The sequence below is a fragment of the Salvelinus namaycush genome, chromosome 20, assembly GCF_016432855.1.
Source record: "Salvelinus namaycush isolate Seneca chromosome 20, SaNama_1.0, whole genome shotgun sequence".
Lineage (NCBI taxonomy): Eukaryota > Metazoa > Chordata > Actinopteri > Salmoniformes > Salmonidae > Salvelinus > Salvelinus namaycush.
The window spans coordinates 39,991,865-40,133,794 of NC_052326.1; the positions used below are offsets into that span (position 1 = coordinate 39,991,865).

A 141,930-nucleotide genomic window follows, 5' to 3' on the forward strand; every position below is an offset into this window, starting at 1 on the left:
CTTGGTAGCTTGAGTTACCTAGGGTGGTAGAGTTCCATGTAGTCATGGCTCTATTTAATATTGTGTTTTTCCCAGCCTCTGTTCTGGACCTGGGGACTGTGAAGCGGCCTCTGTTTGCATGTCTTGTGTTGTGTCCGAACTGTGTGCCAACTGCTTGAACAGACAGTTTCCTTCAACACATCAATACGTCCCACAAAGACCAATAGTGATGCAGTAAATCTCTCCTAAACTTTGAGCCAGGAGAGACTTACATGCGTGTTGCTGACACTTCCCCTCCGTATACATTCTAAGTGCGATACGTGCTGCATTGTTCTGGACCAACTACAATTTACCACTGGGTTTCTGTTTCTTTGCCACGTGACCATGCAGTAGTCCAGGTGCGACAAAACTAGGGCCTGTACGACCTGTCTGGTCGACTGAGATGTCAAGAAGGCAGAGCAACGCTACATGGCCAGTCCTCTTCCCATTTTAGCAACCATTGAGATGATCTTTGACACTCATACATCACATCCGGAGCATGAAATAGCGTCCCTAGCAACCAGTGCCAGAGAGCGAGAGACAAATCAATAATTTGTCGAGTTTTTATCTCTGTCATCACGATTAAGCACACACATTTTACATTCAAGGAGATTTTACATTACTGCGGTGTGCAATGGAGCAGGATGAGCATCCACAACGATTACGTTTTCCAAACGGAGCTGTCCTGAGGAACGAATCACTTCCGTCACTACCTAGAAAGACTATGGCGGAGAAACGTCGGTCCGGGGGAACTTCGGGGATGTCCGAATCCAAACCGACCAAGACCGACACCGAGCGGGAGTTCCTATCGCAGGCGGGAGTCGGGGAGTTACTCCGAGGGGCTCTGCTAAAGATGGTAGAGGCCAGGTCGGAGGACCCAATGGGTTTTTTGGCAGACCATTTCTGTAATCAGGCCTCCGAGGCTGAGAATGGGACGGGTGGATGCTGCAGCGATGGAGATTTGCTAAACCTCGGCGCAGGCGCACACGAGCAGCAGCAGCTGAGCCGAGCCCTATGGCACCTGCGTCTAGCGCATCACTCTCAGAGGTAAACCAGAAAGAACATGCATTTTGCGACTGCCAAGCTAAAGTCTTTGTTCTCGTTTTATCTCACAATGAAATAACACAACCCACTCTGCAAAAACGGCTTCAATCAACCGTGTTTCCATGTGATATTAATAAAAAATATGTGTGGTGTTGAATCAACGTGGAAAACTGATTGGATTTGCTAAAAGTCATCAACATATTTTTTTACCTAAATCCAATGACCAGGTGACATTTTTGGTTGAATTTACGTTAGTTAACAACTGCTCAACCAAATGTTAATCATAACTAGACGTTGAACTGATGTCTGTTCCCAGTGGAAATGATCCATGTGTGCCTGTGCACGTGTACCAGTATAGACTGCTGAGGGGAGGACAGCTCATAATAATGGCTGGAACGGCGCCAACGGAATGGCATCAAACACATGGAAACCATGTATTTGACATCATTCGACAGCTCCGGCCATTACCACGAGCCTGTCCTCCTGTGATGTGTACGTCCACGTGTGTATGTATTCAGATCTGCCTTCAGCAACAACGTCCGTGTGGCCTACGACCTGCTAACGCAGACAGGGCCCCAGCGGCGAGGAGCAGTGGGTCCCAGTGGCCCTGCTGGTCAATGCAGCTCTAACAGCCCAGGTGGGGGGGTCAGGGGCCGCCTCTACACACACACCCTCCAGGTAGGGTATACAATTGACAAGTCATACTGTAAACACTGATGGTTTCAGAAACCATTCATTTCCATTGTGCCCTTGAGCAAGGCACTTAGGTCAGCGTTATAGCGTGATTGACATTTAAAGATCATTTTTGATTGAGCAGACATATGCAGCATTTACTGTGAATGTGGTCTCCGTGAATGAGGAAACATTGCCTTTTAAGTTTCACTGTAAAGTCTACACCTGTTGTATTCAGTGCGTGACAATAAATAAATATGATATATATTATATATATGGTGCATAGCCTAAAAGGGGAGATCGGATAGAATCTAGCCCTTAACCTCTGCAGCTAACCCTGTGTGGTCTTCTCAAGTGCTGTGTTTGTGTGTTGTCTGAGGTATTTGGGAGCAGAGTAAAATACAAATTTCTGTTGTAGATGGACATCTAAGTATTTTGTTCTGCTATATTCTACTCTAAAGTGTCTCTGCAGCGAGGGAGGTGTCCCCATCTCCACTTCAGCACCTCTGCTACGCCGGCTCCACTGCCAGGACCATGAGGCCGTGCCCTACGACATCTTCAGGCACGGTGTGCTGACGTGTGCTGTGTTTTCTGACTACATCCGGCGGGCGCAGAGGCTGTACGCGGAGGTCTGCGGCCCAGCTGAGGGGCCTGCTGGTCGGACACTATGTCTGGCTGTGCTGGGCACCCTCCATGAAGCCCTGGAGACCTCCCGGTCTGATGGTGGCTCCTCAGATGCTAACCACTACTCTAATGCTAATGCTAAGGCCAATCCCTACCTAGAGGCTAAGGTTAGCCGCTACCTGGAGGCGAGTGCTAAGATCTCGCCCGGTAAGCTGGCCCAGGCTATGGCTGGAGCGGAGCCAGCCGGGGGCAACATGGACGCCAAGGAGTTTGAGGACGCTGCGGCAGAGCTCTTTATCGATCGAGTAAGAGTTGTGTGTTAGCTGCTGGTGTATTCTCGTTCCTATAATGCCTGCACTGTTCCTTGTAATGTAGTGTCAGATCCTAGTATAATGAGATGTGTATATGACTTTCCTCGTTCTTATGAAGCACTTGAAGAACATACAGCATGGCTAAATATATACTGTATAATATAGTACGATCATGTAAATATGATTCAATATACCAATAAATGTCAGAACTGGATTTTGCTTATTCATGCTTTCATTTATAATGTAATGAAAACATCTGTTACAAGTAGGGCTATCACGGTCATTAAATTTTGTCACCCTGGTGATTGTCATCAAATAACTGCCGGTCTCACGATAATTGACCATTAATTAACAAACCCATTTAGCATCTCATGGCTTCCACCCAGAGCCTACAAGCCACTGAATCAGACCTCTGGGACATCTACATTTAAAAAATAAGAAATCCATGTAATTTAGCCTACACCATTACAATAAATCCATAATTAATTTTAGGCTGGTCTAAAGAAACATGACATGAAGAAAAATGTAGTCTATTTTGGAAGAACAGAATGGCATACTCTGAGTTGTCCTTATGTTAGGCTCTGATCTGGCTATTCCATATGGTTGTGGGTTACATTAGTTCATTTAGCAGACAGCAATTGCTTAGAATTCCGTGGAATTATTTTATAGTATGAAGAATACAATTCGAACACACCTGAATAAAATAAAGGATATTTTCTCCAAACAATTTGAGGGAGTGCGCACATGCGGCTATTCTGTGTTGAGCGGTTAACAAAGAAACAGGTACTCCTGCAGTGCATTCGTTAAGTATTCAGACCCCCTGACTTTCCACATTTTGTTACGTTACAGCCTTATTCTAAAATGGATTAAAACATTTTCCTCATCAATCTACACACAATACCCCATAATGACAAATCTAAAACAGGTTTTTAGAAATGTTTGATAATTTATTTTAAAAACTAAAACTGATAATACATTTACATAAGTATTCAGACCCTTTACTCAGTACTTTGTTGAAGCACTTTTGGCAGCGATTACAGCCTTGAGACTTATTGGGTATGACGCTACAAGCATGGCACACCTGTATTTGGGTGTTTCTCCCATTCTCTGAAGATCCTCTCAACCTCTGTCAGGTTGGATGGGGAGTGTTGCTGCACAGCTATTTTCAGGTCTCTCCAGAGATGTTTGATAGGATTTAAGTCCGGGCTCTGGCTTGGCCACTCAAGGACATTCAGAGACTTGTCCTGAAGCCATTCCTGCGTTGTCTTGGTTGTGTGCTTAGGGTTGTCCTGTTGGAAGGTGAACCTTTGCCCCAGTCTGAGGTCCTGAGTCCAGGTTTTCATCAAGGATCTCTCTGTACATTGCTCCGCTCATCTTTCCCTCGGCCCTGACTAGTCTCCCAGTCCCTGTCGCAGAAAAACATCCCCACAGCATGATTCTGCCACCACCATGCTTTACCGTAGGGATGGCACACACCAAGTGGGCTGTCATGTGCCTTTTACTGAGGAGTGGCTTCCGTCTGGCCACTCTACCATAAAGGCCTGATTGGTGGAGTGCTGCAGAGATGGTTGTCCTTCTGGAAGGTTCTCCCAACTCCACAGAGGAACTCTGGATCTCTGTCAGAGGGACCATCGGGTTCTTGGTCACCTTCCTGACCACGGCCCTTCTCCCCCGATTGCTCAGTTTGGTCGGGCGGCCAACTCTAGGAAGAGTCTTGTTGGTTCCAAACTTCTTCCATTTAAGAATGATGGAGGCCACTGTGTTCTTGGGAACCTTAAATGCATCAGACATTTTTTGGTACTCTTCCCCAGATCCTGTATCGGAGCTCTACGGCCAATTCCTTCAAACTCATGGCTTGGTTTTTGCTCTGACATGCACTGTCAACTGTGGAACCTTATCATATTATTGATCCAAGATGGCGTAGCAGTGTAGACGTGTTTTTGTTTCGTCCTCTCGTGTACGTTTGTATTTTTCGTATTTCTTGTATATATTTTAATTTTTTTTTCTATCTCTTTTCGATTTTTAATTCGATTATACCTTCCGGTAACCTACCTCACCCAATGTGATACGGAATCGCTATTATTTTTTAACTTTGGAACACATTCAAGAACCCCCAGTAGCTAACCAGCTAATCAGCTACAAGCTATTTAGTCATTTTTAGCCGCTGCTAGCAGCTTTTACCTTCTGCACAGACACCAGCCCTGTTATTAGCCTGGATATTACTCACCAATTTACCAACATCGGACTGTCTCTCCACAACAACGCCGGATTCCTGCCGTAATCCCTGAGCCACTACTTCTGATCCTCACAGCTAGCTTGCAGCTAGGGCCACTGCCACGAAGCTAGCACCAGTTAGCAAACACAATTCTACAATACCTCTTTCGCCATCGCCATCCGGCTTGGATTCTCTGTCGACACGACCACGTCTGGTCTGCAGACGAATACCCCATCCGCTGTGCCCTCAACCGGCCTCCGTCTGAGCAGACCCCCTCCGTCTGAGCAGACCACCCCCCGGGCTACTAACTTTAAACGCCGCGTGCTAGCGTAGTGACGGCTTCCCTGCTCCATCTACGGCTGCCCCCTGGACACTATGATCACTTGGCTACATAGCTGATGCCTGCCGGACTGTCCATTAATTCACGGTACTCCATTCTGTTTATTTGTGTTTTATCTGTCGGCTCTGTGTTTTAACTCAGGCTCTGTGTGTAGTTAATCCGACCCTCTCTGCCTAGTCGTCGCCATTTTTACCTGCTGTTGCTGTGTTAGCTGACTAGCTGCTGTTATCTCACCTGTTGTTTTAGCTAGCTCTCCCAATCAAGACCTGCAATCACTTTATGCCTTACTGTATGTCTCTCTCAAATATCAATATGCCTTGTATACTGTTGTTCAGGCTAGTTATCATTGTTTTGGTTTGCAATGGACCCCGTAGTTCCACTCTCCGTACCTCTGATACCTCCTTTGTCCCGCCTCCCACACATGCGGTGACCTCACCCATTGAGACCAGCATGTCCAGAGATACAACCTCTCTTATCATCACCCAGTGCCTGGGCTTGCCTCCGCTGTACCCGTGCCCCACCATACCCCTGTCTGCACATTATGCCCAGAATCTATTCTACCACGCCCATAAATCTGCTCCTTTTATTCCTTGTCCCCAACGCTCTAGGCGACCAGTTTTGATAGCCTTTAGCCGCACCCTCATCCTACTACTCCTCTGTTCCTCGGGTGATGTGGAGGTAAACCCAGGCCCTGCATGTCCCCAGGCACCCTCATTTGTTGACTTCTGTGATCGAAAAAGCCTTGGCCTCATGCATGTCAACATCAGAAGCCTCCTCCCTAAGTTTGTCTTACTCACCGCTTTAGCACACTCTGCCAACCCTGATGTCCTTGCCGTGCCTGAATCCTGGCTTAGGAAGGCCACCAAAAATTCTGAGATTTCCATACCCAACTATAACACTTTCCGTCAAGATAGAACTGCCAAAGGGGGAGGAGTTGCAATCTACTGCAGAGATAGCCTGCAAAGTTCTGTCATACTTTCCAGGTCTATGCCCAAACAGTTCGAACTTCTAATTTTAAAAATTAATCTCTCCAGAAATAAGTCTCTCACTGTTTCCGCCTGCTACCGACCCCCCTCAGCTCCCAGCTGTGCCCTGGACACCATCTGTGAATTGATCGCTCCCCATCTAGCTTCAGAGTTTGTTCTGTTAGGTGACCTAAACTGGGATATGCTTAACACCCCGGCAGTCCTACAATCTAAGCTAGATGCCCTCAATCTCACACAAATCATCAAGGAACCCACCAGGTACAACCCTAAATCCGTAAACATGGGCACCCTAATAGACATTATCTTGACCAACTTGCCCTCCAAATACACCTCTGCTGTCTTCAATCAAGATCTCAGCGATCACTGCCTCATTGCCTGTATCCGCTACGGGTCCGCGGTCAAACGACCACCCCTCATCACTGTCAAACGCTCCCTAAAACACTTATGCGAGCAGGCCTTTCTAATCGACCTGGCCCGGGTACCCTGGAAGGATATTGACCTCATCCCGTCAGTTGAGGATGCCTGGTCATTCTTTAAAAGTTACTTCCTCACCATATTAGACAAGCATGCTCCGTTCAAAAAATGTAGAACTAAGAACAGATATAGCCCTTGGTTCACTCCAGACCTGACTGCCCTCGACCAGCACAAAAACATCCTGTGGCGAACTGCAATAGCATCGAAGAGCCCCCGCGATATGCAACTGTTCAGGGAAGTCAGGAACCAATACACGCAGTCAGTCAGGAAAGCAAAGGCCAGCTTTTTCAAGCAGAAATTTGCATCCTGTAGCTCTAACTCCAAAAAGTTCTGGGATAGTGTAAAGTCCATGGAGAACAAGAGCACCTCCTCCCAGCTGCCCACTGCACTGAGGCTAGGCAACACGGTCACCACCGATAAATCCGTGATAATCGAAAACTTCAACAAGCATTTCTCAACGGCTGGCCATGCCTTCCTCCTGGCGACTCCAACCTTGGCCAACAGCCCCGCCCCCCCCGCTGCTACTCGCCCAAGCCTCCCCAGCTTCTCCTTTACCCAAATCCAGATAGCAGATGTTCTGAAAGAGCTGCAAAACCTGGACCCATACAAATCAGCTGGGCTTGACAATCTGGACCCCCTATTTCTGAAACTGTACGCCGCCATTGTCGCACCCCCTATTACCAGCCTGTTCAACCTCTCCTTCATATCATCTGAGATCCCCAAGGATTGGAAAGCTGCCGCGGTCATCCCCCTCTTCAAAGGGGGTGACACCCTGGACCCAAACTGTTACAGACCTATATCCATCCTGCCCTGCCTATCTAAGGTCTTCGAAAGCCAAGTCAACAAACAGATCACTGACCATCTCGAATCCCACCGTACCTTCTCCGCTGTGCAATCCGGTTTCCGAGCCGGTCACGGGTGCACCTCAGCCACGCTCAAGGTACTAAACGATATCATAACCGCCATCGATAAAAGACAGTACTGTGCAGCCGTCTTCATCGACCTGGCCAAGGCTTTCGACTCTGTCAATCACCATATTCTTATCGGCAGACTCAGTAGCCTCGGTTTTTCTAATGACTGCCTTGGCTGGTTCACCAACTACTTTGCAGACAGAGTTCAGTGTGTCAAATCGGAGGGCATGCTGTCCGGTCCTCTGGCAGTCTCTATGGGGGTACCTCAGGGTTCAATTCTCGGGCCGACTCTTTTCTCTGTATATATCAATGATGTTGCTCTTGCTGCGGGCGATTCCCTGATCCACCTCTACGCAGACGACACCATTCTGTATACTTCTGGCCCTTCCTTGGACACTGTGCTATCTAACCTCCAAACGAGCTTCAATGCCATACAACACTCCTTCCGTGGCCTCCAACTGCTCTTAAACGCTAGTAAAACCAAATGCATGCTTTTCAACCGTTCGCTGCCTGCACCCGCACGCCCGACTAGCATCACCACCCTGGACGGTTCCGACCTAGAATATGTGGACATCTATAAGTACCTAGGTGTCTGGCTAGACTGCAAACTCTCCTTCCAGACTCATATCAAACATCTCCAATCCAAAATCAAATCTAGAGTCGGCTTTCTATTTCGCAACAAAGCCTCCTTCACTCACGCCGCCAAACTTACCCTAGTAAAACTGACTATCCTACCGATCCTCGACTTCGGCGATGTCATCTACAAAATAGCTTCCAATACTCTACTCAGCAAACTGGATGCAGTTTATCACAGTGCCATCCGTTTTGTTACTAAAGCACCTTATACGACCCACCACTGCGACCTGTATGCCCTAGTCGGCTGGCCTTCGCTACATGTTCGTCGTCAGACCCACTGGCTCCAGGTCATCTACAAGGCTATGCTAGGTAAAGTGCCGCCTTATCTCAGTTCACTGGTCACGATGGCTACACCCACCCGTAGCACGCGCTCCAGCAGGTGTATCTCACTGATCATCCCTAAAGCCAAAACCTCATTTGGACGCCTTTCCTTACAGTTCTCTGCTGCCTGCGACTGGAACGAATTGCAAAAATCTCTGAAGTTGGAGACTTTTATCTCCCTCAACAACTTTAAACATCTGCTATCCGAGCAGCTAACCGATCGCTGCAGCTGTACATAGTCCATCGGTATATAGCCCACCCAATTTACCTACCTCACCCCCCATACTGCTTTTATTTATTTACTTTTCTGCTCTTTTGCACACCAGTATCTCTACTTGCACATGATCATCTGATGATTTATCACTCCAGTGTTAATCTGCTAAATTGTAATTATTCGATTTATTGCCTACCTCCTCATGCCTTTTGCACACATTGTATATAGATTCTCTTTTTTCTACCATGTTATTGACTTGTTTATTGTTTACTCCATGTGTAACTCTGTGTTGTTGTCTGTTCACACTGCTATGCTTTATCTTGGCCAGGTCGCAGTTGCAAATGAGAACTTGTTCTCAACTAGCCTACCTGGTTAAATAAAGGTGAAAAAAATAATTAAAAATAAAATAAAATATAGACAGGTGTGTTCCTTTCCAAATCATGTCCAATCAATTGAATTTACCACAGGTGGACTCCAATCAAGTTGTAGAAACATCTCAAGGATGATCAATGGAAACAGGATGCACCTGAGCTCAATTTCGAGTCTCACAGCAAAGGGTCTGAATACTTATGTAAATAAGATGTTTCTGTTTTTAAATTTTTAAATGTGCTAAAATTTCTAAAAACCTGGTTTCGCTTTGTCATATAGGGTATTGTGTGTAGATTACTGACGATTTTTTTGTTTTTAATTCATTTTAGAATAAGGCTGTAATGTAACAAAGTGGAAAAAATTAAGTCTGAATACTTTTCGAAGGCACTGTATGCTTAATTTAGAGTTATTTATGTTGTGATACAAATGTTGGGCTGTGTGGTTTGATTTGTAATACATTCTATAGCTGCACGATGCGACTAATGATGATTTGAAATAAGTCACATGAAATATTAGGAAAGTTCAGAAATCAATATAGTAGACCTAGCCTATCGAAAGATGATAGGATCCTCCTCTTTTTAAGAGGCCATCACTGTTTTCTCATGCAATTGCATAGCCTATAGAAATGTTGCGCAACATGAGCTCATGGGCTCTTATGAAGTGTTTTGTTAGATTTTTGATGACATTTGCATTGATGTCAGAGTGATTAGAGGGACAGAGAGGCAGTTACCAAGTTTGGTAGGTTATAAATGACCATCAGCAGCATCAGAGCTTGGAAAAGCCTAATTACAGTGGCATGGAATTTTACTGCTGTCATGACTCGTGACCGCGGGTAATATGGCCAGTGGCCACCGTAAGAGACCTAGATACAAGTAAAAGGTTTTTATTCTGTTATAAAGCCTTCACATACAACAGTGAATGTATGATACTTGCCATTCCTGAGAATGGAGACAAGACAATTAAAGCTCCTATGTGGTTACTGCAGATGTGATCGTTTATTAGGAAACATGGATCAGATTTGCCTAAAATATTTCCCTGTCAGTTAACATCAATGATGGCAATACCTCCTCCACACACCTCCAGTGCGGTCATAGAAACAGGTGGCTACAGGTAGCCAGCTGCCATTTTTATATAACAAAATAAACCTTTTAGTAGAAAACAAATGAATAACCAGAGCATCATAGATGAGTTAGCTGACAACGTCACACAAAAGATCCTCACAGTTCAATGGGGCAGCAGTCCGTGAGTTGTAATTCTGGATGGCCAGATTGCTACCAACAATGACAAGAAACTACCATGTGGTGAATTGTGACTCGTTTCATCTTGTTCTTGATACCATGTTTTGTTTTGATGTGTTTTGACTGAATTCATATCAATACTATTATGGCTCAAATTCACTAGTTAACCAACAACTGTAATGATGTATTAGAGACAAGTGTTTGTTGTGCAAATACAAGTAGCCAGCTGCCATTTTCTTTATACAACAAAATCCACTTTTAGTAGAAACAAAATTAATAACCAGAGAATCATAGAGATTCAGTAAAATGTTAAACCTGCTTACATCCCCTATATTTTATCCATTCAATGTTAAAGAGATGTGAATTCATTACTTTTTAATGGGTCTGTATGGAAGTAATTTAAATCATAATTGGGGAAGAAATAGAAAACCACAAAACCAAATAGAAAAGTACAAAAAATACAATCCATTCAGTTATGATCAAATCTACAGCAAAACACACTTATTTCCTTATTCTCCTACATTAACACTGAGGGCTTCACAGCCAGAGCACAATAACTTAGCATTCCAAAGCACAAGTGAAGTAGAGTAAATGCATCATTATACTTCTAGATAATTAGTTCAAGTGCCTTGCTTCAAACCACTTAATAATATAAATTCTCATGAAAGACAATCAACGTAAGCTCACGCAACAAATGCTCATATCTATTTTTGTGTTGAGGTGGGGGTTGCTAGACTTGTAAGAAAGCAGAACCAAACATGTTGCTGGCTCTTTGGCACCACCCAGTGGTTGATAAGAATAGCATAGTTGTGTTCTGAATACTAAAAAAATGTACAAGGTATGAAAACCTTTACACACCACAGATGACATTTGTCAGATGATGCCCTTAGGCTCAATAAAAATATGTACTGCTCATAACACAAGAACCAAATGTCAGTGAAAATAGTGCAGTTGACATCAAAAGGCATGTCAGTTAAGAATGACGTGTGGCATTTCTACTGTATCTAAGAATTAGGCTTATCAGCAGTATCTTAGTGCTTGTTGATCACACACTCAGCATTCTATATTTAAGCAATAAGGCCAGAGGAGGTGTGGTATATGGCGAATATACTACGGCTAAGGGCTGTTCTTATGCATGATGCAACGCGGAGTGCCTGGATACAGCCCTTAGCCGTGGTATATTGGCCATATACCACAAACCCCTGAGGTGACTTATTGCTATTATAAACTGGTTACCAACGTAATTAGAACACCAAAAATGTTTTTGGGTCATACCCGTGGTATACGGTCTAATATACCACGGCTTTCAGCATTCAGGGCTCGCACCATCCGCATTATAATCTAATTTATTCCATTCAGTATGTTGACATTTACAGCTCGACTCCACCACACTACTAGGAGTGGTCTTGTTCAGATGCCCCCCGCCAGTAGTGGAGAGGTCTCTGATTGGTTGAGAGGTGTGGTGATGCTGTAGTGCGGTGAATCATACATGTGATTACTCTTTAGGTCCGCCTCTGCCCGCAGCGTTATTTTCTACAGATGGGAAATGGAGCACAGTTGTTAGAAAAGTGGTCTTCAATTTCTGCCCCAGAGAGCTATGGGGTATGCAGGATTTTACTGCAGCCCAGCAATAACAAATGTGGCTCTAGTGATAAAGTAAGTGAATAGAGGAAATGAGGATGAGAGCTGTAGTACCTGGAAGTCTCGGATGTAGGTGAGGAAGAAACTGACAAAGGAGAGAGCCAGAGACCACTCAGAGATGGCGCTGATGATGTGAGGGATGTAGCCCTGCAAAAAACATAACTGTTACACACGCACACACACACACAGAGAATAAGGTTACTAACCGTCTCTCCAGGTATCCAGTGCAGTTTATGGGCCACGTCCACTCCAGGCAGACTGCTGTACATGATGAGAGATGACACAAACACAGAGAAGAAGTCAAGGAGTACAACAGGCAGGATCTAGAGCCGTGTTACAGAGGGCAACTCTTGCAGTTGTCAGAGGTCCTTGCAATTTGTGCAAGTTATCAGCTTCCATTCACTGTAATTGTCTAATAGCAACAACAATCTATAAGCAACAATGAATCATGATTTCATATTTGCATGTTTGGCAGAAATATAGTGGAGGATACTGCTGATAATGCTGGCAAAGGTCCACACTCCAATGCTGAGTCGGACCCAGAATATACTCTTCCCGTGGACGTGAGGCTGCATGTACAGAGACACCAGCGTCTGCACCAGGATGTACAGGGCCCCCACACCAAACGTCAATATCGCCCCCACCAGGTGCATGAAGAACAGAGTGGTTTTCTGTAGAGGGTGAGGGGAGGTATTGATTTACAGTATCACAGCTACATACATGATTGTCATTATAGGAAAAACTGGAACAAAGACTGTAGAAGAGAGACCGAAAGAAATCGAGAGACAGATATACACAACAGGACACAACTCAATGGGTACCTGGAAGTTAGCGACGATGCACATGCCAAAGGAGCTGGTCCATCCCAGCACCAGGCCCAAGACGTTGAGTTTATGGAGCTTTGACTCCTCTTCGTCTGTCAAGGCTTGGACCTGCTTGTAGCGTACATACATGGTGGCTACACCTGCCACAACAAACATGATCACACATTAAAACAGTCACAAATTCAGTCCGATATACACATGATTTCAAATTGATTGCTAGATTCAAAAGAGGACTCAGGGAGGTAAAGGTGATGTTACCTAGGAATGCTGACATGTCCAGCATGATTCCAAACACACATCTCTCTGGGGCAACTGTCCCTGTGTCACTGAACAGAAACATGACAAGCAGAATGTCAGTCACTTCCTATTACAATGCAATGCCTACTTATGAACCGAAGTGATTTCAGGTATAAATGTAAAAAGACAAGGATAAAAGGAGGATGGTGTTTGCATTTGGGAATCAGCCTATATCTGACCTGATGTATGGCACCAGTGGGTCCACATGTCTCAGCACCACAGCTGTGATGTAATCGAAGATGAACGTGGCTGTCGTCCATAATACCAGAGCTACTGGTAGAATACACAGACCTTCCTGGAACCACCACATGTCCTCTGTTCTGTGTGTGTGTGTCAATCCACCAGTAGCCTATCCAAGTTAAACCACTTGTGCTGGTGTGTTGTCTTCACCTGTAGAGCATGAGGTTATGTAAGGTGCCAGAGTGCGCTGTGGGCACACACACTTAAATAGCTAAATCTGCACACTCATTATTAAGAGACTATGCATTCCTCCCACGTGATCTCATTTCTCAGTTCCTCTACTACTGTTTCTGTGCCTCGATGTACTAGCAAGTAACTTTAGAGAGAAACAGAAACGTTACGGTTACATTTGCTAGGCCACAATGCGTACATGATACTGTTTAATCGGATAAATAGAGAGTGAACAAGCTACATAGAATACGTAGTCAAACATATATGTGTATAAAATAACTGGAACTCTGCCAATATGACCCTATTGTACCTTCGGCGGTTCCTTTGCTGTCACCTCATCACACGTCAATTGGTCTCACAAAAGAAAAAATTAACTGCGAGAATGCAGAAAAGCAAAGTTGTAGTTTACTCTTCTGATCGCTATAATTAAATGTACATGACACGGATTAGGATTTATGTCATGCTCTCTCAACTAAAAACGTAATCCCTTTACTTCCTGTTAGTGTTTCAGAAGAGGCGTGGCCTTGAAATACACGGATTTTTAGCGAACGTCAACAGAGAGGATCTTTCATGTCAATAATCTGACAGTAGAGACAAAAGTTGCTTGCATGCTGTCTGTTACTTAAATTATGATATGATGATGATAAATATATTTACAAACAGTGCTTGACTTGGACTGAAATAGGTCATTTTGTCTGCCGGTACTGTTTACATTTAGGTGCAGGAGCTCCAGAATACTTTTGAGTTAATATCAAAATCAAATCAAACTTTATTTGTCACATGCGCTAAATACAAGAAGCATAGACCTTACCGTGAAATGCTTACTTACTTATTCTATACGAGGAACGTGAGCTCAAAGGGTACAACATTTTAGGTGCCGGTGTTGTGTGCCACAGGAAGTATTAGACTCTAGTCACAAAAGGAAGTGGTTATTTCAGCAATAATAGTTTTTAGAGCCCTCTACTGTTCTCTCTACCCATCCCTCAATCCCCCATCCCATCGTGCTTTTCCCTCTTATGGCTTTTCCTACATTTCTTTTACACTTTTTCTGTTTTAGTTTTAAAAGAAACGTAGATATAGTAGTAATAAGAAAATAATAATAATACAATTTGTATTCTGGGCGAAAAAGAAAGTTCAAATATATAAGTCAACATGAGTGCATATCCATAATCACAGTAAACTGTTATAATAATAGAAAAATATAAGAAAACAATTAATAAATGTATAATAATATAATAAACAAAACTATGACTGAATGTGCCTCCATGAAGAATCCCCTCCCCAATAGGTCCCTTTGCCCTCAATAGGACACCCCCAGCACCTCCACCTTTCCCATCAACCTCCCCGCACCCCGCACCCCTCAACCACAAAACACAATAATGCTATTAATAATAGAAATTTAAATAAAAAATATATATACCAAGATATATATACACATACACACATGTACAGTACATATACATAAACATATTCACAGGACACTCAACTTTTCTCTTATCTCTTTTCCTACATCAGATATGCAGGTGACATTTCCACCTGGATGACAGCACACAATCAGCAAGATGGAGCTGCTCTTCATCCGAGGGAATGCCTGCCCATTCTCAGGTGTTAGATAATCTGAGATGATCACATGTCATTTACATTCCAGCCCTTGTCAGCTCCAGATTTGTCTACTTCAACTCACACCCTGCTGGAATCCCTGCATTCTCAGATTCCCCTCTGTTGTTAATCTCTATATTGTAATCAATAAAGTGTTTCAAAATGCTGTACTTTTATTAACATAATTTATATGTTCAGATCATTCCTGAGAGAGAAGGGGTGTAATATCTCCAGATGGGCGTGTGGTACCCTTCCTCACCCATGCCAACAAGATGTTACTCTTGTTGGGTCTTTGCCTTGAAAGTAAGTACGAGAGTATAAGTAATGTACAATTAACCTACTGAAAGTATACTGACTAAAAGGCAAAACAGAACTGTCAAATTATATTATAGCTGTGTCTTTGTATACTTGCGAATTAGAATCTTAAGTGTAACATAATTTTGTTGGGGAAAACTGAAATGCCCATCCAATTTTTTCCCCGGTTTGCTGAATGTGTTCTGAAGGAGGAGTCGATTGTCTTTTCAAATACGGACAAAGATGTTATCATCATGAGAGAAGAAAAAGGAGTCACTCTCCTCCAAAACACTGGAATGTTCAATTTCTAATTTAATATAATTGTAGATTTTTAAAAAAACATTTATATGGATCTTTCAAGGTTATCTTTGATCCAACTTCGGACTAGAAAGCCACTAAAACACATGTATTTAAATAATTATGTTACAAGAAACCTATACTATTCCCTTGTTCCCTGTTCCCTGTATGCTCAGAAAAATACATGTAAAGATGTATAGACTACTTGACATTATGTTTTGCTAGATGACCTGAGCCAACTGTGCCTCTTCTGTGTGGAGGTGGACAATAATGAGGAAGACACTAACTGGGTAATTGCTTGTTCAATTCTAAAGGCACATTTTTAGGAGTACGAATTTGTATAAGCAGTAATCTTTCTAGAGGTAGCATCATCCGCTTTGTCCGATAATGAAATAATTGTAATTCAAGAAAATGTATTTAATATTTTAAATATATTAACATTTTTCATCATACATTTCAGATTGGTTGTGACCGCTGCCCACGATGGTTCCACCAGTCCTGTATGAAAACCATCCCATCATTGGAGGATTATGTCTGCGATGCCTGTCAGGACTAGGTTAGCCTTGAGTTCTAGGCGACGGTATCACCTGGAAAACGTTCCATAAAAAGTGGACTAAATGTTCAGTCGATCTGTTGCAGCTTTCCAATATTTGTTTATGTTATTTATTGTCTTTTTATATTCGATTTATTGTAATTTTGTATCGTATTACGCAAATATCGAAATGTGTATTTCTTAATTTTAGTTTGTTAACAAACTTAACTTTCTGTGATGTTTTGTGTTATTGTGTGATAATATTTGTGTATTATAATTATTTTCTTAAATATTACAAAATGTTTCTAAAATAAATGTTTACGTTTCTTTATACTCTAATTTTGCTTTTTGTGGCACACATTACTGGTCAACATGAGCTACCAAAATGATTCAGAAATGTGCCAGGCCTTGCAGTCCCAAGACAGAAGGGGGGGGGGGGAGAATTTCGGCAGGCAAGAAATGGCCTTGCCGAAATCCCCTTATTTTTGTGGCTAGTCAAATACTTTCTGTGGATCACATCAGAGTCAAATAATTTCTATAGAACAAACTTTATGTCAGGATAGGCAACCAAAATTCATAATTAATATATGTGTGTTATATTAAACATAGAGGAGGGAGTAAAATGTAGTCAAGCAATAAACATTTCAGAACAACTACTAGTCGAATAAGACATGGGAGAGATGACGAATTTTGGCAAAGAGATTTATTTATAGACTAATACACTTGACACAAGTACATAGCTTACTAGTGCCTCCCCGCGATCAAACCGACATAAAAATAAAATGAAACGCAGCCTAACATGATCAGAAATCTCAACTAGCAAGCAAGTCACAGCAATGAAGAAATGAGTGCGTGCGCGTTCACGCGAAAAGGGGGGGGGGGATTCTGGCAGCGGGTAGCTTTTCGGCACAACACCTGTTCTCAGCTGGTGAGCTTCTGCCAAGTCAAGCACTTAATACAAATCCCTGTATTCATACCGGTAATAGCAATTTAGTGAACAATTTAGTATGGACCATTGAATCAACTAAACATCACAAACGGTGTAAATATCATTCATAGACATTAAAACCAGATATCAACACTTTACACATAGTAACACTAGAGAGCAGTCTCAAATTGTAACAATGTTTCTACCAAGAAAAATATTGTATCCTATATCCACCAACAGTGACGTAATTTGTCCCGCGCTCAGTTGGCGCGTCAACGTTTCTCACGCGCAGATTTTTTTGTTCACTTCAGCGCCAGCTCTCGAACCTAGTAAATTACTTTTAACCAAAAAAATGGTAGGGCAGTGAAGCTAGCTCGCTTTTATATTACCATATATTTCAACAAGTTTAAAACAAAAGTCTTTAGCAAAATAAGGATTTTTACTTTGATAGCCTGTTTTGTTTAGGCCAAAATAGGTCAGGTTTCTTTCACACAAGCTAGTTAACGTAGCTAGCTAGCTAGGTTCGAGGTTAGCATAACGTTAGCAATAGGCTAAAGCTGTTAGTTGAACCAGTTCTGTAGCACATTTATCTTCTTTCTTGTCAACCAGCAAAAGATGGCAACTCACAATGGATGTGCTCTGAAAGGCAAAGCAAAAGGCACTAAAACCACCTCAGGCAAAACCCATATGGAGGACTTCAATGGGAGTTTCAACAAAGAAAACCTTCAAGGTAACTTAGTTAACGTTATTCCTGAAAGCTGGTAGCTTATAAATCATGTGTTTTTTTCTTCATGACATACTATCTAATAGTCTACTTTTTTTCTTACAGTAGTTGAGGCTGAGACATTGAGAGGAAGGAAACGTCTCTCAGAGGCAGATGATGACATTGACATCACCAAAGGGTAGGCCAAGCATTTGTCACAAAGTGCAGTGATGTAAAGTACTTAAGTAAAAATACTTCAAAGTACTACTTAAGTAGTTTTTTGGGGTATCTCTACTTTACTTTACTATTTATATTTTGGACAACTTTTACTTCATTACATTCCAAAATAAAATAATGTACTTTTTACTTCATCCATTTTCCCTGACACCCAAAAGTACTCGTTACATTTTGGATGCTTAGCAGGACAGGAAAATGGTCCAATTTACACACTTATCAAGAGAGCATCCCTGGTCATCCCTACTTCCTCTGATCTGGTGGACTCACTAAAGACAAATGCTTTGTATGCAAATTATATCTGAGTGTTGGCGTGTGCACCTCGCTGTCAATAAATACATTTAAAAAAATGAAAATTGTGCCATTTGTTTACTTAGGGACAGATCGAAATTGACTCGGGGGGAGGGGCTGGTCCAACTCAAGGTGTCATAAAAAAATGCACCCCCTCCCTAAAGTTCAAAATATTTTCACATGACCCTCCCCTTGTACTGGTAATATAAATTGAACAACCTCCCCCCTCAGAATTAACTCAAAATAATGTTTACGAGCACAAACAAACAATGACTGTAGCGATGCTGTGGTTATAAATGTGAATATCTACTTTGCCACTTCAGCAGATTTTTGTGGCACAGTTGATGTCACGCAGGACTTCGGGCCAGAGGGTTGAGGGTTCACCAACCACCACAGACAAGCTCACTCTCCCTGCTTGTTTCGTTACACTACAATCAGAACTGGCTGCAAACAATGATCAGCTAGGGCTTACCCTGTGTGTACCTACATTAAAAATGGCGCCGACAGAGAGGGCTGCCTTGCTTCTAGCTCTTGAGAATTACAAGCATTTCGCTACACCCACAATAACATCTGCTAAACACGTGAATGTGACCAATAGAATGTGATTTGATTTAGGGGAAACTCAGATGTTCAACATTTTGATGCCATTCATAATTATATAAAATATATGCAACCAATTTGCCACCAACAGGTTTCTGTGCCAATGCACCACACAACCAATAAACAAGCATACCAACTTCTGGCACTTCAATTTCATGGTTTGCGTTTTCAACACCACAATAATAATGTGCTGCCGCACAGTTTGGATTGATTGATTGTATTTGTCAGTTAAAAAAATGCATATATACCCAAAGATTTTTTTAAGTGACTGATATTGCACAATAAAGTCAGGGACTTATTTAGATTGTGGTACCTGTTTTTTACATAAAAACATGTACAATTACATAGATACAGACATTACAGATCTCTCCAGAGATGTTTGATCGGGTTCAAGTCCGGGCTCTAACTGGGCCACTCAAAGACATTGAGACTTGTCCCGAAGCCACTCCTGCGTTGTGTTGGCTGTGTGCTTAGGGTCATTTGCCCCAGTCTGGGGTCCTGAGCGCTCTGGAGCAGGTTTTCATCAAGGCTCTCTCTGTACTTTGCTCCGTTCATCTTTCCCTCGATCCTGACTAGTCTCCCAGTCCCTGCCGCTGAAAAACGTCCTCACAGCATGATGCTGCCACCACCATGTTTCACCGTAGAGATGGTGCCAGGTTTCCTCCAGATGTGACGCTTGGCATTCAGGCCAAAGAGTTCAATCTTGGTTTCATCAGACCAGACATTCTTGTTTCTCATGGTCTGAGAGTCCTTTAGGTGCCTTTTGACAAACTCCAAGCAGGCTGTCTTTTACATGTGCCTTTTACTGAGGAGTGGCTTCCGTCTGGCCACTCTACCATAAAGGCCTGATTGGTGGAGTGCTGCAGAGATGGTTATCCTTCTGGAAGGTTCTCCCAACTCCACAGAGGAACTCTGGAGCGCTGTCAGAGTGACCATCGGGATCGTGGTCACCTCCCAGACCACGGCCCTTCTCCCCCGATTGCTCAGTTTGGCCGGGCGGCCAGCTCTAAGAAGAGCCTTGGTGGGTCCAAACTTCTTCCATTTAAGAATGATGGAGGCCACTGTGTTCTTGGGGACCTTCAATGGTTCAGAAATGTTTTGGTACACTTCCTCAGATCTGTGCCTCGACACAATCCTGTCTCGGAGCTGTACGGACAATTCCTTCGACCTCATGGCTAGGTATTTGCTTTGACATACACTGTCAACTGTGGAACCTTATATAGACAGGGGTGTTCCTTTCCAAATCATGTCCAATCAATTGAATTTACCACAGGTGAACTCCAATCAAGTTGTGGAAACATCTCAAGGATGTTCAATGGAGCTCAATTTCGAGTCTCATAGCAAAGGGTCTGAATAATTATGTAAATAAAGTATTTCTGTTTTTATTGGTAATACATTTGCCAAAATTTCTAAAAACCTCTTTTCACTTTGTCATTATGGGCTATTGTGTATAGATTGATGAGGGTAAAAAATATTTAATCAATTTTAGAATAAGGCTGCATCGTAACAAAATGTGGAAAAAGTCAAGGGGTCTGAATACTTTCCGAATTCACTATATATATATATATATATTTATATAAAGGAAGAGACGCTTAGACCTAGCCCCAGAGAGATAGAGATATGCCGGTGACAATGTACGAGACCGACATGCATTTCTTTATGTCAGATGGCTACTTTGTCTGCTATACAGATATAGACGTACAGAAGGAGGGTCATTTGTTAATGTTCGATCAGAATATTTTGTATGAAGATAATAATTATATTGTTAGATTATAGGAGTAACTGGTAGGCCTGAAACATTCTTCCTCACCTGAAGTTCAACTGTCTGAGTCAGTTGGAGCGCCGGGGCGCGCTGCCTTCATATCATAGGCCTGCAGTAGCTAAAGCTTAATAATAGACACACCATACCAAACCTCCACAAACGTTTCTAAACTTTATTAGGGTAATATTAAAATTACGTCAAGCCATTGTTTATAGGAAGAAAAAAAACACAACTCTCCCCAAATCACAAAAGAAAGTTTGACAACCCTCCCCTATTTTGGATTGCCCCTCCCTCCCAGTAAATGTTGATCTATCCCTTAATAAGGATTTTTTCTTTTGATACTTGAGTATATTTTTGCAATTACATTTACTTTTGATACTTAAGTATATTTTTGCAATTACATTTTCTTTTGATACTTAAGTATAGTTAAAACCAAATACTTTTACTCAAGTAATATTTTACTGGGTGACTTTCACTTTTACCTGAGTCATTTTCTATGAAGGTAATGTATATTTACTTTTACTCAAGTGTGACAATTGGGTACTTTTTCCACCACTGACAAAATGACATTAATTTGACTGAGGTGTAGAACATACAGTATTATCCTGTGTGAGTTAAGTTATGGTTCATATTGTTGTCATTCAATTAATATATTATGTCTTCATCCACAGAGGGGATATGATGACCATGTTGGACAGATTTGGAGGTATTGGGTTTTCCAAAGGATAATCTGATTTTCATGACTCTTCTCTACTAGATTCTTCTCTAATCTCTGGCCTTCTCTACTCTGGCCTTCCACACTGATTGGTACAGGGATTGTTTCTCATCACTGAATTTTGCTTTGCATGTATGAGCCTCTTTTTCTTCTTACTGCTAGCGGACATCAACAAAGCCTTCCTGGCAAAACGCAAACGCTTGGAAACGTTCACCAAGTCCTCTGTGAAGACCAGCCATCAGAAGATTGAGCAGTTATGGAGGGTCCAACAAAGAGACAGGTGATTAGATGTGTAGAGTGAAAGAAGGGTGCAAGTGTGTGTGTAACCTGATTTATATGATATCAATTCTGCAGGAGTAAAGTGACAGAAGACTACTGCACCCAGTTCAATGCAGTCTTCAACCAGTGGGACACAGATGTGCAGAAGTCCAAGGATAACGAGGAGAAACTACTGGTATTGCTCTGTCAGGCCTCTGAAAAATCTTCAACCTATTTCTATTCTCTACCTAATACAGAGTTACACTGGCGTAACCAAGGCATCTAAGCATAGGTGTGTGTGTTCCCGGCCATAGAGCATGTTCCAGCACCAGCAGAAAATGTTTCAGCACATGAGGGCCTCCCAAAGCCAGAGACTGAAGACTCTCAAGCAGCTGCTAGAGCAGTACATCCAGGTATATTCTCTCATAGTAGACTTTGTGATTTTAAATCTATGTCCCGGCTGGTTTTCTCACGCCACCTTGTTTCGCCGTGCTGGTAGAGCCTTGATACAATGGAGAAGACCCATGTCAGCCAGCAGGGTGATGTACAGGGCGAGCTGCGCCAGGAAATGGCACTGTTTCAGAAAAAGATCCTCATGGACACAGTAAGTAAAATGACAGATCAACTTACTAAACACATTGTTTACATGCCTTATGTCACCCTTAGCTTAGCTGAAACACTGCTAATGATACAAATTGATGTGCCATTTTGAAAATGTGAGTATACTACGAGCATGAGCATAGTATTTAGAAAATGACACTATTCATCATTTAGGTCAGATTTCAACAAACAATACATGTTTTTTATTAACAGCAACAGCAAGAGATGGCTACAGTGCGCAAGTCTCTGCAGACGATGCTGATGTAAATTATTTAGAATGGAGCCAAGAAGAATCAACTCCATCCAAAGGCTTTTTGTGTGTACATATCACTGAGCTGGGTTGTCTGTACTGCTTTATTTTATAACTGTGTTCCAGATAGCCCTTTACAATGGCCAGAGAAGTGATAAACATCTCAGGAACCATATCAACCTTGATTCTTTAATCTGCAAATACCAGTAATGGTTCCAGGGAGATGGGAGTTTTGAAATCTTAAAGTATGGTGTGTACATGTAGCATTGCATTTCTGTTATCAACTGCTTCATTCTATGTTAAATCTACTTAATTAAACCCTGATTAAGACAGGGATGGAGAAATTAAATGTGACTTTAGTTGTTAAAATGTTGCCAGGAATTAATACCATCTGTTATTGTAAGTATATAAACATTTATCACAAATGACACTAGGTAGCAACTTACATGTGTGAATATTACATTTTATTTGCATTAGTGAGGGAGAGATTGTAGAGTGATCTTGTTGTTCTTTTGTCACAACCTATGAACATACTTGTCTGAAAACTAATATACCTGAGTTTGACAGTCTGGCCAAAATAAAACAGTAACGAGCGAAAACACAGTACAAACACACAAAGGAAACAAATTAGGGGCATGTTAAGAGGCTTGACTATCATACAACAGAAAATTAAACAAACTGTTTAAGGCATTGTTTTACTTATCTGAGAATGACTAGTACAATGAGAGCACTGATCTGACATCAGCAACTACATTTTTTACATACACACACATTGTTGTATGAGCTCAGTAACTTGCATACCAACAACATTACACAGAAATAAAAGTCAGTTTCTATTATTCTGATGACTGAATTATAAGCAGACTGCAGGTATGTAGATGCAAAAACATGGTACAGACAAATATGATTAGGGCACAGTCAGAATATCCTTTTTGTTTCACATGAAAGCTCTCCCAAAACACTTAATTGCTGTATGTGGACCTGGCACAGTGCAGAACGTGCTACATAAAGAAAGTTGTGTCAAGTTGTTATTGTGTTAGAAGGTAATTTTAAAATATATATATTTTTTAAAGTAAACTTAGAAAACATGTCCTTAGATTGTAGATATAAACAAGCTCTGGATAGCCCTACATTATCAGTCAAAATCAACTTTCATTTCCTTGTGTTGGGGCGGCAGGTAGCCTAGTTAGAGCGTTGGGCCAGTAACCGAAAGGTTGCTAGATCCCCCAGCTGACAAGGTAAAAATCTGTCGTTCTGCCCCTGAACAAGGCAGTTGTTCCTAGGCTGACATTGTAAATAAAAATGTGTTCTTAACTGACTTGCCTAGTTAAAACGAGGCTCGAGACACCCATCTTTTCAAAAGGTGCAATACTATTTGAATCGTTTACAATAATTTGTTGTAAGCCATTGATCAGGGGCACCCTAAAATAACATGTTTACATATGTAATGTTTTACAGAAATCATAATTTAAATGCAATCAATTATTGCAGAGTTAATAATACCACTTATGCAAGATTGATAGATATGCCAGGTGAGACATTTTGAAATAATAGAAAACAGCACAACTATCAACACTAATAGTTATATATTTATGAAACTGAAGTGAGGTTATGCAAATATTACAAAACGATCCCATCCCTCTATATATAATAAAGACAACACTCCTCCGAAACAAAACTGAAAGCAGACAGACATCCTGTGTAAATCACTTCCTATGCTCTACATTTTCTTGTAGAGAACAAACATACCATCAACACGAAATGTTTGTTTTAAAGTACAATAAAAATTATTAAATGAATAAGGTAGCACCTATTCAAACCCATTGCAGTCTTGCACTAATTTACCCTCTCTGGCACAGAGGAGACCACTCAGTACATTTCCTATGTGACCATTCACTGCAGAAAAAAGGGACTAATCATTATTTTTGTCTAGGAATCTGACTACTGTAACAAGATGAAATCAACACAAATTGCACAAAGCAGTGATGGAAAATAACTTAACACATATTTCATCTATCCCCTCATTCACTCTGAACCTCTACCGGTAATAGATCCACCCCAACACATTTAAAAAGGGTAAAGAAAGATAGTGACGACTAGCAATCTAACATGAAGAAAGAGAGGGAGAGAGGTGGGGGGGGGGGGGGGAGAATGTAATGGTTCCATGTCCTCACTGAAGGGTGGAGGGGGTCAGTGGCTTGATTCTGAAGACAAAGATGTGAAGATGGGAGGCGATCTGGTTGCAAACACTGACACAGTAACGCACCAAGTCAACGAAAGACAGGATCTGCAGACGGAAAGCGGAAGAGAAAATTAAGTCAGAAAACATGATAGACATAACTGTAGATAATGGACCCTGTGAGTAGATGGATGGATGATGCCGAAGTATCAAAGGGCTTTGCTATTACAAATAAACGTGGCATTAGACTGAAAACATGTGCCTCTGAAAAATGCACAGCAAGTCAGTGTTGCATGTGAAATGACCGATGGTTCATTTCAAAGAAATGTTCTCATGTGAACACATGCTGTAGATTGCATGTTCTCTTACTTTGTTGTGGAATGACCACCCTGACCTTGCTCAGGTACTATGGACCTCTATACCATGGAAGTGTGTGTGTACTCACCAGTGCAATCCACAGCACCAGGTATTCATCAATAAAACTGTTGAAATACTGGTCCAGGAACAGCAGGCCTGGCCCCAGGAATGCTATATCATGTAGATGCATCTCACTCTTTGTCATATGTGCTACCTGAAACAAACAAGACACAGGCAAGAGTCGTGGTTTAATCAGTAAGCACATTAACATGGATGACATTCATTTACATCATACACGTTCTTGCATCAAGTACATTTACATCAACAGTACAATGTTCAGGGTGGGCGGGAATTGCATTCCACCAATAAGCAGCACACCACACTTACAACTAATTTGTTGGTGATCTTGGCCGACACGAAGCCAAAGGCCAGGATATAAACACAGGGGTGCTTCTCAAAGAGCTGGATAGCGGACTTCTTATAGATCATCATGGCCAGTATTATTACTGAGCCTATATGTAACACAGGAGATAGGACACTGGTTCCCTGGAGAAGAGAGAGAGAAAGAAGAGTCCAAATGAGTGGACATTATTAATAGGCCTAGATGATATGTGAGTGCAGCTTGGTGAAAGAAAACACACAGTAAGGAATGCTGGTGGACACAACTAGGTGTTAAGTCATAATATACAGTAAGTCCCCCGAAGGAAAACATGGGTGGCCCTGCCTAAAATAAATATTGTCAAGTGACAAACACTCATATTGCTCGGCCAACTGAACTGAGCTGGGACCAGGTCCAACAGTCTTAATACACATCCTTAATTTCCTCCGAAGCTAATAGACAGCTCAGGCAAATGGATGAAATAGACAAACAAGCACAGTCATCAAGCCAGCATCATCACCTAAAAAGTATATTGTCATATCCTTCATAGTAATTGTAAACTACAATGTGTCAAAGTTGATAAACATTTACAGTTGAAGTCGGATGTTTACATACACTTAGGTTGGGGTCATTAAAACTCGTTTTTCAACCACTCCATAAATTTCTTGTTAACAAACTGTAGTTATGGCAAGTCAGTTAGGACATCTACTTTGTGCATGACAACTAGTTTTCCAACAATTGTTAAAAAAAAATATTATTTCACTTATAACTCACTGTATCACAATTCTAGTGGGTCAGAAGTTTACATAAACTAAGTTGACTGTGCCTTTAAACAGCTTAGAAAATTCCAGAAAATGATGTCATGGCTTTAGAAGCGTCTAATAGGCTAATTGACATAATTTGAGTCAATTGGAGGTGTACCTGTAGATGTATTTAAAGGCCTACCTTCAAACTCAGTGGCTCTTTGCTTGACATCATGGGATAATCAAAAGAAATCAGCCAAGACCTCAGAAAAAAATAATTGTAGACTTCCACAAGTCTGGTTCATCCTTGGGAGCAATTTCCAAACGCCTGAAGGTACCACGTTCATCTGTACAAACAATAGTACGCAAGTATAAACACCATGGGACCACGCAGCCATCATACCGCTCAGGAAGGAGACGCGTTCTGTCTCCTAGAGATTAACGTACTTTGGCGCGAAAAGTGCAAATCAATCCCCGAACAACAGCAAAGGACATTGTGAAGATGCTGGAGGAAACAGGTACAAAAGTATCTATATCCACAATAAAACAAGTCCTATATCGACAAACCTGAAAGGCCGCTCAGCAAGGAAGTAGCCACTGCTCCAAAACTGCCATAAAAAAGCCAGACTACGGTTTGCAACTGCACATAGGGACAAAGATCGTACTTTTTGGAGTAATGTCCTCTGGACTGATGAAACAAAAATATAACTATTTGGCCATAATGACCATCGTTATGTTTGGAGGAAAAAGGGGGAGGCTTGAAAGCCTAAGAACACCATCCCAACTGTGAAGCACGGGGGTGGCAGCATCATGTTGTGGGGATGCTTTGCTGCAAGAGGGACTGGTGCACTTCACAAAATAGATGGCATCATGAGGAAGGGAAAAGATGTGGATATACTGAAGCAACATCTCAAGACATCATTCAGGAAGTTAAAGCTTGGTCGCAAATGGGTCTTCCAAATGGACAATGACCCCAAGCATACTTCCAAAGTTGTGGCAAAATGGCTTAAGGACAACAAAGTCAAAGTATTGGAGTGGCCATCACAAAGCCCTGACCTCAATCCTATGGAACATTTCTGGGCAGAACTGAAAAAGCATGTGCGAGCAAGGAGGCCGACAAACCTGACTCAGTTACACCAGTTCAGTTTGGAGGAATGGGCCAAAATTCACCCAACTTATTGTGGGAAGCTTGTGGAACGCTACCCAAAACGTTTTACCCAAGTTAAACAATTTAAAGGCAATGCTACCAAATACTAATTGACTGCATGCAAACTTCTGACCCACTGGGAATGTGATGAAAGAAATAAAAGCTGAAATAAATAATTCGCTCTATTATTCTCACATTTCACATTCTTAAAATAAAGTGGTGATCCTACCTGACCTAATTCAGGGAATTTTTACTAGGATTAAATGTCAGGAATATAGAAAAACTGAGTTTAAAAGGTATTTGGCTAAGGTGTATGTAAACTTCCGACTTCAACTGTATTTGGGAGAATTCACCCTAGGCATTTTTGTAGATGTTTTTTTAAATGTATTGTTTATTTATTTCACCTTTATTTAACCAGGTAGGCTAGTTGAGAACAAGTTCTCATTTACAACTGCGACCTGGCCAAGATAAAGCAAAGCAGTTCGACACATATAACAACAGAGTTACACATGGAGTAAACAAGCGTACAGTCAATAACACAATAGAAGAAAAAAAAGAAAGTGTGCAAATGGCGTGAGGAGGTAAGGCAATAAATAGGCCATAGTAGCGAAGTAATTACAATTTAGCAGATTAACACTGGAGTGATAGATGAGCAGATGGTGACGTGCAAGTAGAAATACTGGTGTGCAAAAGAGCAGAAAAGTAAATAAAAACAATATGGGGATGAGGTATGTAGATTGGGTGGGCTATTTACAGATGGGCTGTGTACAGCTGCAGCGATCGGTTAGGGGGCTCAGATAGCTGATGCTTAAAGTTAGTGAGGGAGATCTAAGTCTCCAACTTCAGCGATTTTTGCAATTCGTTCCAGTCATTGGCAGCAGAGAACTGGAAGGAAAGGCGGCCAAAGGAGGTGTTGGCTTTGGGGATGACCAGTGAGATATACCTGCTGGAGCGCATGCTACGGGTGGGTGTTATCGTGACCAGTGAGCTGAGATAAGGTAAGGTGGGGATTTACCTAGCATAGACTTATAGATGACCTGGAGCCAGTGGGTCTGGCGATGAATAAGTAGCGAGGGCCAGCCGACTACAACATACAGGTCGCAGTGGTGGGTGGTATAAGAGGCTTTGGTGACAAAACGGATGGCACTGTGATAGACTACATCTAGTTTGCTGAGTAGAGTATTGGAAGCTATTTTGTAAATGACATCGCCGATCGGTAGGATAGTCAGTTTGATGAGGGTATGTTTGGCGGCGTGAGTGAAGGATACCTTGTTGCGAAATAGGAAGCCGATTCTATATTTAATTTTGGATTTGAGATGTTTAATATGAGTCCGGAAGGAGAGTTTACAGTCTAGCCAGACACCTAGGTATTTGTAGTTGTCCACATATTCTAAGTCAGAACCGTCCAGAGTAGTGATGCTAGTCGGGCGGGAGGGTGCGAGCAGCAAACGGTTGAAAAGCATGCATTTGGTTTTACTAACGTTTAAGAGCAGTTGGAGGCCACTGCAGGAGTGTTGTATAGCATTGAAGGTCGTTTAGAGGTTTGTTAACAGTGTCCAAAGAAGGTCCAGATGTATACAGAATGGTGTCTGCGTAGAGGTGGATCAGGGAATCACCCGGAGCAAGAGCGACATCGTTGATATATACAGAGAAAAGAGTCGGCCCGAGAATTGAACCCTGTGGTACCCCCATAGAGACTGCCAGAAGTCCGGACAACAGGCCCTCCGATTTGACACACTGAACTCTGTCTGAGAAGTAGTTGGTGAACCAGGCGAGACAGTCATTTGAGAAACCAAGGCTGTTGAGTCTGCCGATAAGAATACGGCGATTGACAGAGTCGAAAGCCTTGGCCAGGTGGATGAAGACGGCTGCACAGTACTGTCTTTTACCGATGGCGGTTATGATATCGTTTAGTACCTTGAGCGTGGCTGAGGTGCACCTGTGACCAGCTCGAAAACCACATTGCACAGCGGAGAAGGTACGGTGGTATTCGAAATGGTCAGTGATCTGTTTGTTAACTTGGCTTTCGAAGACTTTAGAAAGGCAGTGCAGGATGGATATATGTCTATAACAGTTTGGGTCTAGAGTGTCACCCCCTTCGAAGAGGGGGGATGACCGCGGCAGCTTTCCAATCTTTAGGGATCTCAGACAATACGAAAGAGAGGTTGAACAGACTGGTAATAGGGGTTGCAACAATGGCGGCAGATCATTTTAGAAAGAGAGGGTCCAGATTGTCTAGCCCAGCTGATTTGTACAGGTCCAGGTTTTGCAGCTCTTTCAGAACATCTGCTATCTGGATTTGGGTGAAGGAGAAGCTGGGGAGGCTTGGGCAAGTAGCTGCGGGGGGTGCGGAGCTGTTGACCGGGGTTGGGGTAGCCAGGAGGAAAGCACGGCCAGCCGTAGAGAAATGCTTATTGAAATTCTCGATTATCATGGATTTATCGGCGGTGACAGTGTTACCTAGCCTCAGGGCAGTTGGGAGGAGGTGCTCTTATTCTCCATGGACTTTAGTGTCCCAAAACTTTTTGGAGTTAGAGCTACAGGATGCAAATTTCTGTTTGAAAAAGCTAGCCTTTGCTTTCCTGACTGACTGCGTGTATTGGTACCTGACTTACCTGAAAAGTTGCATATCGCGGGGACTATTCTATGCTAGTGCAGTCCGCCACAGGATGTTTTTGTGCTGGCCGAGGGCAGTCAGGTCTGGAGTGAAGCAAGGGCTATATCTGTTCTTAGTTCTACATTTTTTCAAAGGGGCATTCTTATTTAAGATGGGGTATGGTGGTGGGATGCGGATACAGTGGAGCTAAACCCAGGCATGAGTGATGATAAGAGAGGTTGCATCTCTGGATGGGCTAGTTATGCTGGGTGAGGTCACCGCATGTGTGGGAGGTGGGACAAAGGAGGTATCTGAGGCATGTTGAGTGGGACCAGGGGCTCCGCAGTAAACTAAAACAATGATAACTATCCTAAACAACAGTATACAAGAGAGAGAGACATAAAGTGAGGCATAAAGCAATCACAGGTGTTGATTGGGAGAGCTAGCTAAGACAACGGGTAAGACAACAACAGCTAATCAGCTAAGACAACAACAGGTAAAATGGCGATGAATGGGCAGAGAGGGTCGGTTAACTACACACAGGGCCTGAGTTCGAGGCTAGGGCCGACAGATAAACAAAAAATAAACAAAATGGAGTACCGTGATAAATGAACAGTCCAGCAGGCATCAGCTATGTAGCCAAGTGATCATAGGGTCCAGTGAACAGCAATAGATGGAACAGGGAAGCCGCGGGGTAGTCGTTACTAAGCTAGCACGCGGGAGACACAGCGTTTAAAGTTAGCAGGCCGGGGTAAGTAGAAGCGTCAGCGCCGACGCCCGGCAAAGGCCGGTTGAGGGCACAGCGGATGGAGATACGTCGGCGGAACAGTCGTGGTGGTACGGCGGGGCGCCGTGTCGACAAAGGGTCCGGACCAGATGGCGAAAGAGGTATTGTAGTTGCAGTAATTTTGTTTGCTAGCCGGGAGATGCGCCTGGCTCGCGGCTAACTGGTGCTAGCTTCAGGGCAGGGGCGTTAGCCACTATAGCCACTCGGTAGCAGCTAGCTAGCAGCGATGATCCGAGGCAAAGGTCCAGAGCTTACGGCAAGGATCCGGTGGAGTAGTGGATTCTAGCCATGTTGGGGTAGAGTCCGGGAGGCATCGGCTGAGTAGCCGAGTGATCACAGAGTAGGCCGGGAGGTGGGCCTGGCTCAGGGCTAGCTTCGGGGCCGGGTCACTCGGTGGCAGCTAGCTAGCTGTGATGATCAGGAGTAAAGGTCCAGGGTTTACGGCAGGAATCAGGCGCTGTCGTGGAGAAAACAGTCCGATACGGGCAGGCTGGCAAGTATTATCCAAGCTAAAAAAAAACATCTGGTGTCTGTGCAGAAGGTAAAGGCCGCTAGCAGTGGCTAAATAGCTAGTAGCTAATTAGCTGGCTAGCTTCTGATGGAGGTTCTGGCTAGGTCTAAAAAAAATTGCGGATCCGTGTCACATTGGGTGAGGCGGGTTACCGGAAGGTATATTTAATTTAAAAGTGGAAAAGAGATTACAAATAAATGGAAATATATACAAAAAAGACGAAAAATACAAAAAGTAAACGAGAGGACGACAAACCACGTCTGCACTGCTACGCCATCTTGGATTTTTTTTTTTTTATGTTCATGTTAAAAGGACAGGATTGGTGTGAGCAATACATCAAAAGAAAACACAGAGACCGTCAAAGGGAAAGGTGGGGACTACCATTTTGCTTAAGCCTATTCAGTTCTTTATGAAGGTCAGGGACTAGGCTACAGGTCAATTGTAGACTTACTGCTATTGTGGATCCATTTTTGCCCACACCTCCGGTAAATATAACCCGAAAGTAATTAGTACAGGAAAAGATAGCCCCTAAGAAAGTGCAGATGGCTGGAACTATTTTCATCTGGATGTTTATGACTGGGATCTGTGGAGGTGAGGGAGCAAGATATCATTTATTACAAACAGCCAGTCAACACCATCAGTGTTTAGTACATTTCACAACTCTAAACATTGTTAGTAAGATGGTTCATTTCATTCAAAAAACAGTTTCATTACTGAGTGAAATTGCATTTAATATAGTAAGGAATTACACAGAATTAGAACATACCGATGCTGGCAGCGCGACCATTATATTACCAGTGTTAAAGCTTCATCAGTTAGTTATGCCATTCATTTCAGTTACCAAAAGGCAATCAGTGGAAATTTGAGCCAATCAGAATTACCAGTGACTGCCAAAAAGCGGATCCTCCCACGGCGGCCAGCAAATACATCATTATAATGAAGAGTTGCACCTCAGTCACATCAATGCTGAGAGGAGCAGGCAGAGAGCAGAGGTTAGTCAGAACAGTCATCAACTCTGTCCATAAGCACAGCGGCACAAGCATGCAATAGTGTCTTCACCCAAACACTAACCACAGCTCTTCCAGTCAGAGATGTCAATCATGATGCACTTGTGGCAAACATATGCACTGAGTTTACAAAACATTAAGGACACCTGCTCTTTCCATGACATAGTATGATTCCCTGATAAAGGTAAAAAAAAAATATATATAATAATAGACTGACCAGGTGAATCCAGGTGGAAGCTATGATCTCTTATTGATGTCACTTGTTAAATCCACTCCAATCAGTGTAGATGAAGGGGAGGAGACATGTTAAAGAAGGATGTTAAAGCCTTGAGACAATTTAGACATGGATTGTGCCTTTGAACAGGTATGGTAGTAGGTGCCAGGCGCACCAGGTTGTGTCAAGAACTGCAACACTGCTGGCTTTTTCCACACTCAACAGTTTCCCTGTGTGTATCAAGAATGGTCCACAACTCAAAGGACATCCAGCAAACTTGATACAACTTTGGGAAGCATTGGAGTCAACATGGGTCAGCATCCCTGTGGAACGCATTCGATACCTTGTAGAGTCCATGCCCTGACGAATTGAGGCTGTTCTGAGGGCAAAGTGGGGTGCAACTCAATATTAGGAAGCTGTTCATAATGTTTTGTACACTTAGTGTATGTTTTGATATTCTTTCAGTAGCATGGATCTAGTCCGTTTCTAATCATGAAATTATTTGTTTTCAGACCAGGCAAGTGCAAAGATTTCCTCCCTCCCATTAGCTTGTGGCTAGAGGTCAGTGTGTGGGGAAGCAGGGATCTAATTGGCTGAGGCTCACTGCATATCTGTCAGGCCAAGATGCTGTCCGTCAGATTTACCGTCACGTTCCACAGGAAGGGGCCTACAGTGGCTGTCAGCATCTGTAACAGCGCTAGACAGATCTGTAACTCTGTAATATCAAATCTACACACAGAGAACATTTTTCAAAATGCACTCCACTTTGAGAATAAAGGATATAAATACTTGATCATAACGATGCTTACACACACATAGGGCTGTTACTGTGACCGTATTACCGCCGGTCACGAGTCATGAAGGCAGTCAAATTCCACGTGACCGCGTAGTCACGGTATTACGCTTCTCCAAGCTCTGATGCTGCTGATGGTCATTAGTAGCCTACCAAACTTGCTAACTGCCTGGTACTCAGCACTCTATTGTCCCTCTAATCACTGACATCAATGCAAATGTATTCGAAAATCACTTCATGAGAGCCCATGAGCTCATGTTGCGCAAAAATTGACGTAGTACACAATTTGAGGACACGTTTTGGGTCATGAGCACAACTTTCAAAACTACTGACTGAAGTTATACAAAAGCTTAGTAAGTAGCCAACTAGTAAGTAGCCTAATTATCCAGCTGAGGCCACGGGGGACCACTGACCCACAATCTGGGAATGCCTTTGAGAACCCCTGACGCTCTTCGCTACACTAGAACTGCAGTGTAGATCCTATCTTTCACTTTTCATTCTAACCCATCACTTACCTCTCCCTTAATTCCCCATATCCACTCCCTCACCTACTACCAGCATCACTCTACTTCTCTAAAGCCACTCTTCTCCCTCCTCCCCATACAGACACACTCACATGCCGAAGCGCAGGGTGCCGGAGACGTATGTCTGCCAGTGGGCACAGTAGAACATGAACATGCCAGCGAAACAGCAGAAGAACATCCAGTCAGGGTTGGTGCCCAGCTGCACTGCTATACTGGTGCCCAGGACCACAAACACTGAAAGAGAGAGAGGAAATGGAAACAGAGTCAATGAAATCCTAATAAGGCAAACAAAGTTATATGGAACACACAGCGGGGTGGCTGTACCTGTGGAGAGGGAGTCACAGCCGTGGTCAAACAGTTCACCCAGCGGAGAGCTGCTATTAGTTCGTCTGGCCTGCTTCCCATCAATGGCATCCAGTGATTGGTACACAAACAGGCCCACCGCACACAGCAGGTATGCCCACAGCGGTGCCTGACGAAAAAAGACGACACCAAAGAACACTTAATGAACACTATAAAAAATGACTTCCTCCCAATGGATTTTTTTGGGGGGGTTATGATAGTGTAATCTCACAAAACATGTATAAATTGTGTTCTAAGAGAATCGGTGGGTATTATCATCAATAGAGAATCATCTGACATAAAACGTGATCTTCTGGCAGCTGTAGACTACACAAAGGAGATATGTTGGAACTTGAGTAAAAGAGGTTGATGTGTGGTTTGTTTCCCTCTAAATAGATTTGGAACACAGCAGAGCTTTGTCCTTCATTAGTTAACCAGCATGGAGAGAGTTTCATAGCGTCATCAATGTGTCATGCCTTCATTTCCTGTCCCGTTTTCACTGGGTCTATGATGAGCTGACAGCAGTTTACAGAGACCAAAACCAACCGGAATATGACACATCCTGGCCTACAACTTAGAGGCTTCCCACTTGGCATTCACTTAAATAACCACCCTGTTATTGCAGAGCAGCTCATAGCCTCATACATTAAGCTTTTTATTCTTTCAGGTCCTCAGGCAGAAACAGGGATTTGGGGAGCAGGAGAGAAGTAAGGGGGTTATGAAAGAGGACAGTGCCAAGGGGTTGGCATGGAGATATTGAAAAGTAGAGCAGGGTGGAAATATCTGCTGACTGCCTCTGTGTTATCAGTGAACATATGATTATGAATTCAATGGCAAGATGACAGGGCTGTGAAACTAAGAGGCCCTAGAGCTAGTGTACTTTCTGTTCAAACATGACACGGTGACAAACTCAGCCCGGAAAACACCCTGTATCAGCTGCACTGTTTACTCATAACACACACACACACACACACACACACACACACACACACACACACACGGCAGGTTGTCTTAAATACTCCTGACCTGGGTCATCATAAACAGGACACTGACTAGTACAGCATGTTAAGTAAATACCAACTTCTCTGGGCTATGAAACAGTGCTGCCACTAATGTTTTAGCTCTTTAACTATCACACCTCTAACCTGTTAACAGAATTATCACCTATTATGTCAGGTGTTGAATCATTCTTACAACAATGAACATGGACATTATAAGAGGTGTTGTGACATAGGTACACAGTCACTGAGATTCTCCCTCCAGAACTAGTACCCTACCGAGCCTGTTCTGTGATAAACTGAATTCTCTCTAGTCTAGCGAGTCCAGTAAATTACATTCTCTGTTTTGCCTTCCTTTGTTGCTCCACATTGTGAGCAAATATGCATGCAGAGTGATTTTTCAACCGTTGTCCTACAAAAGGAAACAGTGGAGGGGGTGGATAACTTCAGAGACAGAGCTCTATTTACAGAAGGGGAAAACAAGTTACACTCGTTATCAAATCCTGTAACTTTTCCGAATTAAAACTACTCTAACCCACCTTTTAGTTGCCGACTGTTGAAGCAGTGACCTGTTAAGCAGCACAGTGGAAGTCAGGTGACACAGCAGTGATCTTCAAACCTGCCTCCTGGAGACCCACAGGGTGTGCAGGCTTTTGTTCCAGCCCAGCACTAACACACCGGATTCAACTAATCATCAAGCCCTTGATTCATTCAATCAAGTGTGATACTGCTGGGCCAGAAGAGTAGCCTGCACCCCCTGTGGGTGCCAGGGCCAGGATGAAAGAACATCTGCATTAAAGACTCCTAAAATGAGAACATGTTTTGCCTTGCGGATAATGCTTGGTCTACTTTTCAAGGTTATTTGTGGATTAAATTCAAATGGTCAAATATGCAGTCTGCTGCTAGCTGGGAAAGCTGGAATTGTAGGGATAATAAACATGTTTTCTTCCATGGTTAGACTGGCTTCTATAACAAATAAGTAGATTATACAGTTGAAGTCCGAAGTTTACATACACTTAGGTTGGAGTCATTAAAACTTGTTTTTCAACCACTCCACAAAGTTCTTGTTAACAAACTATAGCAAGTCGGTTAGGACATCTACTTTGTGCATGACACAAGTAATTTTTCCAACAATTGTTTACAGACAGATTATTTCACTGTATCACAATTCCAGTGGGTCAGAAGTTTACATACACTAAGTTGACTGTGCCTTTAAACAGCTTGGAAAATTCCAGAAAATTATGTCATGGCTTTAGAAGCTTCTGATAGGCTAATTGACATCATTTGAGTCAATTGGAGGTGTAAGTGTGAATGTATTTCAAGGCCTACCTTAAAACTCAGTTCTTCTTTGCTTGACATCATGGGAAAATCAAAAGAAATCAGCCAAGACCTCAGAAAAAGAATTGTAGACCTCCACAAGTCTGGTTCATCCTTGGGAGCAATTTCCAAACGCCTGAAGGTACCACATTCATCTGTACAAACAGTACGCAAGTATAAACACCATGGGACCACGCAGCCGTCATACCGCTCAGGAAAGGAGACGCGTTCTGTCTCCTAGAGATGAACGTACTTTGGTGCGAAAAGTGCAAATCAATCCCAGAACAGCAGCAAAGGACCTTGTGAAGATGCTGGAGGAAGTACAAAATTATCTATATCCACAGTAAAACGAGTCCTATATCGACAAACCTGAAAGGCCGCTCAGCAAGGAAGAAGCCACTGCTCCAAAATCGACATAAAAAAGCCAGACTACGGTTTGCAAATGCACATGGGGACAAATCGTACTTTTTGGAGAAATGTCCTCTGGTCTGATGAATCAAAAATAGAACTGTTTGGCCATAATGACCATTGTTATGTTTGCAAGCCGAAGAACACCATCCCAACTGAAGCACGGGGGTGGCAGCATCATGTTGTGGGGGTGCTTAGCTGCAGGAGGGACTGGTGCACTTCACAAAATAGATGGCATCATGAGGCAGGGAAATTATGTGGATATATTGAAGCAACATCAAGACATCAGTCAAGAAGTTAAAGCTTGGTCGCAAATGGGTCTTCCAACTGGACAATGACCCCAAGCATATTTCCAAAGTTGTGGAAAATGTCTTAAAGACAACAAAGTCAAGTTATTGGAGTGGCCATCAAAGCCCTGACTGACCTCAATCCTATAGAAAATATCTGGGCAGAACTGAAAAAGCGTGTGCGAGCAAGGAGGCCGACAAACCTGACTCAGTTACACCAGCTCTGTCAGGAGGAATGGGCCAAAATTCACCCAACTTATTGTGGGAAGCTTGTGGAAGGCTACCCGAAACGTTTGGCCCAAGTTAAACAATTAAAAGCAATGCTACCAAATACTAATTGAGTGTATGTAAACTTCTGACCCACTGGGAATGTGAAGAAAGAAATACAAGCTGAAATAAATCATTCGCTCTACTATTATTCTCACATTTCACATTCTTAAAATAAAGTGGTGATCCTAACTGACCTAAAACAGAGAATTTTTACTTGGATTAAATGTCAGGAATTGTGAAAAACTGAGTTTAAATGTATTTGGCTAAGGTGTATGTAAACTTCCGACTTCAACTGTATAAGTTAATGTTTACAGTGACTAAGTCTTTGTTTTTGTGAGCCCCATACACTTGGCTCATGTGCATTTACACGGTAATAGAATGAATGTGATATTTGTGCCGTCATTCTGTTACCAAACTTTGCATCTGCACTATTCTTCCAGTAAATGCGTTTTGTAAAGTGTTCAGTGGAAATTGTTTACTAGTAGTCCTTGTGCATAGAGTTGCATGGTATGTTTAACTTTGCAATCATTGGTTTTTGTTTAGCTTCCATTTTAAAGTGAAAAAGATGAGTCTCAGCATCATTCTGTTACCATGGAATTACCCTCATACACTGGTGTTGTGGACTAGGAAAACAGCCAGAGCTGAACAAACAACGCACATGGTGGTCTATAGATGCGGTAAAGAGGTCAATTAAACTCGACCAAAACAATGGAATTGCCATGGAAACGCATGGGTGAAAGTGCCCGAATCTCCTCATTGCCCCCAGCAACATTACCCTACATTCAGGCTATTGTTTATGTGTATTTCACAGTATATTGAGGTAAAAATCTGAGTATAATGCCTATATAGATGTCAACCCCAACAGATGTTCATGTCATGGTCATTAAATCAACAGTATTAATAAAAAAATGATTGGACTATCACCACTGATTTCTGTATGCTAGCTATGCTAACCAGCTTATACAAACATGAGTTCGCATTTAGCAGTCACTTCTTCTAAACCTGAAAAGGGACAGCTTCTACATGTTATGCAGTGAAAACATCAACATCGGAGTTAAGTAACCACATTGTGGTACTGTTACAATACATAAATCATGACGGATTGGAAGAATATCCACTTTGTTAGATCATATTTGTTGAATGTACGACAATCTGGTCAATAGAAAGTCCGCGTTCCATTGACTCCTTTACCGCATATATAGACAAACAAAATGCATTAGGCTGTTTTGTATGCCTCTTAGTTTGAACGTAATCTAATTTTATGTACATTAAAGTCTGATATCACAAATTAAATTCCCTTGTGGAAAGACAAAGTTATCCTAGGTTTTCAGTTCTGGAGGGAAACGACTAAGCTTAACAGTTTGTATGTTTTGCTGTCTCCTCTCTATTCCCGGTCCTTAGTGTGCACTCATCTCTGCAGTGCTGTGGTGTGTTGGCCGGGGAAGGGGTCGGGGTATCAGGTGCAGACTAACTGTAACCTGAGAGCTATGGGCACGGGATGTTCATCCAGAACAGAAAGCTTGAGCTATGCCAAACTCTCAACAGCACAGAGATGGTAAACAAACAAAAAGCCAGACAAACTTACCATAAAAACCATTGCTGACAGAAAACACATTCACAAAACCTTGAGACAAAATAACTGACGGGAGGGAATGCTTGCTAGAGTAAAAAAAACAATGCAAATGCTATATGAAATATGAACCCTGGTAATGTTGTATTGAATGTTTGTTTGTAGCTTTAGAGATCAACCTAAAAAGTGTTTTCAAACATTTGAGCAACACGGTAGCTTCAGTGTTCAATAATCTGACAGTCTGCGATAAACTTTTTCAGTCTGCCTGACAGGCAAATACAATACGGTAGCACTTTACTTGAGCCCTCCAACCATACCTGTCCAATGGCACTAAGCCAGGCAGTGTATAACCAGCCTATTCAGTGGCTGTGGGGCAGGACAGTAGAACGTACACCCCTTGGGGTCCCGAGGACTGAGTTTGGGAAATGCTGACTTACACCCTACCTGAATAGGTGCTATATTGTTGCCATTGTTACCTGTTCAGTGGCAGTGGGGCAGTAGTAGACCAGCACCAGGGTGGTGAATACGTTGGTGGCCAGGCCCACGATGGTGATGAGGTTGGGGGCAATCCAGGTGGGCACATGGCCCACCAGCCACTCCCAGTAGCACTGCATCAGAGGCTCCAGCAGGGAGTGACCTGCACTGCTGTACCTGTAGAGGGGGAACCAAGACCTCAGAACGATTAACCAGATTTAACACATTTTCATCCCAAAGTGCTTGATGTAACACTATGTACAAAACACATACTGTGTGATCATCACGTCAAAGCTAAATAAGGATATGATTGATCTTAGGTTTTACAAATGATAGTACCTGTGTTCCTCCAGTCTCTTCAGCTGTTGGCGGTCGAGCGGGGGAGTGGGCAGCTCAATCAGCCTGCGCAGGGCTCCAGGGGCCAGCCAGCAGGCCGCCTCCATGCCAACACCCTGCCCAGGATCCCTCTCCTTGACTGGGCCTCGGCGTGTCCGAACACCCCCCTGCTGCTGCTGGTACCCAGTGGTGCTCATGGCCCTGCTAGCACAGTGCCCTCTACTTCAGGCTGCCTCAGCCTCCCCCGCCACTTGCTGGGACTCCACAATGGAGCTGCACACTGACAGGTGGAAGAGGAGAGAACAGGTCATGTAATGAAAGGTTGGCTCATATGAAGGCTAGGTGCTCAAATGGGACTTGGAGTTCAGTTGGCTCTAGTAGTTGTCTCTCACCAGCTGCTTCTTTAACTGTTTTACTGAACTCATTTAATCTCAAACAAGTTCTCACTTGAGTGAAAGTGAGGCAGGATGTGGTGGGTGGGATAGCTAGAAAAAGAGTTGAGAATGAAAGAGAATAAAAATGAACCATAGAGTCAAGCCAGGCTATCTATTGACACCCACACTCATGCTCCTGTTCACCCAGTTCTGAGTTATAAAACACTGTTCAGCCACACCCCTAAAGACACAATGGGGAGGGATATGGCAGGTCCCGCCCTCACAATCCACTAAACATGAGGCTTCCCAAACAAATCTTAGCCACTGAGAATTCCATATCGGAGAGTCACAATCTGCACACAGTAACCACAGAAATTCCTATACAACAGTGGTGCCTAAACTTGGTCAGACCCCTTTCTTGTGATCCCACCGACCAAACAAATCTTTGGCCAATGTTGCAGACCTTGTTTGTTTATAGCAAAGCAACAAATGTATCAATGATGCAGTCAGTCTGACCCCTAGGCCATTCCAGGTTTAACTAGTTTCCACTTGTACCATCATAAAAGTATTGCAAAGTAACTGAGTTCGATACTGACATCAATGAATATCAAAGACAAAGGGGAGATCAATGGGAATGGATAGCAAACGTATGCAATACAAATGTGTTGCGACACTGCCTCTGAAACCTGTCTGTCTAAACAGTCTCACTGTAAAAGTCTGGACCGGTGACTTCCCGGCCAACTAGCTAGCTAACAGCAATTGCAAATGACAACACGACACATAGTTAGCTAATGATACCTATCCCTCGATGGAATTACAACGTAACTAACTGCCAATGTTTCCATCACCGAGCTCTAGAAATCCATCAGTTAATTTGACCCCCCCCCCCCCCCCTCTCTCTCTCTCCAGAACCAAAATGACAGCTAGCTAGCTTTCTTGCTAGTTAGTTAGCAGTAAGATATCAGCTTGCCAAGGAGACGCTGACCTGGCAAGTAAAGAGGGCAGGGTGTCCGACGGTCGGGGCACTTCACAGTGCGTCGAATGACTCCTTGGTAGGGTTGTAGCAGTAGTCTCCCGTTCACGGCGTAGTAAAGATGCAACAGCCCTCAGCGAGCGTTACTGCAGGTAGGATCAACAACACCTCGGGTCCCACTCAGGGTTCTTCTTTAAGTTTTATTGTCGAATCGCAACCAACTGACAGGTGCATACACCGCCACCTACTGTACTGGAGTGTGAGGCCAGTCACGACCTATCTATACCACTTTATTCTCTTAAAAACTACCCCGAATTTCTAATAAAATAAAATAATTCCCTACAAACCTCACTACTCTCATCACCCCCCCCCAAAATACCACACACTCCCCATTGCCCTCAACCTCTCTGACCCTGTCAAACAACCTCTTCCTTTCTACGTCATACATTTCACAAAATAATAACACGTTCAACCATTTCCTCTACCATACAGTCATTACACATTCCAGTACCATATTTTTCCCTGTCAATTTTAAAGATTAATTAAATCCCGTATGCCCCAACTCATCCTATTCAACATAACCTCCTCCCTTCTGTTCCCATTATATGACACTACAGATTTCCTTGTACTATAACAAAAGGTCTGCCATTACTACTTTCATCCCATTGTCTCTGCCAGCAATCTAACGCATTTTTCCAAATCAATGTTTTCCACAATATTATTTTTCACTGCTCTTTTTGCTATTATATCTACTATATCATTTCCATAAACACCTGTATGAGCCGGAATCCAACAGAACTGAATTTCAATACCATTTCTTTGTAACCCCAACAACATAATCATTATTTTTAACCATAAATCCTTTTAAACTACACAAAACTGATGCAGAGTCCCAACATAATACTACTCTTCTTGGTTGCACCTCATCTATCCATTGCAATCCAACAATTATCGCTACCATTTCTGTTGATAAATAAATAATTTGTTAGTCTCTTCCATAGATTAACATGAAACTCAGGAATTAACACACCTGCTCTTGTCTTCCCATTCACTGCAAGACAACAATAAAACTGATTACTAATATATTGATCCACTATTGTTCCTACACAATCTTCTTCACACCACTGTTTATTTTCTTCTATCAGGCTAAAATCAACATGTGGTCTGGTATAAAACCAAGGTGGCACATTTCCTATTGGCCCAGATGGCCAGATGGTCAACCCTTTTTCTCTGGGCCAAAACCCCTCTTTTGATATCGTTAATTTCCCAGTAATCTTCCAATACTGTCAGTGTAGGATGATCTACCATACTACCCTTCAGTCTTGCCCAGTATGACAGGGCTAGTTTAACTCTCCTAAGGGACAGGGCATTTCCCCAGTATCTACTTGTAAAGCTTCAACCGGTGTAGTTTTAATGCACCATCGCACATCCTGATTGCCCTCGCTTGCATCCTATCCAAGGCGCAACAGCGATGTAAAACCCAGGAGAACCACATAAACTCAGCAAAAAAAGAAACGTCCTCTCACTGTCAACTGCGTTTATTTTCAGCAAACTTAACATGTGTAAATATTTGTATGAACATAAGATTCGACAACTGAGACATAAACTAAACAAGTTCCACAGACATATGACTAACAGAAATTGAATAATGTGTCCCTGAACAAGGGGGGGTCAAAATCAAAAGTAACAGTCAGTATCTGGTGTGGCCACCAGCTGCATTAAGTACTGCAGTGCATCTCCTCCTCATGGACTGCACCAGATTTTCCAGTTCTTGCTGTGAGATGTTACCCCACTCTTCCACCAAGGCACCTGCAAGTTCCCAGACATTTCTGGGGGGAATGGCTCTAGCCCTCACCCTCCGATCTAACAGGTCCCAGACGTGCTCAATGGGATTGAGATCCTGGCTCTTCGCTGGCCATGGCAAAACACTAACATTCCTGTCTTGCAGGAAATCACGCACAGAACGAGCAGTATGGCTGGTGGCATTGTCATGCTGGAGGGTCATGTCAGGATGAGCCTGCAGGAAGGGTACCACATGAGGGAGGAGGATGTCTCCCTGTAACGCACAGCGTTGAGATTGCCTGCAATGACAACAAGCTCAGTCCGATGATGCTGTGACACACCGCCCCAGACCATGACGGACCCTCCACCTCCAAATCGATCCCGCTCCAGAGTACAGGCCTCGGTGTAACGCTCATTCCTTCGATGATAAACGCAAATCCAACCATCATCCCTGGTGAGACAAAACCGCGACTCGTCAGTGAAGAGCACATTTTGCCAGTCCTGTCTGGTCCAGCGACGGTGGGTTTGTGCCCCAAGGCGACGTTGTTGCCGGTGGTGTCTGGTGAGGACCTGCCTTACAACAGGCCTACAAGCCCAGGCAGGCAAGGCAGTTGTTGTTACCATCCTGTACCTGTCCCGCATGTGTGATGTTCAGATGTACCGAACCTGTGCAGGTGTTGTTACACATGGTCTGCCACTGCGAGGATGATCAGCTGTCCATCCTGTCTCCCTGTAGTGCTGTCTTAGGCATCTCACAGTACGGACATTGCAATTTATTGCCCTGGCCACATCTGCAGTCCTCATGCCTCCTTGCAGCATGCCTAAGGCACGTTCACGCAGATGAGCAGGGACCCTGGGCATCTTTCTTTTGGTGTTTTTCAGAGTCAGTAGAAAGGCCTCTTTAGTGTTCTAAGTTTTCATAACTGTGACCTTAATTGCCTACCGTCTGTAAACTGTTAGTGTCTTAACGACCGTTCCACAGGTGCATGTTCATTAATTGTTTATGGTTTGTTGAACAAGCATGGGAAACAGTGTTTAAACCCTTAACAATGAAGATCTGTGAAGTTATTTGGATTTTTTACGAAACGTCCCTTTTTTCTTTCAAAGACAGGGTCCTGAAAAAGGGACGTTTCTTTTTTTGCTGAGTTTACAAAGGACCAATAATCTATGGATTATCTCAGCAAAGTACGATAAATATTCAGCAATGATTGCCTATCTGCCCCCAAATCATGCCCAATTATTGTCCTCATAAGATTTAATACTTTCTTACATTTAGTCTCAATACATTCAATATGGCGTCTCCATGGAAGCTTTTCATCCAACCATAGCCCCAAATACTTAAATTCTGTTACCCTTTCCATTCGTTCTCCATATAATTGAACACTGACATCTTCGTTAATCTTTTTGTTAGCGAACAACATTTGGCAAGATTTAGATAAAGATAACTTGAAACCGCATGATAAGGACCATTCCTCTACTGCTACAACATCGCCTTGCTTTTTCTCTTTTACATAAGGAATATTCCTTCCCTTTTTCCAAATGGCACCATCATCTGCATTTAACACCGACCCTATACCCTGTCCTTTTCCCAAAAAAATATCCATCAATCATCTTCGTGAATAAGCTAGTACTAATAGCACAACCCTGTGGCGTTCCATTTTCCACCTCATTCTCTTGATACCTTCCAGATCAGGAGGGGTTTAGGGTTTCGGTCAAACAACAAATCAATAATCCAGTTATGCATTCTCCCACTAATACCCATTCCATTCAATTCAATCTGTAGACCTTCCCGCCACATTGTATCATATGCTTTTTCAATATCAAAATATACTACTGACATCAGCTCCTTCATTGCCAAAGCTTTGGTTACCTCAGTACTAACTTGAACTAATGCATCAAGGGTAATCCTTCTTTTACTAAATCCACTCTGGTATGGATTAGGGTAGCACTCCTGTCCTCCATATTTTGTTAAATAAACTTAAAATCTTTCCCAAAACTTCTGTAGGCAGATGTTTAAACATAATGTAACATAATCGCTCCTCACCTGGAGCAGTACAACCACACCCCTCCTAAAACCTTGTTATTTCAAACATGGTGAATTTAGCATCCAGTGATTCTCCAGAATCACACATCTTATGGTGTACATCTTCATGCATTCTTAGCTTTTCTTCCTTGCGCCTTTTACATTCATCACTTAGATTGTGAACTTTATGCACTGCTGCAAAAGTTCTTCCTAGAGCGTCTGCTTTTTCTGTTTGAAACAGTCATAACATCTTCCTCAGCTAACACAGTTATCTGTAATGTCTTTCCTTTCCCCATCATCCTCTAACATTTTCCACACATCCACCAGTTGTTTCCCTTCCTAGTATAGAAGAACAGAATTCCCACCATGCACCTTTCTTTGCATTCTTATTCTCTCTGCATCACTACTCTGGACAGTTCTGACTTAGAATATGTGGACAACTACAAATACATAGTTGTCTGATTGGACTGTAAACTCTCCTTCCAGACTCACATTAAACATCTCCAATCCAAAATTAAATCTAGAATTGGCTTCCTATTTTGCAACAAAGCATCCTTCACTCATGCCGCCAAACATACCCTCGTAAAACTGACCATCCTACCGATCCTCGAATTCGGCGATGTCATTTACAAAATAGCCTCCAACACTCTACTCAACAAATTGGATGCAGTCTACCCACCATATACTACCCACCACTGCGACCTGTATGCTCTCGTTGGCTGGTCCTCGCATAATTCTCGTCGCCAAACCCACTGGCTCCAGGTCATCTACAAGTCTCTGCTAGGTAAAGCCCCGCCTTATCTCAGCTCACTGGTCACCATAGCAGCACCCACCCGTAGCACGCGCTCCAGCAGGTATATCTCACTGGTCACCCCCAAAGCCAATTCTTCCTTTGGCCGCCTCTCCTTCCAGTTCTCTGCTGCCAATGACTGGAACGAACTGCAAAAATCTCTGAAGCTGGAGACTCTTACCTCCCTCACTAGCTTTAAGCACCAGCTGTCAGAGCAGCTCACAGATCAGTATTATCAGTATTTATTTATCTTGCTCCTTTGCACCCCAGTATCTCAACTTGCACATTCATCTTCTGCACATCCTACCATTCCAGTGTTTAATTGCTATATTGTAATTAATTTGCCACCATAGCCTATTGTGGTATCCCAGGAGGTCTACCCCGGGGGATGGTAATAGAGGAGAGGTACGTGAGGCGACGTTGGCTCACTCTGCTGGGAATATGGGAGCTGGGCACCCCGGCACGGACAGCTAAGTGAAGGTAATTAGAGGAAAGTGCCAACCAGCCGTGGAGGCCAAATAAAAGGAGCACGATGGCACACCGCGGGAGAGAAGGGAGAGAGACGGACACCAGTTAAGAGAGAGAAGGGAGAGAGACAGACACCAGTTAAGAAAGAGAAGGAAGACCGAGCAAAACCCAAGTTATTTCTTTGATATATTTATTTTCTGTCTTAGTAAAGTTGTTTTTGCGGACTAAAGCCTCCCTGTCTCTGTGTCAATCTCTGCACGCTCCACACAACACCCCACGGTTTACCACACTATTTATTGCCTTACCTCTCTTATCCTACCTCATTTGCACATGCTGTATATAGATTTTTCTCCTGTATTATTGATTGTATGTTTGTTTATTCCATGTGTAACTCTGTGTTGTTGTATGTGTCGAACTGCTTTGCTTTATCTTGGCCAGGTCGCAGCCTACCTGGTTAAATAAAGGTTAAATAAAAAAAATGAGAGTCCTAGACAACACTCTCTTTCTCTGAAAGACTATCATGCTATCAAATGTCAAATTATTCTGCAAAGTTTTAAAAGCATTATGATGCTCATTGATGGCTTTATTACATGTTTCAGTCCACCAAGGAACTATCTTCAGTCTACCACCCCCCCTCTTATTGGAATAGCCAATAAGGCAGCATCCAATATGACTAAATTCACAGATGCAGCAGTCTTCTACCAACCCTTCCATTGACAATTTATGACTTTCCTTTCACAAAGTGTAAAACAGTTCCCAGTTTGCTTGTCAAAGCACCAATTTGAAACAGGTTCCCTTTTCTGAAAACATATGTATTTATGTTTCACGTGACGTGAAAATGAACACTGCCGATTGTGGATTCTGTTGTCACTTCCCACTCACATATACCAGCGATGCAGGACACCAATGTAAGATCTAAACATGATGATGTACCTCTAGTCACATTTACCCGTGTCCCCCGACCATTATTTATATAAACTAGTCCCCTCCGCTTGATAAAATCTTCAACCACAAAACCATTGGCACCTGTGATATTGCTGCCACACAAACTGTAAAGCGCATTGAAATCTCCACACCATATCTCCTTAGCACCTTTACTGGATTTGGCAACTATGTCTAACTCAGATACAGAGATGGGCTTACAAGGATTATAGTAATTAAACAAGTGATATTACCCCCTTTTCAACAAATCTCCACTGCCACACATTCGTGTTCTTTGAAACCATTAATCGATGTGCTATACCTTCTTTGATAAATGTAGCACACCCACCACCCAAGCCCTCAGTTCTATCACTTCTCACGGAGATAAACCCAGGTAGTACAATCCAATTGAGGTTTAAATCATGTTTCTTGTACACACACCACGTCTGGTAAAACATCTAAATCATGTATAAACTTCTTAAATTCTTCTCCATTGGCTATCAAACTCTTTCCCACTCAGGGTTCTTCTTCTTCTATGATATAATGGCGGTCTGCAAACCAACATTAAAGGTGCATGCCGCCACCTACTGTGCTGAAGTGTATGGTCAATCACGGTTTACAACATTTCTAAATCCTCCTACCTAAGAAAATACCTTTGAGAAAATAAAAAAGAGCTCTACTAACTTCTATATTTATTTTAGTAAAAAAAATGACCCCCTTTTTCTCCCCAATTTAGATCTTGTCTCATCGCTGCAAATCGCCAACGGGCTCGGGAGGTGAAGGTCGAGTCATACGTCCTCCGAAACATAACTCGCCAAACCACGCTTCTTAACCCGTAAGCAAGCCGCACCAATGTGTCGGAGGAAACACCGTTCAACTGATGACCGAGGTCAGCCTGCAGGCTCCCGGCTCGCCACAAGAAGTCGCTAGAGCGCGATGAGCCAAGTAAAGCCCCCCCGGCCAAGCCCTCACCTAACCCGGACGACGCTGGACCAATTGTGTGCCAACCTATGGGACTCTCGATCATGGCCGGTTGTGATACAGCCTGGAATCGAACCCAGGTCTGTAGTGATGCCTTTAGCACGGCAATGCAGTTCCTTAGAGCGCTGTGCCACTCGGGAGGCCCAGCCTTACTAACTTCTAATAGACCTTCCCCAAAATCCCTTCCAAATGCCCCCAACCCCATCCAACCGCAATGACCCTATAATTCAATCTTTCCCTCTCTTCAACATACTTTCAACAATATAACAACACATACTCCATCGTTTCATCGACCATACACCCCAGACACAAACCATTCACATGCTTGCCAACCAGATGTAATGACAAATTCAATGTACAATGTTCTAAGCGCAAACGAGCAAACACCACCTCTTCCTTCCTAATCTGACCTTGGAATCTTGGTCAACCACCGACCTTTCTTTGGAGGGCAAATAAATGCCGGCCCTTGGGATCAGAGTCCCATCTCTTCTGCCACACATCTATCAAAATGGCTCTGATTTTAAATTTGGCCTCACCTCTACTAGAGGTCGACCGATTATGGTTTTTCAACGCCGATACCGATACCGATTATTGGAGGACCAAAAAAAGCCGATACTGATTAATCGGCCGATTTATTTAATTTAATTTGTAATAATGACAATTACAACAATACTGAATGAACACTTATTTTAACTTAATATAATACATCAATAAAATCAATTTAGCCTCAAATAAATAATGAAACATGTTCAATTTGGTTTAAATAATGCAAAAACAAAGTGTTGGGGAAGAAAGTAAAAGTGCAATATGTGCCATGTAAGAAAGCTAACGTTTAAGTTCCTTGCTCAGAACATGCGAACATATGAAAGCTGGTGGTTCTTTTTAACATGAGTCTTCAATATTCCCAGGTAAGAAGTTTTAGGTTGTAGTTATAGGACTATTTCTCTCTATACGATTTGTATTTCATATACCTTTGACTATTGGATGTTCTTATAGGCACTTTAGTATTGCCAGTGTAACAGTATAGCTTCCATCCCTCTCCTCGCTCCTACCTGGGCTCGAACCAGGAACACAACGACAACAGCCACCCTCGAAGCATCGTTACCCATGCAGAGCAAGGGGAATAAATACTCCAAGTCTCAGAGCGAGTGACGTTTGAAACGCTATTAGCGCGCACCCCGCTAACTAGCTAGCCATTTCACATCGGTTACACCAGCCTAATCTCGGGAGTTGATAGGCTTGAAGCACAGCAAAGAGCTTCTGGCAAAATGCAGGAAAGTGCTGTTTGAATGAATGCTTACGAGCCTGCTGCTGCCTACCACCGCTCAGTCAGACTGCTCTATCAAATCATAGACTTAGTTATAACATAATAACACACAGAAATACAAGCCTTAGGTCATTAATATGGTCAAATCCAGAAACTATCATCTCGAAAACAAGATGTTTATTCTTTCAGTGAAATACGGAACCGTTCCGTATTTTATCTAACGGGTGGCATCCATAAGTCTAAATATTCCTGTTACATTGCACAACCTTCAATGTTATGTCATAATTACGTAAAATTCTGGCCCAAACTGTTGCATATACTCTGACTCTGCGTGCAATGAACGCAAGAGAAGTGACACAATTTCACCTGGTTAATATTGCCTGCTAACCTGGATTTCTTTTAGCTAAATATGCAGGTTTAAAAATATATACTTCTGTGTATTTATTTTAAGAAAGGCATTGATGTTTATGGTTAGGTACACGTTGGAGCAACGACAGTCCTTTTTCGCGAATGCGCACTGCATCGATTATATGCAACGCAGGACACGCTAGATAAACTAGTAATATCATCAACCATGTGTAGTTATAACTAGTGATTATGATTGATTGATTGTTTTTTATAAGATAAGTTTAATGCTAGCTAGCAACTTACCTTGGCTTCTTACTGCATTCGCGTAACAGGGAGGCTCCTCGTGAGGCAGGTGGTTAGAGCGTTGGACTAGTTAACCGTAAGGTTGCAAGATTGAATCCCTGAGCTGACAAGGTAAAAATCTGTCGTTCTGCCCCTGAACAAGGCAGTTAACCCACCGTTCCTAGGCCGTCATTGAAAATAAGAATGTGTTCTTAACTGACTTGCCTAGTTAAATAAAGCTGTAAAAAAAAAAATTGGCGTCCAAAATTACCGATTTCCGATTGTTATGAAAACTTGAAATCGGCCCTAATTAATCGGCCATTCCGATTAATCGGTCGACCTCTAACCTCTACCCAGTGGAACATTAATATAAATTATATCTTGTGTCAAAGCCTTTCTGGCTAACTGGAGTACAATTTCATTCCCTTCCACACACGAATGTGCTGGGACCCAGCAGAATCTAACTAATGCACCCATTTTCTCAATTCTCCATAATAACATGAATACCTCTAATAGTATGTCATTCCTATTAGATTTAACAGATGATAAACTATTCAATACAGACAGAGAATCTGAGCATACTATAATTCTAACAGGTTGTACGTCCTCCACCCACTGGAGGGCAACTATTATCACCAACAGTTCAACTGAGTGTATTGACAGTTCATCTGTTAGTCCTCCTCATATCTGCACATCAAATTCAGGAATGTAAACGCCTGCTTCTGTGCGCCCACTATATAGGTCCTTGGATCCATCTGTGAAAAGCAGTCAAAAACTATAAAAACTTCTACCAATCTAATTGTCAACCAGTTTCCCTATAGCACTGACTTCTGACCAATCTTTCCTTTTCTCTACCAAGGTTAGATCGGTTGCTTCCAACAAGTCTGTCCCCAAACAATTTGATTTAATGGTTTAAAGAATTAAACTTTCAAATGGCTCTTTGTTGACTGTTGCTGGGTGCTATCGTCCTCCATCAGCACCGGCCTGTACCCTACCTGCCCTAAACTCTCTCCTGGCCCCTTACACGAAGTCTGAATGTGTCCTGCTAGGTGACCTAAACTGGGACATGCTTTAACCACCTGACCAAGTTCTAAAGCAATGGGACTCCCTAAATCTTTCTCAGATTATTACCAACCCCACAAGGTATGACTCCAAACACCCAGAAAAGGCTACTCTCCTCGATGTTATCCTCACAGATAATCCTGATAGGTATCAGTCTGGTGTTTTCTGTAATGACCTTAGTGATCACTGTTTTATAGCCGGTGTTCGTAATGGCTGCTCATTGAAACAACCTGTCCTGATTTGTCATGGACGCTTGCTAAAAAACTTTAATGAGCAAGCCTTCCTTCATGAACTGTCCTCTGTAAATTGGTATAGAATCAGCTTGATTCCCTCTGTCACAGACAATTGGACCTTCTTTTTTGATATTTTCAGTGGTATTGTTAACAAACACACCCCCATAAAGAAAATGATAATTAAAAACAGGTTCAGCCCCTGGTTCGACCGTGATCTAGCAGAGTTACTCCACCTCAAGAATTGCACTTGGCGAAAGGCTCGGCACACGCATACTCAGGGTCTCGTTCAGGCAAATGAGAAATAAGTGCACTCAGGCTATCCAGAAGGCCAAAGTTACTTTAAGGAGCAGTTCTCTCTCTGTGTGTCCAACCTCAAGAAGTTCTGGAAAACAGTTAAAGACCTGGAGAATAAACCCTCCTCCTCACAGCTGCCCATGTCCCTTAATGTTGATGATGTGGTTGTTACTGACAAGAAGCACATGGCTAAGCTCTTTAATCACCACATCGTTAGGTCAGGATTCCTATTTGACTCGGCCATGCCTCCTTGCCCGTCCAACATTTCCTCATCTCCCACCCCTTCTAATGTGACTATCCCTGATGCTTCTCCCTCTTTTCCCCCTGCCACGCCACAAAGTGTCTCCCTGCAGGCAGTGAGTCCCTGAGTCCGAGGTGCTAAAGGAGCTTCTGAAACTTGACCCCAAAAAAACATCTGGGTCAGATGGTTTAGACCCTTTCTTTTTTAAGGTTGCTGCCCCTATCATCGCCAAGCCTGTCTCTGACCTTTTTAACCTGTCTCTCCTTTCTGGAAGGTAGCCACGGTTCATCCTTTATTTAAAGGGGAGATCAAGCTGATCCTAACTGTTATAGGCCTATTTCTATTTTGCCCTGTTTATCAAAAGTGTTGGAAAAACTTGTCAATAATCAACTGACTGGCTTTCTTGATGTCCATAGTTGTAACGCTCGTCGTTAGGTGGAAGAGAGGAGGACCAAATTGCAGCATGGTACGTTTCCATATTTATTGGAATACTTAACAACACGAACAAAACAATAAACAGAAAATGAAACTAACGACGCTACAGACCTGAACATGTGAACATAGAGAAAATGAACGCAACGAACAGGAACAATCACCCACAAACAAACAGTGAGAACAGCCTACCTAAATATGGTTCCCAATCAGAGGAAACGTAAAACACTTGCCCCTGATTGAGAACCATATCAGGCTAGTTGACAACCCTAAACCAAACATAGAAACACATAACACAGAATGCCCACCCAGCTCACGTCCTGACCAACTAAACAAGACTGAACAAAGGAAATAAGGTCAGGAACGTGACAATAGTATTCTCTCTGGTATGCAATCTGGTTTCCGCTCAGGTTATGGATGTGTCACTGCAACCTTAAAGGTCCTCAATGATGTCTCCATTGCCCTTGATTCTAAGCAATGTTGTGCTGCTATTTTTATTGACTTGGCCAAAGCTTTTGATACGGTAGACCATCCCATTCTTGTGGACCGGCTAAGGAGTATCGGTATCTCTGAGGGGTCTTTGGCCTGGTTTGCTAACTACCTCTCCCAAAGAGTGCAGTGTATAAAGTCAGAACATCTGCTGTCTCAGCCACTGCCTATCACCAAGCGGGTACCCCAAGGCTCGATCCTAGGCCCCACGCTCTTCTCAATTTACATCAACAACATAGCTCAGGCAGTAGGAAGCTCTCTCATCCATTTATATTCAGATGATAGTCTTATACTCAGCTGGCCCCTCCCCGGATGTTGTGTTCAATGCTCTACAACAACGCTTTCTTAGTGTCCAACAAGCTTTCTCTACCCTTAATCGTGTTCTGAACAACTTCAAAACAAAGGTCATGTGGTTTGGTAAGAAGAATGCCCCTCTCCCCACAGGTGTGATTACTACCTCTGAGGGTTTAGAGCTTGAGGTAGTCACCTCATACAAGTACTTGGGAGTATGGCTAGACGGTACATTGCCCTTCTCTCAGCACATAACAAAGCTGCAGGCTAAAGTTCAATCTAGACTTGGTTTCATCTATTGTAATCGCTCCACTTTCACTCCAGCTGCCAAACTAACCCTGATTCAGATTACCATCCTACCCATGCTAGATTACGGCGACATAATTTATAGATCAGCAGGTAAGGGTGCTCTCGAACAGCTAGATGATCTTTACCATTCCGCCATCAGATTTGCCACCAATGCTCCTTATAGGACACATCACTGCACTCTATACTCTTCTGTAAACTGGTCATCTCTGTATAACTGTCGCAAGACCCACTGGTTGATGCTTATTTATAAAACCATCTTAGGCCTCACTCCCCCCTATCTGAGATATCTACTACAGCCCTTTTCCACATACAACACCCATTCTGCCAGTCACATTCTGTTAAAGGTCCCCAAAGCACACACATCCCTGGGTCGCTCCTCTTTTCAATTCGCTGCAACTAGCGACTGGAACAAACACTCAAACTGGACAGTTTTATCTCAATCTCTTCATTCACAGACTCAATCATGGATACTCATACTGACAGTTGTGGCTGCTTTGCGTGATGTATTGTTGTCTCTACCTTCTTGCCCTTTGTGTTGTTGTCTGTGCCCAATAATGTTTGTACCATGTTTTGTGATGCTACCATGTTGTGTTGCTACCATGTTGTCATTTTGTGTTGCTACCATGTTGTTGTCATGTTGTGTTACTACCATGTGTTGGTGCCTTGCTATGTTGTTGTCTTAGGTCTCTCTTTATGTAGTGTTGTGTTGTCTCTTGTCGTGATGTGTGTTTTGTCATCATTGTAAATAAGAATTTGTTCTTAACTGGCTTGCCTAGTTAAATAAAGGTTCAATAAAATAACAATTTGAAAAATCTACAGGATCCGGGAGTAACCATGGAGGAACATCCCCTTTCACCACAGAAAGGCCAACCTCCAACTCCCTCAAACCATCAAACTACTCTCATCAGCAAGCTTTCCAACTGTCCAACCAAAACCACTGCCTTGTCTATTAGTATATTCCCTACAGTCATCTAGAACAGCAGCCGTGGGATGCTCAATCTCACAGCCTTTCAACACAAGAAGCTAATGACAATTTTTTACACCATATACATAAAGGCATCTCACCTGCCTCCACTTGTAAGGCACATACAGATGTTGATTTAAATGCACCAATAAATATCCTTAAAGCTATATACTGGAGTCTGTCCATCTTTTGAAGCCAAGTCTTTGCCGCTGTTCCATAAACTATACACCCGTAATCAATTGTCATTCTGATCAGAGCTATAAATATGCATCAACGATTGTCTGTCAGCACCCCATTCATAACTAGAGACCGAGCGCATAAGATTCACCACCTTCTTACATGTTGTTCCAACATTTATGACATGATCTTTCCATGTATATTGCTCATATACCCCAATACTTAGAAACCCTCCGCATACGCTGTCCATACAGAAACAACTGTATATATCAGCAACGTTCTTCTTCCAGAAGAACATACAAGACTTCGCTCCACTCAGGGAAGCCAGGTCTACTAAATATAGCCCAATGACTACTCAAAACCCGCCCACAAGACCTGAACATTTCCCCCCCGAAAACTTTTGCCACATTTATCCAATAGGTGTCTCTATAATGACAATCTAAATACAACGGGTAAAATTGTATTACTTTGTTCTCTGCATTTTTCCCTTTGTTATTGGTTCATCACACCAAATGATTTGATCTGAACTATAGAAGTGATTGATAGTGAATGGTTAAGAAGCATGTTTTTTTTCAGAAAATATTATTGTTAAACATTGTGAAATAGTGTTATTACAAGTCACATTCCTCTAAAATAATCCTATTTTCAACTGGAGTATAAAAATCGAAAGGGAGTTTTATTTTACTATTAATCAATCAATCACTACTAGACTATTAGAATTTGATAGTCCTCACCTATGCTCACTGCTCTCTCTCTCCTCCGACTTTAATTTTCTGGACAATGTTAGCTAGCTAGCTTGCTAAGCATACAGTAGTGATGCACAGGTCAGTTGTTTGTTCACCGGCACCTTTCCGCAATTGCTAATAACCTATCCGCAAACGCCTGACTTTTTCACTGTGATAAAGTGAAAATCTGATGCCTGCATCCGAGCCTAACCTGCAAATATAGAAAATTCATTGCCTAGAAGGCCAGAATCCCGGAGTCGCCTCTTCACTGTTGACGTTGAGACTGGTGTTTTGCGGGTACTATAAAATGAAGCTGCCAATTGAGGACTTGTGAGGCGTCTGTTTCTCAAACTAGACACTCTAATGTACTTGTCCTCTTGATCAGTTGTGCACCGGGGCCTCCCACTCCTCTTTCTATTCTGGTTAGAGACAGCTTGCGATGTTCTGTGAAGGGAGTAGTACAGAGCATTGTACGAGATCTTCAGTTTCTTGCCAATTTCTCACATGGAATAGCCTTCATTTCTCAGAACAAGAATAGACTGACGAGTTCCAGAAGAAAGGTCTTTGTTTCTGGCCATTTTGAGCCTGTAATCGAACCCACAAATGCTGATGCTCCAGATACTCAACTAGTCTAAAGGCCAGTTTTATTACTTCTTTAATCAGAACAACAGTTTCAGCTGTGCTAGCATAATTGCAAAAGGGTTTTCTAATGATCAATTAGCCTTTTAAAATGATTTGCTTGGATTAGCTAACACAACATGCCATTGGAACACAGGAGTGATGGTTGCTGATAATGGGCCTCTGTACGTCTATGTAGATATTCCATTAAAAAACTGCCGTTTCCAGCTACAATAGTCATTTACAACATTAACAATGTCTACATTGTATTTCTGATCAATTTGATGTTATTTTAATGGACAAAAAATGTGCTTTACTTTCAAAAACAAGGACATTTCTAATTGGGGATTTTAGAAACTCTTAAAATAAGGGCTGTGTTTCGTGTAGGTTACCCTGGCATGACGTTTTGATAATCATGTAAATCTCTCTCGGACAAGGTGACTTTTATCAATTTATTAGTCTCTATTTATTCTCAGATTCGAAAATGCTAATTAGCATCAAAATAGACATCATGCAAAACTATAAATCCCTGCAAGCTCCTGCATGTCATTTCTAGCTGACACCTTTGCTAACAGGTATTGTGTCAATAAATCTTTTTCACAAGACAGTTCACAGAATTGTCTATTTAAAGAAATGTAGCCAATTTATTCATTACTACATTTAGCTAATATTAGATTGTTAATCCAGAAAATCTTACCTTTGCCTCGATTCGGTAGTCTTGCCCAGATCATCATGGCATTTGTAGTTCTTTATGATAGCCAAATTAGCAGCTAATTAACATTACATTTTTGGGGGGTAAATACAGGTGACTATATTGATAAAAGTCACCTTGTCCACCTGGTACTCTATAGCCTGCATCACTGCCTGATAGTCAGAAGTATCAGGTCACAGTGAAATAAATAGATTTGTTTTTCTAAACAAGAGAAATTACATGGCGGTAGCGGTGCAATTTAGAAGTAGCCCAAAAACCCAATACATTTTCACCCGCACATTCGTTTTCAAAGTAGCCCAATTGCAAAGTTGATGCAGAGAGGAAGAAGAGAGAGACCCAACTCGGCAGAAAATTTGTCTCCCTCCAGCAGGTAGCGTACCAAGCAAGGAGTTTTGGTATGGAGGTCAATGAGTGTCAAATTTGGTCAACAATAAAATGAATGAATTATTTGCTACGTGAGGTTTATTTGATCAAATATACGTTTTTACAAGTGTACTGATATAAGTAGAACACATGACATCCCGGCAACTTTGAGAAAAAACACTATGTCAGAGTTGTCTCGAGATGGCTATTCATGGCATCAGACTATAGCGTAGCACAGGGTTCCCCAGCTGGCGGCCCGTGTGCAAAATTTGGCCCACGGGTGATTTTATTTGGCCCCTCAAGTTTACCGAGCAGAAAAACTATGTATTATTATTTTTTTTTAAATGTTCATTGTTGGATATAAAACAAATGTAAAAACACCAGGAAATCAACTCCAATTGATTTTAAGTTAGGAAATCTGTTCCCAAGTATTTACATGAATAAGAGAGACACGTGATCATATAAAAATGTAAGCAATGTTTGAAATTATGTTTTAGTCAAATATTATATGTTTAGGCTTCTTGCAGTCTACAAATGATTTGTTATTATGTTCCCATTGTTGGGGCTGAAAGACATGTAGACCTATCTTGTCATCCATAATCTTTGGTTGATGATAACACTGTCGGAAAAACACCGCCCCTTCCGTCGCAGTCGAGAACCCAGCGTGAGGTGCGTTCAAGAACGTCGAACCTGCATTTTTCATTGTGTGTAAAAAAAAAAAAGACAGCATTTACAAATAATGTCATAACCTTGTTCGAGATTGAATTGTTGCGTGCCGCTGATATTTGTTAAGCGGATTTATGATAATTAAACAGTTACTGACCTGCCTTCAAACAAAATGGGCTTTCAAGGTTACTTTATTGCAGACATATCACATCACCATGATGGTAGTAGTATTACGCAGGAATAAGTATCGTTGGAAACGCACACGTTACACCTGAGACAAACAATAGACAAGAGTATCACTCAAAATAAATTATCATATGATGATCAGACCTGTACACCACGTGAATGTCAAAGGATGAAATAAGCAAATGGATAATAAAAACGAGTATGTAGGACACTTTTTGACAGAGATTGTGAATATTTTTTTAGTAAGCATTTCACGGTAAGGTCTACTACACCTGTTGTATTCGGCGCATGTGACAAATACAATTTGAATTGATCTTGAGGTTTCATCACATAGTAGGGTATGTTATAGTAATAGTTGAAACCCAAATAATTCTGCCATTCCTCTTTGAATTCTAAGGGTCAGACTATCAACATCTTCATTACCTGAATATGATCCTAGTAGCCCACCCGACCATGGCCCTGGTAAAGGCCCGGGATAATTTGGAACTCCGCGGGGAGGGGCACTTCACTTCCCGTAATTACGAGTGGATACCGAACGTCATCAGACGAGGGGAGCAGATCCGAATTGAATTTGAACGATTAATGCCATAACGGAGGAGGTGAGAGTAACATTTAATTTGACAATGATCATGTACACGTTGTAGATGTACCACACGAACTTACTTTATGAACGTTGTTTTATTGATACTTTGCGTGCGAGATATTGAGATTTAGGCTACTTTAGGAAGTTGTGATAATGTTAGATAACGTAAGAGTAAAACAAAGGCTCCTCTCTCTTGACTGACAATCACACTGTGATCACACTAGTCTTTAATAGTAAAACAAAGGCTCTATGGTGTTTACTCCAAACGCTGTTGAGTTCCGTTTTGTACAACTACTGAAGTTGTTCATGCATCGCGGTACTTCCGTCTTGTGCGTGTGCTTCAAGTGATACAAATCGTGATAGCCACACACATAGACCCTCGTTTTAGATTCGGGTTGAAAGTACTTTGCTGTGGATACTTTGTCTCAAATTTCTACACACAAAATGAAGAAATCGGCGGATAACAAGTTAAAATTGAATTGTATTCAACATTCGCGGAAGAGACAGGGGACATATGTGTGTGTTTTGTCCACAGAATACCACAGTATGAGTCATAATACCCATAACACCTAGCGGTTAAACAAGGAAATGTTTTTCGACCATTCATTTTTCCCATAGGGGATTTTAGAAACATTTAAAATAAGGACAGTGTTTCGTGTAGGCTTACCCTGGCGTGACGTTTTCATAACAGTTTAAATCTCTCCAGAAAGAGGTGACTCCACTGTGGAGCTTTATATAAATTAATGTGACTATGTTGTCTAAGGGACAGCATAGGAACGTCGGGGGGCTACTCCCTCTCTCAAACGTGCTGTCACGGCAAATTACTGTTGGCTACAACTATGTTAAAACCGGTTAGGAACTGTACATTATTTATAATGAGGGATACCAGGAGAAAAGTTGACCTCTGGAATGAAAATGGATGCCCCCACTCCAGGAAAATATATTTTTACCCGACCATCCCTGAACGCTTGAAAATAAGAACGTGAACCCCCCATACCCAAAATTATAATCAAAACATAAAGTGGATAGCAGAGAACATGCCTATGTTTACCCTCACTCCTAGGACAGAACAGAGCCTTAGATATGAAGCTTTAGAAAATGTACTTTGTTTTGTAAGCATTACATTACAAAGTAGCCAGAAGGTTGTGGATGTGCAGACCACTGAGGACAAGGGTAGAGTTGAAAATAACTACCTTATAATAAATGAACTGCATGAATCTATCATCTTATTTGCGGTCTGAGAAAAAAATGCCTTTTATAAACGCACCTCATGCAATTGTACATGACTGGAGACAAGCAGAATTTTTTAAAATACCACAACAGAGCATGACAACAAATGATCAGATGCTGCAGCACCACAGACATTTTGATTTCTATACAGGCTGTTGTTAAAAAAGAGGATAGTCTAAGTTTGGAACTGTGCTAAAGTTGTCTAGCGATTGTAAACATTTAGAGCAGCAAAATCAGTTACAACTGAAGTATCTGATCATAAATTAATTTGGGGAAAAGCCATAAATCTTTTACAAAGCAGCTGCATATCATACACTGAGTATAGCAAATATATAAAAGCATAGCAGTTCCATTTAAGGACCAAATAATTGACGGCTGTGCCAGACAGGTTGCAAAATAGTCGGGAAGAGATGTTTGATGTGCTGATTCGATGGCAAAGGGTTTATGAACTGATACACAAAACAACGCTGGATTTAAACACTTTTTTAAATTTAAATTATTATACAGAATTCTTGCAACCAAAATAATCTTATTTATTTATACACTGCTCAAAAAAATAAAGGGAACACTTAAACAACACAATGTAACTCCAAGTCAATCACACTTCTGTGAAATCAAACTGTCCACTTAGGAAGCAACACTGATTGACAATAAATTTCACATGCTGTTGTGCAAATGGAATAGACAAAAGGTGGAAAGTATAGGCAATTAGCAAGACACCCCCAATAAAGGAGTGGTTCTGCAGGTGGTGACCACAGACCACTTCTCAGTTCCTATGCTTCCTGGCTGATGTTTTGGTCACTTTTGAATGCTGGCGGTGCTTTCACTCTAGTGGTAGCATGAGACGGAGTCTACAACCCACACAAGTGGCTCAGGTAGTGCAGCTCATCCAGGATGGCACATCAATGCGAGCTGTGGCAAGAAGGTTTGCTATGTCTGTCAGCGTAGTGTCCAGAGCATGGAGGCGCTACCAGGAGACAGGCCAGTACATCAGGAGACGTGGAGGAGGCCGTAGGAGGGCAACAACCCAGCAGCAGGACCGCTACCTCCGCCTTTGTGCAAGGAGGAGCACTGCCAGAGCCCTGCAAAATGACCTCCAGCAGGCCACAAATGTGCATGTGTCTGCTCAAACGGTCAGAAACAGACTCCATGAGGGTGGTATGAGGGCCCGACATCCACAGGTGGGGGTTGTGCTTACAGCCCAACACCGTGCAGGACGTTTGGCATTTGCCAGAGAACACCAAGATTGGCAAATTCGCCACTGGCGCCCTGTGCTCTTCACAGATGAAAGCAGGTTCACACTGAGCACATGAGCACATGTGACAGACGTGACAGAGTCTGGAGACACCTGGAGAACGTTCTGCTGCCTGCAACATCCTCCAGCATGACCGGTTTGGCGGTGGGTCAGTCATGGTGTGGGGTGGCATTTCTTTGTGGGGCCGCACAGCCCTCCATGTGTTTGCCAGAGGTAGCCTGACTGCCATTAGGTACCGAGATGAGATCCTCAGACCCCTTGTGAGACCATATGCTGACACATGCACATTTGTGGCCTGCTGGAGGTCATTTTGCAGGGCTCTGGCAGTGCTCCTCCTTGCACAAAGGCGGAGGTAGCGGTCCTGCGGCTGCGCCTCCATGCTCTGGACACTACGCTGACAGACACAGCAAACCTTCTTGCCACAGCTCGCATTGATGTGCCATCCTGGATGAGCTGCACTACCTGAGCCACTTGTGTGGGTTGTAGACTCCGTCTCATGCTACCACTAGAGTGAAAGCACCGCCAGCATTCAAAAGTGACCAAAACATCAGCCAGGAAGCATAGGAACTGAGAAGTGGTCTGTGGTCACCACCTGCAGAACCACTCCTTTATTGGGGGTGTCTTGCTAATTGCCTATAATTTCCACCTTTTGTCTATTCCATTTGCACAACAGCATGTGAAATTTATTGTCAATCAGTGTTGCTTCCTAAGTGGACAGTTTGATTTCACAGAAGTGTGATTGACTTGGAGTTACATTGTGTTGTTTAAGTGTTCCCTTTATTTTTTTGAGCAGTGTATATATAGATATATATAGAGAGAGACTTGAATGTCCTGAGGGCGCTGGAGCAGGTTTTCATCAAGGATCTTTCTGTACTTTGCTCCGTTCATCTTTGCCTCGATCTTGACTAGTCTCCCAGTCCCTGCCGCTGAAAAACACCACCATACATCACCGTAGGGATGGTGCCAGGTTTCCTCCAGACGTGATGCTTGGCATTCAGGCCAAAGAGTTAAATCTTGGTTTCATCAGACCAGAGAATCTTGTTTCTCATGGTCTGGGAGTCTTTAGGTGCCTTTTGGCAAACTCCAAGTGGGCTGTCATGTGCCTTTTATTGAGGAGTGGCTTCCGTCTGGCCACTCTACCATAAAGGCCTGATTGGTGGAGTGCTGCAGGGATGGTTGTCCTTCTGTAAGGTTCTCCCATGTCCACAGAGGAACTCTGTAACTCTGTGAGAGTGACCATCGGGTTCGTGGTCACCTCCCTGACCAAGGCCTTTCTCCCCCAATTGCTCAGTTTGGCCGGGCAGGGAACACATTAGGAGCCATCTGTATTCCTCTATTCCTCCATACAGGTTCTTTCCAGATCCTTGATATCCCTCGTCTGCGCTTATGGGCCCCCCTCTTTAATTGAAACCACAGGTTTGAAATGGGAATAAAGTCAGGAGACTGAGATGGAAATTGCAAAATTTAGATTTTGTGGTGAATTAACAATTGGTTTGTGAATGGTGCCAATAATTGTATAGGTGACTACATGAGTGGACTAGAGAAGATCTACTTGAAGTGCCTAGGGAGTAGGTGTCCATTTGGAATCAAGCAATATTCGTGGTTATAAGCACATATCCCACTCACCCCTTCCTCCCTGCCCTAACTTTTACAAATATATTTGAGATTCTTCAAAGTAGCCACCCTTTGCTTTGATGACAGCTTTGCACCCTCATGTTCATCACACTGTATTATTGATCTACTAGTGGAACACATGAAAATATTTAGCATCCATTTTTACTGTGTTAAAATTGAATTAGAATTGAATTATGCAAAAGTCATCATACCGTATTAATGATGTAATACCTGCCATTTTGTTTGTGGAAAACTTTGCTTATATGCACTCAAAGTTCACTGTAATATAGAATAACCAATTATTTTACCCCATCTTTTAAGTTGGCATAATATGGGCATCTTTTCATGGTATGATATTTGAAAGGCGTGAATTTATGAATCAATTTGGTATCATTTTTATAGTGAATTTGTGGTTCAATTTAGCGTCATCAGTTATGCTATCTATCACTCATATCCATCAGAGAGATGTGGTGACCAGCTGGAGGCTACATAATAGGGGACATCTGTAGACAGTAGGGCATAGGACACTTTACACTAATGTGTGCTCCAATTTGTGTGTGTGTGTGTGTATGTAGGTAACCATGGCAACGAGGGGTCATTCCTCATGTTCCTCGATGAGTAACCACACCAAGGAGAGAGTGAACATGGCTATGGTGACCCTGGAGAACTTCTACTGTAACCTGATAGACCAGCATGAGGAGAGAGAGATGAGGTGGGTGTTCTGCACCATGCTCACACAAACTAGAACTCTGAAAAGCAAAGATGATTCCTGAAAACATGTCAGAAGCTAAGGCAGCACAGTGGCTTGCCACAAACAAGAGGAGAAGAGAGTAGAGGTGTGACACATCACGTGGTCTCTCTCTGCTTAAAGCCCCACACTGCCTGGTGGAGGAAATGTGTGTGTGTGTGTGTGTGTGTGTGTGTGTGTGTGTGTGTGTGTGTGTGTGTGTGTGTGTTGGAGGAGTGTATCTTTATCACACCATTTCTTTATGGAAACCCCTTATTAGGAAGAGAGTATGTGTATGGTTGAGAAAAAGAAAGAGGAAGGATGAGAGAGACAGTGTTTTATACAGTTAGCTCAGGGGCTAGAAGCTGTTACAGATGTCTGAAAAGGAAGTTATGCCCAAAGCAAACTCCCAGTTACAGCCAATGTTCCCTCAAAAACATTTCGGCACTGACCAAATTTAAGGTCTGCTGAGCGCAAACTTGAATGTTGTGAAAATTCTGTGCAACTTCCGGCGCGCGTTTGCTGTGAACACTGAAGCTGTACCCGTTTGGTCAAGTTGGCTACTGTGGGTATTTGATCATAATGTAGGCCTACCAGAGTGGCCTACCATCAAAAACTATGGAGAAAATGCATCCCATAACATTTTTACATGGAAATAGCTGTTGAATTTTACAGCCTACAGTAGCAGCCAATATGTGGTGTTCAATGTAGGCCTACATTCCATGAGACTTTTGAAAAAAACATCATGGCTTGACATTAACCTGTTTATTCCACTTGTCTTTCAGACAAGGAGGTGACTGAAAATGTTGTTGTGTTGTTTGATGCAAGAAACCACAAAATAAAATGCATCATTATTCCCATACCATTATTACAGAGAATCAGACAAATAATGCTACCGTCTGCCTATTGGCTATATAGCTTATTCAAGCCAAAATACAACACTGTTCTTTACCTGACTTGCTTTTCAAAGATGGCTAGAAATGCACATGTTTTGTGATCTTGTAAGGAGCAACCACTCCCCCATTGCTGACTACAAATGATCTATAACTATGTTAATAACTTACTAACTAGTAAAGGTCAAATGTACACACCTGGCTACATGTAGCTCTAGCTTTGATCTCAAAACACGCGGCTCAACTCACGACTTCTCATGCTGTAAACACAGTCCAGTTCAAAGTGAATGGCACAGATCCATATATGGCAATGGTCTATTTGCATATAGGCCATCTGCAGGTCTTACTGGTTATGGCTTACCGGTCTGTGAAGAGTACAGGCCTCAGTTGTGCCTGTCAATGCAATAGAATCCTATTCTGTTCTGCTTACAACAAAAACTCTTGCATAGTTAGTTTTGCATGCTAAGTCTTGCATAGTTTATTTTGTTTCGGTTTGTTGCATTGAAAGTGGCTTTTATTGTGTTGATTCGATCACAATTCCCACAGTAAAGGGAAACGTTGATAGTGTTAACTAACGGGGAAAACTCTAGAAAGTTGAGTGTACTTCAATCTCGTGCTTCTCTACGCGGGCTGCTATTTCTTCTGCGAGGCAGTCCCGGGGGAGCTGTGCGCACGCACTCACATGCAGCTTAGAGGGAACATTGGTCACAGCTCAACCTACCCACCAACGTTTATGGTTTGTTTCTCTTTGAGAATGTATGAATGGGCCATTCCAATTATGTTACCGTTCCTCCATAACTGTCCTGTAGAAATGAAACAGCAGGTAGTGTAGTGATCAGTATGGAGCTGCAGGTTGGGAAGTGTCTTCCTGAATCAGCATATTTGACCCTAACCTTTGCCTCTTGACCCTCAACCCCTATTTTGTTGCCAGGCAACAGAAGCTAGAGATGGTGATGGAGGAGGAGGGGCTGCCTGATGAAGAGGTGAGTATAGTTCTAGCAGTGGCACGTGCTCACACGTGCTCACACACACTTACACACAACCTGTGTTGCAGAAGCGTATTCGGCGCTCCCAGCACGCGCGTAAGGAGACAGAGTTCCTGAGGCTGAAGAGAACCAGGCTGGGATTGGATGACTTTGAGTCCCTCAAGGTGATTGGTCGAGGAGCTTTTGGAGAGGTAAGCATACATGGAGCTATTAGAATTCTAACTAGGTTATTATTGTGTAATTAGTTACCATTTTACAATGTTACCATAGTTATCATTTCACAGTCTGAACATGAAAATCGCACAACTGCCTAATCCACTGTTTCAGAAAATGTATTGATGACGGTAGTGTAAATGCCCTTGCATTGGCTATGACCTCGTGAACTTCTTGCTGCCATGTTGGCTCAACTTTGACCTTTGTCCCCTGACTTCCAGGTGCGTCTGGTCCAGAAGAAGGACACAGGTCACATCTATGCCATGAAGATCCTGCGCAAGGCCGACATGCTGGAGAAGGAACAGGTGTGTGTGTGTGTCTCTCTCCCTCTCAGTCTCTCTTTGTCTCTCCCTCCGTCTCCCCCTTCTGTCTCTCCGTCTCTCCCTTCTGTCTCTCTCTGTCTGTCTCTCTCTCCGTCTCGCTCTCTGTCTCTCAATACAATTTGCTTTATTGGCATGACGTAACAATGTACATATTGCCAAACTTACTTTGGAGATTTACAATATTGTCAACGAGACAAGAGTAACAACAATAATCAAGGGTCAAAATAACCATACGTTGAACAATAGCAATAAGCATAAAGGACATGTGCAGGTTGGTTGGTCTGCCAGACACTGTCCCTCATCTTATGGCAGGCAGCAATGTAGTGCGCTGCCAACCCACAGCTCTCTGCGTCCTCCCCCAACAGGACGGGTAGCCTATTCTCATCAGAGAGGTCTTTGAAACCTTGAATAAGGGTTTCAAATTTGGGGAAATTACACTCTCTAATTGTTTTATATTTTTTTTAATTGTCAGGAAATGCAGCTCTGTCTCAGGTTCTGCTGTGGTGCAGTGGTTGCACAGCTTTTTCTCTACAGGGAGCCAGGTTTTCCTGTGTCTACCCTTCTCAATGGCAAGGCTGTGCTCACTGAGCCTGTACTTTGTCAAGGTTTTGATCAGTATCCATAGTTAAATAGTTAGCCACGGTGAACTGTCGATTTAGGGCCAGATAGCACTGCATTTTGCTTTGTGCTTGTGTTTCCCAATAAGCAATGTAGTTTTATTTTGACTGTGTTGTAATTTGGTTTATTCTGATTGACTGGATGTTCTGGTCCTGAGGCATCAGGGTGTTAGTAGAATAGGTTTGTGAACAGCCCCAGGACCAGCTGGATGAGGGGACTCTTTTCTTTGCTCAGCTCTTGGCATTGCAGGGCTTGGTAATGATATGAGAAGGGGTCACTGTATTTTAGATTTTTCTAAAACTTATTTGCTCTTTTTTTAGTTTTTATTATTAGTGGGTGTTGGCCTAGTTCTGGCCTGCATGCATTGTTTGTAGTTTTCCTCTGGACATGTCGGAGAATCTTACAGAACACTGCATGCAGGATTTCAATGGGGTGTTTGTCCCATTGGGGGAAATCTTGTTTTGCAAGTGGACCCCACACCTCGCTGTCATAAAGTGCAATTGGTTCAATGACACATTCAATTAGTTTTAGCCAAATATTAATAGGTATTTCAATTAGAATTTGCTTTTTTTATTTTTTAAAAATCTTTTTACCCCTTTTTCTCCCCAATTTCGTGGTATCCAATTGGTAGTTACAGTCTTGTCTCATCGCTGCAACTCCCGTACGGACTCGGGAGAGGCGAAGGTCGAGAGCCGTGCGTCCTCCAAAGCACAACCCAACCGAGCCGCACTGCTTCTTGACACAATGCCCACTTAACCCGGAAGCCAGCAGCACCAATGTGTCGGAGAAAACACTGTACACCTGGCGACCGTGTCAGCATGCACTGCGCCCGGCCCACCACAGGAGTCGCTAGTGCGCCGTGGGACAAGGACATTCCTGACGGCCAAACCCTCCCCTAACCCGGACGATGCAGGGCCAATTGTGCGCTGCCTCATGGGTCTCCTGGTCGCGGCCGGCTACGACAGAGCCTGGACTCGAACCCAGAATTTCTAGTGGCACACTTAAACCACTGCGCCACTCGGGAGGCCTGAATTTGCTTTTTAATGGCGTAGAATGCCCTGCGTGCTTTCTCTCTCAATTCATTCACTGCCTCATTAAGGTGTCCAATTGAGCTTATTTTTAAATCTAAGTAATTGCAGTGTGTGCAGTACTCTATATATTTTGTACCAATTGAGAACTAATTCCCTGAGATCTTGATCTTCTCTGGAAAATCATTATTTTTGTCTTTTTGGGGTTTACTACCAGGTCCCAGGTCTGGCAGTAATGCTCTCACAGGTCTAGGCTCTGCTGTAGGCCATGTGCTGTGGGTGACAGCAGGCACAGGTCATCTGCGAAGAGCAGGCATTTAACCTCTGAATTGTGGAGACTAACACCAGGCGTCGCGGATTTTCTAGAATAGTGGCCAATTCGTTGATGTAAATATTGGCGAGTGCAGGGCTCAGATTGCAACCCTGGCGAAGGCCCTGCCCCTGGTTGTTTTCTTGCCAATTTTAATGCTGCACGTATTGACAGTATACATTGATTTAATTATGTCATATATTTTACCCCCTACACCATTTTCAATACTTTTGTAGAACAGTCCTGTATGCCATATAGAGTCAAATGCTTTTTGGAAGTCGATTAAGCAAGTGTATATTTTGGTATTATTTTGGTGGACATGTTTATCTATCAGGGTGTCTATGGTGTCTATATGATCGGTTAGGCAATGTTTTGGTATAAATTCAATTAGGCTTTTACTCAAGACATTGTGCTTATTAAGGAAGTTTAGAACTCTTACATGTATAATACTACAGAAAACCTTCCCCAGGTTACTGTTCACACAAATGCCTCTGTAATTGTTAGGGTCAAATTTGTCTCCGTTCTTAAAGATTGGGGTTATGAGTCCTTGATTCCAGATATCAGGGAAATAACCTACACTCAGTATCAAATGAAACCGTTTTAATATAGCCAATTGAAATGTTGCACTAGTGAGTTTGAGCATCTCGTTTAGGATGCCATCAGGTCTGCATGCTTTTTTAGATTTTGAGGGCCTGAAGTTTCTTATTGAGCATCTGGTCAGAAATTGGTGAGTCCAATGGATTTTCATTGTCCTTTATAGCTTTTTCTAATCCATTCAACTTCTCATGAATTTGGCGTTGTTCTGCGTTTGTGTCAATTTGAATGGTGTTGTAGAGTGTTTTAAAATGGGTTGTCCATTTTGTATCGCTAATTCCTCTAGTTTCGATTTTTATTTAGGTTTTTCCAATTTTGCCAGAAGTTGATGTGTTTATGGACTCCTCAATTAGTGTCAGCTGTTGTACTGTGCTTTTTTGGTTACGAGTGTACGTTTATAGAGTTTTAAAGTCTCACAGTAATTAAGGCGTAATTCACAATTATTTGAGTCTCTGTGCTTTTGGTTGGATAGTGTTCTAAGTTTTTTCCTTATACTTTTACATTCTGCATCAAACCAGTTGTCATCTGTGGTCTTTTTGGGTTTAAAAAAAAAATCAATATCAGTTGTGCTTCTTTTGCAGTTTGCCTGAATATATAGTTTTTTTTACTGTGAGTGGGTGTGGTATCCAGAAAATTATCTAACAGTGTTTGGATTTTTTGGTTACTGGTTGCTTTCTGGTATTCGTCTGAGCTGTGAATGTGTGGTTATTTCCATGTCTGTTTTTTTGAGGAACAAGGTAATTTGGCTGTGATCAGGCAGAGGTGTTAGTGGCTTAACGGTGAATGAGCTGAGAGAGAAAGGGTCAATGTCTGTAATCATATAGTCTACTATGCTGTGGCCAAGAGGTGAGCAATAGGGTAATCTCCCCAAAGAGTACTCCCATAACCCACCATTGACTAAGTACAGACCTAGGCTTCGAAAGCTTCAACAGATCCCTTCCGTTTTTGTTGACAGTGTTGTCACTGTTGTTTCTATGGGGGAGATTGAGACAGTTAGAAACAGTATGGCCTGTAATAAAGCTGTCCCCTCTTGTGGTCGTTAGATCAGGTAATGGTCCTGTGTGCACATTTGTGTCCCCACAGATGAGCACATTTTCCTGAGCCTGGAAATGGCACGTCTGTTCCTCAAGGGTGGGGAATATCTCTTTCTTTTTTTCAGTTTTAACCGAATGTGATATTTACAAATTTTGAGGGGATCAATTAGATTTAGTGGTTCGGATTTGTACCAAACAATCAATCCTCCAGAGTCTCTGCCTCTATTGACAGAGCTGTGTTTCTGTGATGGCACAATTACCTCTCTGTAGCCTGTGGGACAGTGAGTGACAATGTCAGCCTTACACCATGTCTCCTGCAGAATGATGACGTCAACATCTTTAAGATTTAACTCCAGTGCTAAACTCTTCAGTCCAAAGGTTGATGAGTTTAGGCCCTGAATGTTCCACATACTAACTGATAGTGATCTCATGTTGCAAAAAGAAAGAATAGCACAGTCAGAACTACAGTTACTACTAAGTTGTTCAGAGTGAGATAATGGATAACAGAAAACATCTAACTCTTTTTCTTCTCCCGATTCATTGAACAAGTAAACTTCTAGTACAATGTGTGTGTGTCTGTCTGTGTGTGTGTGTGTGTGTGTGTGTGTGTGTGTGTGTGTGTGTGTGTGTGTGTGTGTGTGTGTGTGTGTGTGTGTGTGTGTGTCTGTGTCTGTGTCTGTGTCTGTGTGTGTGTGCGCATCAGTGCACATGTATTGAGGAAGCTGTTTAATCTCACTCAGTCCTACAGAGTTCTCTTGTCCAGGTGGTCGTGCAGGTGCTCTGGGGTGATTGTTGGGTGGTGAGCAACGTGCACGTTTCTGAGTAGGCCACACCCTCTGGTGATGTCAGCGTTGACTTTCTGAATGGTACGGAGATGAAAGTCTTTGCGGGGCAGCAGAGTGGAGATGGTGATGTGGGAGTTGGGGAACCCCTCAGAGGCCTCTCTGCTACTCTGTTGACCAGTGTGCCTACTCTCTCCTGTCCTCTCGCAGGTTGTTGGTGCCGGTGTGAATAATATGTGGACTGGTGTGCCAAAGTCAGGCTGGGACAGGATGTGGAGTGCATCCTGTGTTTTTGGGCACCATACTTTGGACACCTTGTGGTGGAGGAAGAGTTTATCTTCTTGTATGAATTTCCCATTTGAGTCCATGAGGATGGCCACCTCAGTGGGTTTTACCAGAGTAGTGCGTTTACGGTCTGGGGCTGGAGTACACAGGGCCTGTGTACATGGAGGGGTGTGTGGGGGTGTATTAGGGGGGACCAGAGAGCTTCTCTCTGTTGTAGGTGTCCCCATGTGAGCCTCCTTGTTGACTGGAGGTGTGGGTAAAGGGTGGTCGGCATGGGGGGAGGGGGGGCTGCAGCTTCTCTAGGAGTCTCTACAGTCTGTTCTCAATTTTTTATTTTTTTCCCTTTATTTAACCAGGTAGGCCAGTTGAGAACAAGTTATAATTTACAACTGTGACCTGGCCAAGATAAAGCAAAGCAGTGTGACACAGACAACAACACAGAGTTACACATGGAGTAAACAATAAACAGGCCAATAACACAATAAACAAGTCAATGACACAGTAGAAAAAAGTAAGTCTATATACAGTGGTGCAAAAGGCATGAGGAGGTAGGCAATAAATAGGCCATAGGAGCGAATAATTACAATTTAGCAGAGTAACACTGGAGTGATAAATGAGCAGATGATGATGTGCAAGTAGAGATACTGGTGTGCAAAAGAGCAGAAAAGTAAATAAAATAAAAACAGTATGGGGATGAGGTAGGTAGATTGGATGGGCTATTTACAGATGCTGCAGCAGCCTCTTGATGACCGACAACTCCTCCTTTACCTGCATCTCCTCATGGTGGTAGTAGGGTTAGATACACACAGACCACATAGACAGCACGAGAGAGGAATGTACACCACAACGGTGAGAGAGGAATGTACACCACAACGGTGAGAGAGGAATGTACACCACAACGGTGAGAGAGGAATGTACACCACAACGGTGAGAGAGGAATAGAGACAGTTCGTGAAATTATGCCTTCTACTTTGGAGAACTAGTCAAATGATTTGTCAAGACAGCTCTGCAGCATACTTAGGCAGGCTAAGCTAGCTAAATATGATGACTAATGACAGTAAGTAGAGAGCACACAGAGATACGTTGTCTGGCTGGCTGGTTGTACTGCCTGGCAGAGAGAACGTTGTCTGGCTGGCTGGTTGCTACTGCCTGAGCAGAGATAACGTTGGCTGGCTGGCTGCTACTGCCTGAGCAGAGATAACGTTGTCTGGCTGGCTGGTTGCTACTGCCTGAGAAGAGATAACATTGTCTGACTGGCTGGTTGCTACTGCCTGAGAAGAGATAACATTGTCTGACTGGCTGGTTGCTACTGCCTGAGAAGAGATAACATTGTCTGACTGGCTGGTTGCTACTGCCTGAGCAGAGAGAACGTTGTCTGGCTGGCTGGTTGCTACTGCCTGAGCAGAGAGACGTTGTCTGGCTGGCTGGTTGCTACTGCCTGAGCAGCAGAGAACGTTGTCTGGCTGGCTGGTTGCTACTGCCTGAGCAGAGAGAACGTTGTCTGTGGGCTGGTTGCTACTGCCTGAGCAGCGAAACGTGTCTGGCTGGCTGGTTGCTACTGCCTGAGCAGAGAGAACGTTGTCTGGCTGGCTGTTGCTACTGCGAGCAGAGAGAACGTTGTCTGGCTGGCTGGTTGCTACTGCCTGAGAAGAGATAACATTGTCTGACTGGCTGGTTGCTACTGCCTGAGAAGAGATAACATTGTCTGACTGGCTGGTTGCTACTGCCTGAGCAGAGATAACGTTGTCTGGCTGACTGGCTGCTACTGCCTGAGCAGAGATAGCATTGTCTGGCTGGCTGGTTGCTACTGCCTGAGCAGAGATAACGTTGTCTGGCTGGCTGGTTGCTACTGCCTGAGCAGAGAGAACGTTGTCTGGCTGGCTGGTTGCTACTGCCTGAGCAGAGATAACATTGTCTGGCTCGCTGGTTGCTCCTGCCTGTGCAGAGATATCGTTGTCTGGCTGGCTGGTTGATACTGCTGTGCAGAGATATCGGTGTCGGCTGGCTGGTTGCTACTGCCTGAGCAGAGATAGCGTTGTCTGTCTGGCTGGTTGCTACTGCCTGTGCAGAGATATTGTTGTCTTGCTGGCTGGTTGCTACTGCCGGAGCAGAGATAACGTTGTTGGCTGGCTGGTGCTACTGCTCCGAGCAGAGATAACGTGTTCTGGCTGGCTGGTTGCTACTGCCTGAGCAGAGATAACGTTGTCTGGCTGGCTGGTTGCTCCTGCCTGAGCAGAGATAACTGTCTGGCTGGCTGGTTGCTACTGCCTGAGCAGAGATAACGTTGTCTGGCGGCTGGTTGCTCTGCCTGAGCAGAGATAACGCTGTCTGGCTGCTGGTTGCTCTGCCTGAGCAGAGATAACGTTGTCTGGCTGGCTGGTTGCTCTGCCTGTGCAGAGATATCGTTGTCGGCTGGCTGGTTGCTACTGCCTGAGCAGAGATAACGTTTTCTGGCTGGCTGGTTGCTAGTGTCTGAGCAGAGATAACGTTGTATGCTGTGTTGCTACTGCTGAGCAGAGATACGTGTCTGGCTGCTGGCTGGCGGCTACTGCCTGAGCAGAGATAAGCTGTCTGGCTGGCTGGTTGCTACTGCCTGAGCAGAGATATCGTTGTCTTGCTGCTGGCTGCTACTGCCTGAGCAGAGATAGCGGTTGGCTGGCTGGTTGCTACTGCCTGAGCAGAGATAACGTTGTCTGGCTGGCTGGTTGCTCTGCCTGAGCAGAGGGACGTTGTCTGGCGCTGATTGCTACTGCCTGAGCAGAGATAACGTTGTGGCTCGGTGGTTGCTACTGCCGGTGCAGAGAAACGTTGTCTGGCTGCTGGTGCTCCTGCTGAGCAGAGATAAACATTGTCTGGCTGGCTGGTTGCTACTGCCTGTGCAGAGATATCGTTGTCTTGCTGGCTGGTTGCTACTGCCTGAGCAGAGATAGCGTTGTCTGTCTGGCTGGTTGCTACTGCTTGTGCAGAGATATCGTTGTCTTGCTGGCTGGTTGCTACTGCCTGAGCAGAGTTAACGTTGTCTGGCTGGCTGGTTGCTCCTGCCTGAGCAGAGATAACATTGTCTGGCTGGCTGGTTGCTACTGCCTGAGCAGAGATATCGTTGTCTTGCTGGCTGGTTGCTACTGCCTGAGCAGAGATAGCGTTGTCTGTCTGGCTGGTTGCTACTGCCTGTGCAGAGATATCGTTGTCTTGCTGGCTGGTTGCTACTGCCCGAGCAGAGATAACGTTGTCTGGCTGGTTGGTTGCTACTGCCTGAGCAGAGATAACGTTGTCTGGCTCGCTGGTTGCTCCTGCCTGTGCAGAGATATCGTTGTCTGGCTGGCTGGTTGCTACTGCCTGTGCAGAGATATCGTTGTCGTGCTGGCTGGTTGCTACTGCCTGAGCAGAGATAGCGTTGTCTGGCTGGCTGGTTGCTACTGCCTGTGCAGAGATATTGTTGTCTTGCTGGCTGGTTGCTACTGCCCGAGCAGAGATAACGTTGTCTGGCTGGCTGGTTGCTACTGCCTGAGCAGAGATAACGTTGTCTGGCTGGCTGGTTACTCCTGCCTGAGCAGAGATAACGTTGTCTGGCTGGCTGGTTGCTCTTGCCTGTGCAGAGATATCGTTGTCCGGCTGGCTGGTTGCTACTGCCTGAGCAGAGATAACGTTTTCTGGCTGGCTGGTTGCTAGTGTCTGAGCAGATATAACGTTGTATGGCTGACTAGTTGCTACTGTCTGAGCAGAGATAGCGTTGTCTGGCTGGCTGGTTGCTACTGCCTGAGCAGAGATAACGTTGTCTGGCTGGCTGGTTGCTACTGCCTGTGCAGAGATAATGTTGTCTGGCTGGCTGGTTGCTAGTGTCTTAGCAGAGATAGCGTTGTCTGTCTGGCTGGTTGCTCCTGCCTGAGAAGAGATAACGTTGTCTGGCTGGCTGGTTGCTACTGCCTGTGCAGAGATATCGTTGTCTTGCTGGCTGGTTGCTACTGCCCGAGCAGAGATAACATTGTCTGGCTGGTTGGTTGCTACTGTCTGAGCAGAGATAACGTTGTCTGTCTGGCTGGTTGCTCCTGCCTGAGCAGAGATAACATTGTCTGGCTGGCTGGTTGCTACTGCCTGAGCAGAGATAACGTTGTCTGGCTGGCTGGTTGCTACTGCCTGAGCAGAGATAATGTTGTCTGACTGGCTGGTTGCTCCTGCCTGAGCAGAAATAACGTTGTCTGGCTGGCTGGTTGCTCCTGCCTGAGCAGAGATAACGTTGTCTGGCTGGCTGGTTGCTCCTGCCTGAGCAGAGATAACGTTGTCTGTCTGGCTGGTTGCTCCTGCCTGAGCAGAGATAACATTGTCTGGCTGGCTGGTTGCTCCTGCCTGAGCAGAGATAACGTTGTCTGGCTGGCTGGTTGCTCCTGCCTGTGCAGAGATATCGTTGTCCGGCTGGCTGGTTGCTAGTGTCTGAGCAGAGATAACGTTTTCTGGCTGGCTGGTTGCTAGTATCTGAGCAGAGATAACGTTGTCTGGCTGGCTGGTTGCTAGTGTCTGAGCAGAGATAGCGTTGTCTGTCTGGCTGGTTGCTCCTGCCTGTGCAGAGATATCGTTGTCTTGCTGGCTGGTTGCTACTGCCTGATCAGAGATACCGTTGTCTGGCTGGCTGGTTGCTCCTGCCTGAGCAGAGATAACGTTGTCTGGCTGGCTGGTTGCTCCTGCCTGAGCAGAGATAACGTTGTCTGGCTGGCTGGTTGCTCCTGCCTGAGCAGAGATAACGTTGTCTTGCTGGCTGGTTGCTACTGCCTGAGCAGAGATAACGTTGTCTGGCTGGCTGGTTGCTACTGCCTGTGCAGAGATAATGTTGTCTGGCTGGCTGGTTGCTAGTGTCTTAGCAGAGATAGCGTTGTCTGTCTGGCTGGTTGCTCCTGCCTGAGAAGAGATAACGTTGTCTGGCTGGCTGGTTGCTACTGCCTGAGCAGAGATAACGTTGTCTGGCTGGCTGGTTGCTCCTGCATGTGCAGAGATATCGTTGTCTGGCTGGCTGGTTGCTACTGCCTGTGCAGAGATATCGTTGTCTTGCTGGCTGGTTGCTACTGCCTGAGCAGAGATAGCGTTGTCTGTCTGGCTGGTTGCTACTGCTTGTGCAGAGATATCGTTGTCTTGCTGGCTGGTTGCTACTGCCTGAGCAGAGTTAACGTTGTCTGGCTGGCTGGTTGCTCCTGCCTGAGCAGAGATAACATTGTCTGGCTGGCTGGTTGCTACTGCCTGAGCAGAGATATCGTTGTCTTGCTGGCTGGTTGCTACTGCCTGAGCAGAGATAGCGTTGTCTGTCTGGCTGGTTGCTACTGCCTGTGCAGAGATATCGTTGTCTTGCTGGCTGGTTGCTACTGCCCGAGCAGAGATAACGTTGTCTGGCTGGTTGGTTGCTACTGCCTGAGCAGAGATAACGTTGTCTGGCTCGCTGGTTGCTCCTGCCTGTGCAGAGATATCGTTGTCTGGCTGGCTGGTTGCTACTGCCTGTGCAGAGATATCGTTGTCGTGCTGGCTGGTTGCTACTGCCTGAGCAGAGATAGCGTTGTCTGTCTGGCTGGTTGCTACTGCCTGTGCAGAGATATTGTTGTCTTGCTGGCTGGTTGCTACTGCCCGAGCAGAGATAACGTTGTCTGGCTGGCTGGTTGCTACTGCCTGAGCAGAGATAACGTTGTCTGGCTGGCTGGTTACTCCTGCCTGAGCAGAGATAACGTTGTCTGGCTGGCTGGTTGCTCTTGCCTGTGCAGAGATATCGTTGTCCGGCTGGCTGGTTGCTACTGCCTGAGCAGAGATAACGTTTTCTGGCTGGCTGGTTGCTAGTGTCTGAGCAGATATAACGTTGTATGGCTGACTAGTTGCTACTGTCTGAGCAGAGATAGCGTTGTCTGGCTGGCTGGTTGCTACTGCCTGAGCAGAGATAACGTTGTCTGGCTGGCTGGTTGCTACTGCCTGTGCAGAGATAATGTTGTCTGGCTGGCTGGTTGCTAGTGTCTTAGCAGAGATAGCGTTGTCTGTCTGGCTGGTTGCTCCTGCCTGAGAAGAGATAACGTTGTCTGGCTGGTTGGTTGCTACTGCCTGAGCAGAGATAACGTTGTCTGGCTGGCTGGTTGCTCCTGCCTGTGCAGTTATATCGTTGTCTGGCTGGCTGGTTGCTACTGCCTGAGCAGAGATAGCGTTGTCTGTCTGGCTGGTTGCTACTGCTTGTGCAGAGATATCGTTGTCTTGCTGGCTGGTTGCTACTTTCTGAGCAGAGTTAACGTTGTCTGGCTGGCTGGTTGCTCCTGCCTGAGCAGAGATAACATTGTCTGGCTGGCTGGTTGCTACTGCCTGAGCAGAGATATCGTTGTCTTGCTGGCTGGTTGCTACTGCCTGAGCAGAGATAGCGTTGTCTGTCTGGCTGGTTGCTACTGCCTGTGCAGAGATATCGTTGTCTTGCTGGCTGGTTGCTACTGCCCGAGCAGAGATAACGTTGTCTGGCTGGTTGGTTGCTACTGTCTGAGCAGAGATAACGTTGTCTGGCTGGCTGGTTGCTCCTGCCTGAGCAGAGATAACATTGTCTGGCTGGCTGGTTGCTACTGCCTGAGCAGAGATAACGTTGTCTGGCTGGCTGGTTGCTACTGCCTGAGCAGAGATAATGTTGTCTGACTGGCTGGTTGCTCCTGCCTGAGCAGAAATAACGTTGTCTGGCTGGCTGGTTGCTCCTGCCTGAGCAGAGATAACGTTGTCTGGCTGGCTGGTTGCTCCTGCCTGAGCAGAGATAACGTTGTCTGGCTGGCTGGTTGCTCCTGCCTGTGCAGAGATATCGTTGTCCGGCTGGCTGGTTGCTACTGCCTGAGCAGAGATAACGTTTTCTGGCTGGCTGGTTGCTAGTGTCTGAGCAGATATAACGTTGTATGGCTGACTAGTTGCTACTGTCTGAGCAGAGATAGCGTTGTCTGGCTGGCTGGTTGCTACTGCCTGAGCAGAGATAACGTTGTCTGGCTGGCTGGTTGCTACTGCCTGTGCAGAGATAATGTTGTCTGGCTGGCTGGTTGCTAGTGTCTTAGCAGAGATAGCGTTGTCTGTCTGGCTGGTTGCTCCTGCCTGAGAAGAGATAACGTTGTCTGGCTGGCTGGTTGCTACTGCCTGAGCAGAGATAACGTTGTCTGGCTGGCTGGTTGCTCCTGCCTGTGCAGAGATATCGTTGTCTGGCTGGCTGGTTGCTACTGCCTGTGCAGAGATATCGTTGTCTTGCTGGCTGGTTGCTACTGCCTGAGCAGAGATAGCGTTGTCTGTCTGGCTGGTTGCTACTGCTTGTGCAGAGATATCGTTGTCTTGCTGGCTGGTTGCTACTGCCTGAGCAGAGTTAACGTTGTCTGGCTGGCTGGTTGCTCCTGCCTGAGCAGAGATAACATTGTCTGGCTGGCTGGTTGCTACTGCCTGAGCAGAGATATCGTTGTCTTGCTGGCTGGTTGCTACTGCCTGAGCAGAGATAGCGTTGTCTGTCTGGCTGGTTGCTACTGCCTGTGCAGAGATATCGTTGTCTTGCTGGCTGGTTGCTACTGCCCGAGCAGAGATAACATTGTCTGGCTGGTTGGTTGCTACTGTCTGAGCAGAGATAACGTTGTCTGTCTGGCTGGTTGCTCCTGCCTGAGCAGAGATAACATTGTCTGGCTGGCTGGTTGCTACTGCCTGAGCAGAGATAACGTTGTCTGGCTGGCTGGTTGCTACTGCCTGAGCAGAGATAATGTTGTCTGACTGGCTGGTTGCTCCTGCCTGAGCAGAAATAACGTTGTCTGGCTGGCTGGTTGCTCCTGCCTGAGCAGAGATAACGTTGTCTGGCTGGCTGGTTGCTCCTGCCTGAGCAGAGATAACGTTGTCTGGCTGGCTGGTTGCTACTGCCTGAGCAGAGATAACATTGTCTGGCTGGCTGGTTGCTCCTGCCTGTGCAGAGATATTGTTGTCTGGCTGGCTGGTTGCTACTGCCTGTGCAGAGATATCGCTGTCTTGCTGGCTGGTTGCTACTGCCTGAGCAGAGATAGCGTTGTCTGTCTGGCTGGTTGCTACTGCCTGTGCAGAGATATCGTTGTCTTGCTGGCTGGTTGCTACTGCCCGAGCAGAGAGAACGTTGTCTGGCTGGCTGGTTGCTCCTGCCTGAGCAGAGATAACATTGTCTGGCTGGCTGGTTGCTACTGCCTGAGCAGAGAGAACGTTGTCTGGCTGGCTGGTTGCTCCTGCCTGTGCAGAGATATCGTTGTCTTGCTGGCTGGTTGCTACTGCCTGAGCAGAGATAACGTTGTCTGGCTGGCTGGTTGCTAGTGTCTGAGCAGAGATAGCGTTGTCTGTCTGGCTGGTTGCTCCTGCCTGTGCAGAGATATCGTTGTCTTGCTGGCTGGTTGCTACTGCCTGAGCAGAGATAACGTTGTCTGGCTGGCTGGTTGCTCCTGCCTGAGCAGAGATAACGTTGTCTGGCTGGCTGGTTGCTCCTGCCTGAGCAGAGATAACGTTGTCTGGCTGGCTGGTTGCTCCTGCCTGAGCAGAGATAACGTTGTCTTGCTGGCTGGTTGCTACTGCCTGAGCAGAGATAACGTTTCTGGCTGGCTGGTTGCTACTGCCTGAGCAGAGATAACGTTTCTGGCTGGCTGGTTGCTACTGCCTGAGCAGAGATAACGTTGTCTGGCTGGCTGGTTGCTCCTGCCTGTGCAGAGATATCGTTGTCTGGCTGGCTGGTTGCTACTGCCTGAGCAGAGATAGCGTTGTCTGTCTGTTTGCTACTGCCTGTGCAGAGATATCGTTGTCTTGCTGGCTGGTTGCTAGTGCCTGAGCAGAGATAACGTTGTCTGGCTGGCTGGTTGCTCCTGCCTGAGCAGAGATAACGTTGTCTGGCTGGCTGGTTGCTCCTGCCTGAGCAGAGATAACGTTGTCTGGCTGGCTGGTTGCTCCTGCCTGAGCAGAGATAACGTTGTCTGGCTGGCTGGTTGCTCCTGCCTGAGAAGAGATAACATTGTCTGGCTGGCTGGTTGCTACTGCCTGAGCAGAGATAACGTTGTCTGGCTGGCTGGTTGCTCCTGCCTGTGCAGAGATAACGTTGTCTGGCTGGCTGGTTGCTACTGCCTGAGCAGAGATATCGTTGTCTTGCTGGCTGGTTGCTACTGCCTGAGCAGAGATAGCGTTGTCTGTCTGGCTGGTTGCTACTGCTTGTGCAGAGATATCGTTGTCTTGCTGGCTGGTTGCTACTGCCTGAGCAGAGTTAACGTTGTCTGGCTGGCTGGTTGCTCCTGCCTGAGCAGAGATAACATTGTCTGGCTGGCTGGTTGCTACTGCCTGAGCAGAGATATCGTTGTCTTGCTGGCTGGTTGCTACTGCCTGAGCAGAGATAGCGTTGTCTGTCTGGCTGGTTCCTACTGCCTGTGCAGAGATATCGTTGTCTTGCTGGCTGGTTGCTACTGCCCGAGCAGAGATAACGTTGTCTGGCTGGTTGGTTGCTACTGTCTGAGCAGAGATAACGTTGTCTGGCTGGCTGGTTGCTCCTGCCTGAGCAGAGATAACATTGTCTGGCTGGCTGGTTGCTACTGCCTGAGCAGAGATAACGTTGTCTGGCTGGCTGGTTGCTACTGCCTGAGCAGAGATAACGTTGTCTGGCTGGCTGGTTGCTACTGCCTGAGCAGAGATAACGTTGTCTGGCTGGCTGGTTGCTCCTGCCTGAGCAGAGATAACATTGTCTGGCTGGCTGGTTGCTACTGCCTGAGCAGAGATAACGTTGTCTGGCTGGCTGGTTGCTACTGCCTGAGCAGAGATAATGTTGTCTGACTGGCTGGTTGCTCCTGCCTGAGCAGAAATAACGTTGTCTGGCTGGCTGGTTGCTCCTGCCTGAGCAGAGATAACGTTGTCTGGCTGGCTGGTTGCTCCTGCCTGAGCAGAGATAACGTTGTCTGGCTGGCTGGTTGCTACTGCCTGAGCAGAGATAACATTGTCTGGCTGGCTGGTTGCTCCTGCCTGTGCAGAGATATCGTTGTCTGGCTGGCTGGTTGCTACTGCCTGTGCAGAGATATCGCTGTCTTGCTGGCTGGTTGCTACTGCCTGAGCAGAGATAGCGTTGTCTGTCTGGCTGGTTGCTACTGCCTGTGCAGAGATATCGTTGTCTTGCTGGCTGGTTGCTACTGCCCGAGCAGAGAGAATGTTGTCTGGCTGGCTTGTTACTCCTGCCTGAGCAGAGATAACATTGTCTGGCTGGCTGGTTGCTCCTGCCTGTGCAGAGATATCGTTGTCCGGCTGGCTGGTTGCTAGTGTCTGAGCAGAGATAACGTTTTCTGGCTGGCTGGTTGCTAGTATCTGAGCAGAGATAACGTTGTCTGGCTGGCTGGTTGCTAGTGTCTGAGCAGAGATAGCGTTGTCTGTCTGGCTGGTTGCTCCTGCCTGTGCAGAGATATCGTTGTCTTGCTGGCTGGTTGCTACTGCCTGAGCAGAGATAACATTGTCTGGCTGGCTGGTTGCTACTGCCTGAGCAGAGATAACGTTGTCTGGCTGGCTGGTTGCTCCTGCCTGTGCAGAGATATCGTTGTCCGGCTGGCTGGTTGCTAGTGTCTGAGCAGAGATAACGTTTTCTGGCTGGCTGGTTGCTAGTATCTGAGCAGAGATAACGTTGTCTGGCTGGCTGGTTGCTAGTGTCTGAGCAGAGATAGCGTTGTCTGTCTGGCTGGTTGCTCCTGCCTGTGCAGAGATATCGTTGTCTTGCTGGCTGGTTGCTACTGCCTGAGCAGAGATAACATTGTCTGGCTGGCTGGTTGCTACTGCCTGAGCAGAGATAACGTTGTCTGGCTGGCTGGTTGCTCCTGCCTGTGCAGAGATATCGTTGTCCGGCTGGCTGGTTGCTAGTGTCTGAGCAGAGATAACGTTTTCTGGCTGGCTGGTTGCTAGTATCTGAGCAGAGATAACGTTGTCTGGCTGGCTGGTTGCTAGTGTCTGAGCAGAGATAGCGTTGTCTGTCTGGCTGGTTGCTCCTGCCTGTGCAGAGATATCGTTGTCTTGCTGGCTGGTTGCTACTGCCTGAGCAGAGATAACGTTGTCTGGCTGGCTGGTTGCTCCTGCCTGAGCATAGATAACGTTGTCTGGCTGGCTGGTTGCTCCTGCCTGAGCAGAGATAACGTTGTCTGGCTGGCTGGTTGCTCCTGCCTGAGCAGAGATAACATTGTCTTGCTGGCTGGTTGCTACTGCCTGAGCAGAGATAACGTTTCTGGCTGGCTGGTTGCTCCTGCCTGTGCAGAGATATCGTTGTCTGGCTGGCTGGTTGCTACTGCCTGAGCAGAGATAGCGTTGTCTGTCTGTTTGCTACTGCCTGTGCAGAGATATCGTTGTCTTGCTGGCTGGTTGCTAGTGCCTGAGCAGAGATAACGTTGTCTGGCTGGCTGGTTGCTCCTGCCTGAGCAGAGATAACGTTGTCTGGCTGGCTGGTTGCTCCTGCCTGAGCAGAGATAACGTTGTCTGGCTGGCTGGTTGCTCCTGCCTGAGCAGAGATAACGTTGTCTGGCTGGCTGGTTGCGCCTGCCTGAGCAGAGATAACATTGTCTGGCTGGCTGGTTACTCCTGCCTGAGCAGAGATAACGTTGTCTGGCTGGCTGGTTGCTCCTGCCTGAGCAGAGATAACGTTGTCTGGCTGGCTGGTTGCTCCTGCCTGAGCAGAGATGATGACTTTTTAAGGAATGGAAAATAATAAAGTAATCAAATAAAAACGAATATATACACACAACTGAAATATTGTAATTATTGATGTCTGCCCAGTGTGGACTTGACAGAGACAATGGAAAACTGTCAATGTTTTGGCAGTTGAATGTTCAATATTTTAGCCTTTGAAATTCCCATAAATAAAATCTGAAATTGTTTTAATGTCATTATTTCTTAATTCATTTAATGTTTAAAAATAATCGTAACCAAAACTATTTTTTTTAAATAATCGAACTGAAAACAAACCGACCTCAAAAAGCACTAATCGCTCAGTGCTAATGAGTGTAGAGAGAATATGTCTGTTAATTCTGCGTGATCTGTGTTGTATTTCTATGTTAGGTGGGCCATATCCGGGCTGAGAGGGACATCCTGGTGCAGGCAGACAGTCTGTGGGTGGTCAAGATGTTCTACAGCTTCCAGGACAAGATTAATCTCTACCTACTCATGGAGTTCCTACCTGGAGGTCAGTGGAGGCTGGTGGGAGGAGCATGGCTGGAATGTAATGCATGGAAGGTATCAAACACATCAAGCATATGAAACCACATGTTCGACTCCGTTCCATGCATTACATTCCAACCATTACAATGAGCTCATCCTCCTATAGCTCCTTCCACCAGCCTCCACTGCTGGAGATTGTGTGTGTGTGTGTGTGTGTGTGTGTGTGCGTGTGTGCGTGTGTGCGTGCGTGCGTGCGTGCGTGCGTGCGTGCGTGTTTACAGTCGTGTGTGTGTGTGATGGTCTGTGTGACATCCCCTGCAGGTGACATGATGACGTTGCTGATGAAGAAGGATACTCTGTCAGAGGAGGAGACTCAGTTCTATGTGGCTGAGACGGTCCTGGCCATAGACTCTATACACCAGATGGGCTTCATACACAGAGACATCAAACCTGACAATGTATTGCTGGACTCTAAGGTACACATACACACTACCTGGTTGAAATGACATCATTACAAACAGGTTTAAATATGGTTGAAATGACATCATTACACACAGGTTTAAATATGGTTGAAATGACATCATTACAAACAGGTTTAAATATGGTTGAAATGACATCATTACACACAGGTTTAAATATGGTTGAAATGACATCATTACACACAGGTTTAAATATGGTTGAAATGACATCATTACACACAGGTTTAAATATGGTTGAAATGACATCATTACACACAGGTTTAAATATGGTTGAAATGACATCATTACACACAGGTTTAAATATGGTTGAAATGACATCATTACACACAGGTTTAAATATGGTTGAAATGACATCATTACACACAGGTTTAAATATGGTTGAAATGACATCATTACAAACAGGTTTAAATATGGTTGAAATGACATCATTACACACACACAGACAGGAGAGTGACATCAGCATTATAGTGTGGTGATCTGTCTGTCGACCCTGTCTAGATTCATAAATCCACACACACAGTTTCACAGTCGCCACAGGAAGTGTGATTTCAGAAACACTCTCTGGTGTTGTCACACAGTATTACTGAAACATTACCAGGAAGTAGTGTAGCACAACTAACCGTGTGTGTTTTCCAGGGCCATGTGAAGCTGTCAGACTTTGGCCTGTGTACAGGGTTGAAGAAAGCCCATCGGACAGAGTTCTACAGGAACCTCAACCACAGCATCTCCAATGACTTCAGTGAGTACAACAATAAAGCCATACGTGATTAATTTCATTTGATAAAACTATACACCTTACAGTATACAGTGCCTTCAGAAAGTATTCACACCCCTTGACTTTTCCCAGCCTGAATATAAAATGGATTGAATTTAGATTTTTTTTTGTCGTAGGCCTAAACACACAATACCCCATAATGTCAAAGCGGAATAATGTTTTATTTTTTACAAGTTAATGAAATGCTGAAATAAGTATTCAACCCCTTTGTTACGGCAAATAAGTTCAGGAATACAAATTTGCTTAACAAGTCACATTATAAGTTGCATGGACTCAATAATAGTGTTTAACATGATTTTTGAATGACTACCTCATCTCTGTACCCACACATACAATTATCTGTAGGTCCCTCAGTTGAGCAGTGAATTTCAGACACAGATTCAAATAACGACCAGGGAGGTTTTCCAATGCCTCGCAATGAAGGGCACCTATTGGTAGATGGGTAAAAAAAAAAGCAGACATTGAATATATATATATTTTTTTTAACTAGGCAAGTCAGTTAAGAACAAATTCTTATTTACAAAGGTGGCCTACACCGGCCAAACTCAGGTGACGCTGGGCCAGTTGCGCGCCGCCCTATGGGACTCCCAATCACAGCTGGTTGTGATATAGTCTGGATTTGAACCAGGTTGTCTTAGACCACTGCGCCATTTGGGAGCCCTTTGTGCATGGTGAAGTTATTAATTACACTTTGGATGGTGTATCAGTACACCCAGTCACTACAAAGATAGTAACTCTAACTCAGTTGCCGGAGAGGAAGGAAACCGCTCAGGGATTTCACCACGAGGCCAATGGTGACTTTAAAACAGTTGCAGAGTTTAATGGCTGTGATAGGAGAAAACTGAGGATGGATCAGCAACATTGTACTTACTCCACAATACTAACCTAAATTACAGAATGAAAAGAAGGAAGCCTGTACAGAATACAAACATGCATCCTGTTTGCTAAAAGGCATTAAAGTAATACTGCAAAACATTTGGCAAAGCAATTCACTTTTTGTCCTGAGTACAAAGTGTTATGTCTGGGGCAAATACAACACACAATACACTCTCCATATTTTCAGGCATAGTGGTGGTTGCGTCATATTTTAGGTATGCTTGTAAAGGACTGTGTATTTTTTCAGGATAAAAAATAAACTAAATGGAGCTAAGCACAGGCAAAATCCTAGGAAAACCTGGTTCAGGCTGCTTTCCAAACACAAGGCCAAATCTACACTGGAGTTGCTTACCGAGGACAGTGAATGATCCTGAGCGGCCGAGTTACAGTTTTGAAAATGTTTGTCTAGCAATTCATTTTGAAAAGGATAATGGGGAAATATTGTACAGGTGTGCAAAGCTCTTAGAGACTTACCCAGAAGACTCACAGCTGTAATCGCTGCCAAAGGTGATTCTAACATGGACTGACTTAAGTGAATTATACATTTCTGTATTTCATTTTCAATAAATCTACAAACATTTCTAAATACATTTTGTTCACATTTTCATTATGGGAAATTGTGTGTAAATGAGTGAGAAAAACAATCTATTTAATTAATTTTGAATTCCGGCTGTGACACATCAAAATGTGGAATAAGTCAAGGAGTATGAAAACTTTCTGAAGGCTCTTATTTGTCATGATTTGTCGTACATTTTCCACCTATGTGTGTAGTTGTAATTGAGTTGTGCCTGAGACTAATATTTTTTTCTTTACAGCATCTCAGTACATGAACTCCAAGAGGAAAGCAGAGACCTGGAAGAGGAACAGACGACAGCTGGTGGGTGTCATGGAGCTCTGGATACCTTCAGTTACTACTCAGCTGGAGGATCGGTCTTTACCTTAAACCTCCTCATAAACACAACAGGGATGACTGTAGTATAAGGTTTCACAATGACCTCTGTTTTTTAAACGTGTTGGTTGTGTTTATTTACTCATAGGAAAAAGTGTTCTCTCATGTGAAAGAGTATAGCAGCTCCAAAGAAAAGGCATTTTGTCACGCTAGAGAGCCTGTTGTTCGGTAGAGACTAGTCTCTGGATGAAGTGAGGAAGGCCAGCGTAGGAGCACAGACACACTACAGTACACATCTGGTGTGTAGGTGGTTGGAGTCCTGTCCTTGTTAGGGGATATACAGCACACTCACTGTTACGTCAGTTACATTTCCGCAGCAAGTGTATGGCATCGTTAGAGAAACGTCTGGGGTCGACTCCATTTTAATTTGGTCAATTCAGGACTTTTCTGGTAATGCAAATTTAACTTGTTTTACTGTCTGGGCTCTGGAGGTTGTTTTACTGTCTGGGCTCTGGAGGTTGTTTTACTGTCTGGGCTCTGGAGGTTGTTTTACTGTCTGGGCTATGGAGGTTGTTTTACTGTCTGGGCTCTGGAGGTTGTTTTACTGTCTGGGCTCTGGAGGTTGTTTTACTGTCTGGGCTCTGGAGGTTGTTTTACTGTCTGGGCTATGGAGGTTGTTTTACTGTCTGGGCTATGGAGGTTGTTTTACTGTCTGGGCTCTGGAGGTAAAGTCACATCCTTCCCAGTCTAAATGTGGCGCGCCAGTTCGCACATATATTATGACGAGATTTTGTGACATTTTGATGTTCGGAAGGTTTTTTTCCGACTAAGACCTCCTCTGCAAAAACGTCAACATCTATTACAGATTTCTTGATTTACTATTTTGAGGAAGTGTTACTGGCTATGTTGTTGCTATGGCGTCTCAAGAGGGTCATACAGTAATATTGCAGTAAGAACCTAGTCTGCAGGCACCTTAACCCTCTCTCCTCTCTACTCATCTCCCTCTCTCCTTTCCCCCCTGTCCTCTCCCTCTCCTTTCCCTTCTCTCCTCTCCCCTCTCTCCTTTCCCCCCTGTCCTCTCCCTCTCCTTTCCCTTCTCTCCTCTCCCCTCTCTCCTTTCCCCCCTGTCCTCTCCCTCTCCTTTCCCTTCTCTCCTCTCCCTCTCTTCTTTCTCCTTTCCCTCTCTCCTTTCTCCCGTGTCCTCTACCTCTCTCATTTCCCCCTGTCTCTCCTCTCCCTCTCTCCTCTCCCTCTCTCCTTTCCCCCCTGTCCTCTCCCTCTCCTTTCCCTTCTCTCCTCTCCCCTCTCTCCTTTCCCCTCTGTCCTCTCCCTCTCTCATTTCCCCCCTGTCCTCTCTCTCTCTTCTTTCTCCTCTCCCTCTCTCCTTTCCCCCCTGTCCTCTCCCTCTCTCATTTCCCCCTGTCTCTCCTCTCCCTCTCTCCTTTCCCCTCTGTCCTCTCCCTCTCTCCTCTCCTGTCCCTCTCCTTTTCCCTCTCTCCTCTCACCATTTCTCAGGCATTCTCCACTGTGGGAACTCCAGACTACATTGCCCCAGAAGTGTTCATGCAGACCGGATACAACAAGCTCTGTGATTGGTGGAGCCTGGGGGTCATCATGTATGAGATGTTGATTGGTAGGAGGGATATCTGTTGATTGGAAACACAGGCCCTAACTTAAGTGCATTAGTAACTGAAACATTTGTGTAAATCATGCATTGATGTCAGTTTGATGCATGTTATGATTGAATTAGGATTGCTGTCTAAATGTCCCTCTCTCTCTCCAGGCTATCCCCCGTTCTGTTCAGAGACGCCCCAGGAAACCTATAAGAAAGTGATGAACTGGAAGGAGACTCTGGTGTTCCCTCCAGAAGTACCTATCTCAGAGAGGGCCAAGGACCTCATCCTCAGGTCAGCACCAGTACTACATATCAACATGTTGAAAAATAGAGCGAGATGAATAAGCATTCTGTAGCTTACTGTACAGCATGTTGCTCTTGACAAGAATGAACATCAACTAAATGGTTACAATGTAATCTCAAGCTAGTTCTGTATCTATGGCAAGCACACTTCTATATCCCTCTGTGGTTGTTCTCAGGATCTAAACATGTCTATTATACTGCTTAGGTTCTGTTGTGAGGGAGACCATCGGATCGGGGCGACAGGAGTGGAGGAGATCAAGAGAAACCTGTTTTTTGAGGGAGTTGATTATGACCACATCAGGTACACAGGGACTACTTACAAGGAACAGTTTATATCTAAATCAATGAGATTTTTATACCTCAGTGGTCCAAATGTCCAGGCCTCACTACAGTTTTGCGTTTATCACCCATCACAGGGAGAGACCTGCAGCGATCCCCATTGAGATTAAAAGCATTGACGACACGTCAAACTTCGATGAGTTCCCTGAGTCAGACATCCTTTCACCCACAGGTGAGAGAAAGACAGACAGTTTCAGCAGAAACTATTTTCCTGTGTCTCAGTTGATTATTATTCTGACTGTGTGTGTGTGGTTGTACAGTATACCCTGTGACTATCAACTATAAAGCTCTCTCCCTTTCTCCTTATCTATTCACACTTCCTCCTTCCTCTCCCTCTTCTCTCTCCCAAGCTGCAGCAGCACCCACCAAGTCCCCAGCAGCAGCAGCTGCAGCGGAGGCTGACTATAAGAATAAGGACTGGGTCTTTATCAACTACACCTACAAGCGCTTTGAGGGCCTGACAGCCAGGGGAGCCATCCCTTCCTACATGAAGGGAAGTAAGAGATGAACTGTGACCCTATAACTTGCGCTGCAATGGCCCCCTGAACCCCTCACCTCCCCACAACACCCAGATGTCTTCACTTCACTGTTCTATTTCATATTACCACAAATATGAAAAAAGTAAAATATCAGTTTATTTCGACCGTTCAGTTAAGCTGTGTTTATGGGGTAAGTATATTCCCTGCTGGCCTCCTGAACCAGGATTCATTATACCCAGTGAATAAATGGTTGTGACCACTGTTTGGCCTTTCTGCGAATGTAAAACTTGATCTTAGAAACCGGGATAGCAGCTTTGATTGAGTAGGACCCAATGTCTCAAAGCTGAAGCCTAGCTCTAACTTTCCCAGCAGCACTGAACAGCCTTAGAGCTGCCCCCTTTGTGCCCCTCCAGAACCTTCTCCCCATTCCTCTCCTCAACCAGTCATACTGTTCATAGGAAAACGTCTCTACTGTTCTCTGGGAGCTGGCAGGTTCCCAGTAGTCTGTATCACTTCCCCTGTGATGTCATCAGATCACTGCTTGCCTTCAAGGGAGGAGTTAGAGGATTGCTATTTTTAGGGTTCTATTTTGGGGATTTTTGTGATGTCACCAGTTAGTGAGTGAGAATTTTCAACAAAGGACAGAAAATTCCATCGTGGTCTTGCTACTCCTCTAGAAATATAAGCAAGAACCACTTCTCCTTTACTGCTTTTGTTGTGCCCAGTTATCTATCTTCTGTAATTTTGTATAATACAGACATTTTCAATACGTTTGATTCTTAATGCTGTTGGATTGAAATAGTATTAGTTTTCAGGGATATAACTAATGCTGCTTGTGTGTGTGTATGTTGAGCTGTCTGAATGACACTGCCTTGAAACAAGTTAACATGTCTATTTCTGTGCCTTACCCAAAGAACTACAGGAGCTGTACATTAGTTTAACATTTGAATCCCCCCCTTTTTAATGTCAAGTTGTTTCTATGCATGATGGAAAGATCTGGAAGTCACTCTCACAACTTACTTACTTGATTTTTTTTACAGCTTGTCTTTCTAAAGCTGGTATTTAAAGAAAGGATTCTTATTTTAGTCTTCAGTTATTTTCCATGTAGTATTTTGAACTCCCAGAGGTACCACTGCTTTATGAATAACGCTGGTTATTCAGGAATTTCGTGTACATTTTAAAACTTCCCTAAATATGGAATTTCAACTTTCACATATCTGTGTTTTATAGCACTTTCAGGTGTGTGTGTGTGTGTGTGTGTGTGTGTGTGTGTGTGTGTGTGTGTGTGTGTGTGTGTGTGTGTGTGTGTGTGTGTGTGTGTGTGTGTGTGTGTAAACTTGGTCTCACTTTACTGGAGTAACTACAGGAGACGTTACTAGAGTAACTAGTAAATAATCTAGTTACTATGCCATCTGGATGTAGTACAGCTATGGAACACTAACCATTTGTTCTAAGTCTTAGAATTTTCAAGAGAATACAATGCTAAGTGCTATGTAACTTCTTATACTTAAAGGTTATTACAAAAGATAATTCCCATATAGTTACCCAGAAATAATACCTTTGTAAAGTGTTGCTAGAATTATTTTTCTTTCCAGATGGACGACTGAATGACGTTGAAGTGTAGTTTTCCACTCATTCTAGTTTTCACTCGAGTGCTTTAAGGTGTTTTTGTTGCTGGAGAAGTAAGCCCTGAGCAGCTGCTTAGAATGATAGACACACAGGCTGCGTTTACACAGGCAGTGCAATTCTGGTATTTTCTTCCACTAATTGGTCTTTTGACCAATTAAATCAGCTCTGAAATTGATTTGATGTGAAAAGAATCTGATGTGATTGGTCTAAAGACCAATACGTGGAATAAAGATACCGATTGGGCTGCCTTTGTAAACACAGCCTTACTACTGTAGTGCTGTTTGAAAAGGTACACATGACAAACAGGCGGTACAATACTTTCCATTATGTCTGCTGATGTGTTTAACAGATGTTATATTGTGCTTCACACCAGCTGTTCCATTTTAACAGAACAAATATCCATATGCAAATGACTACATGTATAAACCACAATCATTTCTCTCTGCTGGATGACACATACAGTATACTATGCATAGATGTGAGTGTGTGTCTTTTTGAATACTTCTGTGTGTTTTGAATGTTTTCAGCTCAACCACATTTCTCTGCAAAGAAAAAAGCTTTAAATGCTAAAATGATTTCATCATTTAATAAAAGTTTCTTACAACTCTGTGGCATACTGTCTGTGGCATACTCTACTATATGTCTTTGTCAGGACAGCCATCCCTTATATGAGATGTCAACATTAGGTTCTATTAGGCAAAACACAAAATCATAAAGTTAGTTCAGTCGTCAATATATTTATTCAAATTTCCTCTGCAGCTGTAAAATTCTTGGAACAAATTCTTTGAAGAAAAACTATGTACATAACCTTAAACAATAATACTGAATGGCAACCTTCATATAAACAATTCCCATTGTATAAAATGTAATCAGCCATAAAAGGAAAGAAAACAGCACACACACACACACACACACACACACACACACACACAAACTGAATATAACACATGGGGGTGGTGGTGGGTAAAGTATTAATAAGACAACTGAACAGATACACACTAGTAGGTCTGGTTATCTGCTGTAAACATCCTCCTTGTCCAAATCTGTGTTTATATGTGGGAGTACATGTACAGATGTAGGATCTTAATTTGACCAGTATTGTTGCAGCAAAATTATCCTGCAGCAACAGGATTTGAACATACACACTTTTCCACCGATGTAATGTTGCTTGATCGGTGGTTAGGCTATTACCTGGCCAAAATTAAGCTACATTAAAAGTACAAAACTGTTCATACAACTGTGCATTAGTGTGGATTTCCAGTGAATTTATTTTATTCAGTGACCAAATTAAGACCTCTGTCTCGGTATGTGTATATGGGTTTGGACTGTACAGTCATTGAGGTTTGTTTGAGTGTGTCTGTAAATGTACATATCCTGAGTGGGAGATAGGCTAACAGATGAGAAACATGGGTAGATGTCGCCCCAAAACACAGATCTAGGATCAGCTCAACCTTGCCAAACCCTGACCTTAACCAATATGGGAAATAAATTAACCTATACAAGGACAACTTCTATGCTCTCCTCAACTGTCATTGGAGGGTGGGGATCAGTGTTGATCAGCCTATCCAGCTCGTTGACCTGCGGGGTGGGTGTGGTTGCGGGTTGTGGTGGCTCCCCCAGAGAGGCGATGATGTTGGGGACACACTGGAAGACCGTCTTGGCCCTCCTATGTTGAACATAATAAACGTCTCTCTATCCACAGGATGTGTACCAAACTCACTAAAAGTGGCAGTAATAAAGCCTCTTTTGAAAAAGCCAAACCTTGACCCAGAAAATATAAAAAACTATCGGCCTATATCGAATCTTCCATTCCTCTCAAAGTTTTTAGAAAAAGCTGTTGTGCAGCAACTCACTGCCTTCCTGAAGACAAACAATGTATACGAAATGCTTCAGTCTGGGTTTTAGACCCCATCATAGCACTGAGACTGCACTTGTGAAGGTGGTAAATGACCTTTTAATGGCGTCAGACCAAGGCTCTGCATATGTCCTCGTGCTCCTAGACCTTAGTGCTGCTTTTGACACCATCGATCACCACATTCTTTTGGAGATATTGGAAACCCAAATTGGTCTACACCGACAAGTTCTGGCCTGGTTTAGATCTTCTGTCGGAAAGATATCAGTTTGTCTCTGTGGATGGTCTGACAAATCAACTGTAAATTTCGGTGTTCCTCAAGGTTCCGTTTTAGGACCACTATTGTTTTCACTATATATTTTACCTCTTGGTGATGTCATTCGAAAACATAATGTTAACTTTCACTGCTATGCAGATGACACACAGCTGTACATTTCGATGAAACATGGTGAAGCCCCAAAATTGCCCTCGATGGAAGCCTGTGTTTCAGACATAAGGAAGTGGATGGCTGCAAACTTTCTACTTTTAAACTCGGACAAAACAGAGACGCTTGTTCTAGGTCCCAAGAAACAAAGAGATCTTCTGTTGAATCTGACAATTAATCTTGATGGTTGTACAGTCGTCTCAAATTAAACTGTGAAGGACCTCGACGTTACTCTGGACCCTGATCTCTCTTTTGACGAACATATCAAGACTGTTTCAAGGACAGCTTTTTTCCATCTACGTAACATTGCAAAAATCTGAAATTTTCTGTCGAAAAATGATGCAGAAATATGTATCCATGCTTTTGTCATTTCTAGGTTAGACTACTGCAATGCTCTACTTTCCGGCTACTCGGATAAAGCACAAAATAAACTTCAGTTAGTGCTAAATACGGCTGCTAGAATCCTGACTAGAACCAAAAATGTTTATCATATTACTCCAGTGCTAGCCTCCCTACACTGGCTTCCTGTTAAGGCAAGGGTTGATTTCAAGGTTTTACTGCTAACCTACAAAGCATTACATGGGCTTGCTCCTACCTATCGTTCCAATTTGGTCCTGCCGTACATACCTACACGTACGCTACGGTCACAAGACGCAGGCCTCCTAATTGTGCCTAGAATTTCTAAGCAAACAGCTGGAGGCAGGGCTTTCTCCTATAGAGTTCCATTTTTATGGAATGGTCTGCCTACCCATGTGAGAGACGCAGACTCATCTCTTCAGTAGGTCCTATGATTGAGTGTAGTCTGGCCCAGGAGTGTGAAGGTGAACGGAAAGGCACTGGAGCAACGAACCGCCCTTGCTGTCTCTGCCTGGCCGGTTCCCCTCTCTCCACTGGGATTCTCTGCCTCTAACCCTATTACAGGGGCTGAGTCACTGGCTTACTGGTGCTCTTCCATGCCGTCCCTTGGAGGGGTGCGTCACTTGAGAGGATTGAGTCACTGACGTGGTCTTTCTGTCTGGGTTGGCGCCCCCCCTTGGGTTGTGCCGTGGCGGAGATCTTTGTGGGCTATACTCGGCCTTGTCTCAGGATGGTAAGTTGGTGGTTGAAGATATCCCTCTAGTGGTGTGGGGGCTGTGCTTTGGCAAAGTGGGTGAGGTTATATCCTGCCTGTTTGGCCCTGTCCGGGGGTATCATCGGATGGGGCCACAGTGTCTCCTGACCCCTCCAGTATTTATGCTGCAGTAGTTTATGTGTCGGGGGGCTAGGGTCAGTCTGTTATTTCTGGAGTATTTCACCTCTCTTATCCGTTGTCCTGTGTGAATTTAAGTATGCTCTCACTAATTCTCTCTTTCTTTCTTTCTTTCTCTCTTTCGGAGGACCTGAGCCCTAGGACCATGCCTCAGGGCTACCTGGCATGATGACTCCTTGCTGTCCCCAGTCCACCTGGCCGTGCTGCTGCTCCAGTTTCAACTGTTCTGCCTGCGGCTATGGAACCCTAACCTGTTCACCAGATGTGCTACCTGTCCCAGATCTGCTGTTTTCAACTCTCTAGAGACAGCAGGAGCAGTAGAGATACTCTCAATGATCGGCTATGAAAAGCCAACTGACATTTACTCCTGAGGTGCTGACCTGTTACACCCTCGACAACTACTGTGATTATTATTATTTGACCATGCTGGTCATTTATGAACATTTGAACATCTTGGTCATGTTCTGTTATAATCTCCACCCGGCACAGCCAGAAGAGGATTGGCCACCCCTCAGCCTGGTTCCTCTCTAGGTTTCTTCCTAGGTTTTGGCCTTTCTAGGGAGTTTTTCCTAGCCACCGTGTTTCTACACCTGCATTGCTTGCTGTTTGGGGTTTTAGGCTGGGTTTCTGTGCAGCACTTTGAGATATCAGCTGATGTACGAAGGGCTATATAAATAAATTTGATTTGATTTGACTCTTTCCTTCCTCCTTCTCCCAGGACAGATGGATGAAAGGTCGCTGCACGTATTTATAGATGACCTCCCTACCGGGCGCCATTTCACCTTCTCCTTACAGGTGTGGTACCTTGGGATACAGCAGGACCACACACACACATAATGTTCAGTATCTCTGTAGGGTTTGTAGATCTGAGGGATACTGGATAGATGTAAGAAAGTGTTCCGATTCTATGTAGCCTATAGCATTGGAACTCTTGCATTGCTTTACCTGGTTGTTTCCTTAGGATAAACACCAAGGGGGAAAAGGCTAGGAGAAGCGGCTAAGGGCCAAGGGGTTGATTTGGGACATGGGAAGTGACTCACCCTAGATGCCGATGCATATGTTCTTCAGTCCTCTCTCCTTCAGCAGGGCTTTGGCCACGTTTCTGTTGTCAATGTACTTGAAGAAGCAGTAGAGCTTGGTGCTGTACAGAACTGGGCACATTGAAGAGCAAACAGGAAATAATATCAAACAACGTGCTCACTCCAAAATGAGGTTGGGTTGCTAGATCCTCAAGAATATAAAGTATAAACATTTGATGAACAGCACTGTCCAAAATATACATTTAAATGATCCATTTTATCAGTCATTTATTATTAATTCTAATTACTCTGAGAGGGGCTACTATGGCACCTACTCTGGGAGTACTCCTGGGTTGAGGGTTGTCACGCTCCCAATCCACTATGCCATCATCTGTGAGAACCACAATGTGACACTCCCTCTTCCCCTCTTGAGCACTGGACATCATCACCGGGACCAGTCATTGAAAATAAGACTTTGTTCTTAACTGACTTGCCTAGTTAAATAAAGGTAAAATAAAATGTAAAAAACTCCAGAGAACGTGTTTCCACTGCTCCAGAGTCCAATGGTGAGCTTTACACAACTCCAGCCGACACTTGGCATGGTGATCTTAGGCTTGTGTCCAGCTGCTCGGCCATGGAAACCCATTACTTTTTCAACCCCCTTTTTCTCCCCAATTTTGTGGTATCCAATTGTTAGTAGTTACTGTCTTGTCTCATTGCTACAACTCCCGTACAGGCTCGGGAGAGACGAAGTTCGAGAGCCATGCGTCCTCCTAAACACAACCCAACCAAGCTGCTTCTTAACACAGCGCGCATCCAACCCGGAAGCCAGCCGCACCAATGTGTTGGAGGAAACACCGTACACCTAGCGACCTGGTCAGCGTGCACTGCGCCCAGCCCGCCACAGGAGTCGCTAGTGCACGGCCAAACCCTCCCTAACCCGGTCGAGGCTAGGCCAATTGTGCGTCGCCCCATGGACCTCCCGGTCGCAGCCGGCTGCGACAGAGCCTGGGCTCGAACCCAGAGTCTCTGGTGGCACAGCTAGCACTGCAATGCAGTGCCTTAGACCACTGCGCCACCCAGGAGGCCCTGGAAAACCATTTCATTAAGCTCCCGAATTGTGCTGACGTTGCTTCCAGAGGCAGTTTGGAACTCGGTAGTGAGTGTTGCAACCGTGGACAAACGATTTTTACACCCTACGCGCTTCAGCATTTGTTGGTCCAGTTCTGTGAGCTTGTTTGGCCAACCACTTTGTGGCTTAGCCGTTGTTGCTCCTAGATGTTTCCACTTCACAATAAAAGCACTTGCAGTTGACCGGGGCAGCTCTAGCAGGGCAGAAATTTGACAAATTGACTTGTTGGAAAGGTGGCATCCTTTGACGGTGCCACGTTGAAAGTCACTGAGCTCTTCAGTATGGCCATTCTACTGCAAATGTTTGTCTGTGGAGATTGCATGACTGTATGCTCAATTTTATACACCTGTAAACAATGGGTGTGGCTGAAATAGCCGAATACACTAATTTGAAGGGATGTCCACATACTTTTGTATATATAGTGTACTTGTCCAATGTGGCCAAAACCACAAGGCAGTGGGGACACTAGCCCTGATATGGCTGTAGTCTCCATTACTCCAACACCATAATAAATAGAGGCTACAGCCATATCAGGGCTAGACGAAAACAAGAGTGTGAGAATGAGGGCCTGCCCGACTGTACTGTAGAACTAATTCATGGTAAGACAACAGTGGGGCAAGACAACCAGTAACCTACAGGCCGTCAAACCGGGCCGGCCGTCCCACAGAGACAGTGAGCCTATTAGCCTGGTGCCCTGGTCCCATCTGCTACCATCAGCCTCCTAACTAAACCTTGAGAGGAGGAGGAGATTACTGCAGTAGATTCACCAGGACCTCCATCACCAGCGCAGCTCAGTACCATGCCAGCTCCTGCTCTGCCGCACCAGGTCTGTCAGTTATCTGGACGGGGAATCAGATTGACAGCGGCAGGAGGGAGATGGGAACACTGGGAATAGCTGTAGGCAGCGTGATGAAGTCAACCCACAATGCTCTCTGTCTTACATATCTGGTTGGGTCTCTGACAGTGAAGATTGTTCTGCTGCTAACAAACCTGCCATTCATCTCCTGACTAATAGGGCAGTGACATCCCTCATGCACTTAAACTTGTACTCAGCTGAGACAAGAGACATCCAAAAAGTAACACAGAAATGAAGCAATACAAATTTGGTGAAGTCCTCATCACGTGTTGCAAGACCGGGCAGAAGTAAATGTGAGAGGACGGCGACACGGCAGAAAGTAGGCCTAGGCATTACTCCAGCTTTACTAGGAATAATGGAATAACCGGTGTAATAGACTGTCAAGTAATTACCTCGTTCCCCGGCAAGTCGACTCAGTACTGCTACTCCTTGTATGTAGCCATGTTATTTTTACCCATTATTGTTATTCGTTACTCACTGTGTATTTATTCCTTGTGCCACTTTTTCAATGTTTTATTTTGTGTCTTTATCTTTAACTCTGTAATGGTGGAAAAGGACCCATAGTGAGTATTTCACTGTTAGAATGAATATAATTGTTCCTCTCATAACTCATCAGGCATCATACCAGAGGAACTACCAGTAGAATAACCTGTGTATTAATGACACTTTAACTGGCTACTGTTAATTGATTTTAAGACTAAATCATCATAGACATGTGTAGCTAGAATCAAATCAAATGCATTTGTTACATGCTTCGTAGGACTATTTATTATTTTACATATTACATATAAAAAGCAGTGAAGGATTTGTAACAATAACCTATAATGTTGTGCACAGCATTCCACAGTACAGGTGGAAGACAGACAGGCAGGTTCTATGTAACACAATGATAACACATTGTTTGACGGGATGCAAATGATAACACTTTTCAGTAGAGCTGATAATATTGAACGGTGCAATGTAACAGAACTGGTAGCCTAAGATATATGGGGTTGGGGTCCAGTTGAACAACGGCAATGACTGTTGTATTCATTTCAGTTTGCGTCCAGGATGTCAACGCTTTTATCTGTAGCCATCCCTGCTGACTTGAGATAGCAACTTGACGTTGTAGCCTGGTCTCATAGACTACACGTAACATAGTACATGTCAATCCGGGACACACAAATGAGTATGATATGTTACGTTGGTATGGTTACATAAGTCTGAACGATGATGATGGACATCCACAAATAACACGTACCATACCAAATGTAACATAGCACCGGATTTACGTAAAGAATAATACGAAATGCTCCGAGACCAGGTTAAAGAGCTACGAATTTCGCTGGTCCATGACACAGCCAGCCGTGATTGGGAGTCCCATAGGGCGGCGCACAATTGGCCCAGCGTCGTCCGGGTTTGACTGGTGTAGTCCGTCATTGTAAATAACCTCTTAGCGCTAGGGGTCAGAATTTTTTATTTATTTTTTAAATAACGTACCCAACGTAAACGGACATTTTCTCTGGCCCAGATCGTAGAATATGCATATAATTTACAGATCAGGATAGAAAACACTCCAATGTTTCCAAAACTGTCAAAATATTGTCTGTGAGAAAAATAATACTAATTCTACAAGCGAAATCCTGAGAAAAAAGTAACCCGGAAGTGATATATATATTTTTTTTATCTTTGTTTCCTGGCCTGTCTAACCTCCATTTAAAGGGGTATCAACCAGATTTTTTTCCAATGGCTTCCTCAGGCTGTGACCAGGCTTTAGACATAGTTTCAGGCTTTTATTTTGAAAAATGAGCAAGATGTTCCAAAAGAGGTCAGGTGTCCTCTGAATATTTCCTGCGCACACGGGAGGAGCTCACCATTTTCCTTTTCTCTCTTAATGAATAGGTTATGCTCCGGTTGAAATATTATCGATTATGTTTGTTAAAGACAACCTGAGGTTTGATTATAAAAAAACATTTTAAATGTTTCTACGACCATTTCGGATACTTTTTGGGATTTGTCGAACGGAACACTTTTATCAGGTTTTTTTTGTGATAAAAGTAATGTTTATCGAACAAAAAGAACATTTGTTGTGTAACTGGGAGTCTCGTGAGTGGAAACACCCGAAGATTATCAAAGGTAAGCGATTAATTTTATTGCTTTTCTTACTTTTGTGATCAAGCTAATATAAAGCTAAGCTGTTATAGCATTGAAAGCTACACTCACAAAAGCTTGGATTTCTTTCGCTGTAAAATATATTTTCAAAATCTGACACAATAGGTGGATTAACAATAAGCTAAGCTGTGTTTTGGTATATTTCACTTGTGATTGCATGATTATAAATATTTGTAGTAATATTTTTTACGTTTGGAAATTTTCATCTTCCTTTCAGGACCGGAACGAGGTTGTAGTTTTCTCATCATACCGCGCAACCCAAATGGCGTTTTCTTTGTGATAAAAGTAATATTTATCGAACAAAAAGAAGATTTGTTGTGTAACTGGGAGTCTCGTGAGTGTAAACGTCCGAAGATTATCTAAGGTAAGCGATTCATTTTATTGCTTTTCACACTTTCGTGACCATGCTAATTTGGGGCTAGCTAATGTAGCATTGAAAGCTACACTCACAAAAGCTTGGATTTCTTTCGCTGTAAAATATATTTTCAAAATCTGACACCATAGGTGGATTAACAACAAGCTTAAGCTGTGTTTTGGTAAATTTCACTTGTGATTGCATGATTATAAATATTTTTAGGAATATTTTTGAATTTGGCGCCCTGCAATTCAGCGGTTGTTTAGGAAAGTGAACCCGTATTCGGTATCCGTAGATCAGAGAGCCGTGATTGGGAGTCCCGTAGGGCGGCGCACAATTGGCCCAGCGTCGTCCGGGTTTGACTGGTGTAGTCCGTCATTGTAAATAATAATTTGTTCTTAACTGACTTGCCTAGTTAAATAAATAAATAAAATGTTAAATGTCTGGAGCTTAAGTGGCCGCATCAAGGTCTGCATACATAATAACCGAAATACAGAGCGGTATTATAAAATACCATATAAACATTCAGATACAGTTGCAGACATATTATATTACCAAAACATAAGCTATACTCGGCGGAGAAGAGACAATGACTAACCACCAGACTCACAAGAATGGCTAGTGTTGACCGCTGTTCTCTATACCCGGTCTGTCACAACCAGAACGATGGACCCGCCTTGCTCAGGGACACGTCAACAGATTTTTCACCTTGTCTTCTAGCGACCGTTCGGTTAAGGCCCAACGCTCTAGTCTAAACCCTAGGCTACCTCCCGCTCACGTGACCCAACCATAAAAATCTCCAATAATTTGACTGGGAAAATGTAAGTATTCTCACTTTATAAAATATTTTTTATTGGCATGATATAGTTTAGACTTTAGAGAACAATATTGAAACAGATCTCAGAAACAGAGAGAAAGCAATAAAATGTCTCAAATAACATTATCAAAATGACCATGACAAAATGTCTGATAAAAAGTTAATGGCAGTAGTACATACTCTAGATGAATGCAAAACACCTCTGTTTAAAAGCTCAATGGGAACAACTGATTTTATTATTCAAAACCTTTTGGGATTCACGTTTTTACTTTGCCTTCTATTTGGCCTTCATCACATTACAGATATTTTATTTAGCCTTTATTAAACCAAATAACAGTGACATGCCACTGTCTCTCAAAATACAACCTAATCTCTTTTAGACTGAAAAAATAATGAATAATCAAAAAGGACATTTTCACAAAAAGATGCTGCAGGTTTCAACCAAAAGGCGAAAATGAACCATATTGTTGAAAATAGAATAATAGACAAAATGGCATCATCAGAGATTACTTTTCACCCCTGGTATTCTAGACCATAATTTGTCCATATCTGACCCTTACACACTGCTTTCTAATCACAAATATACGATTCCAACCACTGTACCTAAACTTACCATTCATCTTCATCTTTAACCACATCCTCTTATCTACACTTTGTTGCATTCTACTGTAGCATGGCCAGCTAGTGGCTACACTACACCAGAAATATTTTCTCTCATGTTACACTACAGGGGCATTCATCCTGTATACTAGAGATGGTGTACATGTTTCAGATATGGGATATTTAAAGCCAAAGAAATATCTATGTATTGTGAAGATATGTTGATGTGTGGAGACCTGGGCAGAATCTGTGTATCTTGAACATGCACGTTAGCTTTCTCCATATAGCCTACAGAGATTGTCCTTATATGGACAGTGTAGACATGAGCCAGCCCAGAAACATCCTGGTCCAGCCATGTCTTGCCTTGTCATCATGACAGAACTCAAAGAATGCCCCTGAAAAGTAACATCCTGACCCTCCAAGAATACTTAGAAAACACACCCTTCCCTTCCTCTGTCAGCCAGTCACTGACACAACCATGTTCAACACCTACCCAGCTATCGGTGGATCAGTGATTACTTCAAGGATGAGAGGGAACAGAGAAGGACACTAGTTTTCAAACAGGGCCAACCTTTAATGCCAGCAAAAATTCCTCGAGTTGAGACTCAAGAACATGTTAGTCGAGACAACGTGATGTTCGCCTGAAATCAACATAAGTCTGAACAGTAGTCTGTACTGTGAACAAAATAAACATGGTAAAGACAGTCTGCTCTCTAGCAGGAAGAGTATTTCCTCTTTAAATGAACCAATAGAGAAATCATCCAGTCTGAATGACACCACAACAATGAAGTCACAGGTGCCATAAAGCCTGCTTAACCAATCAGGTGATATTACTCGCTATAAAGGCACCCAGAAAGGACTGTTCTATTTGTAGAATGTGACATTTAATGCCTCAGCACGTGAAGTCACTCCATGACATGCTGCGTTGCGGGACAGCCTATTGGCCTAAACAAGATCGATGACATGCTGCATTGCAGGACAGGCCTATTGGCCTAAACAAGATCGATGACATGCTGCATTGCAGGACAGGCCTATTGGCCTAAACAAGATCGATGACATGCTGCATTGCAGGACAGGCCTATTGGCCTTAACAAGATCGATGACATGCTGCATTGCAGGACAGGCCTATTGGCCTTAACAAGATCGATGACATGCTGCATTGCAGGACAGGCCTATTGGCCTAAACACGATCGGTGGGTTTTGTTAATTTGTTGGCCTTTCTCTGTGATCTGCGAGGGGGCCTGATTGGAGGTGTGGCGACCCTCCCTCTGCGACCATTCATAAGGTCAGTGGCGGAACTCTCCATGTCCACCGGGTCAAAGTTCAAAGCTTCGGCCATTTCCTGTTTCGTCACCGACACAAAACGAGAGTCCCTGGCCAAGCTCTCCAACCCCCCATTTATCAGGACCTGGTAGAGGTGAAAGACATGAGAAGAGATAGAGGACAGAGAGGGGATGACTAAGTATCTGACGTCAATGTCATTGATAAAATATGTATTTATGGAATATATTATACGCCTGGTGTCTCCAGTCACCTCCTGTATGAGTGTGTCGAAGGTGCTGTCTGGGGTCTGGGTCTGGGCCTGCTGGGGGCTAGGGGTCTCTCTGGGAGTCTCACGGTCCTGGCTGGGTCCAGGTACTGTCTGCAGCTGCCAGTCTGTGGTGTCTCGGGGACTTCTGCTGGTTGAGATGGTATAGACCTGCACCCTGTCATCTGTCTCATAGGGAAAACTACAGAAGGACAAAGAGTCAGTCAGATTGTTATTACTGCCTTATTACTGTGTAATTTCACCTCTCAAGTAAGGAAAACAAAAACACAAACGTGAGCACGCACACGCAGACTCACCTCTCCCCGGCATTGCTGTTGACATTGTTGTTGTTGGTTTTGTTAGGCATTGTGGGGAAGAAGTCCTCGTTTGCATGGTAGGCAGGTGAGCTGGTCACCTCCCCCTCGTCTGACTTGCTCATTTGCAGGGGCCGCTGGCTGGTCACCTACACAGAGACACAGACGGCTGAGTTACCGCCACGGGGACAGGAGATTTTCCTGACTATGTGATTTTCCTGATTAAAAACTCAAGGTCCATACAGTACTATGTGAAGCACTTTGAGTCTGAAGAAGGTTACGTACTAGAAGTTATAGCACTGAAATGATTGAAATGATTACCTGTGTAGCGTTAGAGTTATGGGTTCCTTCCTCCATGGTGAAGGAATCAACATGGTTCCCAAACAGACCGCCCGCCCGCTGACCACAGGAACACACAGAAAGGTACAACATTCAGAGACAGGAGTTTTATTCTGTCTTCTCACTCTGAACTTGTCCTCCCTCCTCTCGTTCCGCAGCCTCCCTGTCTCCCTGTCTCCCCTCCCCATCTTCCCTCTCTTTCTCCTCTCACCCTGAAGATGCCTTCCTCCGCTGCATCCTCCATGGCTCTGTCCATCTCCTCCTCGTTCATCAGGTCTCCCGAGATGGCTCTCTGCAACTCTGGAGCCACCTCCTCCTCAATGCTCCTCAGACCCGCCTGGGGTGGAGGGAGAGACAGAGAGAGAGGGTTAGAGAGACAGAGAGAGAGGGTTAGAGAGACAGAGAGAGAGGGTTAGAGAGACAGAGAGGAAAGGAGGGGTTAGAGGAAGAATGAGATTGTGAGGGGATGAAAATGAAGAGTTGTTAGATTGTGTACAGGATTATTACATGAAACATCAATAACATCACTAGAAGAGTTGCCAATCACATTTAATGGCTTATTGCCCTACAGGTTTCCCATTGTGAGGTTGGTGTGGGCTCACCTGTATCTCGTTGGAGGCGTTCTTCTTGGTGGGGCGGAAGCCATAATACTCTTCCTGTCTCTTCTTCAACTTCCTGAAGTAGTCCTGGATCAGGAAGGTGGCATAGAACTTCCCCACGGTCACCTCATCATCTGACACACACACACCAATCAAACATGCCAGCTAATTAGAATGGGCAACTTGTTTTGGGACCATAAAGTTGAGGATTACAATAGAATGTTTAAACTCACCTCCGATTGGTGGGATGACCTGGTCCAGCAGCTTCATACTGGTGCGTTTCCAGATCTTCTTGATGATGGCCCTTAACTCCTCATTGGCCTGCTCGAAGTTACCTGACCAATGAGATAACGACAGTGAGGTGGGAATATAGATGCTTAACGTTCAATTGGCCCGAATACCAGTAAAAATACAGTGCTCTGCAATTGACTGACACACACACACACACACACCTTCAGTCTTAATCTTCAATGCGGTCCTGACCAGTGAGAACAGTGTAGCATTAAAGGTGACCGTTCCATCACTGTTGAGTGGCATGTTCATGGACACCAGTCTCTGCAGTCAGAATAAATAAAGATATCATTAAAAAATATGTTTGCTGCATTAATAGACAAGTCAGATGAACACACAAAATAAATAAACAGATCCCTTCCTTTTAGTTTCTCACCTTGCAGGCCACTCTATGGGGACAGAACTTTCCAAAGCCCAGAGGAGGCTGGATCCTACGCAGCAGAGTCACCACGTCCAGGTGCTTAATACGCCCCCTGCAGGACAGGAAGGGAAACAACAGCTAACAGCAGTAATACATTGAGAGTATAAAAAAACGAATTGAAAAGACTGATCATATATTTTTATAAGGGGTTATAAAAAAGAAACAGAAAAACAGACTTACATGGCCTCTGGGTCGTACTCTGCCCAGATCTTCTTAAACTCATCCAGGTGATGAGGACCCAGGATGGACCAATCACGGGTCAGGTAGTCAAAGTTGTCCATGATGACCGCCACAAACAGGTTGATGATCTGTGGAGGACAACAGAATCATATTTATGTGTGTGATTTATGTGTGTGCGCGTGCGAATGTGTGTGTGTATATGTGTGTATGCATGTTTGTTTGTTAATGTATGTGTGTATGTGTGTGTATGCATGTTTGTGCGTCATTTACCAGGAAGGCACAGAGCATGTAGAAGCTCATGAAGTAGATGATGGCGAAGCTGGCTCCACAGGTCATCTCCTCTCCAGGCAGGTAGTCTGACTTAGGGTCACACCTCTTCCCATACAGACACGCCAACATCACTTCCTGCCACGCCTCACCTGTCGCACACCTGGAAGGAGAGAGGGAGAGAGAGGGGAGTGGGCCAGACAGAGAGATTACAACTTGTTTTCAGCCCTTTTGTGTTGTCAATGTAATCACTGAGTGTAAGGGTCTCTTGCTATACAAGTCTGCTGTGTAAAGTGACCGCAAAGTCAATGGAAGATAATGGAAGCTGACTGAACGACTGATAAATCAGATCACCCACCTGAAGAGCAGCAGCACAGCATGGGGGAATGTCTGGAAGTTGTTGTTCCTGTTGATGTGTGTCCCATCTATCAGCGCTATCTTACCAAATATCTGCAGGAGACATACACACAACTCATCAGAGAGTGCTGTGTGTGTATGTTTGTGTGTGTGTGTGTGTGTGTGTGTGCAGTACCTGCATCCCAACAACAGCGTAGATGAAGAATAGCATGAGGATGAGCAGGGCGACGTAGGGCAGAGCCTGCAACACAGCAACCAATCACGTCGTCAGACTCACGCACACTGACCAATCAAAACCTGGGAATTTTGAACAACATTTTCATGAATCTCACAGAATGGAAGACACAGAATTGGAATGAACTTTGACCTGGAAGGACTTGATGAAGGTCCACAGAAGATTCCGGATCCCCTCAGAACGGTTCAGCAGTTTAACCAGACGCATCACACGGAACAGTCTGAAGAAGGTGATTGACACACGGGCATTTTCCGAAGCCGCTATGGCTTGCATTGGGTTCACCTCCTGATAGCACAAATGAAATTAACAGTCACTGAGAATGCTGCTAGTCTTGGCTTCAGCTCTAACTAAAATTTAAGATGTTGTTACTCTAATTAGCACAGTTTTAGTTCAATAGGGGAAACATGCCAGCAAAACCCAGCAGTCTGTAAGGACACAGGTCTCACCTCTCACAGGGTATCTGAGCAGTCATGTACTGTAGGAGTCTGGTTAGTGTCAGAAGGAGCCAAGCAATGGGTGCATTTTCTTCAGAGAATTATAGAACTGTATCATGTTGAAGTGGTTCCTAAGATTGTAAAAACACCTTAAGGGTCAGCATGCTGTAAATACAGACATTTAAGGAAAACATGGATGATCAGGCAATGTGTTGTGCAAGTTTCCTCCTGTTTTATACAGTGTTCATGCAATGTCTCGTAGAATTAGCATACCATAATCATGCAATGTTTCATGTGATTTCATGCAATGTTCTTGCAGTGTCTACGGGGCGAATAATTACAGCGCAGCCGTGTAGACAGTACAGTCCTCCAGAGGAGGCCAGGGCTGCCTGTGAGGGGGAAAGACAGAGACACAGGAAGTGAAGTCAGACAGGAAGCAACATCATCAGACACAGGAGGTGGAACAGGAAGTGGCGAAGGGAGCGGAGTCAGCCATGGAGGTGTGCATGGAGCAAAGTTGGAAGAGAAAATGTAGGATGAAAGACTGCAGTATGGAGGGAGAGGGAGGGAGAGAAGGCATGTGAGCACAAAAACAACCAAGGACAACATTGTAGTACAAAAAAAAGTATGAATGTATGTACTTGTAAGTCGCTCTGGATAAGAGCGTCTGCTAAATGACTTAAATGTAAAAATGTAAATGTAATAAATGACTGGATGGCGACTGAGGGGTGAAGAGGTGAAAATGGTTGATGGGGTCTCTAAAGGTTTACTGTAATGGCAACTTGAGCTCTCTTTTGATTAAAAAAAATGACCTTTACTTTTCTGAAGCAAGATAGTGTGAAACGCTGCTTTAAATCTAGAACCTGATGCCAAACCTGTTGGCTCAGTCCCTTGTACAGGAATCACAGTAAAAACTACAGAAGGATGTCACTCTCTTACTTACTAGCAGGAGTGATGGAGATCACTGAACATATGGTGGTGGGAGGTGAAACAAGAAGACAGTGGTTGTTTTCTGCCCTTAACAACTGATTTGGAATCAGCCCTCTCTTAAACAAAGGTTAAAAAATACAAAACAAAAAAATCCCAGTTTTAAACAGTGACACCAATGAGGGAAATTACCAGGACTGGGACCAGGTGTTATGTTAGGGGCATAAAGTAACCAAACAGACAGGTTGTGGGTTGGCTTTCAAGGCGTGGAAGGTGGGTGAGACAAGCTGCAGCCAGGTGCAGCAGGGCTTCGGGGGGCAACACAGTGACTAGGGTCGGGTTTTCGAGACTAGTATTCGGGGGGGTGAGGGTGCAGCCGTGGCGGGTGTGAGGGTCACCCCGATGACGAATACTGACCGCATCCTCAGTGCTATTGTTGGGGCCAAGTGCTGACAGGGGAGCCTGGCCTGTCTGCCTCTAAGTGGATGGATGGGTGGGTGGGTGGATGGATGGGTGGGGTGTCAGACAGGGGTGTAAACACAGTCCAGACAGTCAGATGACAGGACAGAGCTTTTATTGTGAAATATCTGTAGCTGTTCCCCAACCTGACTATCTGCTTCTTATAAACAATAACCGAAACCAATGGGAGAAAAAATGAAAATGCGAGGACAAAAATGTCCAGTGGGTCTGCCTGAACTGTTATATAAACCTTTTAGGAACAGTGGGAACTGTGTATTATAGTACATGTCATGGACAATACCTACATATTTCTGGTTAACATTACGCAATGACAATACTCACATCGACCTCACTCAGGATGACGTCAACAACGCTGCCGATGACGATGACAAAGTCAAAGACGTTCCATGGGTCCCCAAAGTAACCCTAGGGAGAGGGAAGGGCATTGGTCAGAAGTGTGTGTATAAAAGGTCTCTTCATCTACACACACTCCAGCTCAGAACTTTGACAAGAGGGTTGTGCACAATGAAGAGGTATGAAGTAACTGTTCTACATAACCACTGTCCTATTATTCTGGAATCATTCTGATCTATGTTGAGTTGCACTGCATCTTGGGTAATGTAGTGCATACAGGACATCTCTATGGACAACTGACCTTAGCTTTGTAGGCCATGAGTTTGAGGACCATTTCCACAGTGAAGAGCACAGTGAAGATCACGTTCAGCATGTCAGACAGGTCGGTCACATGGGTTGACTGGTTACAGTGCTGGGGGAGAAGAGAGACGGAGAGAAGAAGGAAAAGAGAAATGGAAGATATTGATTTTATTTGACATTTTCAATTATGAAATCTCTTGAGATGCTCATCTCATTTCAAGTGTCCAAATTAAAAATACATTTAAAAAACTCCTTGATATGAAGAAGGGATGCTTCTAGTAGGAATCTCTAGCAGGAGCATTACATTGATGTGATGCAGGAGAAGTACTTTTAAAGTTTCACGTTTTGTATTTGAAATGCTAATGTTTGTCAAAGATACTCATCACCCTAACGCAGTTCCCTGAACCACCTCCAATAGCATTACCTGCATCCCCAGACACATGGTGTTCAGCATGATGAGCATCCCTGAACCACCTCCGATAGCATTACCTGCATCCCCAGACACATGGTGTTCAGCATGATGAGCATCCCTGAACCACCTCCGATAGCATTACCTACATCCCCAGACACATGGTGTTCAGCATGATGAGCATCCCTGAACCACCTCCGATAGCGTTACCTGCATCCCCAGACACATGGTGTTCAGCATGATGAGCATCCCTGAACCACCTCCAATAGCGTTACCTGCATCCCCAGACACATGGTGTTCAGCATGATGAGCATCCCTGAACCACCTCCGATAGCGTTACCTGCATCCCCAGACACATGGTGTTCAGCATGATGAGCATCCCTGAACCACCTCCGATAGCATTACCTGCATCCCCAGACACATGGTGTTCAGTATGATGAGCATCCCTGAACCACCTCCGATAGCGTTACCTACATCCCCAGACACATGGTGTTCAGCATGATGAGCATCCCTGAACCACCTCCGATAGCATTACCTGCATCCCCAGACACATGGTGTTCAGCATGATGAGCATCCCTGAACCACCTCCGATAGCATTACCTGCATCCCCAGACACATGGTGTTCAGCATGATGAGCATCCCTGAACCACCTCCGATAGCATTACCTGCATCCCCAGACACATGGTGTTCAGCATGATGAGCATCCCTGAACCACCTCCGATAGCATTACCTGCATCCCCAGACACATGGTGTTCAGCATGATGAGCATCCCTGAACCACCTCCGATAGCATTACCTACATCCCCAGACACATGGTGTTCAGCATGATGAGCATCCCTGAACCACCTCCGATAGCATTACCTGCATCCCCAGACACATGGTGTTCAGCATGATGAGCATCCCTGAACCACCTCCGATAGCATTACCTGCATCCCCAGACACATGGTGTTCAGCATGATGAGCATCCCTGAACCACCTCCGATAGCATTACCTGCATCCCCAGACACATGGTGTTCAGCATGATGAGCATCCCTGAACCACCTCCGATAGCATTACCTGCATCCCCAGACACATGGTGTTCAGCATGATGAGCATCCCTGAACCACCTCCGATAGCATTACCTGCATCCCCAGACACATGGTGTTCAGCATGATGAGCAGGAACATCAGGTACTCAAAGTAGCAGGAGGTGACGATGTACCACACGTTGTACTGATACTGGTTCTTAGGAATGTAGCAGCGCAGCGGCCGGGCTTTCAGGGCATACTCAACACACGCCCGCTGTCAGAGGGAGGACAGCACACACAGGAGTTACACACTGCTGTTAGAAAGAGGGTGTTAAAACAACAAACAAAAAAGACACACACAAAACATGCACACACACACACACACACACCTGGTTCTTGTCCAGCTCACAGTTCTTGTACTCCTGCTCTCCTTGCTCCTGAAATGTAACGATGACGAAGCCGACGAAGATGTTCATCATGAAGAAAGCGATGAGGATGAGGTAGATGATGAAGAAGATGGAGATGGCAACGCGGTTGTTGAAGATAGGACCAACATCCTCCATGTTAGAGTCTATGGCCTTGTACAGCAGTCTGCACACATACACACAAAGGCATGTTAGCAAGTGTGAAATACATACACCTTCATGTGTTCCATAGTACTGTACTAGGCATGCCATGATGTACAGTATACAAACTCCCAGGCTTGTATGTGAGTCTCACTTTGGCCAGCCCTCAAAGGTGGAGACAGTGAAGAGAGCCAACATGCCCTCAAGGATGTTGTCAAAGTTGAGCTCTGAGTTGATCCACTCTCTCTTATGGATCGTCATTGGATGGATTGCACCTTCCTGGTACCTAATATAGTTACCCCTGAGAAGAAGGGAGAGAGCGAGAGAGAGAGATTAATCAGTGAAAGAGAGGGCATGGGAGAGGTGAGAGAGAGTGTAGCAGAGAGAAAGAAAACATAACAAATGTAATGTACCGTCATGTAATGACCCATTCTGTACCGTCATGTAATGTCCCATTCTGGACCGTCATGTAATGTCCCATTCTGGACCGTCATGTAATGTCCCATTCTGGACCGTCATGTAATGTCCCATTCTGGACCGTCATGTAATGTCCCATTCTGGACCGTCATGTAATGTCCCATTCTGGACCGTCATGTAATGTCCCATTCTGGACCGTCATGTAATGACCCATTCTGTACCGTCATGTAATGTCCCATTCTGGACCGTCATGTAATGTCCCATTCTGGACCGTCATGTAATGTCCCATTCTGGACCGTCATGTAATGTCCCATTCTGGACCGTCATGTAATGTCCCATTCTGGACCGTCATGTAATGTCCCATTCTGGACCGTCATGTAATGTCCCATTCTGTACCGTCATAGAATGTCCCATTCTGGACCGTCATGTAATGTCCCATTCTGGACCGTCATGTAATGTCCCATTCTGGACCGTCATGTAATGACCCATTCTGTACCGTCATGTAATGTCCCATTCTTTACCGTCATGTAATGTCCCATTCTGGACCGTCATGTAATGTCCCATTCTGGACCGTCATAGAATGGCCCATTCTGTACCGTCATGTAATGACCCATTCTGTACCGTCATGTAATGTCCCATTCTGGACCGTCATGTAATGACCCATTCTGTACCGTCATGTAATGTCCCATTCTGGACCGTCATGTAATGGCCCATTCTGTACTGTCATGTAATGTCCCATTCTGTACCGTCATGTAATGTCCCATTCTGTACCGTCATGTAATGTCCCATTCTGTACCGTCATGTAATTACCCATTCTGTACCGTCATGTAATGTCCCATTCTGTACCGTCATGTAATGACCCATTCTGGACCGTCATGTAATTCCCCATTCTGTACCGTCATGTAATTTCCCGTTCTGTACCGTCATGTAATGCCCCATTCTGTACCGTCATGGAATGTCCCATTCTGTACCGTCATGTAATGTCCCATTCTGTACCGTCATGTAATGTCCCATTCTGTGCCGTCATGTAATGTCCCATTCTGTACCGTCATGTAATGTCTGATTCTGTACTGTCATGGAATCTCCCATTCTGTACCGTTATGTAATGTCCCATTCTGTACCGTCATGTAATGTCCCATTCTGTACCGTCATGTAATGCCCCATTCTGGACCGCCATGTAATAACCCATTCTGTACCGTCATGTAATGTCCCATTCTGTACTGTCATGTAATGTCCCATTCTGTACCGTCATGTAATGTCCCATTCTGTACTGTCATGTAATGTCCCATTCTGTACCGTCATGTAATGTCCCATTCTGTACCGTCATGTAATGCCCCATTCTGTACCGTCATGTAATGTCCCGTTCTGTACCGTCATGGAATGTCCCGTTCTGTACCGTCATGTAATGTCCCATTCTGTACCGTCATGGAATGTCCCGTTCTGTACCGTCATGGAATAACCCGTTCTGTACCGTCATGGAATGTTCCGTTCTGTACCATCATGTAAACCCATTCTGTACTGTCATGTAATGCCCCATTCTGTACCGTCATGTAATGCCCCATTCTGTACCGTCATGGAATATCCCATTCTGTACCGTCATGGAATGTCCCATTCTGTACCGTCATGGAATGTCCCATTCTGTACCGTCATGTAATGACCCATTCTGTACCGTCATGTAATATCCCATTCTGTACCGTCATGTAAACCCATTCTCTACAGTCATGTAATGTCCCATTCTGTACCGTCATGGAATGTCCCATTCTGTACCGTCATGTAATGGCCCATTCTGTACCGTCATGGAATGTCCCATTCTGTGCAGTCATGTAATTTCCCATTCTGTACTGTCATGTAATGTCCCATTCTGTACCGTCATGTAAACCCATTCTCTATAGTCATGTAATGGCCCATTCTGTACCGTCATGGAATGACCCATTCTGTACCGTCATGTAATGTCCCATTCTGTACCGTCATGGAATGTCCCATTCTGTGCCGTCATGTAATGTCCCATTCTGTGCCGTCATGTAATGTCCCATTCTGTGCCGTCATGTAATGTCCCATTCTGTGCCGTCATGTAATGTCCCATTCTGTACTGTCATGTAATGTTGTGTGCGAGGACAATATCACTGGTCTCTTACCTACACTCCTCCTCTGTCATTTTGTCAGGATCTGTGCAGGAGTAGAATTGTCCCTTCAGGGATGAACACACACAATACATGAGTGTTAATATTAGCTTTGATGGTCTGTGGAATTCTGTTTTCATCATATGGTTCAAAAGCCACTATACATGTACAGAACTATCTAGAGCTCACCTTGAAGAGCTGGACTCCAATGCAGGCGAACATGAAGTCTAACAGCATGGTGACCAGCACGATGTTGCCAATGGTTTTGATGGCCACAAAAACACACTGGACCACATGCTAGATCATAAGAAACAGCAGAAACCAGCATGTCAGATCGAATCTCCATGACCAGAACTAGAATAACATGGGGCGGCTGAGTTGGTCTAACTATTGCATTAGGTAATGGGAACATGTAAAAGACCATTATGAATGTGAGTACAGTGTCAGTGGTGTAGAGGAGTAGAGGTGTAGAGGAGTAGAGGTGTAGAGGAGTAGAGGTGTAGAGGAGTAAAGGTGTAGAGGAGTAGAGGAGTAGAGGTGTAGAGGTGTAGAGGAGTAGAGGTGTAGAGGAGTAGAGGTGTAGAGGAGTAGAGGTGTAGAGGAGTAGAGGTGTAAAGGAGTAGAGGAGTAGAGGTGTAGAGGAGTAGAGGAGTAGAGGTGTAGAGGAGTAAAGGTGTAGAGGAGTAGAGGTGTAGAGGAGTAGAGGTGTAGAGGAGTAGAGGTGTAGAGGAGTAGAGGTGTAGAGGAGTAAAGGTGTAGAGGAGTAGAGGAGTAGAGGAGTAGAGGAGTAGAGGAGTAAAGGTGTAGAGGTGTAGAGGAGTAGAGGAGTAGAGGTGTAGAGGAGTAAAGGTGTAGAGGAGTAGAGGAGTAGAGGTGTAGAGGTGTAGAGGAGTAGAGGTGTAGAGGAGTAGAGGTGTAGAGGAGTAAAGGTGTAGAGGAGTAGAGGAGTAGAGGTGTAGAGGAGTAGAGGAGTAGAGGTGTAGAGGAGTAGAGGTGTAGAGGAGTAGAGGTGTAGAGGAGTAGAGGTGTAGAGGAGTAGAGGTGTAGAGGAGTAGAGGAGTAGAGGTGTAAAGGAGTAGAGGAGTAAAGGTGTAGAGGTGTAGAGGTGTAGAGGAGTAGAGGTGTAGAGGAGTAGAGGTGTAAAGGAGTAGAGGAGTAAAGGTGTAGAGGAGTAGAGGTGTAGAGGAGTAGAGGTGTAGAGGAGTAGAGGTGTAAAGGAGTAGAGGAGTAGAGGTGTAGAGGAGTAGAGGAGTAGAGGAGTAGAGGTGTAGAGGAGTAAAGGTGTAGAGGAGTAGAGGTGTAGAGGAGTAGAGGTGTAGAGGAGTAGAGGTGTAGAGGAGTAGAGGTGTAGAGGAGTAAAGGTGTAGAGGAGTAGAGGAGTAGAGGTGTAGAGGAGTAGAGGAGTAGAGGTGTAGAGGAGTAGAGGTGTAGAGGAGTAGAGGTGTAGAGGAGTAGAGGTGTAGAGGAGTAGAGGTGTAGAGGAGTAGAGGTGTAGAGGAGTAGAGGAGTAGAGGTGTAGAGGAGTAGAGGTGTAGAGGAGTAGAGGTGTAGAGGAGTAGAGGAGTAGAGGTGTAGAGGAGTAGAGGTGTAGAGGAGTAGAGGTGTAGAGGAGTAGAGGTGTAGAGGAGTAGAGGTGTAGAGGTGTAGAGGTGTAGAGGAGTAGAGGAGTAGAGGAGTAGAGTAGAGGAGTAGAGGTGTAGAGGAGTAGAGGTGTAGAGGTGTAGAGGTGTAGAGGTGTAGAGGAGTAGAGTAGAGGTGTAGAGGAGTAGAGGTGTAGAGGAGTAGAGGAGTAGAGGTGTAGAGGAGTAGAGGAGTAGAGGTGTAGAGGAGTAAAGGTGTAGAGGAGTAGAGGAGTAGAGGAGTAGAGGTGTAGAGGAGTAGAGGTGTAGAGGAGTAGAGGTGTAGAGGAGTAGAGGTGTAGAGGTGTAGAGGTGTAGAGTAGTAGAGGAGTAGAGGTGTAGAGGAGTAGAGGTGTAGAGGAGTAAAGGTGTAGAGGAGTAGAGGAGTAGAGGAGTAGAGGTGTAGAGGAGTAGAGGTGTAGAGGAGTAGAGGTGTAGAGGAGTAGAGGTGTAGAGGTGTAGAGGTGTAGAGTAGTAGAGGAGTAGAGGAGTAAAGGTGTAGAGGAGTAGAGGTGTAGAGTAGTAGAGGAGTAGAGGAGTAGAGGAGTAGAGGTGTAGAGGTGTAGAGTAGTAGAGGAGTAGAGGAGTAAAGGTGTAGAGGAGTAGAGGTGTAGAGGAGTAGAGGTGTAGAGGAGTAGAGGAGTAGAGTAGAGGAGTAGAGGTGTAGAGGAGTAGAGGAGTAGAGGTGTAGAGGTGTAGAGGAGTAGAGGAGTAGAGGTGTAGAGGAGTAGAGGTGTAGAGGTGTAGAGGAGTAGAGGTGTAGAGGAGTAGAGGAGTAGAGGTGTAGAGGAGTAGAGGTGTAGAGGAGTAGAGGAGTAGAGGAGTAGAGGTGTAGAGGAGTAGAGGAGTAGAGGTGTAGAGGTGTAGAGGAGTAGAGGAGTAGAGGTGTAGAGGAGTAGAGGTGTAGAGGAGTAGAGGAGTAGAGGAGTAGAGGAGTAGAGGTGTAGAGGAGTAGAGGAGTAGAGGAGTAAAGGTGTAGAGGAGTAGAGGTGTAGAGGAGTAGAGGAGTAGAGTAGAGGAGTAGAGGTGTAGAGGTGTAGAGGAGTAGAGGAGTAGAGGTGTAGAGGAGTAGAGGAGTAGAGGTGTAGAGGAGTAGAGGTGTAGAGGTGTAGAGGAGTAGAGGTGTAGAGGAGTAGAGGTGTAGAGGAGTAGAGGTGTAGAGGTGTAGAGGAGTAGAGGTGTAGAGGAGTAGAGGAGTAGAGGTGTAGAGGAGTAGAGGAGTAGAGGTGTAGAGGTGTAGAGGAGTAGAGGAGTAGAGGTGTAAAGGAGTAGAGGAGTAAAGGTGTAGAGGTGTAGAGGTGTAGAGGAGTAGAGGAGTAGAGGAGTAGAGGTGTAAAGGAGTAGAGGAGTAAAGGTGTAGAGGAGTAGAGGTGTAGAGGAGTAGAGGTGTAGAGGAGTAGAGGTGTAGAGGAGTAGAGGAGTAGAGGTGTAGAGGAGTAGAGGTGTAGAGGAGTAGAGGAGTAGAGGAGTAGAGGAGTAGAGTAGTAGAGGAGTAGAGGAGTAGAGGAGTAAAGGTGTAGAGGAGTAGAGGAGTAGAGGTGTAGAGTAGTAGAGGAGTAGAGGAGTAGAGTAGAGGAGTAGAGGTGTAGAGGAGTAGAGGAGTAGAGGTGTAGAGTAGTAGAGGAGTAGAGGAGTAGAGTAGAGGAGTAGAGGTGTAGAGGTGTAGAGGAGTAGAGGAGTAGAGGAGTAAAGGTGTAGAGGTGTAGAGGAGTAGAGGTGTAGAGGAGTAGAGGTGTAGAGTAGTAGAGGAGTAGAGGAGTAGAGTAGAGGAGTAGAGGAGTAGAGTAGATGAGTAGAGGTGTAGAGGAGTAGAGGTGTAGAGGAGTAGAGGTGTAGAGGAGTAGAGGAGTAGAGTAGAGGAGTAGAGGAGTAGAGTAGAGGAGTAGAGGTGTAGAGGAGTAGAGGAGTAGAGGAGTAGAGTAGAGGAGTAGAGGAGTAGAGTAGAGGAGTAGAGGTGTAGAGGAGTAGAGGAGTAGAGGAGTAGAGGAGTAGAGTAGAGGAGTAGAGGAGTAGAGTAGAGGAGTAGAGGAGTAGAGTAGAGGAGTAGAGGTGTAGAGGTGTAGAGGAGTAGAGGTGTAGAGGAGTAGAGGAGTAGAGGAGTAGAGGAGTAGAGTAGAGGAGTAGAGGAGTAGAGGAGTAGAGGAGTAGAGGTGTAGAGGTGTAGAGGAGTAGAGGAGTAGAGGAGTAGAGGAGTAGATTAGAGGTGTAGAGGAGTAGAGGTGTAGAGGAGTAGAGTAGAGGTGTAGAGGAGTAGAGTAGAGGTCTAGAGGAGTAGAGTAGAGGTGTAGAGGAGTAGAGTAGAGGTCTAGAGGAGTAGAGGTGTAGAGGTGTAGAGGAGTAGAGGAGTAGAGGTGTAGAGGAGTAGAGTAGAGGAGTAGAGTAGAGGAGTAGAGGTGTAGAGGAGTAGAGTAGAGGTGTAGAGGAGTAGAGTAGAGGTGTAGAGGAGTAGAGGTGTAGAGAGTAGAGGTGTAGAGGAGTAGAGGAGTAGAGTAGAGGAGTAGAGGTGTAAAGGAGTAGAGGAGTAGAGGTGTAAAGGAGTAGGGGAGTAGAGGAGTAGAGGTGTAGAGGAGTAGAGTAGAGGTGTAGAGGTGTAGAGGTGTAGAGGAGTAGAGTAGAGGTGTAGAGGAGTAGAGTAGAGGTGTAGAGGAGTAGAGTAGAGGTGTAGAGGAGTAGAGTAGAGGAGTAGAGTTGTGATGGGGATAAGTGAGGGGTAGACAGTAGGACAGTAGGACAGGAGGACAGAGGGACAGGAGGACAGGGGTACAGGAGGACAGGGGGACAGAGGGACAGGGGTACAGGGGTACAGGGGTACAGGAGGACAGAGGGACAGGAGGACAGAGGGACAGAGGGACAGGAGGACAGAGGGACAGGAGGACAGAGGGACAGGGGTACAGGAGGACAGAGGGACAGAGGGACAGGAGGACAGGGGGACAGAGGGACAGGGGTACAGGAGGACAGCGGGACAGAGGGACAGGAGGACATGGGGACAGAGGGACAGGGGTACAGGAGGACAGGGGGACAGAGGGACAGAGGGACAGGAGGACAGGGGGACAGAGGGACAGGGGGACAGAGGGACAGAGGGACAGGGGTACAGGAGGACAGAGGGACAGAGGGACAGAGGGACAGAGGGACAGAGGGACAGGAGGACAGGGGGACAGGAGAAGTGCACTGGTAAGCTCACCTTGAGGCCCTCAGCCCTGTTGATGGCCCTTAGGGGCCTCAGCACCCTTAACACCCTGAGGATCTTCACCACAGAGATAGCACTGGACCTAGATAGGGCAGGCACAACATTTGCTTGTCTATAATCTGTATTTCTACCTGGAGAAAGACACACACTCATAACTGAATGTTATATCGAGCACTGTAGATTCAGTTGTCACAGGAGTGCAATGACATTTTACATTCCCAGGGACTACTTACTCCATGAGCATGGAGAGGAGGGATACGGTGACAACTATCAGATCCAGAATATTAAAGGAGTTCCGGCAGAAGGAGCCAGGGTGCATTATGGCTCCATATACGGTCATCTAGGGGAGAGGAGGGATGGATACTGACTTGATGAGATTGGTTGACACATAAACCCTCTCAAAGCAACAAACCATGAACCCACATGAACCACAGCTACTCATGTGAAAACATATACTGTAGAACTCTGCTGCAGTGCACGATAAAAAATACATAAAGTGCTGCAAAAGTGGATGTAACATATTGTCGAGAGAGTTTGTCACATTAACAATTTAAGTGTGTAGCCCTTTCCTGGGGTCAATGACCGAAAACACCCTCTTTGGCCTCATGGGCGGAATGTTATTCATATTTTTCTGAATTTCATAATTAATAATGATGCATTTCTTTTTTACGATGAAAATCCGGTGTTTGTATGCCAAACAGTTTGGTCTATGTATATAAAGTGTAACATTGGGATGCAAACTCAACACTGGATACATTTAAACTCTATATCTGACATGGTACAGGTGTCCTCTTTCTTTAAAGCCCAGAACCATGTGTGTGAGGTGTATATTTTAGTTTCAGTGGATTTGTTTAAGACTACCAAGAAACACTCTGTGTGACCCTGATTTAGTCCACTGCAGTAAAAGGTTAACCCATTACTTGGTAATGTAAATGTACTTTTTCATGTAATCAGTACAACTATACTAGTAGTGGAAGAGACAAGCCGTGCCTGGTTACCTTGAGGACAACTTCCACGGTGAATACTGACGTGAAGACGACGTCAGCGGAGGCCAGCACCTACACAGCAGAGACAGGGCAACATCATCTCAGAGCAGTATCAGTGTACCAGAGTCCTTTTGCAGAATCTCTAGTGTAGACCTCCTTATAGTCTAGGTAAGGCAGTCTGTGTACACTAAGACAGTGATGCTTTATTTACTTTCATCATACAATACAGAGCAATAAAGTAGAGAAACCCCTTTGTGCCAGTTATGTTGTCAAAATTCTATCCCTTTCTGCTTTCTTTACTGCAAAAAAATGATTTGAGATAAGGGGGTGAATGATACAGCAGGCATATCTGTGGGCACCTGGTTCCTGAAGGACATGGGGTCGATGGGGTCCTCGGCGGCTAGGGAGATGCTGCTGAGGAGGATGAAGAGGAGGATGGTGTTGGTGAAGGTGGTGGCGTTGATGATGCGGTGGCACAGCTTACGGAACCTGGAGGGGGACACAGTTTACATCACAGGCTGCAGACTTCTATACTGAGTAACTGACAGTCAATTAAGGAGGCTAAAATAACCTCATAATACCAACATCATTATCCATTCCTCATCATCGTTATCATCACCATCATCACCATCCTAATTCATTCATCATCATCATCATCATCACCATTCTAATTCATTCATCATCATCATCATCATCACCACCATCATAATTCATTCATCAATGTCATCATCAACATCATCACCATCCTAATTCATTCATCATCATCATCATCACCATTCTAATTCATTCATCATCATCATCATCATCACCACCATCATAATTCATTCATCAATGTCATCATCACCATCATAATTCATTCATCATCATCATCATCATCACCACCATCATAATTCATTAATCAATGTCATCATCACCATCATAATTCATTCATCATCATCATCATCATCACCACCATCATAATTCATTAATCAATGTCATCATCACTGTCATGACGTTGGGTTGGGGGTAGGTTTATGACAGTCATAAATACCTCTTTCCCCCTTTTTTCTCTCTCCCTACTATAACTGATGTGACATAAGGAAACCCATGGGTTAACATAGAGATTCTGGGTAACATCAGAAGTTGGGGGAAATTAACTATATTCTGGTAATCTGACCAACTGAACATATGCGGTGGTACTTAAGGTATATTATGTCAGTTCGGTTGCCCTCTGACACATTCTCATCAATGATAGAATGACATAAACTCTACTGTGGAAAGTCTAAACGTCAGAGGTATCGAATTCACATGGAATTGTTGTTTAATTCAAATGTTTGAATATGACATTATTTGTGAAGAGGTGAAATGTAATTTTAGCTTCCAAATGAGAGATCTGGACTTTCATAAGTGTTCCTCTGCTCACAGTGGCCCGCCCCTGTGAAGAGGCATGGGTTATAAACTTTTCAGACACACCCCTCTCCCTCCACTATAAAAGCCATGGACAAAAATATAACTTTCTGTTCCGGGTACGCTAGGATGACGATCCGGTGTCAGAATGGTTCAGATAATAACTACAGAACTAAGCCAACAGCAGCATGGACTTTGGTTGTGAATGGTATGAACTTTGAACTCGTATTCACTACAGAAGTGATATCTCCTAGCCGTTGAGTTAGCAACAGCTAAACGCAGGTTAGGAAGGACAGTCCAAGTATCCCGTCTACTACACACAACGTATCCCGTGACCTACCAGAGACATTCTTCAAAGGACAGAGGACTCGGGTTGGCGACACGGTCCATCTACCACCAACCTACTGAAGCGCAGCTCAGAGTAAATATGTATTGCATTTTCCTCTTCAAATGGGCGGTAATTTAGAATGCATAAGATACTGTATTTACGATAGCACAGCTCGCCTATGTTCCAGTCTCCCGCTCTTTCACTAGGACTCAGCCCCTTCCCTTTGTGTAACAAGCTGTCATATCTATTCTGCCCGCTAGGGACGTTTTTCTGTATGACGTAATTTGTGATCAAGTTATGATTTAATTGTATATGTGTGATTCTGTGTGATTAGTTAGGTATTTAGTAAATAAATAATTAAACCCAATTTTGTATTGCTGATTCAACTTGTTAGCCAGGATTCTTGCAGATAATCAAGGACTTACAACTTTCAGATGAGACTGAATAAAATGACGATTAATGTGACTGTTATGGATGTAAAATCTTACTAAATCTTTAAGAGTTTATTCGAAAGATAACAGCTCTATAAATATTCTTTCGTGGTGTCCCTCTCTAGTTAATTCATATTTACATGATTAGTTCAATCAGGTAATATTAATTACGGAGAAATTATTTTATAGAATAGCATGTCATAGCAATTAATCTGGCATAGTCAAAGACACGACATCACCATCATCACCATCCTAATTCATTCATCATCAACATCATCACCATCATCATCAACATCAACACCATCATCATCATCATCAACATAATCATCATCATCACCATCATCACAATCATCATCACCATCATCATAATAATAATCACCATCATCATCATCATCAACATCATCATCAACATAATCATCATCACCATCATCAACATCATCACAATCATCATCAACATCAACATCATCACCATCACCATCATCATAATCATCATCACCATCATCATCAACATCATGATCATTACTTGTTCTCAGGGCTGAAGATGTAGAAGGAGCTGGCCTCTGGAATCGGTACCACCTCCTCCTTCAGCTGCAGGTCTGCCATTGGCCGGGGCCTCGGGGTGTCAGGGATATCAGGCTCTTCCTCCTCATCATCGCCTGGATGACAGAAAGAACAGAAGAACGTGACACGTTCTAAATTCTGAATTCTGTTAGATCCAGATTCCATTGCATGGATGTGCCCAGAGGTGTGTGAGATAGTGGGATATACCAGGGAAGTCAGCAGGGGGGAAGGGGTCCTTGATCTCATTCACGTTGGACTCAAACTCGTCTACTTTCAGCTGTGACATAAACAACATTTTTATTAGAGGGAGCATGGGTTGTAATCCCACCGGCTACACGGATGTCCACCGTGGGGCAGGTCTGTCTGTGGACAGTAGTTGACAGTGTGAAATATCGGGGCCTGTATTCATAAAGCATCTCAAAGTAGGAGCTCTGATCTAGGATCAGGTTCTCCATGTCCTTATAATAATCATTATATTATGATCTCATGGGCCCTGACCTTGGCTGTAGTAGGGATGCCCTCTATTTTAGCCCTCTCTGCTGCCAACTTCTTGGCCAGGAGTGCCTTCTCCTCTGTTGCCTTGTCAGGCATGTTAGCCCTGAGCAGCTTCTTGCGTTTCTTCTCCTCAGACTTCTCCTTCTGGGCCATGGTCAGACTCTCGGCCTCCGCCAGGTTGTCCACGGCGATGGCCAGGAACACATTCAGCAGGATGTCTGAGGGCTAAGGGTCAAAGGTAATTACGGTAGGCAAAGGAAGAGAGACACTTATTTACCCAAGGACAGTAGGTCAGTCAGATTTCTGTCTAATAGAGGGGTTGGACTGAGTTTGGTTGGTTTTAGTTTAGACTAGCAATTCATGTGTGCAGACTCAACACAGACACTCAGCACACAGACATACACACACACACACACAGGATACAGTTTCCGCAGACAAAGAGGATGATGAAGTAGATGCTGACGAGGATCCCGGGCATTGTGGGACCGCCATGCGCCATGATGCCATCATACATCACAGCGTTCCAGTCCTCCCCCGTCAGGATCTATCAGAGAGACAGAGTGAGGGAGAGAGAGAGAGTGAGCGAGAGAGAGCGAGAGAGAGAGAGAGGGAGAGGGAGAGGGAGAGGGAGAGAGAGAGAGAGAGAGAGAGAGGGAGAGAGAGGGAGAGGGAGAGAGAGAGAGAGAGAGAGAGGGAGAGGGAGGGAGAGAGAGAGAGAGAGAGAGAGAGAGAGAGAGAGAGAGAGAGAGAGAAATTATTAGCCTTTTCCAGAGGGAATCAAACAAAAAGCAAGCTCTAATGTCCAACATTTACATATCATACAGCTTCATATACGCCTCCAGATGGTCATATCATCTTTCCCACATTGTGCGCTAATTGTGTTATAATGATGATTGTATGTGTATTCCTCCCTACCTGGAAGACACTGATGAGGGCCTGGGGGAAGCTGTCGAAGGTGCTGCGGGGTTTGAGCTGGTTGGGGAAGTTGAATTTTCCCCCGAACACCTGCATGCCCAGCAGAGAGAAGATGACGATGAAGAGGAAGAGGAGGAGGAGCAGGCAGGCAATGGACTTTGTGGAGTTCAGCAGGGATACCACCAGGTTACTGAGAGATGTCCAGTACCTGAAACACACACACACACACAGAGAAAGAGAGAGAGAGAGAGAGAGAGAGAGAGAGAGAGAGAGAGAGAGAGAGAGAGAGAGAGAGAGAGAGAGAGAGAGAGAGAGAGAGAGGAGGGGGGGGGGGTGTTACCTACTTCCTGATTAGCTATTGCCCTCTGGGGGATGAGGATGTAAGACACAATTAATCAACGTATCAATAAATTAACTGGAACAATCTGGAGAGCCATGGTGTGTGCAGGCTTTTGGTCCAGTCCATCACTAACACACCTGAAAACCAAATGCAGCCTATTGTAAAAGTCTTACTTGGTGACTTTGAGCAGCCTTAGCAGTCGTATGCAGCGCAGCACGGAGATGCCCGTGACGGTCATGACGTCCATGCGGACCAGAATGAGTTCCAGAATGCCGGTGGAGACCACGAAGCAGTCGAAGCGGTTGAACAGAGACATGAAGTATTGCTGGAGGCCCAGAGCATACAGCTTTATAAACATCTCAATGGCAAACAGAGACAGCAGAACCTTGTTGGCAGTGTCTGGGAGGGGGGAGAGAGAAGGAGAGGCAGGGAGAGAGAAGGAGAGGCAGTGAGAGAGGAGAAGAGGCAGGGAGAGAGAAGGAGAGGCAGTGAGAGAGAAGGAGAGGCAGGGAGAGAGAAGAAGAGGCATGGAGAGAGAAGGAGATGCAGGGAGAGAGAAGGAGAGGAAGTGAGAGAGAAGAAGAGGCAGGGAGAGAGAAGGAGAGGCAGGGAGAGAGAAGAAGAGGCGGGAGAGAGGAGAAGAGGCAGGGAGAGAGAAGGAGAGGCAGGGAGAGAGAAGGAGAGGCAGGGAGAGAGAAGGAGAGGCAGGGAGAGAGAAGGAGAGGCAGGGAGAGAGAAGGAGAGGCAGGGAGAGAGAAGAAGAGGCGGGAGAGAGGAGAAGAGGCAGGGAGAGAGAAGGAGAGGCAGGGAGAGAGAAGGAGAGGCAGGGAGAGAGAAGGAGAGGCAGGGAGAGAGAAGACGAGGCAGGGAGAGAGACGGAGAGGCAGTGAGAGAGAAGGAGAGGCAGGGAGAGAGAAGGAGATGCAGGGAGAGAGAAGGAGAGGCAGGGAGAGAGGAGAAGAGGCAGGGAGAGAGAAGGAGAGGCAGTGAGAGAGGAGAAGAGGCAGGGAGAGAGAAGAAGAGGCGGGAGAGAGGAGAAGAGGCAGGGAGAGAGAAGGAGAGGCAGGGAGAGAGAAGGAGAGGCAGGGAGAGAGAAGGAGAGGCAGGGAGAGAGAAGAAGAGGCAGGGAGAGAGAAGGAGAGGCAGTGAGAGAGAAGAAGAGGCAGGGAGAGAGAAGGAGAGGCAGGGAGAGAGAAGAAGAGGCAGGGAGAGAGAAGGAGAGGCAGGGAGAGAGAAGGAGAGGCAGGGAGAGAGAAGGAGAGGCAGTGAGAGAGAAGGAGAGGCAGGGAGAGAGAAGGAGAGGCAGGGAGAGAGAAGAAGAGGCAGGGAGAGAGAAGGAGAGGCAGGTAGAGAGAAGGAGAGGCAGTGAGAGAGAAGAAGAGGCAGGGAGAGAGAAGGAGAGGCAGGGAGAGAGAAGAAGAGGCAGGGAGAGAGAAGGAGAGGCAGGGAGAGAGAAGGAGAGGCAGGGAGAGAGAAGGAGAGGCAGGGAGAGAGAAGGAGTGGCAGGGAGAGAGAAGGAGAGGCAGGGGGAGAGAAGAAGAGGCAGAGAGAGAGAAGGAGAGGCAGGGAGAGAGAAGGAGAGGCAGTGAGAGAGAAGAAGAGGCAGGGAGAGAGAAGGAGAGGCAGGGAGAGAGAAGAAGAGGCAGGGAGAGAGAAGGAGAGGCAGGGAGAGAGAAGGAGAGGCAGGGAGAGAGAAGGAGAGGCAGGGAGAGAGGAGAAGAGGCAGGGAGAGAGAAGGAGAGGCAGTGAGAGAGGAGAAGAGGCAGGGAGAGAGAAGAAGAGGCGGGAGAGAGGAGAAGAGGCAGGGAGAGAGAAGGAGAGGCAGGGAGAGAGAAGGAGAGGCAGGGAGAGAGAAGAAGAGGCAGGGAGAGAGAAGGAGAGGCAGTGAGAGAGAAGAAGAGGCAGGGAGAGAGAGAGATAAAGAGAGAGAATTACTGAATGTGTTAGTCATGTCAGAGACAACCACACATGTTAGATGCTGTGTATATGAAACCAACTTCAGTGTGATGCTAGCCTCGGCTTCCAGGCCTCGCTTACGTTGTTCTCCAGAGGGAAGTTGATAAAGGAATAGTAGGTATGAGTGGAGCGCTATTGCCAGTTGCTGCAGGCTGATTGGCTGTGAGTAGATGTACATTTTTCACAAATAATATATAATTTGGTTGAAATGACTACCCCACGTGGGCACAAGTGAAAATTATTGGCTTTCAGTTTGGAATCTCCGCCTCTGTTTTGAAGGTGGTTATTCCAATTGTGGGGAGGGGCAAACGGCTTGAATACACTCCACCTTCTTCTAGCCTTTTTCTGACAAGAACTTCCACAGGCTTTCATACCAAAGGTGAGGCTTCTCAGGGAAGCTCAACCATAAGATGACGCCGGAGAAGAAGGCAGACGTTTTACGTGCCCCCAACCGAGTGATTTGTGTGAAGAGGGCGTGGAGAAAAAGGGGCCGGAGGGTGGGCTGCCTTCTGAGAATTCGTAGGCGATCGAATAAACCCCCACCTCCTTCCATTCTGCTAACGTGCAATCTTTGGAGAATAAAATAGATGACCTATGCGGAAGATTAATCTACCAACGGGACATTCAAAACTGTAACATCTTATGCTTCACAGAGTCGTAGCTGAACGACGACACTATCAACATACAGCTGGCTGGTTATACGCTGTACCGGCAGGATAGAACAGCGGCGTCTGGTAAGACAAGGGGCTGTGGACTATGTATTTTTGTAAATAACAGCTGGCGCACGATATCTAAGGAAGTCTCGAGCTATTGCTCACCTGACGTAGAGTATCTCATGATAAACTGTAGACACCACCACACTGTATTTTTCGTAGCTGCTTAGATACCACCTCAGTCAGAGGCTGGCACCAAGACAGCATTGAATGAACTGTATTCCACCATAAGCAAACAAGAAAACGCTCACCCAGATGCGGCGCTCCTAGTAGACGGTGACTTTAATGCAGGGAAACTTAAATCCGTTTTACCAAATTTCTATCAGCATGTTAAATGTGCAACCAGAGGTAAAAAAACTCTGGAATATCTTTCCTCCACACACAGAGATGCATACAAAGCTCTCCCTCGCCCTCCATTTGGCAAATCTGACCATAAATCTATCCTCCTGATTCCTGCTTACAAGCAGGAAGCACCAGTGATCAATAAAAAAAAGTGGTCAGATGAAACAGATGCTAAGCTACAGGACTGTTTTGCTAGCACAGACTGGAATATGTTCTGGGATTCCTCCAATGGCATTTAGGAGAACACCACATCAGTCATTGGCTTCATCAATAAGTGCATCGATGACGTCGTCCCCACAGTGACTGTACGTATATACCCCAACCAGAAGCCATGGATTACAGGCAACATCTGCACTGAGCTAAAGGCTAGAGCTGCCACCTTTAAGGAGCAGGACTCTAACCCGGTCACTTATAAGAAATCCCGCTATGCCCTCCGACAAACCATCAAACAGGCAAAGCGTCAATACAGGACTAAGATCGAATCATACTACACCGGCTCTGACGCTCGTCGGATGTGGCAGGGCTTGCAAGCCATTACAGACTACAAAGAGAAGCACACCCGGAGCTGCCCAGTGACACGAGCCTACCAGATGAGCTAAACTACTTCTATGCTCGGTTCAAGGCAAATAACACTGAAACATGCATGAGAGCACCAGCTGTTCTGGAAGACTATGTGATTACGCTCTCCGCAGCCGATGTGAGTAAGACCTTTAAACAGGTCAACATTCACAAGGCCGCAGGGCCAGACAGATTACCAGGACGTGCACTGCGAACATGCGCTGACCACCTGGCAAGTGTCTTCACTGACATTTTCAACCTCTCCCTGTCCGAGTCTGTAATACCAACATGTTTCAAGCAGACCACCATAGTGCCTGTGCCCAAGAACACTAAGGTAACCCGCCTAAACGACTAACGACCCGTAGCACTCACGTCTGTAGCCATGAAGTGCTTCGAAAGGCTGGTCATGGCTCACATCAACACCATTATCCCAGAAACCCTAGACCTACTCCAATTTGCATACTGCCCCAACAGATCCACAGATGACGCAATCTCTATTGCACTCCACACTGCCCTTTCCCACCTGGACGAAAGGAACACCTATGTGAGAATGCTATTCATTGACCACAGCTCAGCGTATCAACACCATAGTGCCCTCAAAGCTCATCAATAAGCTAAGGAACCTGGGACTAAACACCTCCCTCGGCAACTGGATTCTGGACTTCCTGACGGGCCGCCACCTGGTGGTAAGGGTAGGTGACAATACATCTGCCACGCTGATCCTCAACACAGGGGCCCCTCAGGGGTGCGTGCTCAGTCCCCTCCTGTACTCCCTTTTCACTCATGACTGCACGGCCAGGCACGACTCCATTAAGTTTGCCGATGACACAACAGTAGTAGGCCTGATCACGGACAACAACGAGACAGCCTATAGGGAGGAGGTCAGAGACCTGGCCGTGTGGTGCCAGGACAACAACCTCGCCCTCAACGTGATCAAGACAAAGGAGATGATTGTGGACTACAGGAAAAAGAGGACCGAGCACGCCCCCATTCTCATCGATGGGGCTGCAGTGGAGCAGGTTGAGAGCTTCAAGTTCCTTGGTGTCCATATCACCAACAAACTAACATGGTCCAAGCACACCAAGACAGTCGTGAAGAGGGCACGACAAAACCTATTCCCCCTCAGGAGACTGAAAAGATTTGGCATGGGTCTTCAGATCCTCAAAAGGTTCTACAGCTGCACCATCGAGAGCATCCTGACTGGTTGCATCCCTGCCTGGTATGGCAACTGCTCGGCCTCCGACCGCAAGGCACTACAGAGGGTAGTGCAAACAGCCCAGTACATCACTGGGGTATAGGGTACCACACTCTATACCAGACGGTGTCAGAGGAAGGCCTTTTACACCGCTGCTACTCTCTGTTGTTATCATTTATGCATAGTCACTTTAATAACTCTACCTACATGTACATATTACCTCAACTATCCGGTGCCCCCGCACATTGACTCTGTACCGGTACCCCCTGTATATAGTCTGGCTATTGTTATTTTACTGCTGCTCTTTAATTACTTGTTACTTTTATTTCTTACTCTTACCCGTATTTTTTTTAACTGCATTGTTAGTTAGGGGCTTGTAAGTAAGCATTTCACTGTAAGGTGAACACCTGTTGTATTTGGCGTATGTGACTAATAAAATTTGGTGAGGCTAATGTGACACTAACAGTATAGCTTCCTCCAATGTCCCTGTCCCGTACCAGGCTTGAACTAGTGATCCTCTAATCGCAAACACACGTGACCGCCTTCTTTGACAAGATACCAAGCAATTGAGCTATAGAAAAGGATCCAATTCGCTAGCTACATTGGTGACATTTTAAGCTAGTTGTAGAGTAAGCTTACGGCACACTCCTAACTCAGTTACATGTATATCAGTTTATTCTATAGACATACTGTAGATATGTGTAGATATGCTATAGATATGTGTAGATAGTGACCTTGCCACCAGTTAGTTTATTTGATAGATATGCTGTAGATTTGTGTAGATACTGACCTTGCCACTCGTGAGTTTATTCTATAGATATGTGTAGATGTAGATATGTGTAGACACGCTATAGATTTGTGTGGGGCGGCAGGTAACCTAGTATTTAGAGAGTTGGACTAGTAACCGAAAGGTTGCAAGATCAAATCCCTGAGCTGACAAGGTACAAATCTGTCATTCTGCCCCTAAACAAGGCAGTTAACCCACTGTTCCTAGGCCGTCATTGAAAATAAGAATTTGTTATAACTGACTTGCCTAGTTAAATAAAGGTAAATATAAAATAAAAACATGTGTGTAGATATGCTATAGATATGTGTAGATACTGACCTTGCCACTCAGTGAGTTGCTGGGACTGCTTGTGGTGTTCAGTAGCGATGGCCAGCGTGTTCAGAAACACCAGAAGGATCACCCACCAGTAGAACATACGGGACTTCACATACACAAGACACTTACGCCGGAAGAAAACGTTCCATTTACGAGCCAGCTTGCTGAACAGTGAGAGATGAGGGAGAGGAGGAGATGAAGAGATGTCATGTTAGGAGATGTGTCAGACTCATGAGGTCTGTTTTCCTTTCATCAAGACACCTGAGTGTTGTCCCAGTCAGAGGCAGGTGTTGGTGTACTTACTAGTAGTACATAATTTTTTGCATGGTGTCCATGTCCTTTAGACTCCCTGCCTCAGATTCTCCATCTTCCAGGGGTAGCAGGCCTTGGGACAAGAGACACTGATGTCACTGCATGGTGTTTGATAAGGGCTGACTCATATTGTACTCTTCTATTCTAATTGATCCTGTTGTGTGTTGGTGATAGGGTTAGGAAGCCATAAGTACCCTGTCCCTCCCCGTCGGCGTCCATGACTTCGGCCTGTGTGATCCACTCCATGTAGCCCTTCACATCCTCATCCAGCTGCTGGGTCTCCCTCATCTCTGTGTACTCTCCGCGCGCCTTGCCCTTTTCTCGCTCCTTAGTGAATTCACTGACGGAGGTAAAAGAGAGATAGAGAAAATATAAAAATGAGAGAAATGGAGGAGAAAGAGAGACAGACCAGGTGATGTGTGTGTGGTGTCTCCACTTACCCACTGAGCACGCCCAGGACCAGGTTGAGCACAAAGAAGGAGCCAACCAAGATGAGAGTCAGAAAATACATCCATGGCCACTCCATACCAATAGCATCATTCACCTGGGAGACGGAGATAGAGAGATGGGGGAGAGAGAAAGAGAGATGGAGAGACGGGGGAAGAGAGAGAGAGAGAGAGAGAGAGAGAGAGAGAGAGAGAGAGAGAGAGAGCGAGAGAGAGAGAGAGAGAGAGAGAGAGAGAGAGAGAGAGAGAGAGAGAGAGAGAGAGAGAGAGAGAGAGAAAAAAACAAAGAAAACATTAGAAGCAAAAAACATTTTGATACCGAATGTAAAACAATCTAAGACAAATGTCAAATGAAAAACATAAGCAGCAAAATAACCCAGAGCTAAGCTAGGAATAGTTTGAAACTCTGAAACAGTATAAACATACACTGAAATGCAAGACATTGAATTATAACAGCAAGACACTTGTTGAAATTGAAAACGCAATTGAACAACATCAGTTGTGGGACATGTGGAACAATTTAAGCAGAGCAAAGCCACAAGAATTAGCCATACAAGATGAATGAATTTGGAAAACTTATTTTGATAATCTGTACAAAAACATCCCACAAAAAGACTTACAGCATACCCAATTAGAAATTTAAGTAATGTTTAACATCCTTGAATAAGTCATTAAAAACAACCAAAATCCATTAGATTACCCAATAACCCAACAATAACTAAATGAAAAGCTAAAATCTATAAAACCAAAGAAGGCCTGTTGTCAAGATAACATCAGAAATTAAATGCTGAAAAACAGCATATGTGAGTTGCAAAATGCTGTGCTTAAATTGTTCAACATGGTACTAACTTCTGGCTGCTTTCCTGATGTCTGGAACCAGAGGCTCATTTCCCCTATCCACAAAAGTGGAGACAAATCAGACCTCGATAATTACAGGGGAATTTGCATAAACAGCAACTTGGGAAAGCATTTTGAAGTCAAGAATTAAAACCTTTCTTCAAGAAAAAATGCAATAAGTAAATGTCAGATTGACTTTCTCCCCAACCATCGCACTACTTTCCATATATACGCCTTACACACACTAATTAATAAACACATCCACCGAAAAAAAGAGGGAAAAATCTTTGCTTGCTTTATTGACTTTAAAAAAGCATTTGATTCTATTTGGCACGAAGGTCTATTCTTCAAAATTCTCCAAAGTTGGCTTGGTAGTAAAGTGTATGACTTAATAAAATGTATGTACACAGAAAACATGTGTGCAATAAAAATCCAAAACCAAAGAACATTATTATTTTTGCAATGTCGAGGTGTGAGACAAGGCTGCAGTTTGAGTCCAAACCTTTTCAACATTTATATCAATTGATTAGCAGACATGTTGTACCATTCTGCAGCCCCAGGAATCACACTATTTGACACAGAGGAACATATCTGCTATATGCTGATGATTTGGTTCGTCTTTCACCAACCAAAGGTCTTCAACAGAACCTTTGTCACGTTCCTGACCTTATTTTCCTTTGTTTAGCTTTGTTTAGTTGGTCAGGACGTGAGCTGGGTGGGCAGTCTATGTTATGTGTTTCTATGTTTAGGTTCATTGGTAATTAGCCTTATATGGTTCTCAATCAGGGGCAGGTGTTTGACGTTTCCTCTGATTGAGAACCATATAAAGGTAGGCTGTTCACACCGTCTGTTTGTGGGTGATTGTCTTCCGTGTCAGTGTTGTTACCACACGGGACTGTTTCATTTGTTTTAGTCGGTTCCTGTTCGTGCGTTCTTTGTGTTCTATAAGTTCTCATGTTCAGGTCTGTCTACGTCGTTTTGTTGTTTTGTAGTTATTCAAGTGTGCTTCGTGTTCGTCTTGTTTAATAAATCAACATGTATTCATCACCAGCTGCGTTTTGGTCCAATCCATGCTCCTCCTCAGACGAGGAGGAGAACAACCGTTACAACCTTACTATTTCAGAGCAATATTGACATAATTGGACCCTGGCAGTAAAAAAATAAAAAAATAACTCACCTTGGACAACATCATAATTGAACACACTAAAAATGACTCATACTTTGGTCTGACCATATGTGCATCGGGAAACTTTAATATGGCAGTGAATGCACTCAAAGAAAAAGCCTGCAGAGCATCGTGTGCAATAAAAATGAAATTATTCAAAATCATCATCCCAATTAGAATTTGGACCAAAATATTTCACAGCGGAATCCTACCAATAGCTCTTTACAGAAGTGAAGTTTTGGAGCCACTCAATAAACTGGACTTTAAAATGTGGGACAAACATCCAATTGAAGCCCTACATGCAGAATTCTGTCGGAAAAGTCCTGAGAAATACACCAACTAATGCAGGTTGGGCAGAATTGGGCCGCTTTCCAGTGGTAATGAAAAAAACTAAAATGTTGGCCACACCTAAATTGAAGTCCAAATTCAAGTCTCCAATTTAAAGCACTTCAAACCCTAGAGCTGAGCCCAGAAACGAGCCCTCTCAGTCAGCTGGTGTTGGACCTAACCAACCAAGCTGACACCAGCATTGCTTCAAAAAAAATAAACAAATAAACAAAATCATGAACCAATCAAAGGACTCATATTTACAAAATCGGAAAAACAAAACAAAATCCCAAAGCCGACTAAATTGTTATCTGGCCCTAAACAGAGAATATGAATTGGCTGATTATCATTACTCTGTCAGAGATACGAAGCAGAGACAGATCCTTACCAAGTACAGGCTGAGAGACTTGTTTTATTTTTATTTAACCTTTATTTAGCTGGGCAAGTCAGTTAAGAACAATATATTTTGATTTGTTTAACACTTTTATGGTTACTACATGATTCCATATGTGTTATGTCATCTAGACAGCGTTGGCCTAGAGCACACTAAAAACGATACATACCTCGACCTAAACATCAGCGCCACAGGTAACTTCCACAAAGTTATGAACGATCTGAGAGACAAGGCAAGAAGGGCCTTCTATGCCATCAAAAGGAACATAACATTCGACATAGCAATTAGGATCTGGCTAAAAATACTTGAATCAGTTATAGAACACATTGCCCTTTATGGTTGTGAGGTCTGGGGTCCGCTCACCAACCAAGAATTCACAAAATGGGACAAACACCAAATTGAGACTCTGCATGCAGAATTCAGCAAAAATATCCTCTGTGTACAACGTAAAACACCAAATAATGCATGCAGAGCAGAATTAGGCCGATACCCCTTAATTATCAAAATCCAGAAAAGAGCCATTAAATTCTACAACCACCTAGAAGGAAGCGATTCCCAAACCTTCCATAACAACGCCATCACCTACAGAGAGATGATCCACTAAGCAAGCTGGTCCTTGGGCTCTGTTCACAAACACAAACAGACCCCACAGAGCCCCAGGACAGCAACACAACTTGACCCAACCAAATCACGAGAAAACAAAAAGATAATTACTTGACATATTGGAAAGAATTAACAAAAAAAACTGAGCAAACTAGAATGCTATTTGGCCCTAAACAGAGAGCACACAGTGTCAGAATACCTGACCACTGTGGCTGACCCAAACTTAAGGAAAGCTTTGACTCAGTGAGCATAGCCTTGCTATTAAGAAAGGCTGCCATAGGTAGAGTTGGCTCTCAGGAGAAGACAGGCTGCCCACAAAATGAGGTGGAAACTGAGCTGCACTTCATAACCTCCTGCCAAATGTATGACCATGTTAGAGGCACATATTTCCCTCAGATTACACAGACCCACAAAGAATCTGAAAACAAACCCAATTTCGATAAACTCCCATATCTATTGGGTGAAATACCACAGTGTGCCATCACAGCAGCAAGATGTGTGACCTGTTGCCACAAGAAAAGGTCAACCAGTGAATAACAAAGGCCATTGTAAATATAAACCATATTTATGTTTATTTATCTTCCGTTTTGTAGTTCAACTATTTGCACATAATATGACACTTGAAATGTCTTTATTATTTTGGAACTTTGTGGGTGTTTACTGTTCATTTGTATTGTTTATTTCAATTTTGTTTATTATCTACTTCACTTGCTTAAGCAATGTTAACATATGTTTCCCATGCCAATAAAGCCCTTAAATTGAAATTGAATTGAGAGAGAAGGAAATATTTTTGGACATTTTGTCTTTCTTTAATGATACACTACATACAAATTTCATTGAAAACTCATCACCACTCAAATGGGATGGCCTGCAGAGACCATCCCATTAAACAATAAAGGGTCTGTTACTATTCGACCCTGTTCCTCATTGTTAGCCAAATAGCCAACTGTCACGTTCGTCGTAACATTGAAGAGAGGAGGACCAAGGCGCAGCGTGATAACAATACATCTTCTTTATTTGAAGACGAGACGAAACGAACACTATACAAACTAGACAAAACAACAAACGTGAAGCTATAGAACAAATAGTGCTGACACTAAACACTACACATAGACAATCACCCACCAACTACCTAATGAATATGGCTGCCTAAATATGGTTCCCAATCAGAGACAACGATAGACAGCTGTCTCTAATTGAGAACCAATCTAGGCAACCATAGACATACATACACCTAGACTGAACACTGCCCCATAAACATACAAAAAACCCTAGACAATACAAAACACATACATCCCCCATGTCACACCCTGACCTAACTAAAATAATAAAGAAAACAAAGATAACTAAGGCCAGGGTGTGACACCAACTTTGCCTGAGCAAACAGAAAATTCAACAACACACATTTGGCCTTCTCCTTATTTGAATACTTGTACCCCATTATAAACATTCCAACAGTAAGACCCACCCCCAACCTCTCATACAGACATCCCAACAGAGACATTAATGGCATTAACCTGGCGCACACAGAAAACACACGAATCACAGTTTCACTCATAACACAGAAAGAACATCCTTGTCCGACTCCCGGGTCGACCCGTGCCAACCAGCTTTTAGTGGCCCTGACCTCTTTGGTACTGGGAGTTTGTAGAGCCCCCTCCATCTAAAAACCACCATACTCTCCGCCACACATACCCCTGCCACTGATGTCCCTTCACTCCTGTTAGGCTCCTAATGTTCCTCACCTTAATACAAAGGTTGTAGAGGGCTTTACCTCCCACCCCCTCAAACTCCCCCAGGCTCGGAGTGTTAAAGTCCTTTATAACCCCTTACTAGTCCCCAGTCTCTGCCGTCACCTGCAGCTGTGGAAACATTGGTGACCCCTCCCCCGTTGGCCGCTCAAACACCCCCCTTACCGACTCAAACAGTGCCTCCTGGACCTCACCCATGAATCTCTCCAGCAGCCTAAGAGATGTTAATCCTGTTTATTGTGCCACGACTTCCGGGATTTCCCACCCCTCTTCCCCCAGTAGTCGCAGGTCACCCAGCCTTAGTAAACCCGCTGCCATCAGTCGCTTCTGCAGGGTGGCCGATTGAACCGATCTCAAAAGGATGGCTGGATTGTGGAAGATAGGCTCCTCCCACAGCCCAGGCTCCACATCCCCTTCTCGTGCGGGCCTTAGCAGCTGCCAGGCCCTCAGCACTGCAGAGTAAAAATCAGAGAGACCTGCTGTACTCAGACTCTACAGCCTCATGAGGAACAGCTGCCGGTCCAACCCTAATCCGCCAGCACTCCTCAGCAGCGTGCATGCTGGTTCCCTCCAGCTGACATCAGTATGGTACAGCAGCCTCTGCGCCGCCTTTAGTCAGAATGCAGCCACCCTGCTCTCCAGTTCCACCAGACCCTGTCCTCCTTTGTGGACGGACATGTACAACACTGCCTCCCTCAGCCAGTGATGACCCAACCAGAAAAAAAATCCACCGGGGTTGTGGACAGCCAGTGTATGCCATAGGGAGGATGCCACCAGGTTGTTGATTATCAGCACCCTCCCTCTATATGACACTTGGGACAGGAGCCACCTCCACCTGGCCAGTCTTAACACCACTGCCTGTGACAGCCCCAACCAGTTCTTCCTGACCCACATCTCCGAGCCCAGGTACACCCCCAAAATGTTAAGCCCTTCACAGCCCCACTGCAAACCCCCTGGAAGCAGAGGGGAGGCACTAACCCTCCATACCCCCCATAACAGAGCTTTGCTCTTGCCCCAGTTCATCTTAGCTGAAGAAGCTCCCTCGTACACCTTCAGACTAGTCTCTAGTGCCTGCATATCCTGCCCATCACTGACCATCACAGCTGCATTTGCCCGATAGAGGGCATCCTTGTCTAATGCCCTGCCTCACCCAGACTGGCCTACTGAGCCCCCCTTCCACCTTGACCATACATGACGCCCCAGCATACAACATCTTCACACAAGCTAAAAACCTTTCCCCAAACACAGACATCACATTGAACAGATACTCATGGTCACTCTATCAAAAGCCTTCTCTTGGTCTAAAGAGACCAGTCCAACGTTCACATCAGAAACTCTCGACAAGTCCAACATGTCCCTGATTAAGAACAAGTTGTCCGTGATTGAGCATCCCGGTACACAATATGCCTGGCAAAAACTGCCCAGGTCCCTACGTAATTCAGCTAAATTAGCCTGGAGGCCTACATTGCCTTGCCCCACCATCTCTACCTCCACTTCACTGATACTACGCTCGAGTTCCCCCAATACTTTCCTGGCCTCTGAGGATGAGAGAGCTGTATAATTTTAACAGAAAAGCAGAATTTGGACTTTTCTCACATCCGACCATTGACTCAAAGATTCATACTACTCTCTTTGCTGCCCCCACCTTTCACAAAAAGTCTGGAAACCTGAGCAAAAAACACCATGGCATCTTGTAAGAGCTTTACATTAAACTTCCAATAGGATTCCAGCCGAGGCCCTGGTGAAATAGACAGCCGAGCCATGGTTATGTGGCGATCCGTAAAACCCACCGGGAGAATGGTAGTGCCCAACAGCCTATTGCTCTGATTTCTGGACATGCTCTAGTCGGGCTGCACTCACCCTAGCTCCAAAGACCTTCACCCATGTATACTGTCTTGTGTTGGGATGTTTAGTTCTCCAAACATCCACTAGGTCAAACTGCAACCTCTAAAGATTCTGACCCTTTTTTTCAATTTTCACCTAAAATGACATACCCAAATCTAACTGCCTGTAGCTCAGGACCTGAGGCAAGGATATGCATATTATTGATACCATTTGAAAGGAAACACTTTGAAGTTTGTGGAAATGTGAAATTAATGTAGGAGAATATAACACATTAGATCTGGTAAAAGATAATACCATCATCTTTGAAATGCAAGAGAAAGGCCATAATGTATTATTCCAGCCCAGGTGCAATTTAGATTTGGCCACTAGATGGCATCAGTGTATGTGCAAAGTTTTAGACTGATCTAATGAACCATTGCATATCTGTTCAAAATGTTGTATCAAGACTGCCCAAATATGCCTAAATGGTTTATTAATACATTTTCAAGTTCATAATTGTGCACCCTCCTCAAACAATAGCATGGTATTTTTTCACTGTAATAGCTACTGTAAATTGGACAGTGCAGTTAGATTAACAAGAATTCAAGCTTTCTGCTCACATCAGATATGTCTATGTTCTAGGATTTTTTTGTTTGTTTCTTACAACCTCATGCTTCTCACATTAGGCTACGTTAGCTCAACAGTCCCACGAGGAGGACACTGATCCTGTAGAGGTTTTTAATGATGTCCCTTAACACCCCACTGAGCCTGAATGAGACTCCTCCCCATTTCTATCTTTCCTAAAATCCATCATACAGTTCCAGTCCACGCTTACCACCAGCGTCTCCTCAGGCGCTACCTGTGAGATTTCCTGTCTGACACTCCCCCTCTCTCCCTGTGCTAGGTGCATGCACATTTATAAGGACAAAACCCCTGTTGTTAATGTCTGCTTTTACTACAAGCAGTCTACCCCTACACACCTCCTTTGAGGAGCACATTTTTACCACCATACCCGGTGCAAAAAGGACTGCCACCCCTGCACTAACATTTGTTCCACGACTCAGCACACTTGCCCTTTTCTACCAGAGCCCCCAATTGACTTCATTCATCGCATCACTATGAGTCTTCTGCAGAAACAACACCTGTACTTGTTTTGGTTTTACCTATTCACCCAACAAACTTCTCTTTCCTGTATCTCTGGCGCCATTTAAATTAAGCGAGCCTCCCCGAAGAGTCTCCATAAGTGGGAGAAAGGCCAGCAATGAAAGAGACAAATAACAAACCTCAAAAAGCCCCAGTGCCAGAAAAAAACTATTCATCTCAATAGCATCTGAAGGTTGACCCTTACGCACGGTTGTGACCCACTTCCTCAACCTAAAATGTTTCCTTGGTAAGAGGATACCATGCCCCTCATTTTTCATAGCGTGTTGTACTGACCTTATAAACTTTCCCGGATCGCAAAAAAAGCTTCAAGATTAACGTTTTTCCCTTCAGTCTCATTCAGGAACCTTGACAGTTCCCTCATCGTGTACTTTGACACCTCTGCCTGACAGGCTGTCAGCTCTGGACCCATTGAGGAAGAGTCTGAAAAGAAAGCCTCCTCATCGTCCTATTCCTCAGACTCACCTTCCACCTCCTCATCTCCATCTCCCATTCTGACCACCTGCCCTTTCTCTCTAGTCGGGGCCTCCCCCCAGCTCCAGGCAAAGGTTCCTTAGTGCCTTTGACCACATCAGCCTCTCCCCTCCCACCTTTCTTCTCTCCATTTTTCCTCTTCGGCTTGACATCCTCCTCCACCACCCCAGTTGCTTGCACTTCCCCACTATACTCTCCTCATCCACTAGCATAACCTGACTAGACCCAGTCTCATCTACACCACCATCCATAGCATGACTAGACCCAGCCTCATCTACACCACCATCCATAGCCTGACTAGACCCAGCCTCATCTACACCACCCTCCATAACCTGACTAGACCCAGTCTCATCTACACCACCATTCATAGCCTGACTAGACCCAGCCTGATCTACACCACCATCCATAGCATGACTAGACCCAGCCTGATCTACACCACCATCCATAGCCTGACTAGACCCAGCCTCATCTACACCACCCTCCATAACCTGACTAGACCCAGCCTCATCTACACCACCCTCCATAACCTGACTAGACCCAGCCTCATCTACACCACCCTCCATAACCTGACTAGACCCAGTCTCATCTACACCACCCTCCATAACCTGACTAGACCCAGCCTCATCTACACCACCCTCCATAACCTGACTAGACCCAGTCTCATCTACACCACCATCTATAGCCTGACTAGACCCAGCCTGATCTACACCACCATCTATAGCCTGACTAGACCCAGCCTGATCTACACCACCATCCATAGCCTGACTAGACCCAGCCTGATCTACACCACCATCCATAGCCTGACTAGACCCAGTCTCATCTACACCACCATTCATAGCCTGACTAGACCCAGTCTCATCTACACCACCATCCATAGCCTGACTAGACCCAGCCTCATCTACACCACCATCCATAGCCTGACTAGACCCAGTCTCATCTACACCACCATCCATAGCATGACTAGACCCAGCCTCATCTACACCACCATCCATAGCCTGACTAGACCCAGCCTGATCTACACCACCATCCATAGCCTGACTAGAACCAGCCTCATCTACACCACCATCCATAGCCTGACTAGACCCAGCCTCATCTACACTACCATCCATAGCCTGACTAGACCCAGCCTGATCTACACCACCATCTATAGCCTGACTAGACCCAGCCTCATCTACACCACCATCCATAGCCTGACTAGACCCAGCCTCATCTACAGCACCATCCATAGCCTGACTAGACCCAGCCTCATCTACACCACCATCCATAGCCTGACTAGACCCAGCCTCATCTACACCACCATCTATAGCCTGACTAGACCCAGCCTGATCTACACCACAATCTAAAGCATGAGTAGGCCAAGCCTCATCTACACCACCATCCATAGCATGACTAGACCCAGCCTGATTTACACCACCATCTATAGTATGACTAGGCCCAGCCTCTGCTGCCTGCGTCTCATTCCCCCCTGCACGTTGACCTTGATTTCCCCCACTGGCGCTTGTGCCCTCACCTTGTCTACAGCCTTTATGTGCCTTTTTGCCCCAAATCCCCACACTCAAAACACTGGCAAATCCGCACACTCAAAACACTGGCAAATCCGCACACTCAAAACACTGGCCAATCCGCACACTCTGTGCTGGCAAACTCCACGTAGAGCTCCTCCCCATGCCTCACTTTAAAAATGCATGTTTAACTGTTGCTCATTGTTATTCAGAAACATGAATACTTGCCTCCGGAATGAAACAACGTGCTTAACAGCATCTGCATGAAAACCTGCCGACAGTACACGAAAACCCCTAGCAAACTTACAAAACCAACTCAGCTCTTTCCGGATTTGATCATCCATAATAAATGGAGGCAGATTTGCAACTACCACCCTAGTCGAAAGAGGAGAAATCGGCACTACCCACCAAATGTACTATTTTCATGAACACAACCACAGCTTTGTTCATTCTGGATGCGGAATGTATAAATTCAGCTCCTGCCTGTTCGCGGACCGCGAGCAGAACCTCCTCCACCTTAACTCCAATATCAGGACACACCTGACGTAACGACAGCGTTTCCTCTGCGCTAGGCTGCGAAGCCATCGCGCATACCACACCATTCAAATCCCCAGGAAACTAAAACTCTGTCCTCTTCCTCTTCCCTAACTTTGAAAAATAAAAACAGTGGGTACCGCTAAGCTAACAGTGCATTGAAACAACACCATAGAAAATAAAAATTTAAAGAAAAGACTAAGGAAAGAATCAAGAAAATAAGTAAGGACAGAGCCCTCCACACGGCCTCTTAACTACAAAACACTCCCAGCATGCACTTAAAGAGAGAGAGAGAGATGGAGAGACAGACATGAGACAGAGTGATAGTACAGATATGGGCTACATTAACTGAGGCAACTTAAAAGAAACGATAAACCTGCATACTGCTCTTGCTAGTATCACTGTTTTTTATTTAAGCTTATGTGTTGGCCTCTTGGATTTCCTCAGAGCTTTTGACGAATGCCATGAGGCCGATAGGTAACCGTCAATAAAAAAAGAGTGATACTAGCAAGAGCAGTGTGCGGGTTTCTCTATTCTTTTAAGTTATGTTGTTGTTACCATGCACATACAACCAGATAGCTCAGATATGCAAGTGCCTTATTGAAATTTGAACTTCATAAAGTGGGGTAAATCAGAGATATACAACACAGTAGTAATATACAGTATATGGGTATAGGGGGTGATGTAATACAGTACCCAGTATAACACGTCGGTCCAGCCCTGGGTAGTGATGCACTGGTAGACAGTGAGCATAGCGAAGCCCAGGTTGTCAAAGTGTGTGATGCCGTTGTTGGGTCCGGCCCAACCTGCCCTACAGTCTGTCCCGTTGATGGTGCAGCGCCGCCCGTTCCCGGCTTGGGCACAAGGAGATGGCTTCTCATTCTCCACCGTGGCTATGATATCTGAAGGACAATTGGGGAAAAGATATAGGCAGGGTGAGTGTGTGTACTTGTGCATGTATATGCATAAATGTGTGTTCTGTTCCTTACTTGTGCCTGTGTAGTAGCAGGTTTTGTGCATCTTGCACTTGAAGAGCTCCAGTCCCACGATGGCATAGATAGTGACCATGAAGAATACCAGCAGGGAGATGTGGAACAGAGGTAACATGGACTTCAGGATGGAATTCATCACCACCTGCAGGCCTGGAGGGTGACCACACATTTTAAATGTCATAGGCCTAGTAGTCGACCAATGATAAGTTAACTTAATCAGACTGCAAACTCACTGGAATTATCCAAATCAAGTTGTATTTGACACTAGCATTGTCGCTGAAGGAAAGTGTTTTCGGAATGTGGTTGTGGTGAGCGCTAGGCTCCTCTCACCACCAACGTGCTCTCTGCTTCCTGTAACGGACACAACGTGCTCTCTGCTTCCTGTAACAGGGGCAACGTGCTCTCTGCTTCCTGTAAGGGGGGCAACGTGCTCTCTGCTTCCTGTAACTGGGGCAACGTGCTCTCTGTTTCCTGTAACGGGGGCAACATGCTCTCTGCTTCCTGTAATGGGGGCAACGTGCTCTCTGCTTCCTGTAACTGGGGCAACGTGCTCTCTGTTTCCTGTAACGGGGGCAACATGCTCTCTGCTTCCTGTAAGGGGGGCAACGTGCTCTCTGCTTCCTGTAACTGGGGCAACGTGCTCTCTGTTTCCTGTAACGGGGGCAACATGCTCTCTGCTTCCTGTAATGGGGGCAACGTGCTCTCTGCTTCCTGTAACTGGGGCAACGTGCTCTCTGCTTCCTGTAACGGGGGCAACATGCTCTCTGCTTCCTGTAATGGGGCAACGTGCTCTCTGTTTCCTGTAACGGGGGCAACATGCTCTCTGCTTCCTGTAATGGGGGCAACGTGCTCTCTGCTTCCTGTAACGGGGGCAACATGCTCTCTGCTTCCTGTAATGGGGGCAACGTGCTCTCTGTTTCCTGTAATGGGGGCAACGTGCTCTATGCTTCCCGCGACAACAGGGCGATGATTGTTTTGAATGCGCCCGAATTCCCCGCAAAACATATAATTTACCATTAATCCTCGTAATTTCCCAGTAATTTAGAATGTTAGCGTTTGCTTATATCAACCATTTCTGTTAATTCATTAAATGTATTAGGCTAGGGCTATCGCGTTAATTTACCGTTCTCATATTCAGAATTTAGACATATTGTTTGCAGAGTTTACAAACTAGGCTACATTAGTGAGAAAAAAGTTTTGGTTTATTTAGTTTCATTAAAAAAAATAAAAAAATATCCGATGTCTTTTGTTTGGATCGCTCCGTGTGTGTCTGGTTTCTCTGTCACGCCAAGGCGCCAAATACTGAGATAGCACGCAACAAATACGTGGTGTCACGTGACTCCTCAGAGTCAGTATCCTATGCCTACTGTGAGTTGAGATAAAAGTGTTCCGTTTAGGAACTGTGATGTTATATCATAATTAAGTATCATTTTGACTAATTTTCTAATGTAATGATTGATATGGAAATTGCCCTAAATGAACCAGTTTCTTGGTAATTGCCCATTTGGTTGGGCCCAGTGGATACAGTAGGCCTTGTGTTTGAGGTCCTTAAAGGCAGATTCATTTTGGTTTCTCAAGGGGAGGCTGTCTTGCCCTATATACCTGTGTCCATTCAGGACAGGTTAAGCTAGATTCAGAGGCTATTTATTTTGACTGTTGCCATTGTATCTATATTGTAAAACTATGATTACTTTTTGTTTGAATATGTTG

General features: G+C 44.5%; 6 protein-coding genes and 1 long non-coding RNA gene across 12 annotated transcripts in view; 3 read left to right on the forward strand and 4 right to left on the reverse strand.

The window, feature by feature from the left end:
- Window positions 1–557: 557 nt before the first annotated feature.
- Window positions 558–3,263, forward strand: tpgs1 (tubulin polyglutamylase complex subunit 1). Its single transcript, XM_039016254.1, has 3 exons — window positions 558–1,065; window positions 1,581–1,740; window positions 2,196–3,263. Exons 1-3 carry the CDS (start codon window positions 653–655, stop codon window positions 2,679–2,681), a joined length of 1,059 nt encoding a protein of 352 aa, XP_038872182.1. The 5' UTR covers window positions 558–652; the 3' UTR covers window positions 2,682–3,263.
- Window positions 3,264–11,595: 8,332 nt separating this feature from the next.
- On the reverse strand, window positions 11,596–14,458 carry LOC120064619 (DNA damage-regulated autophagy modulator protein 2-like). 3 transcript variants are annotated; one of them, XM_039015236.1, is made up of 8 exons: window positions 14,376–14,458; window positions 13,315–13,525; window positions 13,097–13,164; window positions 12,836–12,978; window positions 12,508–12,685; window positions 12,221–12,303; window positions 12,069–12,161; window positions 11,596–11,906 (listed from the first exon to the last, which is right to left on the reverse strand). In XM_039015236.1, exons 2-8 carry the CDS (start codon window positions 13,443–13,445, stop codon window positions 11,784–11,786), a joined length of 819 nt encoding a protein of 272 aa, XP_038871164.1. In that variant the 5' UTR covers window positions 13,446–13,525; window positions 14,376–14,458; the 3' UTR covers window positions 11,596–11,783. The 3 variants fall into 3 exon arrangements, with proteins under 3 accessions (XP_038871164.1, XP_038871163.1, XP_038871165.1); XM_039015235.1 differs by lacking the exon at window positions 14,376–14,458 and adding an exon at window positions 13,857–14,052; XM_039015237.1 differs by lacking the exon at window positions 14,376–14,458 and adding an exon at window positions 13,857–14,053 and having other exon boundaries at window positions 11,792–11,906; window positions 12,221–12,275.
- A 7,006-nt stretch (window positions 14,459–21,464) lies between these two features.
- LOC120065340 (synaptonemal complex protein 3-like) lies at window positions 21,465–22,869 on the forward strand. The gene is made up of 6 exons (XM_039016259.1): window positions 21,465–21,492; window positions 21,664–21,781; window positions 21,856–21,955; window positions 22,074–22,172; window positions 22,259–22,363; window positions 22,573–22,869. The coding sequence occupies exons 1-6, from the start codon at window positions 21,465–21,467 to the stop codon at window positions 22,624–22,626; spliced, it is 504 nt and encodes a 167-aa protein (XP_038872187.1). The 3' UTR covers window positions 22,627–22,869.
- Window positions 22,870–23,051: 182 nt separating this feature from the next.
- Window positions 23,052–41,381, reverse strand: LOC120065339 (choline/ethanolaminephosphotransferase 1-like). Of its 3 annotated transcripts, none has more exons than XM_039016257.1 (10): window positions 41,208–41,381; window positions 39,852–40,128; window positions 39,515–39,689; window positions 34,171–34,318; window positions 33,939–34,080; window positions 33,174–33,258; window positions 31,760–31,891; window positions 25,533–25,691; window positions 25,234–25,359; window positions 23,052–24,896 (listed from the first exon to the last, which is right to left on the reverse strand). In XM_039016257.1, the coding sequence occupies exons 2-10, from the start codon at window positions 40,043–40,045 to the stop codon at window positions 24,780–24,782; spliced, it is 1,278 nt and encodes a 425-aa protein (XP_038872185.1). In that variant the 5' UTR covers window positions 40,046–40,128; window positions 41,208–41,381; the 3' UTR covers window positions 23,052–24,779. The 3 variants fall into 3 exon arrangements, with proteins under 3 accessions (XP_038872185.1, XP_038872184.1, XP_038872183.1); XM_039016255.1 differs by lacking the exon at window positions 33,174–33,258 and adding an exon at window positions 32,190–32,274 and having other exon boundaries at window positions 24,780–24,896; XM_039016256.1 differs by lacking the exons at window positions 33,174–33,258; window positions 41,208–41,381 and adding an exon at window positions 32,190–32,274 and having other exon boundaries at window positions 39,852–40,045.
- A 15,652-nt stretch (window positions 41,382–57,033) lies between these two features.
- LOC120065342 lies at window positions 57,034–58,655 on the reverse strand. Its single transcript, XR_005478666.1, has 3 exons — window positions 58,243–58,655; window positions 57,791–57,904; window positions 57,034–57,657 (listed from the first exon to the last, which is right to left on the reverse strand). It is a non-coding gene; the product is annotated as an uncharacterized LOC120065342 (long non-coding RNA).
- LOC120065341 (serine/threonine-protein kinase 38-like) lies at window positions 58,315–90,418 on the forward strand. Of its 2 annotated transcripts, none has more exons than XM_039016260.1 (14): window positions 58,315–58,418; window positions 63,077–63,213; window positions 65,053–65,104; window positions 65,176–65,298; window positions 65,542–65,625; window positions 82,325–82,448; window positions 82,745–82,899; window positions 83,539–83,641; window positions 85,369–85,430; window positions 86,958–87,075; window positions 87,226–87,349; window positions 87,566–87,661; window positions 87,777–87,871; window positions 88,050–90,418. In XM_039016260.1, the coding sequence occupies exons 2-14, from the start codon at window positions 63,083–63,085 to the stop codon at window positions 88,205–88,207; spliced, it is 1,425 nt and encodes a 474-aa protein (XP_038872188.1). In that variant the 5' UTR covers window positions 58,315–58,418; window positions 63,077–63,082; the 3' UTR covers window positions 88,208–90,418. The 2 variants fall into 2 exon arrangements, with proteins under 2 accessions (XP_038872188.1, XP_038872189.1); XM_039016261.1 differs by having other exon boundaries at window positions 88,056–90,418.
- An 11,024-nt stretch (window positions 90,419–101,442) lies between these two features.
- Window positions 101,443–141,930, reverse strand: part of LOC120064811 (dihydropyridine-sensitive L-type skeletal muscle calcium channel subunit alpha-1-like) — a 49,175-nt gene continuing 8,687 nt past the window's right edge. The window contains exons 5-42 of the mRNA XM_039015410.1: window positions 140,218–140,370; window positions 139,925–140,130; window positions 128,651–128,754; window positions 128,405–128,550; window positions 128,202–128,283; window positions 127,902–128,062; window positions 122,206–122,431; window positions 121,693–121,900; window positions 121,201–121,321; window positions 120,781–120,995; window positions 120,490–120,559; window positions 120,245–120,377; window positions 117,936–118,065; window positions 117,589–117,648; window positions 116,824–116,930; window positions 116,585–116,672; window positions 111,974–112,081; window positions 111,800–111,852; window positions 109,402–109,548; window positions 109,071–109,272; window positions 108,797–108,955; window positions 107,269–107,379; window positions 106,956–107,039; window positions 105,569–105,616; window positions 104,926–105,078; window positions 104,734–104,799; window positions 104,560–104,651; window positions 104,205–104,364; window positions 103,935–104,062; window positions 103,710–103,806; window positions 103,495–103,597; window positions 103,276–103,377; window positions 103,046–103,176; window positions 102,655–102,780; window positions 102,426–102,503; window positions 102,108–102,253; window positions 101,797–101,992; window positions 101,443–101,670 (exon numbers count right to left, since the gene is read on the reverse strand). Coding sequence (XP_038871338.1) covers window positions 101,443–101,670; window positions 101,797–101,992; window positions 102,108–102,253; window positions 102,426–102,503; window positions 102,655–102,780; window positions 103,046–103,176; window positions 103,276–103,377; window positions 103,495–103,597; window positions 103,710–103,806; window positions 103,935–104,062; window positions 104,205–104,364; window positions 104,560–104,651; window positions 104,734–104,799; window positions 104,926–105,078; window positions 105,569–105,616; window positions 106,956–107,039; window positions 107,269–107,379; window positions 108,797–108,955; window positions 109,071–109,272; window positions 109,402–109,548; window positions 111,800–111,852; window positions 111,974–112,081; window positions 116,585–116,672; window positions 116,824–116,930; window positions 117,589–117,648; window positions 117,936–118,065; window positions 120,245–120,377; window positions 120,490–120,559; window positions 120,781–120,995; window positions 121,201–121,321; window positions 121,693–121,900; window positions 122,206–122,431; window positions 127,902–128,062; window positions 128,202–128,283; window positions 128,405–128,550; window positions 128,651–128,754; window positions 139,925–140,130; window positions 140,218–140,370 — 4,928 coding nt within the window. The remainder of the gene's footprint in view (window positions 101,671–101,796; window positions 101,993–102,107; window positions 102,254–102,425; window positions 102,504–102,654; window positions 102,781–103,045; window positions 103,177–103,275; window positions 103,378–103,494; window positions 103,598–103,709; window positions 103,807–103,934; window positions 104,063–104,204; window positions 104,365–104,559; window positions 104,652–104,733; window positions 104,800–104,925; window positions 105,079–105,568; window positions 105,617–106,955; window positions 107,040–107,268; window positions 107,380–108,796; window positions 108,956–109,070; window positions 109,273–109,401; window positions 109,549–111,799; window positions 111,853–111,973; window positions 112,082–116,584; window positions 116,673–116,823; window positions 116,931–117,588; window positions 117,649–117,935; window positions 118,066–120,244; window positions 120,378–120,489; window positions 120,560–120,780; window positions 120,996–121,200; window positions 121,322–121,692; window positions 121,901–122,205; window positions 122,432–127,901; window positions 128,063–128,201; window positions 128,284–128,404; window positions 128,551–128,650; window positions 128,755–139,924; window positions 140,131–140,217; window positions 140,371–141,930) is intronic.

Excerpts from the sequence above, each read along its gene's own strand:
- LOC120065341 (XM_039016260.1), top strand. The coding sequence starts at position 63,083 with ATGGCAACGAGGGGTCATTCCTCATGTTCCTCGATGAGTAACCACACC. Across the intron at positions 65,105-65,175 it reads AGGGGCTGCCTGATGAAGAG|AAGCGTATTCGGCGCTCCCA; the intron begins GTGAGTATAGTT and ends CCTGTGTTGCAG. Across the intron at positions 65,626-82,324 it reads ACATGCTGGAGAAGGAACAG|GTGGGCCATATCCGGGCTGA; the intron begins GTGTGTGTGTGT and ends TTTCTATGTTAG.
- tpgs1 (XM_039016254.1), top strand. The coding sequence starts at position 653 with ATGGAGCAGGATGAGCATCCACAACGATTACGTTTTCCAAACGGAGCT. Across the intron at positions 1,066-1,580 it reads CTAGCGCATCACTCTCAGAG|ATCTGCCTTCAGCAACAACG; the intron begins GTAAACCAGAAA and ends GTATGTATTCAG. Across the intron at positions 1,741-2,195 it reads TCTACACACACACCCTCCAG|TGTCTCTGCAGCGAGGGAGG; the intron begins GTAGGGTATACA and ends TCTACTCTAAAG.
- LOC120064619 (XM_039015236.1), bottom strand. The coding sequence starts at position 13,445 with ATGTGGTGGTTCCAGGAAGGTCTGTGTATTCTACCAGTAGCTCTGGTA. Across the intron at positions 12,304-12,507 it reads CTTTGCCAGCATTATCAGCA|TGTTTGTGTCATCTCTCATC; the intron begins GTATCCTCCACT and ends ACTTCTTCTCTG. Across the intron at positions 12,162-12,220 it reads ACTGGATACCTGGAGAGACG|GGCTACATCCCTCACATCAT; the intron begins GTTAGTAACCTT and ends TGTTTTTTGCAG.
- LOC120065339 (XM_039016257.1), bottom strand. The coding sequence starts at position 40,045 with ATGAGCACCACTGGGTACCAGCAGCAGCAGGGGGGTGTTCGGACACGC. Across the intron at positions 33,259-33,938 it reads GGCACCCTGCGCTTCGGCAT|ATTTGATATTACAGAGTTAC; the intron begins GTGAGTGTGTCT and ends CTCTGTGTGTAG. Across the intron at positions 25,692-31,759 it reads AAAATGGATCCACAATAGCA|GGAACCAGTGTCCTATCTCC; the intron begins GTAAGTCTACAA and ends TCTCTTCTCCAG.
- LOC120065340 (XM_039016259.1), top strand. The coding sequence starts at position 21,465 with ATGATGACCATGTTGGACAGATTTGGAG. Across the intron at positions 21,493-21,663 it reads CATGTTGGACAGATTTGGAG|CGGACATCAACAAAGCCTTC; the intron begins GTATTGGGTTTT and ends TCTTACTGCTAG. Across the intron at positions 22,364-22,572 it reads AAAAGATCCTCATGGACACA|CAACAGCAAGAGATGGCTAC; the intron begins GTAAGTAAAATG and ends TTTTATTAACAG.